This window comes from Anoplopoma fimbria, chromosome 11 (assembly GCF_027596085.1).
Source record: "Anoplopoma fimbria isolate UVic2021 breed Golden Eagle Sablefish chromosome 11, Afim_UVic_2022, whole genome shotgun sequence".
Classification (NCBI taxonomy): Eukaryota; Metazoa; Chordata; class Actinopteri; order Perciformes; family Anoplopomatidae; genus Anoplopoma; species Anoplopoma fimbria.
In genome coordinates, this window is record NC_072459.1 from 15,739,311 (window position 1) to 15,851,500 (window position 112,190).

The following is a 112,190-nucleotide window of genomic DNA, read 5'->3' on the forward strand; positions in this document are numbered from 1 at the left end:
CTTCAATTAGCTCATTTTCATCTGCGGTCCCTGGGCAGGTTATTAAATTCACAAGTCTGAAACATGTTGAATATGACTAAATATTGAATGTCCTTTTTCACAGAAGAGATTTAAACTTACTTATAACATTAACAAGAGCAACAAGTGTTTAGTAAGCTTGACAGGGTGCCAGCATGCACAATACCAGGAACCCGAAACTAAAGGAATTAAATGGCGTCAGTTTAATTATTAATTTTGTTATTTTCCTACAGTGACACGCTTCACTTTCTTCCATCATGTTGAAGCTTAATTTGTCCTTCTCACTACTATGGAGCATAACCATACAGCTTAGCCAAGACTGCTGCCTTAAACTGACTGTTTAATAAGTTATTAATGATTAGTTCTAGTAGATAAATATCATGTCCAGTTTTTTTCTGTTTGTATGCGTCCTCCAATAACACACATTTTAAATTGAAATGTTTGAACATATAATGTTTAAAAATGATTAAAAACACACAAGACAATGATTACACTGACAGATTTTATTGCCAAAAAAAAAGAATAGTTTTAGCGTATTTTACAAAAATCCTCTCAACATTTCATGGTATGACATACTACAACACGTGGCTTGACAGTTTTGATCGTCAGTATGAACGGTTAAAAATCAACTGTGACACACCTTACTGTGATCACTCTGTTAGAGTGTCACATCTTCCTCAACCATCCGTGGAAACCTTAAAATAAGTTTCTCTGAAAAGAAAAGGTTCAAAGAATGATTTACATTACATATCTTTTCATGTCAACTGAATTCATGCACATGATCACAAATGACAGTATATAAGTGGCAGTGATAAAGTCACAGTCCAAACACCACTTTTATAGGTTTTATCACGTAATGTCTTACAACACTATAAGGGGAACAAATAATACAGGAATAATAACCTTAAATCGTCTTAAATTCCTTGTCTTTTTCTCCTTCGACAGTTTCTTTTTAACATTCCCAAAGAGCTCTGAGAAACATATAAGAAATAAGAAATTTCATGATAGTGACAGCTATCCTGAAACCAACCGTTTTCAATGAAACCAAGGCATTGTGGGACACCTTTGACAAAACATTTGGCGGGGGCTAGAAATGCGATAAGAGACTTAAAACGGCCCATTAAATGCATCAAAATGGTACGATTAGACAGCGCTATAGCTTATAGAACAATTATTCTTGTTATATTTCTTATTCAAAGAAAAAAAACACATTAATTCCTAATCATTTTGAAAAAGTCAATACAATGTTCTCAAAAATATAATTCCAGATAATTAAAAAGGTACGCAAGACGTATACGCAGATGTGGAGGTACTGAATGGGAGCAAGATGCTGCTTAAAATACAACTGATTATTTTCAATCAACAGTTTCAAACACTGAGCTACAAATAGACAGTCAGAGCTTAAACGAGTGGAAATGCTCTTTTGAAAGAACGTCTTGCGAAATCATTCAGTTTGAAAGGGAGACATTTTTTACACAGGAGCTGTACAGGTAGATTATGTGAATTGAGGGAAAAAATAAAATCATCAATAAATCCTCTATCACGACACAATATCAAAACCCATCAGAGAAAATAAAGGAACAAATCTCCTCACATGGGTGATGCAACATCCATGTCCAACGTGAGTGACTCTGTGGAAGCAATCGGAGTACAAGCTGTTAATATTAGTTATTAATCAAGTTCTATGTCAATAGAGTGCGTTGCCAATATGTGTGTGTGTATGTACGGTGTGTTGTAGCCGACTCACCCAGGTGTGCAGAGTTAGCCTCAGCTTCGTTGTGCATCAGGGAGTCTAGGGTGCGCGGCGACATGGGGAACAGGTCGCTGGTGTTTCCAGAGTTTGTGCTGTGAGAAAAACAAACAAAGAAATAAATTAAATATCACAAACTGAAATGCCCACTGATGGTCATATACACACACACTCACACTCTTGCGCGTGGATTCCTGCCATACTGTTTGTGTTAGTCAAAATACTTTCAGTGTAGATAAAGTGAGAACATCTTTTGCTGTGACAAGCTCACAGTCATCTGATAACTTGTGCACGTCAGTGTCGTCTTCGTCTCTGACCGCAGGGATACCACAAGTCAAAAGGGCTGTGATTCAACTGCATTGATCTTTTTTATGTAGGGACTTTTTTACACTTTTTCAGTCCCAATATGGTGCCCTAGGCTTTGCAAATCAGCAGATACCGAGTACTGATCTGTCGCCTCGCTGTGTGGAAGAGAGATCATGATGTCATGTGAAAGGAAACATCAGGCTTTGTAAAGCAAAATAGAACAAATAAATAAAAGACACACATCTACTGACTTGTTATCTAGTATGAAAATAATAAATATTACACTAAAAACTTAATAAAAAGCTTACAAATTAAATGCAGCAACAAACTGGGCAAACTTGAACAGAATTGCAATTCCAGTATATAATGCAAATACTATATAAACGTAGAATTGAATGGAATAGATCAGCCCCATCGTCATCATCTGATCCAGCTATTTGAGTCAGTACTGGTGCATCCTCAGGTTAATACAGATATGAGTGGTGAATGAGTGAAAGGGTCACTCCAACAGGCTCATCAATGACTAATCACTTCCGCATTCATGTCAGTGTGCAAAGGCGTGCCCAAAAGAGAGTACAGAAGATGAAAAATGGGATGGAATCTATGGTCAAATACTGACAAATATTTAGATATAAATATCAAAATACATGAGTTAAACCAGGACAGACTGGGAAGATGTTGAGCGTGTTACATACGGTTTCCTGCTTCTCTTTCAGGCAGTGCTAAGCACACTAACATGTTTAACATTGTATTGATGTTAATAACAGTTACAGTTAATGTCATAACAGTTATGGGTTGGCTGGCTGGTGGATTGAACAGGCCATTACACAGGTTACATGGATTTATTTTATTTCTTCTTTCAAAGACATGTCTTTTGCCGTGTCTTGTTTTTCTCATGGAATTTTGATTCATTTGGGAATTATTTTCCATAAATATTACTACTATTATCTGGAATTTCTAATATTTTTTTCTCAAAACAATCATATCAAAAATACTTTTGGACTGTTGAATTCATACATATGGATTTGGTTGTGGAATTGTGACACAAATGGGAAACAGAGAGTGACCTGAACAGAATGAGAAATCTCTGAATGGCAGGGAGATGCTCTTGTATTAGGACGCAGGACGAAGTGGCGGTGAGTTGGAAACAATAAATAGGGGTTATGTAGATGGGGATACGGCGGTAAAAATCCCTGAAACCCACCCATCCAACACACAAACAGAAGTGACAAGATGCACACCCAAAGCCCTCCCTACATGCCACTCCCCCACCGCCCCCCCGGAGCGCCTACCCTGGGAATCCGTTCCCAAGCAGCTCACTGTCCGGCAAGTCCATGAACACGGAGGGACACCTAAGGAGACAGGTCAGGATCTCACTGAGCAGACCTCACAACCCACCAGCACACACTCAAACCCACTACCGACGAAAGGCACACTCCTCACACTCACCTGCAGCTGACCCGCGACTCTCCTTCTTATTTTTTTTTTTTTGTTCATCTCAAATATCCAAGAAAATCAAGTTTTGCATATTAAGCATGGGCATGAGCTCCCATCAGAAACGCACAGCTAAGACACAGCCTGTTACCAAGCGTGAACTGCAATCTGTCGATATTGAATCTACACATAATCTAGTTTCACAATACTCAGTCCGAGAACAGGGTGATGATTCCTCCAATGAAACTTATCACTCACAGTGAGAGAAAAAACTGTTTTGTTTTTGAACATATGGCAATACTTGCCACATAAAAAAAAAAAAGTTAACATCATGATCAGGAAGATCAATGACTAACAGAAGTGGGGGTCACCGGGGGGCACGAGATCTTCCCATAAATACTGATGATTGTAAAAAAGAGAGGAGTGACTTACGGTGTAACGCAGATGAACTTTGTCTTCAAGTATGGCTGAATAGCTGGAAGGGAAAGAAAATGTTAGCACTTTAACAAATAATACTGGGCACAATAATAAAAAAATAAAAAGAAATCGCAAGAAATAACATACATACTAAGTCATATTTGTTGCTTCTCTTAAAGGAACCATTTGTATATCAATAAGTCACTTGAACTGAAGTGAATGGGGGCCGTGTTTTACCACAGCAAAACTTTATCAAAACATCCGTTCACAAACTATCACAGAATTTGTGCAGTATAATCAAAGTCCCATTTATGCAGGCGTATGCTCAGTACTTCCCAAACACGTGCATTTTTACCAAAACGTTACAATTTAAAGCACTTTGAACTCATGTAGACTGGCACACTGTGAGATGTGGGAGTGTATTAAAAAATAAGGTTTTAGTTGTAGTTAGTTTTAGTAAAGATCGCGACTTTGATTGTACAGGACAAGTTATGCGAACAGACGTTTTGATATAGTTTTGCTGCGGTTATATGCTGCTCCCATTCTCTATCATTGATCGAGTCTTTTCTAAAAAACGTTTTGCTGTGGAGGCATGCGAGAAAAGCAACGTTTTCTTAAATTATTCGTTTAAACAAAGCAAAGAGTACAAGGCTGTGACTCACTACTTGTAGAGTCTCCGCCCATCTCCGGCTCAGGAGCTGCTTCTGGCCTGCAGTATTTCCCGAAGGCTTCATCTTTGGGGATATCGGGGTAAAGGTACACAAGAGGCGAAACCAGGATGTTGGTGGCGTCCATGATCTTGTAGCCCATGATGATGTCGGCGAAAGACATGCTGTTGAGCTGCTGCTTGGTGTAGGGCTCCACTGACTGCATCTGGGTCTTTCCTAGAAACACACAAGTGAGCTTAGTGTCAAAACAGAAAATAAAGAAAATCCTGAGAACATTTTCAGACATAAAAAAATCTCACCACTGATGTCTTTCTCTACCCATGTAAATGTAATGCCGCCCTCCTTGCTGCTCTCACTGAAGCGCAGGAGAAAAGTGCCCGGAGGTTTTGGACTCAGAATGGCCCTCTCCCTCTCCTTACTGATGAAGCCCATGATATACCTGCACAAAAAGCAACAGGAAGTCATACAATTAGATTTTGAAATTAAAAAAAAAAATAGTATGTCTTTTATAAAACTGATGACCAGTGAATTTCCAAACACTTTCTATAATATGAAACAGGCAATCCCAGGGACTTGTACACAAAGGACGACCTCTCACCCTTCATTCCACAGGGCCAGGATGTACTTCTTCACCAGGTCAATGATGTTGTCCAGCCACACCCAGAAGGAGAAGCCTTTGCCTGCCATGTTTTCCTGGAAAGGAAGACGAAATAATAACTCACACTGAAGCAATACAAAGGCAGATGGCAGATTGAACAATGAGCTTTTTCTTCTTCTTTTTTTTCTTTTTTTTTTTTTAAAAAAGGTCAGTACCTTACAGAACTTGGCCCAAGTGATCTGACAGCCAGAGTAGTTGACACACGGCCCTGGATGGACAATAACAGAACAACATCATACATTAATAAATGACACAGCGTTAGATTGAACTTTTGGGGAGACTTTAAGGCGTGACACCTCACCTAGTAATTTCTCAGCCAGTGTGGTGAGCTGCTCAATGGTCAGGCCTCGCTTGGTGGTGGAGGAGAATTGCCAGCTCAGAACCTCGGCCACCTGGTCCCACGTCCCCACTGGAGGCTTGGTGAAGAAGTTCACATTCTGTACAGAGACAAATATATAACTGTTTACACTACTGACAGATTTACAACTGTGATGTGTAAACATCCCCCCCTCAGCAGAGTTTAGCCCCTTATCCACCAGAGGGTGCTGTCTCACCTTTGGGTGGTTGGTGAGCATGTTGTACCACAGGATGGAAGCCCAGGCGTTGGGCATCTGGCAGATGTTGGAGATGACTACCACAGGCAGGGAATGAGTCTGCACAAATGGAGGAAACATTAACACACACACACACACACACACACACACACACACACACACACACACACACACACACACACACACACACACACACACACACACACACACACACACACACACACACAACACACACAACACACACACACACACATTAGTATATTATATACAGTTTGGTTATTCCTTGCCGACATTTACTCCTGAACAACAACATTTTTATTCCAGTACATTGTCTTGTACTAGGACTTCTTCTGGTGATCTTCTCAATTATACTTCTCTTATAACTGCTGTTCTTAGCATGATGAGATATTTTGGTTTAAAAAGGGTGACCTTTGTCCAGGCATTACACCCCGAGATCTGGGCTGGATTTGAGTATGATAAAATGATAAAATGATAAAATTCATCACATGAAAGTGTCAGAAGACGCATGTTCTAATGTACCAGCTATCAGTTGAGGCCAAGGGTTTAAGTTCCTGCTTAGTTTCATAAATTTTGGTCAGAATCAGAGTGAATAATCACACACTGCTTCACATAACTTATCTTCACACTATCTGTCAGAAGGAGACCTTTGTTTCGCTATGAAGGCAAAAACTAATACGTCACAGATGCTGTTCCTCTGAGACGCACACGGCTTGTTGTGTTTTGACTCAGTGTCACACACCGGAGCATGGCAGCTCTGCGGTGCGTTAGACAAGTGAGGAAATACATGATGGTGACAGAGTCTGCATATTACAGGAAGCACTTTTCTCACCCGGTCAACACATGTAGGTTGATGGAGGGGTTTGGCTTTAAGTCACAGCTCATTTAGAAGCAGAGGTGGAGACATTCTCTGGAGGTGGTAGAGTTTGTTAATGACTCATTTTTTCTGGTGTCTTACTTTGTAATAACTACGCTGTTATATCTTTACGTTATGCTTTAGAGTTCGGATGAAAGTTTAACTGAGAATACTGAAATCGCTTCCAAGTTCACAGAGATACTGACTGATGCTGATACTGACCTCCAGATCGATCTTCAGGCCTTGATGATAGACTTCGGTCTCAAAAGTGATAAGGTGGAGCTCCTCTGTGACGATCAGAGAGGCCTAAAGAAAAACAGATCGTTCAAACCTCTACTTAAGAAAACAAATCGCATGGGCTGTTCATGTGTATCAAAGGTCAAGAACACTGCTAAAGTGGCAATCTCAAAGAAATTCATTCAAATAAATGTCTATTAAGTCCCCGTCTGTCCCCGAATTAGGTAACACAGTGGTGACTGAGTCTAGTCGGCAACACTGAGAGCACGTTCCTTCAGGCCTCCCTCCAAAGCCCCTTCCCCACAATCATCATGAGCGTGAACATATCATGATCAACGTAAACAACAGACATGGCTACTGTTAGGTGTTAGTTTGTCTAATTAAAAAAAAATGCGGTGAGAGATGGAACAAGAAGCAGCCGCAGTGTTAAATGAAGAGCTACAGGCTACACGCTTCTCACTGAGGTAACCAACTGCTTTCACTTTGGCTGTTGGCTGACTCATCTCATGCGCAGCATGATTAGATTTTCTCACAGAAGGAAGGAAAATGGTCACTATTGCCCGAGTTCTTTATTAAAAGCAGCAATAGTTGGTTTTGCTGCCCCCTTTTTTTTGTTACCACCAGTAAATAGGGTGTCGCACAATCAATCAAACTGAAATATTAAGGATTGCCACTTTTAACGACTCTCTCTTACCAAGTGTAACAAACAGTACTTACGTCGCTATTGGTCCGGCCACCATTACCACACCTCTGTTCTCTCAGGGTCTGCAACAAACAGGAAGTTAGTGCTCCACAGATAACTTCACAGTCAAGCAGTAAGCTCTGTAAGCTCCATAACTCACCAAGTGTTTAAACTCTGCTGACAGGCTGCCATTGTTGGATTCTTCCATGTTCATAACTTTTGTGTTGGTACCAAGGATGTTGAACTTTCGTGACCTAAGAATATCAAGGACCAGCATGAAGTGAGACTCTTTTTTTAAAAACAACCAACAGAATATGCTCAGCCTTGGGGGAAAAAAAAGGTCTTAAAGCCGTACCCTCGAATTGCAGCCACATCCCCGGATTCCCTAAAAAAGAAACGTTAAAGTTAAAATCATTAAAGCGGTTTCTCATAAGGTCTTCAGTCAAATCTGTGTCTGGGTGACTTCTTGTAAATGTTAGAACCTCCAGATAACAAACTCACTTGTCAATGCAAACTTTGATTTTCAGCTGGTAATTGAGTTCAGGAAACTTTACCAGTAACCTGGGAAAATGAAAAAAGACGGATTAGGATATAAAATGTTTCCCTCTCTCAGTCACAGGGGACACATACAATGCATACATATGTGTATGTTGTTTCCTTTCAGCGTTTATCTTACCTCACTTTATTTGTGAACTGCACTCCTGTTTTTATGACCAGAGGTCTGTCTGGATGCATGGGCATACAAGGCTGTCTTTCGACCACAAAAGAACTAGAAGACAGAGGGGATCATGTTTCAGAGGAAAAAGTCCAGCAAACATCACAGCAACATATGGTGAAGAGAATTTAAGTCTAGGTCTAAGGTTCCTTTCCTAATGATTTGCAGCTTTTAAGTGCATCGCACAGTCTTCCTACAGAGAATGGAGACGGCTCGGATGTCATCACATTTGTTAAACGAAGACCGGGAGATGCAACTGAAAGCTCTGTATCGTTAGTGAGTGGGACCTTAAAATCTCTCCACCGCAGATTGTTCCTTAGTCAACAAAATTCATTGACATAATAACACATGTAAAGAAGAAGTCTGAGCACATGTACGGTAAATATTTGTTGCATGCAGTACCTCTTCATCAGGTTTCTGAACAAGTCCACAATCTTCTCCTCCAGGGCGGGCCGGTGCTGGATGATGGGGTCTCCTTTGTAGGACACCTTCTGCTGGAGCTCCTCCAGCTTCTTGATCTGCTGACGAATCTGGAGCTGGGACTCAGCCAGGGATGTGATCCTGGTTCGAAAATCAGACCCGGTTCCAGTTAGACTACTTGATGAAACATTTGAATTGAATCATGGATTTCGATGAAGCCCATAGGCTTTCATCCAGAAAGACATTTAAAGAAATTAAGCGATGCAGGAAGGATGCTGGACAGGCAGCAATGTGGATGGCATTTTTTTATTTTTATTAGTTAAAACCAATAATGTTTTTTTATTTTATTCATTTATTTTTATTTATTGTATGATTCCAAAACTTAACTAACCAGAATTTTCCAATAATTTCCCATGTCATTTTGAGTAGTAAAGCTAGCATCAATGCACACATACGATTCTAAATATAAATTGATCATTAGTGTGACTGATAATCAATTTTAGATTTGCCTCCCTGGTTACCATGTCTCGAGGCGGTCCAGGCAGATGTTAGGTGGACCTCCAATACAGGCAATTTGCTGCCTCCTCTTCCAGTCTGCTAGTTCCTCATCAGTCAGGTTCTTCTGTACGTAATCCATGGCGGTCAACAAGCCTCCCATCTCTGTCACAATTTGCTACAAAAAGAACAAGCACAGCATAAATTAAACATAATGAGTTATTAACAAATACCACATGTTCAATGTAGCTGGTAGGTTTGCCTCTGTGCACTATGTCATTGTTTTCCAAAAGCTTTAAAGCTTTATTTCCCCTAAAACCTACAGTCTCCCTTTGCAAAGATCATTTTACTCCTCTTTTAAGATATTCTTTGCCCCATTAAGCATTTCCCCCCCCAAAAAATTCACATAAAGTAAAAACTTGTGGCCTAGCATGTCAAATACAGCATGGACGACGTCAAGTGTCATGTCGTCAGATAACTCCTTAGTTATAATTGTCTTCTGCCATTTGTGCTGACCGACGACAACCTCAACCTGGGTGTGAGCCTGAAAAACACCACCATGAAACTACAGGTGTTGTTGGTTTGCCACACATAGACTCTTAAACTCACTTAAAGTGCAAGCAAAGCTAAAATTAGCTAAAATCATGACACGGTTAACCACAGACACCCACCCTCCTCAGCTGGTCAAGGGCGCTCAGCATCTGCTCGAGCTGAGCCATCTTCTGTCTGGTAGCAGCTGCTTGGCTATTCCCATTAAGGTCCTGGGACAACTCTGCACAGAGGGCGGACATGTTTTAGGTCAGCGAACAAATCCAATTCATTAAATCTATATGAAAAAAAGGTTTGACTTTTAATAAATGCTTATCTGAGACTGAGTTAAGATGTTTCCAACTAAATCAAAATCACTGCTAAAGCTAAGAAAATAAAGATGAATTAAATTTTACCTCCTTGGCTTTTCAATGTCTTGTAATTGAAGTCAAAGTCATCCTGCAAGTTCTCAAGCATTTTCATCTTCTGTTCCATATCCTGAAGAAAAATAAATGACGCTTTATACATTTTATGAGGAGACGGACTCATTTTGACAAGGTAAATAGTGTTGAGGATACTTAATCAGCAAGTCTCTGATGGGAACTAACCTGCACCCGCTTCCTGATGTCTTGGAGGTTGTGCTCCAGAATCTGCTGCTTCTCTGTCACTACTGTCCCAGTGGGATGTGCAGCCTGGCCATCCTGCAAGAGAGTAAAACATATACTGCTCACCGCTGTACCACCTAAAACCCATGAACCAAAGTTCTTTGATGTTATCTGAATGCTGGGTTAGTGTCTCTCTCCCCTACCTGTACAGCAGTGGTGGCGGTCTGCAGCAGTCTCTGCTCCTCCCACAGACAGCGGGCAACAATGCGAGCGATTTCCATCGGCTTCTCCAAGTACTTGCTCTGCAGGTGCTGCTTGATCCTGCGCAGGTTGTGCTGGTAGAGTACGTTGTTCTCCTGCAGGAAGCGGCTGTACTGCTGGTCTATTTCTCCCAAGAGGTTGTGGAACACCAGTGTGGCGTGTGACTCCTTGTTGGCAGCGTAAGCCCTTATAAAAGGAGAGGAGAGGAAAATCAGGATAATAAGGATTTCTAGTTCCTTCTAAGAGCTCAAGTCAACTTCACAAATGCTTTTTGGGTGTCATCAAAATATTCTGTAACCCCACTTGAGGGAGACTACTAAGGGGAAAGATGTAATATGTATTTTCTTATGATCACTGCGATACATAATACGCATGAGATCCCTGTAACTGTGTCGTGAAGGAAGAAGAGGGCATGATGAGGAAGATCGTAACAAAGAATGCTTGAACACAATAGCTTTCTACATGGCAAGCTATCATGGTGAGTGGCCACCTGCCCGTCCGGAGGGACTGGAGGATGAAAAGCACTTCAATGCCACATTATGTTAGCAGACAGAAGAAACTAAATGTGCTTTCATAACGTAGATCAGGAAAATTCAATTATGTCTCACCAGTCCTGACTCTCGATCCAGGGGGCGAGGAACTGCCGTAGCTCCATGGGGAAGCTGTCACTGTACAGGTGGTAGAGCTGCTCCAGATACCTGGTCTCCAGCTGCTGTAACTGGTTCCACTGGGCCATCCTGACATACACCTCCTAGAACCTACACAAAAAAAACATGGGGGTGCCGACATAAATTAAACAAAGTAGGTATTTATTTTTTACAAAAAGGTGTCTCATGTCGTATCAGAGTTCTTCTCACACTGACCACAGAGAAATAGCGATATATCTGGTTTCCTCTTAAAATGATGAGTGGCTCTCAGGAGGACGCCTATTCAGAACAGTCACTTCCTGTTCACTGGAACACTATGTCTCCACCAAGATATATAAGCCAACATGAACATCCGTCAACTCCCTTAGCATATAGGCATGAATGACCTTTGCCTGAGAATTCGACCCTAACTGTATTCACTTAAAGCCACACTACCTTTTCTTAACTATTGAAAAGCTACTGTATGGATTTGAAATCAGAGAAACATATACGCTGACACTTTCATTAATCCTCACACAGCTGCTTGCTTTCAGAGACAACTATTACCCATCAGCTCCACACCCAGCTACACCTTTCCACTGTGCACTAACAATAACCGGACACTCAGTAAATCCAACAGACAGTTGTCTCCTCTAGCATCCATATTAAATGACCAACTGAAGCCTTTGCCTGACATTTTGCATAACTGTTAAATACTATTGTATTAGGTGTCCATCCAAGGTTTGACTAGTCTCTGGTTAGTTGTACGGTCACATTGTACAATACTAGGCAGAATTAAGGTACAAAACCAGAAGTTTAACTAAGCCTTGTTAACTGATGACTAAGACATGTTCTCGCTGTGAAATTAGATTCTGCTTTCAGTTTCCAAGAGAAAGATATTGCTCTTCCTGACAGAAAGTAGAGTAAAGTTTAAACAAGTGCCTATATTTACATTCAACATCTGTCCATGTTTCTGCATTATTAAACCTGTACTTGATGAGGCCCTTTGTTAATTAGTCTGTACACTTAAGTTTTTTTTAACCACCCCCCATTTATATATATGAGGGGAAACAGTTTTAGAGTATTGTACTCAACTCCATTTAGGTGTAAGGCCAAATGTCTAATGTGAAAGGTTTTAATCAATTGTTAAGGATAATATTTATCTAATGAACTGGTTAGTGTAAGGTTCAATGACACAAAATCATTTTTGATTTAGGGCAACAAGGTTTTTGTTTTTTTAAGCATGTACGGGACATAACCGAAATTGTCCTTCGAACGTGACAGTTCTCTATATGACCTACGTTCCTCTGAGAGGTGAAAACCCTGAGAGGTTCACATCAGAGAGCTGCTGAGCCATCTCACATTATTGACTAATGTGAAAGGATTAGTTTCATTTTTCATCACCTGACTTAAAATGTGCTGCTTTCTATTGTTGGTGAATTGGGGTTGAAATTACAAACAGTATCTCAGGCTACAGAGTTTCCAATAAACTCTCCGCCTAAATAAAATGTCTCGACTGCTCTGACATATGGTGGAGACCCTCTGTGAGATCTCTGCAGAATGATCCATGACCCACTGTTTACAGTCTCAGAAGTGGCACACTACTGTTCCATCATTAAACAAGTATTTCAAACAATGTTTTGAATACATTTAAAGCCACACAGTCACTAGCTACTAGCTAACAACCAGTTTATATCAAATAGTGAGAACAAAAATGTCAGCGGTAAGGTCTTATTGGGACTACAAAGTTTGAGCATATTGGTCAAATTAGTTAAACATTTTGTCTGAGTCACACACATTATAAATGACAGCCTCGGGGACCCTCTGAAATATGCAAAAAAAAAATTCACAAATATTGACCCACATGCCAAAGTTAAGCTTTTGCCTTAACATCACATCTTTAAGATCTTTATCTGAATTGTAAATTTCACTCTAATGTGTATGCAAGTAACCTTTGCTCGAAATTTTGACAGGCCAGCCAGATGTGTGGTGTCCAATTGCAAATGCTCGGTAGACATGTGGCACCACCTGTAAAGCACTACCTAATGTGACTATCTATTTTTCATGTCACTGATATTCCAAGAAATACTTCCTTGAACAAACAAAAGAACCAGTAACCATTCAGCAGCTCCCGTAAACACAGGTGATAACAAAAATACTATGATGTAACTCTACATGACTCAGCAAAGTCATAAAGTATTTCATGCTTTGACTGCGTACAGTGACAACAGCAAATAAGTGTGGCAGCCTATCAGACAGACTGTATCACTATGAGTTCACAGCTGAACTGGCAGTCCAAAAGATAGAGGAACCAACCTCTGAAATACAGTTCAAAAATTAAGATTCTATGAAGATTTGAACGGATCATCTTCCAAAAATCAGAATTTGCATCATGGAAGAACCTGAATGCCAGTGCAAGGTGTCAGACGTGTTGGACAGCAGATGAGCCAGAGATGGGCGTGCCATTTTAAGGACAACACACAACAATGACCGATATTTGATTGGGTCTAAAAACGCATCCCGGTCAATTAAGAAGCATTGTTCAGTCCCGTTTGACGACTCCTGACGTCAGTATGACCATAATGAAGATAGGACATCCTCATCCACATGAGCAGAGTAGAAAACATTAAAACAACATATTACAATCCACCAACACTTGGTCTTTGCAAACATCATCAGCCCCATAAAGTGAGGATCTTGCAGCACTGAGTGACTTTAGCAACAGATACAACGCAATACCACTTTAATGAACCTGTGTAACACCGCGGACACATAATGGCTTCCCCAGCATGGACATGAGCTTATAAGCTATAAGACACAATGATGCAACTGTAGTTCAGTAGCGTTATGTATAATAGACATAGTATTTCAAGAATGTGGGCTGTTGTAACAAAACTTTCATGATGAAAACAATCCCCCCCCACCCACTCAGTTATAAGAAACAGGCCAAAAGCAGAAGTCGCTTACTTAGCTCGTTTACTCCTTTGTAAAGTTTCTCCGTGGAAAAAAAAAAAAGCGTAACCCTTCCGATTTAAAAACACTGACAATCACAGTCAGTGAAGACTTTTGTAGAAATTGAACACACAAAGTCGAGAAATAACACACAGAAAGAGCTCGTAACTGTCTTGGTTTTCTTGCCAACACGGGAAGCACTCCTCCGACCCACGTAAAGACCTTTTCACCGAGCCCATCTCCTACTGCAGTGTTCCCAGCCAAACAAACTCTGTGAACCACTTGATTGGCAGCTCTGTTAGCCAATAGGAGTGTGTCATTTTATTGTATCCAATCAGAATGCCGTCTGTGTGTAGGAGAGGCAGGACTTAAGGGTGGGTTTGGTTGAGAACGTCGTGTTTACTGCTGTCGCAACTGCGCTGTTCCTGCCAGCAAACCCTCCCCGGCGGGTGGACGATGGCGTAGGCCGGCGCGCTCAGTGCTCAGGAGGGAGGATGTGCAGCTCGACAGAACAGCAAGCCTGGAAGTCATCTGAGTTACTGGCAGTGTTGACGTCATCAAGAGTTTAATATCGCCAGTACTGTTCTGCCTTGGCATTGACCTCTCCTGTCCTAAATCCAGTGTCTGGTTTAGCCTTCACTCACAGTAGGTGGACTAACAGAATAAACACACACGGTAAAACACAAACAGTGCAATCAGGTATATTAGATGTTTATACAATTTGATAAAATAAAAATAATAGGCAATATATATTATAAGTAAGCTTTTATTAGTATTGAAGTGGCAAAAGAGGCCCTTGACACAAATTACAAGGCAAACTTCATTATTTGAGTATGTATCAATAACACCAAGAGCAATTATTTCTCACAGTCTTGCAGCATTTTTGTAAATGAAGACGTCTCTGTATAAACTACACTACCTCAGCTTATAGCAGGCTGGTTTACTTTTTTTCTAAATAACCAGTAGTTCAACACAGGGTAAATATACATGGGGGCAAAAACACCCTTCTTTTTGTTTCAAAGGGACCAAGTGTTGTGAAGTTTGATGTGCAAAACGATGCTAATGTTTATAAAACAACATTATATTATTATAATTATGTAATGTCACAGGCCTGTAATTGATTTATTTGCTTATTGGAAATTTGCATGGGATGCTGACATAAACTTGGAGATATAAGTGTGGTTATATGGTATGCACATACTTACTCTTCACTACGACACACACACACACACACACACACACACACACACACACACACACACACACACACACACACCTTTTCTCTGTTCTTCTCACTGTTCTCTATCCTGCCTAGTGCTCTCAGGGAGCACTCTCCTTAATTGCATTCCCCTGCCCATTGATTATTTTAATGGTCCTCCATGCTACATAGTGGGGTTCTGCGTGCCTGCACCACATCAAGCTCTAACACGGTCTTGGAGGACAAAAAATGAAAGCCGTACATCCTTTTTTCTGAGCCCTGGGTGCTTTCCTTCCCAAAAGTGGCAGTTATTGAACGCTGGCATTGCCAGTTTACTTCAGGCTCAGAATAATTACAAACCAATTATTGTAGCTTCCTCCAATTTTCTACAATCGCCTTTTTCTCTCTCATACAATGATGGTCAGACAGCTCTTTTGATCAGTGTGGACAGTCCTTTAATAATTCAGAGGTGCACAAGATTGCACCTGGTGTGTGCAAAAAAAACAACGTTTTTGGACTTCAACATGATGTTCTGACATTTATTAAAGTGCCATGCCATTCATAATACTTGACTGTGTGCTGTCTCACTAAGACTGCATTCAGGATGAAATCTCTCCTTGTTACGTAGTCAGCCATTAAACTGTCATCTTGCCCTTCAAACCATCATTTTTCTGTCTGCAATTACCTTGTGAAAAATTAATAGGGACGTGCAAATGTACTGTGATGAGCTGTGACCATGGTGACAGGGTCTCTTCCTCTGTGGAAGTTGGTGAGTACAGCATGTCCACAAGCAACAAATAAAACATGGTGAGTATACATTGAAACATTATAGTAAATGGTGATCAAGCCCGTTTTCAAACATGCATTGTAAAAAGATACAAAAGGCTACATTCTAACTCTCATCGATATCAGCTTTCAGTATTTCATTATTATATATAGCTGATAGTATAATGAGTGATCCAGAATAGAGCAGAGGTTACATGATCCTGTATCTTTTGATCAAAGCACCAAACATGTACAGACAGGATGACTTGCAGCCTTGTCATCAAAAAGGTAAAATGATTGTTCACAACAGTAACAGTAGCTGTTTATTGCTGTGCTATCTGTGTGTTTAAATATTTTAAAATGTGTCAGTGATTTGATGTTCCCAACATCATAATAATAATAATAATAATAATAATAATAATAATAATAATAATAATCAATCCTTTATTAGTCCCACAATGGGGAAATTACAATTCTCTGCATTTAACCCATCCCGGAGGAGCAGTGGGCTGCTAAGAAGCGCCCGGGGAGCAATTTGGGGTTAGGTGTCTTGCTCAAGGACACCTCGGCATGTTGACTGGAGAGACATTGCGGTTCTATTTTCAGTCATTTGCATTATATTGTAACATTTGGTGCACTAGCTGAGTGATTGGCAGTAAATATCCATTATACCTTGGATCTTTATTTCCTCTATAGGCCTACCACTTGCCTACTTGTCTATTTTCTTTCTTTCACTCGTCCATATTACAATACCAAAACCATCCCGCCAACAGTTTCCTGTTTCCATACCTACTAATGTGCATATCATACATGGCAAATATTAGATTATACATTACATCTTCAATAGCAAAGACTATTTATAACTTTTTTTTTATCATTCTTATAGCCACTCATTTTATCAAACCAACAACAAACAGCAAATAGCCTTAACATAACCAGTCAGCGTGCAGCATGTTTCAAAACACAGCTTTGTTTTTCTTATTTTTAAGCTAAAGAGGCACAAATATGAAAGTCATCCCTGTTGGGTACAGTAAAAAGAGAACAGAAAACAGATGTGATGTCATAGATTGTGATCACGTCTAAAAAAAAGTTCCCGACGACTAATGTTGTGTCCTTAATGATTAGACTTCGTTCCCCCTCTCATCTCTCCCTTCACAGCCCCGCAGAGCTGGGACGCTCTACTCGCTTTGGGCCTTCTTTAGGTGGTCTGGCTCCATCCTGACCAGCTGAGAGTCCTCAGTCACCTCCAACAGAACCTCCATCTCTGGGCTGTCTACCCTCACCAGCTCCCCTTCCTCCACCTCCACGTGCACCCCCAGCCCGTTCTCCTCTCCGCCCGGATGGCCCTCGCCCTCGCTCTCGCTCTCGGCCACCTCCTCCAGCTCTGTGTTCTGCACCACCACCTCCTCCTCCCCGTCTCGGATCTTCTTCACATGGAAGGTGAAGGGGGGCACTCGGTACACACTGGTCTTGGAGCGAGCGTAGACCTTGTGGTCGGGAGTGAGGGACTTTTTCGCCTTCTCTTTGGAGCTCTTTATCTTCGACCTGCGCTCCATGTTGGGGGTCATGCGGGTCCCGAGCTTGCCCATTTTCTTCTCCAGGCTGTGCTTGGTTTTCTCCAGGTTGTCGCGGGTTCTCTGTCTCGTCTTCTCCATGTTCTCCCGGGTCCTCTGCCTGGTCTTCTCCAAGTTCTCCTTTGTCTTTATTTTGGTCTTCTCCATTTTCTCTTTGGAGAAGGCTTTCTTTATGTTGTCCACCTGCTGCTTGGTGGTGCGTTGGAGGCGCTTGGTACGGGACTCCTCGATAATCTCCTCGATCTCCACCTCCTCATCTGAATTGAGGTTGTCTGGGAGTCCCTCTTGTCCCTCAGGTATCTGCTCGAGGCCCTCCACGGCTTGGCCTTCGACCACTGTCTCCGCTGCTGCCTTGGACGTCTTCGTTGGCTTCACTTTGTCCTGAGTAAGAAAAATAGTAGAAAAAAGACCACAGCAGCATTACATTAAGGAATCACAATGTGTTAATTGCCAACATTTTAAATGTGACAATTACGCCAATATTATCAGACATGATGCGACACTGATTGTATTGTTTTATTCATGTCAATTATGCCATTTCATTTAATATGCCATGTGGAAATTAGCAGCTTGAGAAAGTGAAGTTAACGGCCTTTGGGTGAGAAAGGAAATTGTAAATATATGTATGAGTATGACGCTTCACAGATTCATGTGTGATCAACAGTCACTGCTCACATTTTACTGCTTGTAGCTTGTGTAGAGTGACATCTAGTGGTGACAATCATATGGCAACAATTAGGTGCCTACATGGCACAATAACATAGTCTGGTGTGGTCCCATGTACTGTTTACCACATCCTTGAAATTACAATAAAGCTATGGGGATTCAAATAAAAAATCTGCAACTTCAACAGTCATATTGAAACTAAAGCTGTTGCATCTGTAACCACAGGAGTATTTCCTGCCACTTTGCTTACATTTCTCTCTAAATACTAAACTCACACTTTCAATGTTGTGACTTAACAGCTTGATTTTCAATCGAATCTAACAGCAAACATTTTATATAAAAAAATATATGGTTTATCTATAAATTATAGATGTATATATATATATATATATATATATATATATGTTCAATAATTTATGATGCTGCTTTTGCTTCACTGGAAAGACTTGGTGGTTTGCACAGTTTCAGTTTAGCTGTAAAATGTACACAGCACAGCACGGTAGCAGTTTCACACACTATATATGAAACCCAGAAGTAGGGCCATACCATCTGTTCTGCATAAAGCAATACAGAAATGTTTCCAACTTGTAAATCCAATTGCACAGGTGTTCACTTACACTTCCTTCCCAGTCTTTTACTTTACCACACAGTGTACAGAGAGTTACTGCTGACAGCTGCCAATCAAAGGTATTTCCATGTTGTGTGGCGGGACACAGTCAGTGTGGTACCAGATATCCACACAAGGAGAAGCAGCACTATGCTAACAATGCTAACCCCCTAACAGCATGTCTGTGGCCCCCTAGAGGGATTAAAGATCCCACCCTGCTCCACCTCAGTGCCACCTCATCGATTCTCTTTTAACAAACATAAGATGTATGAAATCAAATCCAAGTCCCTCTAAAATTTGTATTAAATTTACAAAAAATTTATTAAATTTGAAAAATGTAAACATCCTTTGATGTCTGTGCCGTCACCATATTTTGGCATTACTAGGTTGTCTAAATCTGGGCTCATCATTTTCTATACGTAAAGGTTCGAGTAGAAGGTTCACAAGCTCAATATTAGCTTGAAGCTAAAAGCGAATTTGGTTTGACGTGTTCGTGCTGAATTTGAGCAAAATGTAATATGTCTCCTTCTCAGGTTTGTCTCCTTTTGATGAGGTTGATGAATGTAGTTATTGTCATCCTGTCGCCACACAGACTGAATCCCCTTTAGAAACAGCAGAGCTGACTGACAGCAGAGAGCAACACATGAGGAGGTGGAATATTTGAGAGATATTAGTAAGTGTGAAGAGATATATTGGGACATGTCTTGATTTGTCACTGTCAACATCAATGTTTTCAAGTAGAATAAAGGTCTGAAAACTCATACTGGAACCAACAACTTGATAAGGCGGGTTCTGTAGAGTTATGTCATTAATAACTTGCAATAGTTAAAGTAAAATTGAATTTCATTATTGATGTCAAACTTCTGAAAGACAAACACCTGTCAGATCATGTGATCGCCACATCTCCCTGGGCAGTTTAAATATCGCCATACGATCCTATCATAAAATGGACAGTGCCTGCTTATCTGGTGCCGTGTATGGTGTGGGCTTGGCTGGCCTGCTCTCTATGGGTTTATTTTTGGCTGGCCTTTGCCCCCCCCCCCGACAAACACACAACACCCTCCTCTCCTGCACGGCAACAGATAAACACAGCGCTCTGTCACCATGGCAACCACCTGCTCATGTTGTCTCTGGTGGGTGGTGAAGTTTAGCTGGATAAACAGCTGACATCTCGACCACAGTGTACCAACGTGAGTGTATTACAATTGAACTAAAATAAAAAACTGCACCTGCTTTGGGAGACATGCACAAAGAGCAGAGTGAGGCTGAGCTGCAATTATAACATTATTGAGAGACATTTCGGAATGCATGAGCACATAACTCCGCCCCAATATTTTTCCATAGAGATATGATATGATAAACAGAACTGGATAGGACAAATATGCAAAGTCCTGAGGTGTGACCATAAACATAAACCCACGCACAGTAAACATGCGTAGTAAAAAAAAAAAAGCATTGAATAGCGTCTAAAAAGCTGTTCAGGTGACCTCACACGTCCCTGGCAAAAGTTGTTTACAGCGGAGAATTTGGCTGGTGGGCTAAGACTGAAAGCCAGGGTGTTGAGCTAACATTCAAAATATATTTAAGTGCATCTCTTGTGTTCCTGAAGTAAACAGCCCTTAGGTAAGACAACCTCTGTGTATAAATACACACACAAATGCATGAGCATAAGTATTCATACTGACACGTGTACACCCACCCTCACACACACAAATGCAGACACTTTTTCTCGCCTATGGAAAAACAGCAGTGCCAGACGTCCTTTGCTTTTGGTCCAGACCTTTGAATCCGCTCACTCCGCTGAGTTCAAGTGCAACGAGTTGACAATTCTGTCTGATATCAGGCAAAGGCATCCTGTGAACAGCTGAGGTCACACAGAACAGAGAAACTGCAACAGGATCTTGTTAACCGGCCAACATACCCACTGATACAGATGTATCTGCAATAAGCTGATATCAGACTCTTTATTGGTTTATTGGTCCAGCTCTACTTGTTATATTATTTATTAGTCACATTTTAGAATGTTTTTATCTTTTTAATCAGACTTCTTAGGCTTGTGGGAACCTATGTGAATAAACTGAGACGTTGCGTGTTGGAACATTTTGTTGTTAACATTCTTAAAACTTGACTCACTGTATCCGTGGAAATTGTGATAACATCATCAAACCCTGTTTGGGTTTCTCTGCCTGATTACAAAGACGGTGCTTAGAGAGGAAGATGGTGAGTCCATTAGCGTCTCTGCGTTACCTTCCACTCTCCTCCCACTTACCGGCAATGGAAAAGTCGGCACTGTGTGTGTGTGTGTGTGTGTGTGTGTGTGTGTGTGTGTGTGTGTGTGTGTGTGTGTGTGTGTGTGTGTGTGTGTGTGTGTGTGTGTGTGTGTGTGTGTGTGTGTGTGTGTGTGTGTGTGTGTGTGTGTGTGTGTGTGTGTTTACGGACCGACGCCAGGGGAATGGTCTATGTGTGCTCTCCTCAATAAGAAGGACGTCTGTTGCTAAATGTTTCTTTCCTTCAAGAGTGGCGTGAATCATACCTCATGGAAAGGTTGGCTAGTAAGAGTGGGGACTCTTTCTCTCTCTGTCTCTCTCTCTCTGTGTGAGAGTTTGTTTGATTTGCTTGGACAAGCCAACTACTTTATGAGCCGTCTCTCAGAAGAACGCACAACACAGGAGATGTAAATAAAAAGTCCCAGTTTGGTGAACAGCTAAGACTACAACCTATCGTGGAGAAGCAAAAGAGAACATAAACATAACATAAAACAATTTCAAACAGGGCCAAAAAGATCTGTGGGTGATCAGAAGTGCCTCCTGCTTTGGTGAATTGGGTATTATTAAAGATTGAACTGGAATTTTCTCATCCTGTGGTGAAAATGATGTCATCCTAGAAAAAGTACATCTTTTTTATTAAAGGTGTTCATGTAACAACTGCAAGGCTTTGTCATTGTTTAAATATCATCAAGCAAAATGTCCTCTGTCTGACTCATACCGGGGCTAGGGGATAATTATACCGACGACTGTTACCATTGACGACAGAGCAAACAGTGTTATCAATCAGCACTACACAAAGACCACAGAGGCTCTGACTCAAGCTGCTGGCGTCTACTCTTCTCCATCACCCTCTCTATCTTGTTAAAAGATCCAATATTCCTGTTTAATACTTTAAACATGTTGTCACACATTGTTTTAATACAATTAATAATAATAATAATAATAATAATAATAATCAATCCTTTATTAGTCCCACAATGGGGAAATTATTTCTCTGCATTTAACCCATCCCGGAGGAGCAGTGGGCTGCAATGAAGCGCCCGGGGAGCAACTTGGGGTTAGGTGTCTTGCTCAAGGACACCTCGGCATGTTGCCGGTAGAGGGGTTTGAACCACCGACCTTGTGGTTACGGGACAAGCGCTCTACCTCATGTGCCACAGCTGCCCCAAAGTGGCTGTGAAAATGGATGCGTCATTTGTGAAGGATTATTACAAGCCAAATTGCCAGTTTAAAAACAGAAGAGCATATTGTCCTTGCTGTTTATTGTAGGCTGGCTGTGTGGGGTTCAGTCACCATTAAAATAAATGTTATACATTTATGTAACAATGCATTACATTTCAAAAATATAAATTCATAGTCCAGAATAAATATTTAATCTAAAATAAATATCTGTATTTAATACAATAATGATCCTATTAGTAACATGACAAGCATTTATCCGAGGAAATCCGAACAAGGAAAATACTTACTGACTTCCTTTTTTTAAATGAAGAGTAAATAATATTTTTCCTGCTGCGTGGTTAGTATGGGCAGCAAGATTGATTTTGTTCACATTCACAATCCTGATCCCCTTACATGCATCCTGACATTTAGCAACTTGCTATCTTATACACAAACACACACACACAAACACACACACACACACACACACACACACACACACACACACACACACACACAGTCCAGTCCTTTTGCGGCAGTGTGATGAAAGGCCTCTCCGGTGAGTCACAGGAGCAGCTGTCAGATCGTGTCCAGTCCTTGCAGCTGTGCACTTAGCTTTCACAATGAGTGATATTACTGACCCGTTAGCCCCTCTAGGATAAGAGAAGGCCAAATGAGAGATTGACATGAAACAGAGGTGGTGGTTAGTGTGAGAGAGCCCTGCAGAGGCCTGAATCGCAATGCTTTGATCCCCAAAGAGTGCTCCGCAGCTAAAATAAGGAGGCTAATGTACTCTGGTCATTAATATTGATGCCTCCCACACTCTTCTAAATGAGGCTCAAACAATTCCCAGAGGACTGGTCCAGCCAACTGCTACCTTAGGCATTTTGGGATGACTCTTATGAGTGAAGGCACAATGCAAATTCTGTTTCTAGAAGCTCTCTTATTCCTCTTATAGCAGCCCACACTGATGGTGGCATGTTTAAGTGTCCAGTGGGTAATGGAAATATTAACAACCAATCCCACTCTGTCTTTTTAGAAATAAGAGGGGCTCTTTATACCACGAAGCCAACATGTTGATGTCATGCTACAGTGCAGACCACAGGAAGGGAGTTCCTTGGCTTTTCTGTCACAGTGATTTGTGATTTCACACACATGGGGAAGCCCTTTTCCACAGCTCAACCTCCCCACCTCATCCACGCTGAGACCGCTGGAATAACAGGGTTAGCTCCATGCAAAGATGGAAATGTACTTTTCCATTTACGTCTCTCTGCGAAACTGGCAGCTACAGTGCTGGAATATGTTACATAACGCCGTCCACATCGTCAATAAAGAGTTATTCAGCCAAATTCATCAACTCTCAAATTCTCTATTCATGCTTATTGCTTTGAAGATTGGAACCAGTTCAGAAACAGATATGAATTTAGCTGAATTGAGCATTAAGATTTTTTTATTATTTTGCTCTGAATTTGGTATTTAGCACCTTTAAAAGAAAGAAGGTGTGTTTCAATTATACATTATTTATATTACCACTTTACAGGATAATTAATGTGACGAGTGGATCAAATGAGGGCATGAATAAGCTGCCAACATGAATACAGTGCTGGCTCCAACTATAGGAAACTATAACTGCTGAAATGAATAATGACCAATAACACCTGGGGTTACGAGAGGGAAGGCAACCAGCCAAGTACCCACACTGCTTTGCTTTGTCCCAATTGAGCCGTTGGTAGTGTGATACTGAATAATTCCACTAGAACATTGTAGATGAAAAAACTGACAGGCTTTGCAGCTTTTAATCTGTTTCTGTTGATCAGGTATGCACTGTGCACCTTTTTTTAATCTAACATGAGCCACTGAGCTGTCTTTGTATTAATTTACACTGAGAAAAAAAATGTTTTAACAGATGTCTTGTGGAATTAATCAAATATTGTACTTAGCAGATATGCTAACGATTATTTCCGAAAACGTTGTATCACTACTTTCCTTCCCTGAGAAAATGCGTTAATTAATTTGCAGAAAATAGGAAATAAAATGGAAGACTATGGTGCAATGTTCCATCGTTGGCCTTTCAAACTGATAACATCATATTATGAATCCCAATATTTATAGATTAATCATCCTAAACATCCATGTGCATGCAAAATCTAATCCCACCGGTACCCAAAACCTGGCAGGAGCTCGGTGACAGCCAATAACTCACATACCAGTGACAAGAACAGCAGCAGTGGGAAATACACCACCAGAGTGACCTGCCTGTTGCACTTCATACTGGAGGTCGGAACACACCAACCTCTGCTTTCACACGCAACCTCTTATGTTACAGCTATAGCAGGTATATTAATAGGGAATTTATGGATGCTGCTTTAACAGCAACTTTTTACATCACTGCGATAAAGAAATGCTTTAAAAAGACGTCTATAGCGGTACCTAGATACGCAGGTAGTTTTGTTTTTATTCACAGAAGTTTTAAGGTATTCATCACGAGTTCTGTTTTTTATTGTGGGAAATATATTTAATAAATGGTAAAAAAAAAAAAATTAAATAATGGAACTGTTATTATATAAGTAGCATACAAAGTGCAGTATGAAGCCAACAAATGCATAGTCAAACACACACTCACATAGTTATCTGAAATTAGGCCCAACCATACACATATATGATGTTATAATTGATCAATCCATCAATCAATCAGTTGGTGCTGCTGATTTCTAACTTCAGACCCAGTCAACAAAACAAGAGACCCGACACCTTTCCATTGCACTGCGGCTGTTTATATTTATAATAAAGAGCAACACACTGAAGCGGTCTCCTTTAATAAACCAACCCAGATAATTTGGCCGACGCTTTGTCTTGGCTGTGTCCTTGTTGGTGAAGGGTGTGCCTACAAATCTTGGAATAAACAGCACGGAGGGTATCAGCAGCTTCCACCCAGTGGTGATATGGTATGGGGACACATTTCTGTGAGACGGCCAAGTCCGCTGCCTACAACTGTTCAAATCGAGGGGGTGACCTGATGGGTCCCCCAGCTGGTGAATCCTGTCTGCTACTATGGGACGGGGATGTTGTGTGAGACGGGAAGGCGGCTGGGCCCAAAGATCAGGTCGGTGTCCTCGTGTGGACACAGAAGCTCACAAACACATCTGGACTGAGTTCTACTGTAAAGGTGCTTCATACATGTAGAAGTGTGCACATGTGAACACACGAGCAACTGGGGATTGATTTTGAAATAGTTTTTGGGTGTGTTTAAACAGAAAAATAGGACGTGCAACAAATACTCATACATGTGTGTCCCTAAATAACTCAACCACAACATGTAGACATGTGTTGGAATAGCATGGATCCTCTTTCTGCTGCACCGACTGTATATCCTAATGACAGGAGCACAGAAAAAGCTACAGTAACATTATTCACCGCCTGTATAACAGATACACACACACACACACACACACACACACACACACACACACACACACACACACACACACACACACACACACACACACACACACACACACAGTGCTGTGCACTCGATCTGATAAAGAAGAGCAAAGAGCAAATGTACAGCATGTGAGTATATTAAATTAGACCTGTCCAATTATGCCACATCAACTCTGAGTCCTAACTGAGTCATTAGTGTAAGTACAATGGTCGGCCTCTTCATAAATCTATACATTGTGTATAATACTATATCTGCTTCAAAATCTGTCTTTACATAAACAAAGAAAATAGCAAACAGAGTGAACAATAGCAGAGGATGCTGGCAGGTACACTCCTGTTTTCAGAACACACTCATTTTCGACTAGTGACATTAAAGACAGGAGTTGTTTTTTTTAAAGTAATGGCGATGATTTTGAACTTTACAAAATATCAAAGAATTAGAAACCAAATGGAAAATAATCGTTTTGCATAAAGTTCAACTCACTTCCCTGTGGCGTAGAAAATGTGTGTGTGGGTCAGAGAGAGAGAGAGAGGATCAGAGTGTTACAACAGCTAGATTTGGCCTAACATGCCAAGAAAAAATATAACTTTGGCTGCAAGATGTTATTGGTCACTGCTTAAACAAAGCAGCTAAGAGGAAGAGATAAGCAGGGGTAATAAAAGCTCCACTTTATGCTTTCTTGACAAAAGACAAAAGTACATTGAGAAGATCAAATCCTCTCTCACACCTGTGCGGAACATATGAAACTAGCGCTATCTTAGCTTAACCTTTCATATCTTGTTTCTTTGATCCGAACAAAAGAACATAAATTTGCCATGTTAGCCAATTTGCATTGACTTCCTTACATGACTACAACTTACAAAGAAATAGTCAAGCAATGAATCACTTTTTTTTGCGGATTAGACAAATCGGACATGCCATGTTGATTAGGTTATTTTAGAGCTGCTCTTGGGCAGACTTTGCTACTTTTGGACAGAGCCAGGTTAGCCGTTCCCAGTCTGTGTGCGAATAAACTGGAGCCTGATATTTAGCGTACAGACAAGGGAGTGGTGTCAATCATCTCATCTAACTCTTTGCAAGAAAGCAAATAAAAATGTCCGACAAATATTAGAATATATCTTGATAAGATCTTCATAATCTCATTAGTGTTCACTCTGAACCCTGGTCTTCAGAAATATTTTTTGGGCATAAAATAACAGTTTATTATGTTTATTTTATTTTATTTAGTAGCCTACATACTGTATATCTGAATTTTTTTTTTTATTGCCATGTATGTCATGGCCCCATTAACTATTGGACAACGTTTGACTAGCAGAGGCTCGCATGCCACCGAGCACTGGAACTCTAAACTGGCCCGACTTGGTAGCTGACACGCAATAGTGAAATGTGGAGCCTGCCAGATATCTTTCCACAAGCCCGGCGAAGAGGAGGGCCCCAGGAGAAAAGGACGGAGAGAGGAGAGACTGGAAGAGAGCAACATAGTGTACAGCACAAGTGTTGTAGCAATTACTGAATGAGCTGTGTGCCTTTGGTTCTGGATTAGACATCTGAGTCGGAGTAGAAGGGGCTCAGATGACAGTGGGGGAGAAACTGAGAAAGAGAGAGGGGAACGAGTGGGCATGTTGGCAGGAGGGGCAGAGAGATGCCGGCGGGATGAATCACAACACTAACTTAAGAGCTACTGGTCAAGTGCTTTTTGTTCCAGTTGGTTGCTCTGGCCTACAAGGGGTTGCCTAAGTGCTTCATAATTACCCTCTCTGTGATGAGGAAAACAAATATTCAGAAATCTGAAGGGGCCAAAAAAAGCCACGGCTGGATCACTTTGTCTGGAGTAAGTGGAACAGATACATTACACGGTATGGGCATGGTATTAAAAAAAACTGGGCTGTGGCTGTGCTCTGGAATAAGCAGACTGTAACTGAGAAGTCTTACATCTCCATTACAGAGTTGACCACACTGCTATCAATGTCTTTGAGCTGCAGCCAAACACACCCTGATTCCAGACGCACTACTGTACTGCCTCACACTCTGATGGACATATCGCATTGCATAAACTGGATTAATCCACATAGTAAAACAGATGATTTGGATTATGAAGCACACAAGTGGGACCCCAGATCTGATAGGCTGGGTCACAGCTTATAGTACCTAATAAAATCCCACATTTACCCTTTATCAAACGGAATAAAAAGAGCCCTCACACTGGTGCTTGCATCACATGGAAACAATGTCGTATTGCTGCTGGTTGTCCATAGAATAATGACATTTAAAGGGGAACTCCATCAGTTTTACACATTAAAGTCTGTTTACAGGGTCTGGAAAGTATATCTAAATATGTGCGATACATTGTAGTAATAGTAGTAATTTGAAAGTCTGGGGGTGTGGAGTTAGAAAGAAGTGTGTTCACCAGACCTCTGTAGCTCTACATCTCTGCTCGAGGCTAACGGCTCAAAGCTACATGTAACTGCTACTCACGTAACACACACAAATCTCTCACCTAACTGTGGGTGGGCGGGTTGCATTCTGGGAAATATAGTGCAAAATTTTGACAAGGAAGAAGATGGGGTGGAATAAGTTCTGCTGCCATTATTTGGACCCTTTTTCTTAAACTGTACATCATGAGTCTGAAAATATCATAGGACTACATTGGTAACTCGGTAAAGTAATCTTTTAAATGTCATGACAAATGCAATACCATTGGTTGAAATACTATACTTTAACAATAACAATAAAGATTCTGATCTGCTCCACAATTGTTATGATCATCCATGATAGAGACCTGTCAGTCACAAGGTAGCCATGGCCTAAACGATGTCTATTTAACTCTAAATGGGACCATAATTTACCAGATAAACATTTGCTGTATGGAAGAAGACTTGAAACTATCAATTGAGACGAGGAACTCATGTTTACAATGTTTACTGAGGTACTAAATAAAGTGAGAAGTAGGGTCATTTTTCTCATAGACTTCTATGCAACCTGACTTATTTTAGCAACCAGAGGAGTCGCCCCCTGTTGTCTTTTAGAAAGAATGCTTTAAATTTAAGGCACTACAACATTAACTTCACTTCTCAGAACCGGAGGTTGCCGCCTGATTCCATTGCAGTACATCAATTTGCTGACTCCACTGACGGCATTGCACTGACTGGTTACCAGGGAATCATTGCTTCATCACCCATGAACTTTGAGTATGCTAACAGAATTTCCTCAAATGAGAGCTCTGTCCCAATGAGTGTGGCTTTTGTTTGCATGAAGAGAATCAGCATGCAGCCCGTCCCATCATCCACAGGATTGGCGACCCTTGGAGCCTGAATTCTCGGTTTAAATATTTGTAGAGCATGTAGTGGGACCACTGTCACACAGCAGGACACCTTCTTCCATACAATCCTCTGAATGGGACATGTGGAGGGCTGAGCTGGGGTTTTTAGCCAGTAACAGCTCCAGTTAGTTGAAGCAAAGAAAATTGCTGGACATAGATGTGTTTGGTCTGTCTGAGGATGAGCAGGAGGCTTAACTTTTGGGGCTGGGCTTTACCACTATGGCAGCTGTGTGGTTTCTCCTACCATCAGGCAGATGAGAAACTAGAAAATGATGACTCTAACTACAACTTTTTCAATATTTCATTTACTGTCTTGGTCGTTTCTCAAAAATGTGTAACAGGCTAACAGTTTTTGGACAAGCACAACTTTCTTATTGCTGGAATATGGCATTTCTACAGAAACACTATTATCACTGATCAGCTCGTTTCTAGGTTCATTTCCTGACAGCATTTGCTAAAAGGAATTTGCAAAAACACAACAACAGGATATTAGACTCTGAGGCTGAACTAACAAATTTAAATAGCCTGCTAATATGAGACAAACAGGAAACAAACTTGGACTCGTTGAGAAACGGAAAGCCGATTGGTCTATAAGAGACAGCAGTATTAGACACAATACAGTCGGAGCAGTGAAACGCAGGGTTTGTTAAAGCAGGGCCCCACTGGATCACTGACCAGCTACGAACCACAAAGCTCTGATGACAGGCTGCTTGTGGCCTGTACAGCAGGAAGACCCTCAGCTGCTGAAAGGTCACTTTCAATAAGTACGCTGCCTAATGAGGTAGGAAATGTGCATATACATTTTAAATTCTACAGTCCCAGAACTAAAGTACCAAATGAAGAATCACAATTCTGGTTCTTCGGAATATATACACCGAAATGGAAAATTCTGCATAATGAGTACTCTTTTAGTATTTTAAGAACATGTTGATGCTTATACTTCTGTACTTTTACGTAAAGCTACTACAAGAAACTTTCATTTTGTGTGGTAAAGGAATTTTAATTCTAACATAGTATTTCTGGACTACTTAAGTAAACAATCAGAATACTTCTTCCACGACTGCTGATATGCAATGTACATTTGGTGAAAATGTCATCATGACCACACCCTGCTGTTGCAGGGGGATAATGCGTTCCACCATCATTGCCGGTTTAATTATAAAGCATAGCTGTCAAAGTGTTTCCAAGCTAAAAGTCTTCAAGCATGTGGCTATTCTCAGGGTGCAGAGACAGAGGAGAGAATAATACGGCACCTACAGTGTAAGCTAAAGGTATCTGTCTAACAAAGCAGAGTACAGAGGCTCTACACAGCAAAGGCAATGCTGTCAAGATGATACTTGTCTTGCTCAAATTCTAGCCTCACTTGTCATTGACCCTGCGAGTGAAATGGAATGGCCACACACGACTTGGTATTACGATACATGTGAGGACAAAACACTTGCCTGGTTTACCGCCACGGACGTTTACCTTAACCTCAAAATTAACCTCTAAATGCCTGGCCCGAACATCGACCTCATTCTTACACATTAACACACAAACAGACGGTGTGGAAAGTGGTGAAACCTAACTGAGAGCCAGTGTTGATTTGCAATGCTGCCAATCTCTGACCGGCCCATGTCAGTTATATAAACTGGACAGGGTGTAGCCATCTTTTGGCAATAAATAGACAGCGGCAGCTACTGCAACATGGAAGATGCAGATCCTACAACCGCTTTGAAACATGACTGGGACCAGTTTAGACAGTGATAAAAGCATTACGGTTCAGATAACAGCAACAGGAAATTACTTGATTAGATGATACGTCTGCTGAAACACAATCAAAACATATTCTGGAATAAAAAGAGTAAAAGCCTGAGCTTTACAAAATAGTGCTAGCTCTACGAATTCCACGTCTGCAAACTGCTCGCCCCTTTTATGTACAGTGTCCAGCTCAGACAATTGCACCCAGGCATGCAGTTAAAGGGGCTTGCAGCAGCCGACGCTGTGTCAGTAACATCAGGAGGCACCTGCTTTAGAGAGTAATTTATTAACGACTAGTGTCTATGATTGGATTTCTGCTACATGCCAATAGTGTAATATGCTCCCATAGTGAGCATCCCAGGAGGGGGAGGTGAAAAAGGTTGCCTGCCAATACAGATCCTAAAGTGAGCTCTACTCACGAGAGGTTTGCGACTCTCAGATACGCTGCTACTAATGCTTTTTAAAGAAAGCATTCTCCATTCTCCAGCTTTCAAATGGCAGAGGTTGTGATGTGATGTGATGTGATGTGCATGAGGTAACTTCCTCCAGATCGAAGGCCTGCATGCTGCAAGTTTAAAACTGCCAGACGTGACAGCAGTGTCCTGCTAATAAAAAAACAAACCGATTTGTCTCAAATGCATAACAGCAGTCAGTCAAACTCTAACACATGGATTTATATGGTGCCCTTTATTCATACTATTTTTTTTTTTATTTTTTCAAGATGATCATGGCCCAAACTGTTTGAGAAGCTCCCTGAAATAAAATGTACCCTGCCCCAACACTCAGATATTAAAGTCAAGGTTTGTGCACCATGTATGCATGCATGTCCGGGTGTCCCACTTCTGAGAAATCTAAATAATAAAAACGACATCTTCATCTTACATGCCAGCACTCTATCTGCCAACTATCTGCCCTCTGAACACTCAAGTGGCCCTTCATGCCAGTGTTTATAGGCCTTTTTTATTAACACCCGCTCGGCTTTATATAGTGTCTATGGGTAACCATGAAGTCCTGGAGTGGGAGAGGTCACAATCTGCCTCCGTTTTATTTCCATGGAAGCTACTAGTACTTCATTATAAGTGTACAAACCACAATACAGTTTCTAAATAGTGCACGGCAGTGTCTGATTCTTCGTCAACATTACAGCTCGTTTAAGTTTTAGGAAAAAGTGATTCAGATTCCGTAACTACCCAACATTTCCACTACAGAAGGTCAATTAAAGCCTGAGTGAGACTCCTACTCTCTCTGGTGAGATGAAGTCAAACGGTTGGTTTGATAGATTTTCAGGCGTATTTCACCCACCATCCTTTCCCAACTTGCAACACACCCCTTTAACATGAACTGTGAGTGTGAGCTTTAACGTCCACATGTAAAGCACAACCACGACAAGCTCGCTCACACGCACACACATGCCATGCAGCTCTGAGCGGTCACCTGGTAGATGAGGACTTTGAAGTTGCGTCTCTTGAGCAGCTCGTTCTCGTTGCTCTCCAGCCTCTTGATCTGGCCCGCCTGCTTCTCCAGGTTGCTGCGCACCGTCTTCACGTTGACGCTGACCTTGCGCACCTTGTCCAGCATTTTGTTGACGCTGTTGGCCGTGCCGACGTGGTTCTTGGACAGCTTAGCCAACTCCCCTTGGATGGTTGATACGGACTTCTCCATGGACTCCTGCCGGGCCTCGAGCCCGTTCTGGGTCTGCTGGATCTGGTCTACCACCCCAATAATCTTGTCGAGCAGAGAGAGGACCATGACCCCGTTCATCTGCGCCTCACTCTTGCCTCCGGGGTCAGTGGCCGTCTCCTTAGCAGGGCCGTCGTCTACTGCCGGCTCTGTGGCGGCGCTCACCAGAGCTACCTCGTCGTCATCATAAGACACTTCTTCTAGGAGTGCGTGCTCCTTCTTGACACCTGTATCCGCCATGGCTGTCAGCTCCAAATACAAACTGCCTGCAAACTAACTACAGATAAAAATACACTCCTGAAAAACAATCTGCAGGAGCCACGCTGCACAGCACTTAGTCCCTAATTCTTTTTTGTTTCTTCCAGACAACTTTCTCAAACACTTATTTTCCTCCTCCTAGTCTACTTTACGCTCAAACTTTCTCTTCACCCTCAGTCTCACACGCTCAGCCTTCTCCGTCTCTCTCTGCCTCTGCTCTGGGATGCCAGCCAGCCAAGGGGAGTAGGGCCTCTCACAGCTGAGGCATGTGTGCCCTGACTCAAATGCCTCTGCTCCCTGTGAAACCACCCAGTCAAAAGTTTTCCCCTTCTTCCATCCGGCACCCCGCCCCCAGCTCCCCCTGCTGCCTGGGGCTCCACCCAATCTGTCCCCAGGCTCAGGGAAGCGTATCTGTACCAGACTCCACCTAGTGAGCTTTGTTTGTACTGCCGCAGGCCTCCGTAGATGGCTCACAAGCTGCGAGCATGCATTGAGGCGTTTATACTCAAAGCGCTGTTTGTTGCAGTACTCTACGGAACACTAGGGGGCGGTCAAACACAATGTACCGGGAAGAAGCAAGAAGAGTGTTACACGCAATAAACCAACCTCCACAATGCCAAGGATGAATGCATTTAAGTGTAAACTAATATCTCATATTCATTGACTACTTTATTGCCTTTATTCAAGCCCTTTTAAGACATAACTCAAGTATTAAATGTACTAAAATGAAACAAAGGTTGAAAGGTTGAATATCCTGTAAACAATTTGATTTTGGTGGAAAAATGAACTCAAATGTAAGACCTCCTGTTCTTAAAGCAGAATTTAGAGGTACACGTCCAAGCACCAATTTGCAAAGCCTCTATGGGCAAGCCGTGATGACTTCATTTATTGGCACATGCACCTCACGCTAGCTTCAATACGGCAAGCTTCAAACACGCAATATAGTGACCCAGTCAGTCAATCAATTCAGATCAATGAAAAGTGACAATTGTGACATTGTGCTGACTCTGTTGTCATATAAATAGAGGGTTTTGCTAATGTGTTGATTCTTCAACAAAATACATGTGTCTTGGGGAAAAGTTGCGTTTGAAATCAATCGTCCATGTGTCAATGTCTTTTGTTTATGAAAGATGGCAAGTTCAACAGTTACGTTTACCAGATATTAAATAAGATGAAAACAAGGAGGCCTTCACTTAGACCACCGCACTAATCAAACAAAACAGAGGGAATTAAACACAACAAATCAAAGGGAATTATTGCAAGCTAAGCAACGTTTCAGTACCGCACAAAGATAAGGCTGCTGTCTGCGTAACCATTTTTAACTAAATAACACAACACAATTCTAATTTCACATTGGTGCTGGCGTTTTTGCTACTTCGTGCTACCCAATTATATGTCACTATAAAATCTGAGACTCCACAGGTTGTCTCCTCGCTTTACAACCGAAATTCACTGAACTAGCAGCCAAAGATGAGAAAAAGAAAAATTCTATTTAAACTGCCGGAACCATATTTTATGTCTTACCTTTTGGATTAAAACTTGTGTTCAAGGACATATCAGCACTGCTAATGACTACATTGGAGGAGCACTTTCACTCTTCCTTCCTACAGCGTCGAACAGTCCGTCCTCAGCCTTCCATGTAGAAACATGGTCTATGTCTCCGCCTGGTGGATGAATCAGGGTACTGCACTCATTACTAAGGCATTGAGCTTCAATATAGTGCCCACATACAAATTAGCTTTCTTTGATTGGGAAAATTTATAAATGTCTGCTTTGATTGATTTTTCAAACAAAGCCAAAACATTAGAATTAGTTCCTATAGTGACATGTAAATGTAATTCAATTAGTTTTACAGTTATCTGAGAAAAATAGCACAGATGGAACCAAAGTGTATCCAAATGCCCTATTTGGAGTTTCCGCCTCAACATGCCTCGACTAAAACCTTGCGACTTTGCTCTGGTTCACTTTTAATTGCATCAGTCTGTAAACAGGTAATACCCATATGTTGTAATCTGTTATGCCATAGGCTTCGGATTGCAAGCGCGTACAGTTTTGTTAGGCTGAAATTAAATGTATTGTGTGATTCATCTTAATTTTCCTCTGATCCAGTCAAATATATACTAATACTTTGTTCCACTTCTCAAGAACCATAATTATGATACCAGTTTACTCAAACAGACCTTGTAGTTGCAGGGACACTCATTTTGGGTATGTAATTTAAGAGCGTGGCTCCTTCATACTTCCATCCCAGCAGTCAGTGAGGAGGAAGGCCCAATTAATGCTCTCTGTACTGTCACACACAGCTTGTTGGCATGTTGGGTGTCCTCTTCAGGATTCATACAGCTGCTGCAACAGAGGCAAATAAAATCACTGATCAGTCCTTTTGCTCATTACATTTTTTAGGGGGCTTCAAAGCTTCTGGACAAAAATTCACAAACTATTCCAAACTTCACTTCTGAAAAGCAAATCAGTTTTGGGGATAACAGACTGCTGTCAGAACGTATGTATCTGAAATGTTTCATATCCAGTCACTTCTCGAAGAGAAACTATTGTCAATTAACTTGCAAGTGAGCGGTGTACTGGAGCTTGGCATGGCGCCTTACACACACAGCTTTGTATTAATATTATACATAATACTGGATATCTACTTTTTCAGACTGCCCAAAATTGAAATCAAAATATCATATAGAGCAACACAGATACACATCACTGTAAGTTTAGAGAGACTCTGTTTGCTTGTGTGTATCATCTTTGAGTATTGAATATTAAAATAAATCTGCTGTTAGATAATAAGAAGACACACATTAAAGCAATGACTGGAGGCTTATCACAAGGATGGGAAGTTATTTTCCAGAAAAGTGATGAACCAGAACTCATTAGGTGGTCAAGGTTACGTAACGTTGTTATGTAAATAAAAAATAGTCGCCAATTCAAATATTTCGATTGAATTTGACTCCCTGTGACATGTGTGGCTACTGTTATTGTCCATCATGTGAGCAGCCTGCTACACAAGGTGTGACGCAGCGTGTTATTGCTGCAGCTTCACACTCAACGTCATCAGCTGCGCTTCCACCACAACAACAGCTTCTTTGAGCCGTTTGAGTCTGGCGTGGTTTATTTTATCCAGTGTTATTCCAAATAAATCTAAAAGGGACAGCCCGCAGCATGCTTCTTTCTGCTGCCATCATTTTCGACTACGTTTAAAAAAACTTCCCGACATACTGCCTGCTAAACGACGTCTCATTGTCCTCTATGGCCGTGTCAGCGCCCCCTGCTGTCCATTAGTGTCATCTGCGCCCCAGCCGGAGCCACATGGCAAATGGCATGACGGAATCTTTTTTGCCAAATGTCAAATGCAAAAAAAGCAATGAAAAATAAAAAAAAACATCAATAAATAAATATTAGTTCTATATTATATTAATATTGAAGACATCCAAACTATGAAGGAACACATATGGAATTATGTGGTAAACAAACAAATGCTCAACAAACCAGAATATGTTTTATATTTTAGATTCTTCAAAGTAGTTGAATGAGAAGGTGTGTCCAAAGTTTTTACTGGTACTATATATATATATATATATATATATATATATGTGTGTGTGTGTGTGTGTGTGTGTGTGTGTGTGTGTGTATACACATAATGTATATACATTATTTAAGTATTTCCATTTAAGCTTTTCAATTTTCATATTTGAATTTTTCCCTTTTCTTATTTCATCTTTACAATTTTTAATTATCATTTAAACATTTTTTTTTTTTTTTAATGTTTAAATATAGTCTGATTGTAATGATTTTCTATCAATGTGCAAAGCACCCTCCACACCTTGGTGAACGCGGTGTCCAGTAGGAGGCAGTAATGCGGCGTTAAGGGTGTGAACCGCCGTGAAACCTCAAAGACGACGTAGAAGAAGAGGAGCTGTCAGCTGTGAAGTACCGACCAGCCGTCAACAACAAACAGCACAGGAAACCAGGAAGGAGGAGAAAGGCTGGAGCGACACTTTAACAGTAAGTGCTCTGCTGTTTAATTATACGGCAAATTAATTATGTTAACTCCTCCGGTGTTGATGTAATGATTGTGGGCGAAGTGAACTATTGATCAACAGGTGCGCTGAGTTAGCGTTAGCTTTAACTTAGCCTCAATCTTCAGCGTTTAATTCCAAACGGAGGCAGGTTAACTTTAACGATAACACGATGTCAGAACAACTAAACACCAACTACTTCTACTTATATGTTGTATAATGTCATCGTGTTCTGAACATGAAAGTTGCACCTCATCTAATGCTTGCTAATCTGACTAGCACCCGTCAACTAGCTACTAATGTGCTACTATTTCTAATGTGATTGTGTGGCTATGCTGCGTTATCGCGTTATGTGAGGTGAATGGTTGTTGGATCGATGCCCTGGTGTCTGTGACAGTGTCGTGTTGATGTGGCTAACCATCAAACCTTACTATGTGACATCAGCTTGGACAGGCGAGGCTGCAGCGACGTTGGTCGGTGAACGACGCAAAGCTAGTTTACAAACAGGTCAGCTAGTCAATTCTGTTAATTGATGAGATAGATACGAATAGTCTAAGCTGTGAATCGTTGGTTTTGTCAGTTTTCATGGTGTTATTTAGAGATGTTAACGTTAATGTGCCCCCTTTGCGTTGAGGCAGTGTGAGTGTTGAGGCTTACTAGAGCCACTGGTCACATGCTGCCTTGTAATCCACAGATAAGCCCTGTGTGGTCGTTTTTACAGTGTGAGGCTATGCTGTTGAGCTCAAGTATTCAGAGAAAAGCTTCACCTTTTTAGTGTTAAATGACAAGTATTACAGAAACGGCATTCTAACTAGAAAAACTATTAATCTTCAATTTGCATTCACAATGGAAATTGTATATCAAATGATATATATATTACTTCAAAATCCACACAATTTCAATGGTTCAGAGGAAACTCTTTCTTAGTGTAACAACATTCCTTCACTTGTCATGAGATCAGCACCAGGGCAAGCTGATTTATTTCTTCTTTTCTCTTTTTGTCAGGTCTGCTTCTCACACTTGTGCTAAACTAACACATGACTGATAAAAGGCCTCCCTCATTAGTGATCTTGACACCAGTGTGCCATGCAGAGAAAAGTGTTGAATGTAGAACTTCTCAGATCCTTCATGTCTTGCTGAGAGGGTTTCTCTCGTTGAGTGTGACTAATTGTCCATATCAATGTTCATTTCCCAAAGGTTCTGTTTGATTCTAAGAGTGCTGAGCTCTCCCATCCTTCAGCAACATGGGGGAACTCTTCAGAAGTGAAGAGATGACGCTGGCTCAGCTCTTCCTCCAGTCAGAAGCTGCCTACTGTTGTGTCAGTGAACTGGGCGAGATTGGGATGGTGCAGTTTCGTGATGTAAGTCAACTGTTGTACTGCTCAGAATCATCATTGCTTTATTATCTGCCATTTTCATGCTTAAGTCATTTGTGACGATATAAAGACCACGTCAGTGACATTGCTGAGCAAGTGCATGCCTTCAGCATCATGTTCATCATGTGCTCTCAGCCGACCCCTCATTCCACACATGAGAACGCTCATTCCTGACGAGCCCTGAGGGAAGCTTTGTGCTAGAATATAAGATGGGCTGGAACAGAAGATGTCTGTGCACCAACAGTGGCATCTTAAAAAATGTATCTAGTTATAAATCCTCTACCAGTTCAAACATTGATAACATTTTCAAATGGTGATGTAGAAAAGGATCTTTACACTTCATAAAATACTTTTAAAAATACAATATTATTTAGAGGTTAGTCCGAGGATAACTTTGCAGAATTTGAGCACATCATTCAATAAGTGATATTGTTCTTGGTTTTGCACCAATTTTACAGATGTTACTGATGCACATTTTTTCCAGTAAGGTCTTTGGAAACATTGATGTACTGGTGCTTGAGCCTCACTTATGTTTATGTAATGTTCTTTCTTTCTTTTTTTTTTTTTTTTTTTTTTTTTGCAGCTTAATCCTGATGTGAATGTGTTCCAAAGAAAGTTTGTCAATGAAGTACGACGATGTGAGGAGATGGATCGCAAACTGAGTAAGTGAATTCACAAACATCATGTCAAAGCTGCGCCTGCCATCCTGGGTGGAAATAAATTCTGCCAATCAGTCTCCTTAACCACAACAAGCCTTTTTTTAAAAAAACCCTCTTTTTTTCTTATCCTTGTTACTTCTTTCTCCCAGGATTTGTGGAGAAAGAAATAAAGAAGGCCAACCTCCCAATAGTTGACACAGGAGAGAACCCTGAAGTTCCTTTCCCGAGGGACATGATCGACCTGGAGGTGACTGCTCTCAGTCTATCTCTCTCTTTCTCTCTCTTAAAGATAAACAGTGAGCTCTGTAAGCGTCCTTCTGCTGACCCCTCTGTATGTCTCAACACAGGCCACATTTGAGAAACTTGAGAATGAGCTGAAGGAAATAAACACCAACCAAGAAGCCCTAAAGAAGAACTTCCTGGAGCTGACTGAGCTCAAGCACATCCTGCGTCGCACGCAACAGTTTTTTGATGAGGTCAGCTTGATTTGTGCAAAACAATGTGCTCTGGTCTTTTTTCATTTGACTAACATTGTGGTGACGGAAAAGAGAAGCTGGACTTTTAATTTTATAATTGTTAATCGCCATGGTTAAATCATTTAAAACCTCCACATACATCTTTGATGGCAGCCATATCTAGTTTGTATTGGTCTAAATCAGATTCTGCTGAAAAGCTGTTTGCTCTACACACACACACACACACACACACACACACACACACACACACACACACACACACACACACACACACACACACACACACACTCACAATGGAGCATTTATTGGTGCTTGATTTGGCAGAAGGTGTTTCACTCGTGATTTTTTTTTTTATGGTTACTCACATGGTCTTGGCCCCATTTACACTAGCCAGTCACATTACCTACTGAGCTGTAATTCCACTGCTCTATAATACTTTGCACAGATTTTATGTTTTTCATTTTTATTATTTATTTGTCGGAGCAAAGCCTCGCCTTCCCACCTTTGCCCAACATCAATTCCACTTCATTGCCTTGACATGCAACACTTTGTTGACACACAACGTTAAGTAATCTTTTTTACAAGTTGTTACGGGCGTTAATTAAGGTGAATCATTGAGGCGGAAACACAGCTGTTTATTCATTAACTGGAGAAAGTCACTGTCCATGCTGAAAAAACAAACACTGGCCCTGGCTCTTTGTCTTTCTCCTGTCAAAATCTCAACAGTCATTTAAAAAGAATGTCTGAGAAGTTCCTTACCCGCAGTACGTGTCTATGGCAATGCAGTTTTAGCAATGATATAAGCTAATAATGAACTAACTCTCATGCAGATGGAGGATCCTAGTTTACTGGAGGAGTCGAACATCCTCTTGGACCCCAATGAGCCCCACCGAATGGCTCCTCTCCGACTGGGGTGAGTCTGCTTTTGTGGTCTTCCCTCATTCAAAAGGATAAAGCTTTACTTGGAGATTTCTAATCGCTGCACTTCTGCCATCTGTGTATTAAATCAACTAGCCAATCGTCTCCCACACACCAGCTCAGTCTGCCCAGCTTAGTCAGGTGACATAGGTCACTCCAATCTACTCACAATCCATTCACAAATGTCATTTCCATAAGTGTAGACATTTGTGATCAGCTCTTCCTTAAGGCGGAGCCGAAGAATAGACATGGCCAACCTGTTTTCTGTCGTTGGGAAATTTGATCAAATATAGGAGCTGGTCTCAAGAGTCTTGTCTCACTGAAAGAAAGTCATAGTAGCAGAGGTTTTTAATCTTCCATTTTATATTTTGTTAAGCAAGTAATTAAGGTTGCTTATCATTCACATCAGGCCTATTCCAGATGTTCAAGCGGAAGCGATGAACCAGGCTTTAAAACATAAAAAAGATCTATGTACAATATGGGAAATGTAAAGGTACAATAATTATTGTTGTTTGGGCTATAAAATGGAAGATATTGCAGTTAGCATTTGATAATTATGACTTTTCTGTAATTTACTTTTACCATCTCTATGTAAAAGGCCTAGCTAATGAAGTTTTAATCATACAAGCTTAGATTACTAACGACAACGGTGACAAATGCTTTCTATCTGTTATAGATTTGTGGCTGGAGTCATCGGCAGGGAACGTATTCCCACATTTGAGAGGATGCTGTGGAGAGTTTGCAGAGGAAATGTGTTCCTGAGGCAGGCAGACATCGAAGATCCTCTGGAGGACCCGACTACGGTCTGTCCTGTCTAAGTACCGATGTCTTGTGAAGTCGGTTGAATGTCAATGCCGGTTTCTGTGTTTTATTAAGTCCTAACTGTACGATGTTTCCACAGAGCGACCAGGTCCACAAGTCCGTCTTCATCATCTTCTTCCAGGGAGACCAGCTCAAGAACCGAGTCAAGAAGATCTGTGAGGGGTACGTGACTCTGCAACATTTAGTAACATTTAAGGAAGTGTTCCTGGCCAGCAGATCGTTTTATAGGTTCTTCTTTTTCATCTGTCTTCAGGTTCAGAGCAACCTTGTACCCGTGTCCAGAAACGCCCCAGGAGAGGAAAGAGATGCTGGCAGGGGTGAATGCACGTATCGAGGACCTGCAAATGGTAAAAACACTGGCAGGGAAAACAGCTACACAATGACTATTCATTGACACGAACAAAAATGCACTTGAATAAGTTACTTCTCTTTTTTTTTTTTTCTGCCTCATCAGCAAAAGATTTCTCAGAAATACACTGGAAAGTGTTGGTAGAGGAAATTATCATAAGGCATCTTTACACATTTGCGCTTTACAAATTTTTCTTGTCTGGGCTCTAAACCAGATAACAAGACATACATTTTCACATTTTGACAGGTCATAGAATTCTTTTTTTCAACCTGCAATCGTCTCCTGCTAACATCCCGATGTGTGCTGCCTTTTCAATTGTGGGGAATAAATATTTGGTCAATGATAAAGTTAGTTTCAGTAATCTTTAGCCATTTCAGATTAACATGTCTGCTTCAGCCCAGAGAAACATCATCCAGCAGGCAGAATCTTTCCGTGACAGTCTTGTTATCGGGCCTGCATTGTCGATTAGAACCCTGAGCGAATTGCTCTCTAGCGCAAGGTTCAGCTCCATGGTACTCAGATATTATAGGATCATTGACATTTGCCACAGAGACTGCTTTCACAAGACGGATACTTGAGGTTTGGAATGCGTCTCGTTTATCAAATCGATTTATATCCCCTCCCGGCTTCGCATAACGGGGAATGTGGATCTTGGCGTTTGTTTTGCTGGTCGCTACGTGGGCATGGGGGCTGAATGACAGACTGGCGTGGATGATGAGGAATATTAAGCTATTTGGACATCATTCAGCTATGTGTGGGCCATTAAGCCTCTCGACAGCAGGCGAGACCGTGCCTGTGTGCAGACAGCGCAGAGCTTTGATATCCTGCTATTTGCTGATCATGGGACTGGGCTTTAAAAGTGAGTCATACAGCAGCATACTTGGGAATATCCTATATCTCTTTTGGGAAAACCTAATGGATTAAGACAACCTCTTTAACATGTGACTTACTGCTCACTACTCACACCAGTAATTGTACACCTTGTCTATAAATAACTAGGAATTTATGCTTCAATGATGCTAATTTTAGCAACCTTTTTTGATGGACATTATAATACACATAGATATGACTTTATATAGATGGATTCACGTATGATAAATGTCTTTAGATGGCATTTTAGTTATAATTGAGTCATTTCTGATGAAGAGAGTAATGGCAGGGAAAGCTGTTTATGGCTCCCACGGTGGACATTTGATAAGGTTTATGGCGCCAACTGAACTGTAAAGATTATGTTGGAATTTCCACATTTGCCAATATCTAGCAGAGATTTTTTTTTATTTACCAGAAAAGCCTCAATGAAATTCCAAATCTATTTTTAAATAGCCAAGATAGGCAGCAATAAGAGCTACAGACAAACAACATGAGATACATTACAGACAAATAACACTTCTAATACAATCAAATATAAGATTTCATTCCAACCAATGACCACCTCTTCTCTGGTCTCCCTCCGAAGGTGCTGAACCAGACCGAGGATCACAGGCAGAGGGTCCTGCAGGCTGCAGCCAAGACAGTCCGAGTGTGGTTCATCAAGGTGAGGAAGATGAAGGCCATCTACCACACCCTCAACCTCTGCAACATCGATGTCACTCAGAAGTGTCTGATCGCCGAGGCGTGGTGTCCCGTCTCCGACATGGACTCCATCCAGTTCGCTCTGCGCAGGGGGACGGTGAGTCACTGAGCACCAGGCAGTTTATGTTTTAAGGAAAATATTCACCATTTAGTAGGTTTAGTTTAGGCCTCCTCTATATACTTGTTTTGAATGTAGCAAAGCCGGTTTGAAACACAAAGGTCATGGTGTACTGTATCAAGGCAGCTTTCAGCATTCTCTGCACGGCATGCATTTCTGAAAAGATAAACAGGATTTGTGTGCCTGGATGGTTGCAATGTTCTTGTAGTTCTTGTCTTTGAAAGAGAACTAGCGCGTATTACAACCTTGTGTTGCTTGACCCTTTGTTCTGTGCTTTAGGAGAAGAGCGGCTCCACCGTGCCTTCCATCCTTAACAGGATGCAGTCTAAACAGACCCCACCTACCTATAACAAGACAAACAAGTTCACCTCGGGCTTCCAAAACATTGTGGACGCCTATGGAATCGGCAACTACCGGGAGATTAACCCAGGTAAGAGCATGTGACACACCTTTCTCTGTACATCCCTAAACCCTCGGAACTCTGTCTGTCACAACATATCATTGTTGTCGTGTTTCTGTTCAGGCAGTTTTAACTTTTTGTTTTTAAAAGACTGTTTACCCAGCTGCCTGAGGTATTAAACTTGCCTCAAAGGCATGCTTCATACGCTGCCTCATCACCTTGTTTTGACATGCTGTTTATCACGACACTCATGTGTTGTTTCATTTCTGCACTGCCCTCCCCTCACGTGACTCCCCCTGCCTCCCTACCTCCTTGTCTCCAGCGCCATACACCATCATCACCTTCCCCTTCCTGTTTGCGGTTATGTTTGGTGACCTGGGCCACGGGGCGCTCATGACCTGTGCTGCCTTGTACCTTGTGTTGAGAGAGAGCAGGCTGATGGCCCAGAAGAACGATAATGAGGTATGAATCCCATCATGCCCATCCCATCAGCCCTACACCACCCTCACTGGTGATCCAGCTGTTCCGAGCCTCTGTGGATTTATGTTCTTAATAGCAGAGATGCAGCATTTCCTTGTTTTTAGTAAAAAAAAAAAATACTTATCACTTGTTGATCGTTTTTGTGGCAGATGTTCAGCATGCTGTTTGCAGGGCGCTACATCATCCTGCTTATGGGAATCTTCTCCATCTACACCGGGATCATTTACAACGACTGCTTCTCCAAGTCCCTTAATGTGTTTGGCTCTGGGTGGAGCGTCAGGCCCATGTTCGACTCTCGGCTGGGAGGCAACTGGACGTAAGTGTCGTCGTGACATCACTGACTAGGAGCTATAACCTAGTGGCTGCTGTGGGTGTGCAAGTCAAGACCCAAAATTGATCGGTGCTATTATCATGTTCAGGTTTGAAACACTGCAAGGCAATAAAGTTCTGCAGTTGGACCCGACAGTAGAGGGAGTGTTCAAAGGGCCGTACCCCATCGGCATCGATCCGGTAATTATTTTTTTTTTTTTTTTTTAATCTGTTGGTTGTTGTTCTTTACATATTTTCAAGCCATGTCTAGGCCAATGATTAAACATATGTTAAGAAATAAATCATCACTAATGGCTTTTTGCTGAAATCTACAGCAAATAATGGTGGCACTAACATTAGCTTGCCTGTATAATTAGGTTTATTGTGATTGGATTTTGTTTTAAACTAGAAAGCCCCTCACAATGAAAAGATTGATTATTGAACACTCACCATCTACTACAATTTTGTTTCTCAGATATGGAACATTGCCACCAACAAGCTGACATTCCTGAACTCGTTCAAGATGAAGATGTCCATCATCCTGGGAGTCATCCACATGCTGTTTGGAGTCTCTCTCGGGCTCTTCAACCACCTGTGAGATTTTCATCCATCATTTATGCCTCAAATTCTTGTATTTCTTTGTCACCGTTGGAAATTATGCAAAAAATTGTGATTGTCTCCAGGTATTTCAAGAAGCCGCTGAACATCTACTTGGGATTCATCCCGGAGATTGTCTTCATGGCCAGTCTGTTTGGCTACCTAGCCCTTCTGATCTTCTACAAGTGGCTCTCGTACGACGCAAGCATATCCAAGGACGCTCCCAGTCTCCTCATCGCCTTTATTAACATGTTCCTCTTCAACTACAACGACCCCAGTAACAAACCTCTCTACAGAGGACAGGTCAGACACACTTGTTAGTTACATCCATCCATCCTTTTGTCATCAAATGAACCACAGCAAGTCAACTGTCCCAATGTCCTGCTTTTCTTTCTCTCTCCTCCGTGTAGATGGCCCTACAATCACTCTTGGTGGTAATCGCCTTGGCTTGTGTTCCCTGCATGTTAATAGTGAAAACTCTGGTTCTGCGGAGACAGCATTTGTGGCGGAAAAACCTGGTAAGATGATCAGTGTTATAACATGAAATAACACGTTATACCTCAAGTATAATCCCTTTTTTTTTAATTGAGTTATTCTACCCCATCTTCTATTTCAGGGTACAGAAAACTTTGGAGGCATCAGGGTGGGTAACGGGCCCACGGAGGATGAGGCTGAAATCATCCAGCATGACCAGCTCTCGCAGCACTCTGATGAGGAGCCTGAGGTAACACTGTCTTCCACCTGATGGCATTTTTCTCCCTCTTTCTCACAAAACTGGAGATGCAGCAACCCAGAGGGTTTTGGGGGGTTGTACATAGGTTATAGGATCTCCTCACATCTTTTGAATAATTCAGTCGCTCTGCCACAGATGGAAACGGAAACCGATACCTCATGTTTCCACTTCCAGTGTGGCAATGAGTCACATCAATTATGGATGAAGGTGTGGTTTGGCAAATGGGTTTGACAAGATCTGCACTGCCACTTTCAGATTAAAGGAAATGCTATTGAGAGGTTCAATTATGAAAAGGTGTGTCCTTTGTTGATTATTTTCTTATTTCAGCCACTTTTGGGTGCAGTTTCTTGTAGAATACTAAAGACTAAAAACACTTTTTGTGGAAATCAGACCAGTTGGGTTGTATGTTGTGAATCTTGCAGATCTCTAACACTACCAGTAAACATTTGTGCTGAATTGTGATTTGTTTTTCTATGGACCCCCCCGATAGTTTATTCCAAAATGCTCAAGCTGCACATGTGTTGTCTGCCTATAATGTTAACCCTCTTTCCTTTTTTTTAAGTGAGTAACTGATTTCTCCTGTCACTTCTCTGTTGCACTGATGTCCGTCTGTCTGTCTGCCGATCTGTGTGTGCTGTCAATAACCAAGCGTTGCCTTTTGTCACCTGCTGTCAAGGCCCGGGAGGAGGAAGAGGTAGGACAGGAGCTCGCCCTGCATCCCCCCCCCATGCAACCTATCCCCACCCCCGTCCAAGTGCATGTCTAGCAATTCTGTCTCTTTCTGACCCTCGCTTTGTTGTCTACATATGCTGTTAACCATTGCCTGCTGCTCTTAGCTGCCTTTTTGTATGTATGTATGTATGTATGTATGTATGTATGTATGTATGTATGTATGTATGTATGTATGTATGTATGTATGTATGTATGTATGTATGTATGTATGTATGTATGTATGTATGTATGTATGTGAGTGCTTTAGTCGGTGTGTTCCGGGAGTCACTTGTTTGAAATGTGTGGTTGCAGGGATTCCCCAAACCGCGGGTGCCAGTAGGCCAGTGTTTCCTTACAATCCTGGTGATATGCATGAGGGATCAGTGGGGCAGCTGATGCTTTGGGTCCACAGGGTCCTAAGACGACAGCGTCTCTTCTAATTTAAGAGGCTTTGCTTATCTACAGCGGCAAATGGCTTTTCCTATCATTAACCTGAATGATCTCTCTCTCACACACACACACACACACTCAATGAAGCAGACTCCTCCGCCTATGTGGACCTCAGGACCTGTTGTAGAGATGTTGTTCTCTAGAGATTGGTTTTGATGTTCCATATCTGTCCCACAGTTTAACTTTGGGGATGTGGCGGTTCATCAGGCCATCCACACCATAGAGTACTGCCTGGGCTGTATCTCCAACACGGCCTCCTACCTGAGGCTTTGGGCTCTTAGTCTGGCTCACGCACGTAAGGCACACTTTACTTCCCTTTTCAATGTCAAGGTTTGACTACAGATTGAAACAATCCTATACACGCATATGTTATGAGGAATGCAGTCTCAAGTCCATCACGGTGCTGAAATCTGTGTGTTCTCTTTGTCCCGTGCACAGAGTTGTCAGAAGTGCTGTGGTCCATGGTGATGCACATTGGCCTTTCTACCAGCGGCCTCGCAGGTTTCCTCGTCTTGACCATCGTCTTCTTCTTCTTCGCTATTCTCACAGTTGCAATTCTGCTCATAATGGAGGGCCTGTCAGCCTTTTTGCATGCACTGCGACTGCACTGGTAAGTTTTTGTTTTTTCATTTTTTTTTCCATTTTTTTTTTGGTCTAATGAGCATACATTTCCTGTGCACTGGGTTCCTGTGCACTGGGTTTGCTATTTTAAAAGAGGATGACTTTATTCATGTCAAATTACTGTAAGCACAGTAAACTACAGTTCTATAGCGCCATCTGCAGGTGAACAGAAACAGATGTGGTGCCAATGTTTGTGTTTTGTAAGTGACAACAGTCACAGAAGTAGGACCTGCTTCTTCTTCTTTGCATTACAAATGAAAAACGAATAGTTCAAGGGTCACAGTTTCTACTTAACATCTTAAACTGGTGTAGATAACAACCAATAATTTGGGAAAGAGTAAAAAAAATAAGTTGAACACATCATATAACATGATTTATAAAGGTGGTATCAGAGAGAGGAATTAACTTAAATTGACCAACATTATCAGACCTTCTACACTTAAAACATAAATATCACTAAACTTAACACCAGATTCAGAGGATCCATTCAACATGTTAACATGTTTACTTTAGGTAGTTACACAGTTGAGATTTCAAAACAAGAAAAATTACAATAAATATGTCGAATTGTAACCAGATTAGCTTGGTGTTTTAACTTCTAGTGGGACCCGCTGCTACACCAGCACCCAACAGTACCACAGTGTGACCGCCAGTCAACAGTGGTGTGTCCCGATTAGAAGTTAAAAAATTGTAGTTTCCCATCGGCCGCTCTCTTTCCTGGCCTGTGGCCTGGAACATGTCTGGCCCCAGCCACTGTTATGCTTTCCATTTTTTGCTGGGTGTATGTGTGGCGGCAAAACAGTCTCTGACTCCTTGCTAAGGCACAGATGAGCCTTTGTTGTCCCCTCATTAATATCTTTCAGGCTTTTACTGAATGTCACACTGGCTTTATAAAGCGCTTGCACATTTACAGAGCGTGCCTGTGTTACAGCCGCTCTTCTCTATAATTATCCTCTGCACAGGAATGCTGGGTGACTCAGCTTTCACTGAATGGCCTTCGGGGACAATAAGGTGCAGTTTTGAATGCAGGGGAGCTAATTTAAAACACCACTCATGATATTTTATTTCCAGTGACTGCATCAGGAAATCATTTGATAATGGAATGTAACATGTAAGGCCTGTTTGCCAAGGTAGAGGTGGAGAAAAGCTAAGTTGGACTCTCTCCCTTTTTAAAGTGCTCACCTGTCTAGAGTTTAAAACTAATCTATCTTACAGTACATGCAGAGAAATGACAGCATCAGTTAGCTAGAAAAAGTAGTGAGATGGTGTTAATGATTATTACAGAATAAAAGTATGTCTATGGTGTTGAAAACAAATGTGGCCTGAATTTTGGGGATGATTCGGTACATATAAGACTTGTTTATACCTTTTCAACAAAATTATTTTCGAATTTATTAACCCTATAAATAGCACCAGTTTGGATTCTTGCAAGGAAAAAGTGTAGAAGCTGAAGTGCGTTAATATTTTTTTAAATGACTTTCCCCACCTCGTCTGCTCTTCTACACCCCACCAGACTATGGAACGGTAGGTATTCATGGCTGCTCAGTTAAAAGGTCATCCGGCCGTCACTTAGCGCTGGCCTTTTTAGAAATGGAGCCTGATCAATTTTCCAGTAGGGGAAGAGGCTTATGTGTCTGACCCTGGGACCAGGTCCACGAGCAGGGATGTAGACCGGAGTGTGTGTTCGGGATCAGAACTGCAGACTGTGGAATGAAGAGCAGGGGTCACGCGCCGCGATGTGCTCTGCTCAGCATTACCCGACCCGACCGCCATCACTACTGTGCGTCTGGCTTCCTGGTCATTGTGTTTCTTTGATTGGACCTTTTTATGTTCTTTACAGGGTGGAGTTCCAAAACAAGTTCTACACGGGCCAGGGCTTCAAGTTCCTCCCCTTCACCTTCGAGAGCATCCTGGATGGGAGGCCCGAGGAATGAGATGGGGTTACTCTTCTTTAATTGATGTCACTCATCTCATAAGAATCTGCTTGGTGTTGAATAGTGATTTTTGAGTTTGTGTGTGTGACTGAGATGCAGTTTTTCCATGAGTGACACTCCAAAAGATCATCTGTCAGACTGCCATTTGTTTTAAACCTCTCATCACTTTTTAGGATCAAATCGGGAACACCTACTCACAAATTACTATTCATTCATTCATTCATTCCTGAGAAAAATAGCATAATCTGTAATCTGTTGTGTGTCTCGTCTTAGTGAAGTCCTTTTGTTTCACTGTGTTTTATTTAGTTTAATATTATTTATGCAAATCTTTCCTTCATTTTCTTATTTGGCAGTGTTGCAATACCATCATTAATGAGGTGTTTTGTGCAAGTGTCATGGCTGATTATGTTGATGGATGCTTATTCAGAATAAAGTGACTGAAGTGTCTGTCACTTTATTCACTTTAGTGTTTACAACTTTCCTGTTTGTCATCTCCACATTGTTGTATCCACGTTGTGTCTCTCTCTCTCTCTCCCTCCCTCTCCCTCCCTCTCTTTCTCTCTCTCTCTCTCCCTCTCTTTCTCTCTCTCTCTCTCTCTCTCTCTCTCTCTCTGCACTGGCATTGTTCTGCAAAAAGCATCTCATCTGTTTGATTTCAAAAACACACACACTTTTTGCACACCTCTATCACACTGCGCACTGACTTTACACACCGAGCTATAAAGGTCCAAAGGGAATACAAATTAAATTTACATCAGGATGGCAGTCAATGCTTTAAAGGTGGAGAAGAACCCATGTTTAATCCTGCATTATGCGCTAACATTGCCATAAATGCCCTTTGTGTTAAGTGATGTGTTCTCTATCAATCAACAAGGAGAGAATGAAGGGGAATCTGTAGGTGGACGTTCTGTAGCAACAGTGTACTGAGCCTAAAATGTCATTGTCACACTTAGATGGGAGTAAGAATGGCATACAGCAGATTTGTTGAATTAAAACTCAATCCTCACAAATCATTTTACACCCACATTAATTGTACATCTCTGTGTCAATAAATTGGAAAGAGCTGGACTAACTTTTGGTTTTATTTTTTCTCTCATGTACTTTTTCTGCTTAATCTGCAACAGCGATGGTATTCAAGATTCAGGTGTGAAGTGAAAGACTGCAAAGGATTAACTTGAATAAAAGTAGTAATACTACACTAAAGGGAAAGTACTCATGCAGAAATATATATATATAGTGTATAGATAGATAAATGTGCAATTAAAAGTATGTCCCTTTGAAAAATAGGAGAGTAGAAGTACCTCAGGGTTTTACTATGGTCAAGCAAAATATTGTTTCTTTCAATCAACCCCTGTCTCCCCACATGGTGGCTTCAGGGACAGTAGGATTTCAATGCGTCATCACTCCTCTTGGTGGTGCTATAGAACAGGCAATACCATTGCAGTGGCCCATGAGAACTGAGAGTTTTGTTTTTCCCCACGTATGTTAGAAGTTGTAATAAAAGCACCGACAATCGTCTGTGACGGATGATGAATATGTCTCGCGTACCTGCTGAACTTTGTGCCTGAAATGTGATCCCAGCCATTTATTTGGCAGACAAAAAGGAAATTACCCATGAGGGCACTTATAAGTAGATTTACAGTTATGTATTTTGTGCACAATGGGCCTTTTCTTTATATTGTCGCTTGTCATTGTTTTATCGACTGGATACGTTAAGTCTAGCCGTCTACAGGCAATCGCGTTATAATGAGTCCAAACAGAGGTATCCACTTGTGTCTCCACCCATGTTGAAAAGGTTTTACTTTCTCAGTCTCGTCAAAAGCAGCAGGAAACTCCACAGCTTTCAGCTTTAAAACCATTTTACATATTCAGTTTTGGTGAAAGAAGTACTTAGATCTAAGTGAGCAATACCAAAGTGCAAAAATACTTTGATACAAGTAAAAGTTGGAATCAAAATAGAGGCCCACTTTAAGTCCCAAAAGTAAACATACTCAATAGAATGGCCCATTTCAGATCAATATATATATTATATTATTGGATAATAATTAGTAATGATCACTATTGGAACTGATAAACAGTATCATTATCATAATTTATTTGATTATATTCTATTTTGAATCTGCAAAGTAACAAAAGTCTTCAAAAGTCTTCATAATATTTGCCACTAATAGTGAAGTGGCAAATTTATTTTTTTAATCTATTATATTATAAGTATTAATAAATGGAAATACTCACGTAAAGCACCTCAAAATTATATTCAAGTACATTTGAGTAAATGTACATTTGGTACTTTTCAACACTTTGATTCTGCCAATGAAAAATAAAAGTGTAACATTTAAGAGAAGGTTTTCTTGAGGTCTAAAGCAGCCTCTCTAAAGGCCCTTTGGGAGTCCTCACTATTAAACCTTGACAAACCTCTGGGATGAGGAACATCATGTTCTCTATCCGGCATGTATTTCTAGGGGGTTGACGGCTATTAGCCAAAACAGCCCAAAGTAATAATAGAGCTCTTTGTTTACTTAACAATTTTTTTTGGACAACCTCATTTAATTTGATATTTCCCAGCGTGTCATGTATAACCAGCGGTGAGAGCAAGCTTTCATAACAGCCATAGAAATCCTGTCATGTTTACACTTCCCGGGTATCTTACTCTGCAGTTTGAAAGCATGAACCCCAATGAGACTGAGCTTATTATTTAGCTCCTTTATCTAAGGCAAACAGTAAGTGCACTTTAGTTTGGCAGAAAACTGTCCCAAGGAATGTTATGTTTCTCGTAGTGTTAAAGTAGATTTTTTCTTTGGGATAACAGAGATGCTTTTGCAGCTGTTCCAGTGCTTCAGGCCTCAGTGTCCTCTTGATCCAGGAACTGAAAAACACGGGGTTCAGATGTTACAACGTTAGAAACAGCTACACCAATGGCGACCAGTTATCCAGAAATATCACTGTAATGTTTTTATGTACAGAAATACTACAAAGAACAACCTATACCTTATTGTTTGTGAAATAACAATGCCGTGTGTTTTAAAGTCTCTGCAGCCTGAAGAACACAAACTATCATCCATTCATAAATCTGCATGAAATCGAGATTTGCTGTATGACATAAACATCTCTGTGGGATGATGGACTTATGAGAAGGATTTTTCCCCCCTCTTTCTCAGGTACTGTGCATTCTGGTGCTGTGGAATAATATTAATGTTCTGTTTCCCACCCACACACATATTTTCATGAAAAGTGTTAGACTTCCAGACAAACAAATGATAAGATTTTAAGAACTGCTCACATCTCATGCCACAGTCCTGTTGTGGAAGAAAGCATTAATATTGTTTGACATAAAGACCTTTTTGAAAAAACAGCTTAGAACCAACAGAAAGTAAATTCTTACCAATGAGTTATTAATCACAAAATAATAATAAATATCACCTAAAAGCAAGAATATGGAAAAGTTGATCCAGTTTAAAATGACTTTCCACAATCGTTTTATACAAAAACACATACAACGCATCCAGTTTACTTAAAAGTAATGTAAAAAATGTTTGTTTGAGCTGCAATTTTACTTCAAAAACATAATTTCACTTTCAAAACATACATTAAATATGTGATATTTCCAACACACAAAAAAAGAGACTACTACAAAGAGTCTACAGTTATGTTAGCGGCCCTGTAAACCTGTACTTTGGCAAAGCTTTGAACTAAATGCTAACAACAGAATGCTATCATGCTCTTCGGATGTTTAAAAGCTATAATGTTCACCATCTTTTAGCTTGTTATTAGCATGCTGACATTTGCTAATTAGCGCTAAACATGAAGTACAGCCCAGGGAGATGGTAGCAACTATATTGATAAAGTATTGTACACATTTAAGTATTATTCTGATGTTGATGCTAGAGGAAAAGCCAGGTGATCCCCATTGTCCTCATTACTTATCCTCTGGGGACCATGCATGTCTGGGCCAACTTTCATGGACATCCATCTAACTAGTTTAAGGGATATTTGAGTCTGCGTGGACCAAATCAATCAACCTAGAAGCGAGACTTTATGGAAGGTATGCATTAGCAAAATATCCCTTAAAGTGTTCAAAGTGCTGAGACAATCTGTCCTCATTGATATTTCCAGGTCTTGAACCCTCTTGAAAATAGAGAGCCTCTGTCTGTCACATCAGGAATTATCATTGCTGACAGACACAGAAGGTGAACTTGTTCAAGTAGACATGACTGACAAGCAGGTCCGTTCGGCTAATAGACAGCTCAGGTGAGTCTTGGAGAGCGGAAGCAAAGGGAATGTACTTTTCTACACCGCTGGGATAATATTACCAAGTCTCCAGATTAAACTGTTGTTCAGTTCAACAGTTTTCCTTGACCTCTTTGACCCCAAACTATTGTTTTCAGGCTCTGTTTTCACACTCCGATTGGCAGATTACATCAGGAAGCTTCAGATAATATTAACAATTTGACAGCCATGACAATGTTATACACACACACACAAACATGCAAAAATCTCCATAACTCTGTGGAAGAGAGTTGCACAAGAAGCCAGGAAAAAAGGAAAAAATCAAGTGACAATCACATAAAAAGATGTGACAGCTGACCTTTTGACTAATTCCTTTCCAGGCACCAAGAAACCTCTAAAATATTCCTGGAGGCAACAAGCAAATTACTCTGAAAGAACATGTTTGCTTTCCTCTTTTTCAGAAAATCTTTCTGTGACAGGGCTCATAATACTGACTAGCACTGCCAAAATAAATGAAAAATAAAAAATATTCTAAGAGGCAGTTGTTGCCACCAGAGAGAGCCTTAATTACACACATGTACACACATTTGTGTTCCATCGCAGAATGAGTTGTAATGAAGCTCTAACGTGAGTCCAGATGTTTAAGCCTAAAGTTTATTTCTCATACATCCTGCCATTCACTCCTCTCACTCATGCTCAATCATAATCTCCTTGCTGTCATTGCTGTCACCTCTCAGTCATGATAATAGCGGTTCTCATCAACTAGTCACATCCATCCAGTATCACAGGAACAACTGAATTATCAGCCTCATCAGCCTACCAGTCTCAGAAGAATAGTCAACCACCAGCAGATGTTTGAATGCTCTGAGATGGAGAACATGTTAACACCTGCTGAACATTGTACTAAAAAGGCTCATCTGACTTTGATAAGATGTGTAATAAGATGTGTATATGTAATAAATAACTTTTGTATGAAATAAAATGAAATAAAATGAAATAAAATGAAATAAAATGAAATAAAATGAAATAAAATGTGTTTATTTCGGTTTTAAGTTAAGGATCATTGTTATAAAATTGTTAGGTCTTTTAGTGAAGCTTTTGCATAACACCAGTGGTACTTGGGCAACAGTTTGAGAATCACAGTTGTATTATACCCTAAACATTTTTTTCAAAACAGCAGAATTACCTGTCAAAGTTGTTATTATTGTTTGATTATTGTTTTATGTATATGTATTGTTTTAACCTATAACTTGCAACAACACAACACAAACTCGTGTACCCAGTATGCATTTTGGTAATTTTGCTTCTAGAGGGTTTTGCCTAAATGATTTGAGTAAACAACTCCTTATTGATTTATTATGTAGATTTAAATGGGTGCATAAACAGCAGTGTTCCTGGTTCAGCCTGATAACAAGCAGCCTGCATGGGTGAAATATCTTAGACTGTTTATTTCTCATTTGCAAAAAAAGGTAATAATAATATTTTTAGTCAGGACAGCCTTATGCAGTAGGTCACCACTTTCACCATTATTCCACAAACCAGGTAATGTCCACAGTTTTGACTGATTATTAGCGACTGAGTGCATTACAATGCTTGATAAGATGCCTATGTATGACTCAAAGACATTTTCAACATTACTTAAAATGACACAACAACATTGATTTTATCTCTTCCACAAACATCTGCTGCCCCCTCTTGGAAAAAGAAGAGACCTCCAGTAAAAAAACAAAAAAACACTTAAGCCCCCAATGAGCCTTCCAAGTATCAGCGATGTATGAGCTGAGCCAAGCAAGCCAGCAGCAGTGTCCATCACAAAATACAGAAACAGAAGCTGCACAGAAACTCTGGGTGGTTTAAAAAAACGCTGTTCTTCGTCAAGCAATAGTTTAGCCTGCATGTAGCTCAGTGTAAAAACACAAATTGTTGTTTTCACATTTCTGTTGTAAGAGAGCTCAAGAGGTGCTTGAAACAGAGCCAGGCCAGCTGTTTCGACTGTGCATGAATCTTTTATGTACCTTCCACTCTTTTTCCCTGAGGTCACACTAAAAGTAAACTGTCAGTATGTTTGCTGGGCTCGATCTCTTGCCCTCTATCACTGTTGAACAAGGTTGTGCATACAGTTGCTGAACCTCTGCTCTATCCTAGTAACCACTGAACAGATGGTTGGAGTTGTGCACTCGGCACATTTCTTATAATGTGACAAACAACCAAAGACCTCACAACGCTGATTTCTAGATTATCTGCCACATGTGAAAGTAATAAAAGACATAAAAAAACCAAATTAGATGATTTAATGAAATGAAAGTTAAGTAATCAAATTGTGTACCATCTCTGTACTAGACTATTGTTGACCTTAGTATAGGTACGGCTGAATTTTTCTTCTTCCTGTTTGTGCACACATTTTAAACATGCCTGAATAACACCATTACTATTTGTACACTTTATCTCTAATATATGTCTGCTGGAAGTTAGTTTGTTTATAACTTTCAGCCAGTAAGTAAATATGCTTTGGCAAGATGAGGAACAGATCAAACATTAGAGCAAGAGACAGGCAGACATTTTGGAGGACTCAGCTAAATAATAATTAATTACAGACTTGACGTCATGATGGCACTGACTATAAATGATGTCCAGGGGCATCCTGTCAGACACACACAGGTGCTGCTGTCTAGTTGAATCTCTTTCACAGAGATTGTTCTGAGTCAACTACCCAGCGTGTGTCCACACAGTCAGCAACTACCTGAGGCTGGTACCCCACATCGCAAACAACCCCAGCAGGATGAGAGAAGAGTCAGTGAGGTGGGCACTGCAATGTGTATGTGTTTACATGTGCCACTATTGAATGTGCACACTCTATGTCAGCTTGTGTGATTTTATTGTCTGTTTATCTTAGCTCATGCGGTAAGATCGAGTTACGATCTTTGGATAAATTGCGAGGAAACCACACGTTTACGATAAAGGGAGACACCACCGCAGTCAATATAATGCTGTCACAATTTTTTACATGCAGTTTGATGTTTCAGCTTGGCCGCATCACCTCTACAGTTGAGATGTTTGCCACAGATCAGGATTTTTCCGGTTAAATCCAGCATATTTTGGAACAGCAACATCTGATTTGATAGTAGATTTCAAAAGTGACCCAGATGCTGCTGAAGAAGATTTTTGGGGCTAAAGTGCAACAGTCTGGAAACCATAGCCGAGAAACTTTTAACAGCTGCAATTCAAAAAGTGAGGATCAACCGAAGACATGACTGCTCCATGTTGCGAAGCTTGAAAGGATGGATGTCATGGGTCTCTCCAGTTGCGAATTGGAAACCAAATAATGTTTCCAGTTCTAGAAACTAGAAACAAACTCTAAAGGTTAAGAGTTCGTGACCAGACTGTTGGACAGATGCAAAGCCATTTTCCTAGGCAGGGCCTTTAGAATATTTATTTTTTCTCACTGAACATTTTAGAATTAGATTTTGATCTAAAGGTCAATGCACTTAGAAAATGGGCAGAGCAATATAGCTAAGAAGAAAAGTACTTTAACCTTTATATTCAAAAGAAAACAAAAATACAAGAAAAAGTGATGAAACTCCAGACAACATGTATAAAGTGGAGAAATTAAACATATGGAAAACATAAAGCCAGATGAGATAAATGTGTATAGACATCATGCAGGGATACCCAGGCACCATCAGGACAAAAGAAGCAACATGTGCTCAGTCAGTTTGGACATTGTCTGATGTAGTTTTTTCCTACATGCTTAGTCTGCTTGTTTGTTCGACCATTGAGGCCATTTAAGTGTTAAGAATTTATCTCTCTTCTCTGTTCGATTTCATCAAATTGAAATAAGTAAGTGACAGTGTTGCAACTCCAGCTACTACTTTTTCTGGGTGTCATTTAGAATTATTAGTGGTCGTTAAAATAGAGAAATGACTATTGGAGTTGATGAATGTGATATTTGTAAGTACTGTATATACAACGTGTGCAGAGCAGGATTGTAAATGTGTCAATCAAATTTACATTAGAAGTTATGACCCTCTACTTTGTGTTCAGACATTGAAAAAATTTGTTACACATAATGGAAATTTATATTTTGGTTGAGACAACAAAAAAAGAAAACTTGACAAGCAAGCATCACTGTTAGGCAGATTCATTTTATAAAGTCTTCAGACAGTCAACCTTTATTCATAACTTTTTCCTTTTTTGGTGTTGAATATTAAATGTCCATAATGTTGCTTAACACTAAATGCAATAAAAGATTTGCAACAATAACTCAAACAAATAAAAAGATATGGATGTAGAAAGCCATAAGATAGCACAACTGTCATGAGTGAAAGAGTTTCATCTAAATGTATCCCTAACACACGTGTCTTAATCCTGAATGCTGATTACCTGTGTGTGTGTGTGTGTTTGTGTGTGCGTGCTCCAAATAACTCCCTAATCCAGTACCGTAGTAAACAAGCAGAACACTGTGGGTCAAAATCAAGCGCCAGAATCTGTTCCCTGTCAGTCTGAAACAAAACCTGGACTCCCTCCCGAGCTTGCAGCGACTCAGCGGACAGAGTTCACCGCACGTTCTCTGGCGAGTGTGTGTATAAACTAAAACTTAAGCACATGTGAGTGTGCATTCGAGTGCACCGCGTTCTGCAAATCCAAACAGTACTCGCAGTGTTTTTGTTTCTTTCCATGAGCTTACCCACAATGAAATTGAACCTTTTAAGGATCAACTTAGCAGCATCCTTTGTTTTGGTTGGGTTCCTTACGCAGCTTTTCGAGTTGAAAAGTTCTCTCTGAGCTGAGTGTGCCTATTGTGTGGCTTTTTGAGTGCAATGTGTGTGCCAGTAGTGCCCCCATGTTGAGGGAGGATACGGCCACCACAGACAGAGGAAAACAGGCAGCAGCATCAGGTCGTGTTGAGGTCCCTTTGTTGAAAATGCTTTTGTTGTTCTTCGACCGTTTCCAGGGACAGAATAAATAGCTTGGCTTAACCAAAGGCATTTGCCTCCCTCGTTACTATGAATGCATCACTATGAGAAACATATTACCAGCGGGTTACCAGATTCTCTCCTTTCTCTGAAAGAAATAAATCTCCATTGTTTGTCCAGGTCAACATCTAGTCTTCGGACATAGAGAATTTCAGCCTCCTTTTTTGAGTTGTCATTGTTGGTCTTTCATTCCCATAGTGTTGTGGGACTAAGAGACAGAATCCCAGGTAACTGTGAGGATCCTTTCGTTTGTTTTCATCCACCTGAGGTTGACCATTTCTAACAGCCGCTGGCATACATCAGCATCAAGAGGCCGAAGCGCTTGCACTTTATGTGGATCTTAAAGATCTTAAAGGTAAACGGTGGAATGTGGCAGGATTCAACTGATGTGCAGGGGGTGACTGAGAGGATGTCAATTTAACAGAAACCCAAAGGGATGAAATGAATATTATTTTACTAGCGATACATTGTGTCATTGAGATCTTTGTGGCTACAATGCAAAGGTGAACTGAGGCTACACAAACACACACATACACTTTTGAGTTCTCGAAATCAGTGTACTCTCTCTCCGCAGCATAATCAGGAACATGAGCGTAAAGGAATTTCCCTGTTATGTAAGGTGCGAGGGGAACTACTTCTGAGAAACCTGGTGCACTGAAAGATATCTAGAGATGGCGAGATTGAGAGAGACACGGAGAGAGAAAAACATCACAGAGGAGACAGAGAGAGAGATTACATTTATGTCTAGTGATGGAAGCAGGTATCTGGTTGGGCCCTAGAAAATAAGGATGGGCTGCAGGTGTCTCTGCATATAATGTATATATAAAGTTAGAAAAAAGACAGGTGGGTTCCAATTCAGGTGATCGGGTATCATGAAATAGTCAGACTATTTGCCATGCACACATTCATAAAGCTACATGTTCTCTTTGTCCAGTCAGATAAAAAAACAAACATTTAACTATGACGAAGAAAAGTGCTTATATAAACTACATAAACAAATATAAGATTATGGTCGCAGTATCCTTTTTTTTTAAGCGTGTTCCTAGACTGTCAGTGGCCCATAGATGGGAAAATCCACAGGGGAAAATCTACGCTGCTGTCAAACAATCTTTGGTTATATAACCGATGGTTTTGACCTATACAGTGTAGAATGTAGCCCTTCCAGCTTCCCAAGAGGTTTACATTTTAAAATCCCAGCTCTGGATTTTCACAAACCTCCAGGGATCAATGTGTCATGGCCGGAGGTGCTGACAGACCGGTCTGTGGTTGGTTGACATGAGAAGAAACGCCTGCTGAGTGCCTTCAGCAAAAAACATCTTACATCCCAGCATATGTCAGACATCCAGGTTCTGTACAGTGCAAGAAAAGCCAATATTTGTTTAATTAATGTTATCTGTTTTGGCTGTTGTTACACAGACTCAAGAGAGACAAATGGATTTGACAAAGTCATGTCCCTCACTGTGGGGTTTAAAAGCAGAATCTGTTGCCTGATAACCCTCAGAAACCATTAACGGTACCTTAGTTTTCAATCCATGGAGATTGTCGACAGCAGGTTATCTGGATGTCACAGTAAGCTTTTTGACTATACTCTTTGTATTTGTTTGGATCCGTAGGAGCCAAGTGCTCTTTTATGCTGCAAACTGCCCACATCTGCCTTAAATCATCCGCTAATGGTCACCTTAAATATCAAAGTTGCATCAACTGATCCTGAGAGTCCTTCTGAGAAACTGCAGATGTTTATGAGTGAGTGTGTGTGTGTGTGTGTGTGTGTGTGTGTGTGTGTGTGTGTGTGTGTGTGTGTGTGTGTGTGTGTGTGTGTGTGTGTGTGTGTGTGTGTGTGTGTGTGCTGTATGGGAACAATACCACCTCCCACTGAGAAAACAAAGGGAAGAGAGGCATAAAGGACGAGGTTTGAAAAAAAGGAAGGAGGCCAGTTGTGAACATTTCTGGCATTCCTCAGTTCAATGCAGCAGCAGGATTTTCTTTAGGGTAAGTAGTCGGTCCAAGAGCCACCTTCTCCTCATCAGCCACAGCAGAGCTGACCTGGCTCAGAGCCAACCACGAGAGGAAGAGCACATTAAAGCAAGAATTCAGGATATTGGCGGGCAGGGATGTTGTTTAACCTGACACAAGTAAACAAGGATTAGAGCGTGTGCATGAGAGAGAAAGAGACTTAACTACAGTGGAAAGCATTGCTCTTGTGTTCCTCCTCACAGGATGCTGGCATTTCTTGTTCAGAGAGTCTGCTGGGTATTTATGGAAGACTGGCCAGAGAGAAGGACTCTTATTTTCTTTATGATACTCTGTTTCTCTAAATAGACATGCTGAGAGGTAAAGCAGATGCTTCACATGTCATCTGGTCCACACGTGGGTAATCTGTTTTGGTACGAGATCTGCTTTTTTTCCCCGACAGGACACGCAGGTCAAATATCAACAATAGAAAAACAGAAACACTGACAGCAACATGTGGTTGGATGTTACAAAAGAAAGATAAAAATATATATTTTTTCTAAATGGTTTTATCAATATGAAGGGTCATATGATTAACAAAGTAACATGATTTTTCTCTATTGTTGGTTTTTTATGATGAAATACTTTAATCAATTAAAGTCTCTAAAAAACTACTCAAATAAAACAACCCAAACATGTTATATTGTTCTATAGTTTATTTGTTTACTTATACTGAGATGTTTGCAATGTGTGATGAGGGGTTGCAGGAAGACACTTTTAAAGATAAAAAAAATTGTGGAACCGCTATCCTAGAGGAAACTCAGTTGTGTTTACATTGATAGAATACCAGGATTACAATTAAAGTACATACCGTACATGAATACTGCAATCCATCAGCGGTCCACTGATAATTTTGACATGCTAATGCAAAATAAATCAGAATTGGCTCCATGACAACATTGTTATCTAACATTTCTATCTTTACCATTTGGGTTTACGAAGAAAAAAAGAAAATACATTTTTATTGTTGAAGATATTCCTTTAGGAGTTTACAGGAAAATCTGCATGAAAACAGATTGATGGGTAACTCCTTATCTCTGTAAGTTACTGTTTTAAACCCATAAAGCACAGAAGGATTGGTAAGCAGGAGTGAACTATACAGGGGCCCAATACCAATGTCCTCACTCACACTTTGAGGTGCATTCCCACTAAGTCTGCGAGGGTTTATGGTTGTCCTACCGTCAACTCAGAAGGTCTGTCCTTTAAAAGGTGCTATGTGTAGGGTTTGTCAGCATCTAGCAGTATGGTTGCAGATTGCAACCAACTAAAACTTCTCCCATGTGCCAAGCATGTAGGAGAAGTACAGTGGCTGGCACAAAACATTTTGAAAATGTGAATGGCCTAACAGAGTTAGTTTTTGGTTTGTCCGTTCTGGGCTACCGGAGACACATGGCAGCCAGTTTAATACCAACATCTACATGCTAACATGCTCCTAGTGACAATGCCAGCATGCTAATGTTACGCAGGTATAATGCTTATGTTGTAGTTGAGTTTGTGAACAGTTGCTAAACACAGCCAAGCCTGAAGGGGATTTAAGTCATTTTGCAGATATTTGGAGGGACTAGAGGAAAAGTCAGCCAAAGTCATAGGAGACATCATCTTTATGTCTGTAAAATGTCCATGAATCAGTGGTTGAGATATTTTAATATAGACTAAATAGTTGGACTGACATTGTCATCCCTAAAGCCATGGCAACAAAATAACAGATCTACAATGTTGGAATTATATCGTTGTTTTCCAAATCTAGAATCATATTTTTTTTTACTTTTGCAGTAAATGCCTTAAATTAATTCAGAAAGTAATAAGATGTGTTAACTGCTTGGAAAATAAAGTAATGCTGCCAAATAGCAAATTTTTGCTATAAATTAAAAAACAATCACACACAAGCAAAAGAGTTTGATACAAAATGCACCTGTATTTTTCATTGTTACATTTTGTAATGCATGCCATCAACATTTATTCATTTTGACATAGCGTCCACAAGGACAAGTGCAAACCTGCCTGAAAACAACAGGAGTAAGTAAAATGTACAAAATAAGAAATGATATAATGATACATCAATAATTTTACAGACTCATCTAAATACTAACTCAATATACATTTCAGTACTTATCGAGAAATTCCTTACATTTCTCTGCTCCCGAGCATTTGAAGGCAAACATCACATATTTATACAAATCATCACTTTAACACAATTACAATTTCAACCCCTAACATCCCCTCTTTCCAAGACTGATGTTTTAACAATATTTGAAGAGCCTGAAATCTTGTGGTAACTTTGCAGTTAAGTACAAAAATAAAATAAAATTGTGCAACAAAAAATACAAATGCAAAACTGTAATATTAAGAAGTGAGGTTGAAAAAAAAAAAAAAAAAAAAAAAGTGGCACTTTGTGAATAAAAGGTAAATGTGACAAAAAACAGTGGATTGTGGAAAATGGTTAATATGTACAGTACATTGTGTGACAGCTGACTGTGCTTGAAGAGCCTTTGGTTTCTTACCACATGTCCAATAACAAAATAAAAAAGTGCTTCAGATTGTCCTTGTAAAAAAAAAAAATGCTACCATTTCTAAACTCGGGCATTGATGTGGCTTTGTGTCTTCTATGGGCTGAAGTGGCATGACAAACACGCATAAATAAACATATAAAAACAGTGGAGCAGTCCTTTGCTTTAATTCTTGAGTTAAGTACAACCATCTGTTAAAACCCTTTACATCCTCCAACAAAACTCATCACAGAAGGTATGTCTGGGTCAGTGGAAGCAAAACGTGTTTTGATGAGAGTGCACAGTGAGTGAAGTCATTTCCCCAAGGCTGCCTCCTCGCTAGAACCCAGTTCAAGAGGCTAATTGGGTAAAAAGAGAAACCAGTGTGCGTGCAGCGGTGACCTAGCCACAGTGTAAAGCCAGGTTCCCGTCACTTTTAAGGCAGCAGTGCAGTCCTGCGACAAAATTCCTTGTGTCTCTTCTCCCACCGCTTTTCTCCTGCATCTTTCTTCCTCTCACATTCCTTCCGTACAATCATAAATCAGCACGGAGAAGCGATTATTATTCTCACACACATGCAGAGGTATCAGACTACACACAGAGAGCCCAGCTCACAGACATCACAGCAGTAGAAGCAGCCAGCAACAGGCGTACAGCATCCATACAGCACGGCCCTGAGTCAGATCAAGACCAGGAAGCTGCAGGCTCACTGGCTTTCAGCGTCTGCTCCTCGGAGTTTGAATTTCTTGCTCATTCTCTCTAAACCTTGCAAACGGCGTTCAGCAGATCAGCTCCTGCTTGATCTCGGGCCGCGTAGGAAAGAGGGGCTCGCTGAAGGAGAAGGCGTCCCGGCCGGCCTTCAGCCCACCCTGGCCCGGGCAAGCCAGGTACGACCCAATCAAGTCCAGCTCGGGGGAGGGAGCCGGGCTCTCGGGCTCCGACTCTGACTGGCTCAGCTCTGGCTCGTCCACAGAGGAGGCCGACATGGTGTGGAGCTGCGGGTGGGGATGGGGATGGGGTTGGGCGAGTGGGTTCAGCCAGGGGTGGTCGAGGCATTCTTCTGCCGTGGCTCTCTTCCTGTACACACAAACACAATAACACTGTGATGAGTTGGAAATTCCCGAGGAGTTTACATAACCGACGGATTGCCTGGATCTTCCAATTTCACTCAATCTGCTCTCTCGCAGACGTCGGCCATATTCCTTTTCAACATTTGGTTTGGAAAACCACAGAGAAAAGCACTTTTTGCTCTCAAGTATTTTCCCCCATCCGTCTCCCACCGATTACTCAAACACTGTGGAATCTTTCACTTTTTCCAACGTCGCCAGTATTCTACTGCAATTAAACGATACTGACTGGAGATTATGGCTCTGGATGTGAGACAGAGGCTGCTGCTACTTTGCATCAACAAATTGTGAAGACAATTTATGGGCTCAGTGTTAGAGCCCTCAATCAGAATTATGGTTAGAGCCAAAGTCATTTAGAATGGTTACATAGCTTCCCTTAAAAAATCACCTTAGTTTAAGTTTTATTTCTTGACACACAAAATTTACACATCAGCAATACGTCAAAACAAAAGCAGTGGCCTAAAAAGGGTTCTTTTTTTTTTTTTTTATGTGTGTGAGAACAGCCACCTTCTGCAAAAAAGGAAATAGGTTTTTGCCAAAGTGACGCAAATCTTACCACATACACTCATTTAGACACATGCGGATGCACTTCCGTGCCGGTGTGTACCTGACTCACATCCTTGGTGAGTAAATCAGCTCAAAAAAGATGCTGATGGAAACTTGTTTTAGTTTTAGTCATAATCAGAACACCTGATCATATCTTCGTCTTCACAGTAAACTAGCTCACCTGGGGTTTTTAACCAGCAGGGACTTGATGAAGTCAACAGCCAGGGAGGAGATCCCCTCGAACGTGTCCTGCGAGTAGTCGACGTTGACTTGGGAGATGTTGAGGAATGTCTCCTGCTTCTCGTCACCCAGGAAGGGCGACTCGCCCGTCAGCATGACGTAGGTCAGGACCCCGATACTCCTGGCAGATGGGGAGGAAGAAAAGGAAGGAGGTCATGAGGCAATTTCTCCTTTTGATGGTTACCAAATCTGTTTTGGGACACATTTGTCTGCCTTCATCCTCAGTCATTATTTAACTGCAATGTAGAATGACGCAAAGATGGTGTTGTGGTCAAAGCTTTGACGTGTCTATTGCACATTACGGAGGTGATGTCAACGTCTTTAATGTGTCTTTATTCTCAGACGTAAAACTGACTAAAGTCGTGTAAATAGCAACGTTAACTAGAGTAGCACACTTACCACATGTCTGTCGCGGTGCTAATGGGTTCATAGTTCAGGATCTCTGGTGCTGCAAGAGAAACACATGGCCCCAATTAGTCTTGACAAATGGCGCTCACATTGAAAAGACACAGGTGATTCTGGGTATTTAAGGCCTGAAAGCAGGACTCACCAACATATTCAGGGGTACCCAGGATCTCCCTGACCTCTGTGATGTTATCCATGCGTCTGGACAAGCCAAAGTCCACGATGCGAATGTCCCCCAGAGGACTGGCACTGGTCAGCAAGATGTTCTGGGGCTGGAGGGGAGGACGCAGAGACAAATTAGACAGAGGTATGTTACATAATTATGTCTGAGGTCATAATAACATGGCAGCGTGAATGAGTCAGAGCAATTGAGGTAACTGGTTCAAAGAGGTTGAGGCCTTTTGGGGTTCGTCAGTCAGCGTCTAGCTGCTCCTCTGAGATCATCTTCTAAGCCAATCAGATGAGACGGTAAACAGGTAGGATACCAGTGCCAACCACTGGCATGGCTCCATGGTTTGAGTGAGCAAGTACTGGAGTGTATGTGCGACTGTTTCTCAATCCTGGGTCAGAATGGCTTTTAAAAGGAGTTGTATAACATGTGTATTGAGAAACCAGATACTTGGTTAATTTGCGAGATGGGATGTTGAAAGAAAAGCTCAATGGTGACTTCTTGTTACCCCAGGGGGGAATTAATGAAAACAGGATAGCTCAGTCAGGTTCCTTTACCGGCTGATTCCTCGTGGGAACAGTGTCGTGACACCGTGAATGAGTTGTGGTTGCATAACGGAAATCATATCTCCTTTAGCCTGCCACTCAGGGGGGAATAGACTGCCCTATATTGTCATGTATTCTTTCACTGTACTCACTTTCAGATCCAGATGCACCACATTGTTCCGATGCAGGAAGGCCACTCCCGTCAGGATCTGCTTGGCCAGTCGGATCACATCTTTCTCCGTGAAGGCCTCGTCGTTATCGGCAACACATTGGTTGAAGATTTCTCCACCGGCGGCACTGGAAGGAAAGCACAGGAAGGAAAACTGAGAAAACAAAACAAGGAGAGGATGGGAAGAACAGGAGCTGTGCAGCCACCGAGTTGAGTTTGGCCTACTTTCATTTTTGATTTATTAATTTTAACTTGTTATAATAAATTGCACCTTAAACCATACAAAGACACCCTTCCTCTCAGTTTGATTCACACAAGCTCACAATAGGAAATTCCAACTCGTCCCATTAGTACAATTTTAGTAAACAAACCCAAAGTCATTTCCAGTTTCTTTAAAATTACGCAACAGCCAGTCTCCTCATAAGTGTACTTTGGCCTGGAGGAACAAAGTCCATCCACATCCATGCACTGCATGCGAGTCCAACGTGAATCAATATAATTTTACAATTCCTGCATGTACTTTCCAATTCTTAGGAATATTACTTGATAAGACTGGACATATCAGCTTACAGCTGATGCAGATAAGGCCTTATACAGCCTGATATGCTGCAGCTTAATTTACAAAATCAAACCAGTGGAAACAGAAGCAAACAGTGGCCAACTGTTCAAAACATTTTCTTAAAAGTAGAAAGGAATCTTAAGCTATAAATTAGCCACAGAAGGTGTCAGAGGAGTTGTGTCAGGTTGGTAACTAGATACTGTGTGTGCCTCAGCCTGCATAGTTTTACGCTCGTTTGTTCAAAACAAATTGCATGTAAGGGATTAGCCTTTCTTTTTATTTCTTTTTAATTTTTTTTATAAATGGAATTTAGTCAATTGACAACTCAAAAGCAACTTCTCACATTTTTGTGGAAAGAAAAGTCAGATTCCTGCCTGGTCTTGCTGCACTTGTGTAACAATGTTAAGTGGAGACATGGTGGATTTGACACTGGATGCTACATCAGTCAGATCAATGCCTGAAGCTGACAGTTCACCCACAAAAAACTAGGACCATGTGAGAGGGATTTAGATGGCACACATGCTTTTTATCTGAGGAACATTTTTGTTACAAGGCCTTGGGCACGAAATTTAATCTTATTTTTTTTCTTCCAGCAGAGATTACTTCACCTGCCACCTACCACACCTGTTGCAAACATGAGAGCAGTGGAGACAGACAATGAAACTGCATTAATCTGCATGTGTGAAATGAAATGCAAGCATGCATTGGTAGTGTTTTCATTTAGGAGAGGACATGAAGAAGTTGAAAACTGCAATAGAAAAAAATAATCCTGGCTCTTTTAGTTATATTGAACTTGAACTTGAGTCGACTTAACATGGACATTGAACTATTACCGTACCTGTCTGAACAATTAAATGCTTGACATGACAAAGTGCTTTAACAGCTTCGTTAAGCTGTCAACGGAGCGCCTGAGAGGATTTAATATCTTGATAAAGGCCTTCTTGTTTAAATTCAACAGACTGCACACATTCTGGCCAAGCACTTGGGAATGATCTGATACTTCCCCTGAAGGCAGAAGATTGTCTCCACACTCCCTCTCATTCCAAGAGTTAATGTACACACTACTTCAGTGCGCAGGGAGACATCCTCCCCTGCACCGAGCTGCGAGTTAAAACCCACTGCTGCCAACATGAGCGAGGACACGGATGAGCTTAACAGCCATTTGAAGACACGAGCTTGGAACATATCATGCATTTCTCTTATTCAAAGCAGTTCAGTTCTGAAGGAGAGGATGTTTGCTCTTTTTAACTACACTTTCCTTTAAAGCAGGAAATGAAAAACTGTGCTTCCTTCATCAGGGGCACAGTGATGAATTCTCCAGTAAGCATAGCTACTGTGCACAAAACAAAAAAAGTGACGCATCTTCATTTTTCATCAAAGTGACCACCTCTCTAACTAGTCATTACGATGAGGGTTTCTGTGGTACTGACACAGGCTGGAGCTCTCCAAGATGATTAGAATTCAACTTCTATTTCTCTGACATTACCAAGGATGTGGTCGCGGCTACACTAAGAGCGCGTGTGTGTGTGTGTGTGTGTGTGTGTGTGTGTGTGTGTGTGTGTGTGTGTGTGTGTGTGTGTGTGTGTGTGTGTGTGTGTGTGTGTGTGTGTGTACAACAACACTTCATACCCCGAGTGGTGGTGTGTGCTACTTTTGGGAGCCTCGCTTGCTGCTTACATTTAAACCCACAGGAAATGGAAAATGGTTTGCAATTCTTGAAACTCATGCTGAGGTCAGACAGTTTTTTTTAAAATGCAGCTTTTCGGTGGCCAATGGCGTCACTGCAAATGTTACTGCAGCTTTTAGGACAAACGTACAGTGCGATAGAGAACAAAACTGAAAAAAAGCATGGGCTGGCATTTAAAAAAACGGAGCTCTTTAAGTTATAAAAATATTGTGCATGTGCGACACTGCTTGATCTTATGCTCAAAGCTCTACTTGGGAGCCAAAGAGGAACTGTGGCCCAGCGCCGACTGACCTCCTGCTATGTTTTCTCTGCAGGCATGCAGGGGTGAACTGTGGTGCTACTTCCCCTTTCACACTTCAGTCAGAGGTCAAACACATCCCCCCCCCACCCCCCACAGAGAGACCTTTGTTCTGAGGAGGCATTCCATGTCTGGGATCGGGAGGACTACCGAGGACCGGGCAGGGGAGGGCTTCCTGCCTGAGCAGCGTGCAGTTCAGGAACAGGGGTCAGGGGGACGTGGTTCAGGCGTAATTGCCCCGCGTTATCTCCCCGTAATGAGGCGAGCAAGGTAATTAAGATGCTAAGTGTCCTCTGGAAATCCTAATTAGAGGTCGTCATTAGAGCGGTCAGAGAACACTTACTGGATATGCATCATGTCAGTTAACACCCAAACCACAACAGACCAGAGCCAGACGGCCGGGGTTGACCTTTGCTGGATCACTGAACGATCCCTGAACTTCACCTGCGTGTTCAGTCTGGAGCACTGAGTGCTACGTTCTCACAGTGGGTTGTAAGTGACTCATTTGTAGCTCGATATCGTTATTTTCACACAGAGAGCTCGGTGCAGTTCTGCCACATTGGTATTCAAAGTGACAGTTCCTGACAGCCATTTCGCATAACAAGAAACCGAGGTGCTGAGGCTATGACGAGACGAGCGACTAACCACAGAGAGAGAGAATTTCCATTTAAGGCTGAAATCATGTCACAACAGTGCAAGCGCTATGCATTTCACACACGTGCGTGTGTTGGTTTTTTTTCTTTTTCTTTGAGGTGAGAAAGGCTTGAGTGACTTGCAGCTGTTTTCCCCTCAGCAACCAGCACATAACTCAAAGTGAGAGAAGGTTCTTTTTTTTTTTCCACATAGCTTGAGGTAGATTGAGATAAAAGCTGACAATTCACAAGAAAACAACAAAGCATTGACATTCCTGTCATGAATCACACAGGATGTTGCAGTCGGTGTAAGGTTTTGATGACGCCTATTAAGTAGAAATTAATAATTATTTGGTGTCCTCAAATCCCTCAGGCATGCTTAAACTCCACATGTAGAAAGTTTAGTGAGTGATGATTTAAAAGATTTGTATGGTTCTATCCCCAGTTTTACCTGGCATGGTTTAAAAGGTCAATCAAATTAATGCCGTTACTTTTTTCTCAGATCACATTGCTCGAGAGTTGGAACAAACTTTAGAGTGAGAGACATCTGCTCAAATGTGAGAGCTGGGTTTTTTTTTTTCAGTGAAATTTTGTGTTGTTTCTCTAACGTCCAGTGTTGTCTTACCACTCCAGAACAAGGATGATTTCGCTGTTGGTTTCGTAGACCTCATACAGCGCCACCACGTACGGGTTTGCCTTGGCCGACTCCAACACGGCGATCTCGTTCAAGATGTCCATGCGGCAGTCCTCCCCCTTTCGCCGCTTTCGCAGAAACTTAGCAGCGCACTGCTTCCCAGTAGCCTTCTCAATGCACTTTTTCACCACCGCGAACTTTCCCCTGGGAGACAAAGAGAGTGGGAGAGTGAGTGGAGAGGCAGTATGAGACAGAATAATCACAACCACATTATTGGCTTTTCAAATATATTTGGTTTAGAGATACTGTTCTATTCCCAAGTAGCCAACGGGACCACTGGATTAAATTTAGGTCATTGAAACTGCAGCGTATGAAAGGGCTAAAATTACTGGACATACTCATGACAGTTAAACCGCCATGAGGTGAAACCTAGATTACAGTGCAAGGCATGTGGATAAGGCCGCCAACCGGCCACGAGTGCAGCACTGTAGGCGAGGTTAAAGAACAGTTCACAGATAAGAAGGTTCACTGGCATCATTTGAATTTGTGCTTTGGAGCACTGATATGCTCAGCTGTGGATGAGTCATTAGACTTTCATTAAAGCTCTCCGAGTTTCACCCTCCTCTTCCTCTAGCCTTCAGGAGGGTCTGACGGGAGGAAGATAAGGCTTCAGACTAGTGGGGAGGGCCGTGATAAAGCTAAGGTCAAGTGAAAGCAAAGAGATGGAACAGCTCGGTTGCTGCATGTGACTGAAAACACAAGAACATCCATTTTAACGACATCATCACCACTAATCTTTTTTTTTTTTTTTTTTTTAAATGCATATACATTGACAGATTGGTGGGAGGTGTGGAGGGTCAGCCGTGGGTGTGGGCAGGATGTCCGATGTGTGCAGAATTGCCCCGCCGTGTCAGGCCGACCACAATCATCCAGCCGTCCCTCCCAGGCTGATAATGAGGCCTAGTCCACTTCCCTTTTCTTCACAGCTGACAGCAGCGGGGACAAATGGGATTGTGTTGACACCTCCGCCGGGACCCTCGGACACAGCCTGCCTCTCCTTTGACAAATCGCACACAAAAGCTGACCGGTCAGCTGATACAGCAGCCCCAGAGACCAGGACCACCCACCAGACCGCTGGTGTAGGGTAGGGCCAGGCAGGGGGGTCACTGCTGCTACAGTCAGGTTGGAGCCACGGCAGCGGGGCATAAATGGACGCTGTAACCTCAGCGTCTACGTCCAACTAACATCTCAATGTTTCAATGGGCAATACGGATACGCTGCCGAGGGCTTAGGAAAAGACGACCGTGAACTGAATCTAAATGAAGCGGCCCGGTCAGCATGGTGCCGGTCATTTTTCCCCCGCACAGCGTTACTCTGAGCCCACTGTGCCCGCCGCCGACCAAAAACAGCAACTGTTCTGGCCAGAGACGGGTTCTGTTTTTGGCTACCATCCCGGGCTGCTGTGAGGTCTGTTCCTTCCTTCTCTTCTTCTTCTTCTTCTTCCCCCCACCACCACCACCACGGTCTCGCGGAATAGTGACGACTCATTGTTCAGAGTGAAAAGGCAAAACTCGTCAGAGGCTTTTCATCCTTAATTAGCCAAGTTCAGAGCAGCTCTCTGTGGGCTGGGAACTACATACGGAGTGAAAAGGAATGATCGCTGGCCACTAAAAAAGGAGCAACAGGAGGCCTTTTCAAAGGCTGACAAAAGGTCAGAGGTTACTGAACACGGCCATCTCCCAGCCGGCTACGTTCACACTCTGCCGTGTCACTAGGGCAGATGCACAATCTCCTGGTTATACATGACATCACAGTGCTTTAATGTAATATTCTACGCATTACATTTTTTTTTGCATTAAAAAAAACCCCAGTTAGATGTGTTGCAGTAGAAAACCCTCTTTCTCAAACATCCTGTCCGACTCCACAGCAAATCAAACTGCTCATTTGCAAGGTTGTCCTTATCTGTCTGAAATCAGTCTGAAATCAGTCTCAACTTTTCTGTGACGCATGAAGCTAACTCCTCACCACCAGTACAGATGGTGATCATTTCATTGAGAAATTGGTTTCCTGTGGAGTCTGCGTTTTGTCTCCCTCAGTGGGTCGTTGACTCATGTCTGAAGTGCGATGAGATATGACAGCCCTGCCCGTTTCACAGACAGACTGACACACAACATGAGTTCCTTTTTCGGTTTACCAGTTGGCCTCAACATCTTTCACACAGAGTTCTGCAGGGGACCACAAGTCACTATGCAAAGCTTGATGATGAAAAAGGTTTTGGAAATGCAGACGAATAAGTCTTACTGCTGAAGAAAGAATTGAACTCAGTCACCTACAAGCTGCTCTAATATGGTCAACAGGCCTCCTAATGTACAGACCGATCTGCCGGCATACATTACATTCCTGCACTTAATGCGATTATGAGACCTGATCCCAGGATGTTGTTGGGTCGGACTCATGGGAAGAGGAGGATGAAGGGGTGAGGTATGAGGGTGAGAGGAGGAAGAGGGGGCGTTTGGAGGCTGCATCCTCTAACCCCCCCACCTCCACACACACACACATAGGTCCTGGCTGCTGTCCCAGGATGTCCCAGGGTGTCTGACAAGGAAAACTGGCTACTACCCACTGACTCTTTATTGAGGCTGTCCCACCACTCTCTGCAGAGCAGCAAACTTACAGTGAAGATTGGGAGTTATGGAGACAGATGCAGAATTGGCACAAACGGCAATAAATCCCAAGAATTCTTAATGCTTTTTGAGATAAGTCATTATTGTCTGGCACATCGGGGAATCCCCACTTAAATACTGCTGGAATGTGCACTTCTGGTACTGCGAGTGACCCACACCATGCATTTGGCTGAAGAGAGACAGAGGGAAATGGTATATTTCATGCTGGGAAAACCGGTATGAGACAGGAGAGCAGGTCTATACAACAGAAGAGTTCTGATTTACACACACAAAAGAAATACACAATGTCTTGTGTTTCCTTCACTGGCCTTGTACTGTATGGCTTGCCATTTTTACTCTTTTTACCTCTACTGTGATATGACTCCAAACTGATATTGAATTTAACTCATGGCATTTGAGGAAGTTGACATTTTTTTTACCAGCACATACACAAGAAAGGAAGTTGACATTTTTTTTACCAGCACATACACAAAAAACTACTAAACTACACAAGTGGGCATCGACAGAAACAATAGCGCAGGAGTGGAGTTTCAAAACAAAGAGTAAAATGTCATGCTTTCGCCTCCAAGATGTCAGACATGTAAGAACAGTGTGTTCAAATTCCTCCTCATCTAACAGCACCCTTTGGGCTCCGGCATCTACAATCATCTCATTATGATCGCCTTATTATTTAAATCTAAATGATCACAAAGTGCGAATACTTTCCCAAAAAACTTCCACACAAGGACGCATTACCGTTGCGAGTGCCAAAAGCGCGTCAAGTTCTGCGCTTTTAGCCCGGCATGGAAACGTCCAATTAACAAACTTCACATTGAAACGTGCAACAGAGATCATTTTCAGCTTCACAAAAAAAAAACAAACAAACAACGCATCAAGATATTAGTAGCAAATTACGAGCAAAGTCAGGACGCGGATCAGAGTCTCATCAATGGATGCAGGGGGGATAAAGGAAACACGCTCACCTGCCCAGCTCTCTGCCCACCAGCTCGTAATTGGTGGTGAACGGGTCAGCTCGTATCCTCGTGTGGATCTTAGTCACCATTCCGTTTTTGCTCATCTTTGCTGAATCTGGCATTGAAGTCGCGTTTAAATTGAAACAATCTTCCTTCACGAGAAAAAAAAATCTATGTGTAACACAACAAAGACGTGTTTTTTTTCGGGGTTTTTTTTCTCCTCAAGTAAAAACTTGCATGTTAAAGTCGCTTAGAGCCAACGGCAGCCGTGTCAACACACCGGGAGATAATCCAAGACGCGCGTTGCCCCCCCCCCAAAAAACAAAACAAGAGGATGATGCCCTGCGGGGAGTGCGGCACGGTCGGTGCGGTAAATTAGTCTGAGTGCTACTACACATTCCTGACAATAAACTCCTCATGAGGGCAGGTTTCTCCCCCCCCCCTGAGCTGACTCTCCGCAGCGGAGAGCCAATGAACGTGCTGAAGAGGAGGCGCAAGTCAGCTGGCAAGCGGTGCGTTCAAGTGACAGCAGCTTATCGGCGCAGGTACACAAACATAAACAAATACTTTTATCGTTAGTTTCAGTTGGAATAGTTCTGATGTTGACTTAAACCAATACAACGATGGTGATCATCACACGCATTAATCACAAGATAATCAACATGAAGGAGGTCAAACTGCTTTATCACATTATAATTTCCAGCACCATAATAGTTATGATTTATTATTAGCCTTAAAGTTCTTTAATTTGACAAGGTCTTATTAATAAGACACTAAAATGGTAACTTAACTCATTGACTACTTGATTAACCCTTTTCCCTCTTTACTTCTAACCCCATGTTGTACCCACTGACCCCCCCAAATGTACTTCTAAAAGAAACTTAAAAGGCACGCATATGCTGGCAAACATTTCAGTTATGTTTGTCCTCGTTGTTATGTCTTTTCGTGCTGCTTGTATCTGGGCTTGGCTGCGCTACAAGCGAGCATTTCTTTTCTCACACTCCAGTCCAGCTCAGTCAGCAGTGTGAAGCTGCCCTTGGGGTTTTAGAGCTTTCCTGTAAACTCTGTGGGAGGGGTTGTTTGTCGGCCCATTGAACCTGCATGTCATTACAGAAGAATTCAAAACATCTCATTAGACAGCTCATCAGCATGTGTGGCAGTTGGACGGTTTGGAAGGGAGAGTACGGTGATGATCGTGTGCAGGTGACTGGGGGTTTTCTTAATCTTTTCTTAACCTTCAGATTTGATATGATAAAAGAAATCAGAAATAGAAATGTCATCATCACAAGTCACTCTGTAGCCAGGATAGAGGACATAAAGAGAAACCAGTGAGGTATAGGGATTGGTATTTATGGCCTGCTGAGTTGGAGGTGACCTGGACTCTATGAGAAATGTGTCGCCTAAGCTCCAGAGGCTTGGTGATGCTAAAACTGTGAAACTGTGAAGCTGTTGGAAAGACTACCTGGGCTCACCCCGAGCCAACAGACACACACACACACACACACACACACACACACACACACACACACACACACACACACACACACACACACACACACACACACACACACACACACACACACACACACACACACACACACACAGACGATAAAGGGACTGCTGCTGGAAGCTGTGGGCTTCTGCCTCAGTTGACGCCTGGTGTAAAGGAGACCATATGAGACAGCGTGAGACCTCGGCCTCCTTTAAAAACATTGTTGTACCCCTTGGCAGTAGGCATAGAAGCCAGACTCATGCTGGATATCAGTCATTGCCATCTAGAGCTACAACTCTCAATTGTTTTTATTGCTGATTATGTTTTAGATTAAACACAATAGGATTACTTCAAATTGTTTTGTGCCTGAAACCTGAAGATTTTTCAGTTTACATTTTAAAAGCTTTATAGAGGGTTAACTTATTGTTTCAGCACTCTTGCCATCTTGGCCACGTGATATCCCGAAGAAGGGAGAGACTCATACCAGCCTGTATTCTTCATGTTTCTAAATAAAGACATGAGTGTTTGTGTTGCCACAAGTGAAAGGAAGGAGTGAAGAACAAGAAGGGATGACAGGTCCCTCTGTACTGCTTTTATGGCCCATGGCTGAGCACATTGCTAGTAGTTTGTCACATGCCCTACATAGCTGTTATCTAGCACACAGAGCAGGATTTGTCCAATCTTACCATACCAAAGCTAATTATGTTGCCACAAACAGCAACTGATGTAAAAGAGACCTATTGAGAGCGGACATTCCTCAGGCCCTACCGAGTCATTAGTGTCCTGTGGAAAGGTTACATAACCTGTTTCGCCTCTTCAAATTGTTACCTTAAGTCTAAGTGAGCCCACTCCGAAGCCTTGACCCTCTTTCTCTCTCTGCCAGCCTTCCCATTAAAGCTAGAGGTTAGAGTTCAGAGGAGCCACGTTAGTGAGGGAGCTCTACCCGGCCCCAGAGACCTAATGAAAACACATACCAGCAAATTAGCCTGCCAGCCGGCAGTTAGGCTAGCATAAATATGAGAAGTTCAGCCGTGACCTGGGAAACACAAACACTCCGAACCGCTGGAACAAATAGGTCTTGTCATGACTCGGTCGGAGGACACAGCTCTCCCTGGGTCCGGTCCAAGAAAGTGTCCGAGATATGGATCTGATTGATGGGAAAGAGGGATTTTGGTGCCTTTAACTAGGGTACAGGAGTGTGCGATAAAGTTTGGCTGAGTTTGTATTTATGATTGAGACGTGCATAAGCTCTTTGCTGCAAAAAGAGAAGAGGTAGAAGGTTGTGGATGGAGGGACAAAAGCGAGCCAGTGTTAAAAAAAGAGACCAGGTTAAATGTATACTATTAACCTCTCTTACGACTCCCTTAGGTAAATGTGTGGGAGAGACAGACAGTCTTTTGTCCACAGTTTTAAAGATGTCCTTTCTCTCCTTTTGTTTATGTCGCCCTTCGGTATGTAAAAAGTGAGAAAGAGAAGGGTTGGGGGGTCTCATTATGTATGTGTTGTCTCTTTTTTCCCTTGACTTTGTGACACTGTGCTGTTAAATGAGCTGCTGGTCCTTTACGAGTCTGCTTGGAGACCCCTGTAGTTATGTTAAGATGTCCCACTCTGATAACATCCCAGACTGTTCCTTTCTGCTCGAAGGACCACAATGACCTGTTTCCACCCCTCACTTAGAGCACAGAGGAGGTATGATTGAGTAGGCATGCCATCATCCGGCACCAGCAAACGTCTGACTGATGAGTTGTGTCCCTGTTAGACGAGGGTTTGCGGCGAAACAGCTCTCACTGATGCAATGTGTTTTTCAGTCTCTTTCCCAGGTTTCCCTCATTTAGCCACATCCCTGAATGCACAGCAAACAGAGCAACATTTCGTGAGAATGAAAAAGCCATCAACCTCTCTTAGGAAATTTGCCTTGTTAACAAGACTACATCAGCGCCATTGCAAAACGCTGAACCCTTACAGAGCATGATTGCAAACTGTCTAAATTCTCTGTTTATGGTTCTTAGTTGTAAACGATTGTTTATGCAGAATGAGGATTCCATGTAATGAACGGGTTCAGACTCAGAGGGCTACAAGGTAATCTCACCTCAGTCGATAAGTGTTCCCTGCCTCCTTTGCTTGTGCAATTTGTAATTAACAAGCAGCTGATGCTTTGGCATAAAAGCTCCATGTCTCTGCAACGGCAGACCCTAATTTGCTTGCGCAGGTAGCGTGTATGTTACCACTTACAGGGTTAGGGAGGGCTAACAGTCGGCCGATGTAATACATGATGTCATGCTTTCATTGACTCCATAAATCATTCGCGCAGTGGCGTAATGGTGCTGAGCCTAAGTCACACACTGGTGTGATCTTTAATCTGTTTGTGGTGACCTCAGGGTAAAGGAGTCTGAATGGACGCGGCAAAGGTCTGGCACCTCATAAAACTAAACTGCCCAATAGCTCCGGTTGATTTAAAATGCTTAACACACCACCCACGTCTTAAACCTTTCTCTCGCCTCTATACTGTTGCTGGTATTTCTGCCACATCAGCTTCTGTGGTTGAGTCAAAAAAGGGACAAACATCTCCCCTGTGGTCTGACGGAGGAGGAGGATCAGTGGGGCTCCCAAAACTCTGGGGCTGGAAGTCATTCTCCTCAGGACTGCAGGATGACGTGCAGGGCTGACGCTCGAGCGGTATTTAAAGATAAGTTCCTAATCCTTTTGGCAACAGTGAAAAACACAGAAGGAGGGATAAAAATAAGACATCAGAGTAGGCCTCAAGATCTCATTGCCTTGTTTGTAATCTAAAGACAACACTTGGCAAACAGGGCTTGGGGGGAAAGTGGTGTGTGGCCTCGTTGGGAATCCTCAATTTGGATTTCAGTTATCACATTATTTTTTGATGTAGAGTTGGCTTTAGAGTCGGAGCTTCTGAGAGAACAGCCCCCCCATGATGTTTAGTCGATGGTTCTTTAGGATGTTTGAATAAAGAGAAGATCAAACATGTGGTGTTAGTCTTTTTTCAATTGTAATTTCAGCTCTACTGTGGGTAAAATGGAAAAAAAGAAGCTTAAGGAATGAAAGACCAGATGGCAAAAAGGTAGCCGAGCAGCAACAATGCAAACTTACCGAAGACGAGGGGAGCGCAGAGACTAAATACACAAAAAGGAGGGTGATAATTAGGGGCAGGGTCTGATGAGCATCAGGTGAAACTCATGAGGACAATCACACAAGTGGGACATGAACAAGAGGCAGGAAGTAAAGAAAGATGAAATAAAAGAAGGACAAGTATTTTAAAACAACAGTCATGTTTTACACCACGGGTCCTACAATCGGCAATGGGAGCAGGGTCAGCCACCTTCAGTGTTTGAATATTATCATAGGAGCAACACTTTTTGGTATTCATCAGCTTTGAACAGCTGATTTTGGTTCTTTTGTCCTGCCCAGAAAACCCAAATGGGGGAAAAGTGACATGACGTTCAAGATAATTGCACTGGAAAGACAAGAGTGGGGCAATGGGAGCACAAACTAGCTGATTTCAGTGGAAATATTGAGTGTGAACTGCACATCTTTCTTTTTGCCCACAAATATGAAGTTGACTTTTCTTTTCAACAGATTTTTTTTCTCCCTCTGGTTGTAGCAACTGATTTGTTTTCTTCAAGCTCACACTGTGTGGGTTGTTGCAGAGCAGCAGCACAGGAAGAGAAGGATGAAACAGAAGGGAGAAGATGAAAGCTGCAGCTCTCAGGTAGAGGCAGCAGAGCAGACGGGTTGCCACATCCTGCTTGCTTTTCTGGCAACGTGACCTCCCAGACCGGAGGAATGCACAACCGTAGCCGAGCACACACATCTGCCAGACACAGTGCATGTGAGGGCAGAGCGATTTTGGTAAAAACAAAACAGAATTAACATGTTCAACACAGCCGGGTGAATGAGTAAGACTTGTGCAAGTTATTCTACAGCCATGCAGCCCTGTGTGTTCACATAGGATAAAAAGGTATTAGATCATCCTTTCATCTGTCTGAACAAAGTAGAGAATAGAGACAGCATGATGTCGAGCTCTGCCTCGATGACTCCACGTGCAAGAACTCACCAAGTGGCTCATCAAAGCAAGTCTAGATTGGCCAAAATAGCTGCATGCAATATTTAGATATTGCACCACCCTAAAATGCCATTGGGGTGTGGGCATTAACAGATGCAGCCAGGCTTAACCACAGACAGACGGACCAACTTAGAAAACTAAAAGGGCTTTCTCAGCTGTTGCCTCCGTCTCCGGTTCTCCATTTCCCCCCACCCTCACAGCCACATCATTGTCTCATTAATCCAGCAACAGACAACATGAAGCCCTTTCACAGCTCAATTCACTGTATGTGCTTCATGCCCACACAATACCAGCATTATTCAGATAATATCAGATGGGATTAAACACATTTTTGGGAGAATTTTAAAAGCTGACACCTTCTTGGAACAGATTTAAAAACAATAACACTGGCCAATACAGTCCTGGACCCGTGGACCATCCATCAAGAGCTTATCTGTGTGGGTCGATCGCCAAAACAAATTACTTGTTGTCTCAGTGGGCCCTTAATGACATTGGAAAATAAAAGTTGTAAAAAGAAAATAGCAATTCCGGTCTGACGGTAATAAACATGATTTCCCAGTAATCCCAGATAAAAAAATGATTAAAGGAATGATGGCTTTTCACTCCTTTTTGAGATGGTCAGATAAACCTAATCTAGCAGGGAATGGAAGAATATACTGTTGATGGCACAAATGTGAAAGAGGGTAACAGAAGACGACATGCCAGTGGTAAGGAGAAGGATGAAAGAATGAAACAGAGGAAAAGGGGGAAGCAGAGAAATCCATTTGGAATGTCTGACTCAGGAGAGAAATGGAAACATTTTTTTATTTTAATTGGCAGCCGAGCATGGGAAGGTAGGAGGCAGTGGAATGGTAAGTATTAAGAAACAGGGCAGTGTTAAGTCTAGCAGACAGATATACCAGAGTGAGAAGAACATGTCAAGAACCAAAGACAAATTGAAAAAGTGGAATGAACACAACAGAAAAAACAAGCACACACAAAATGAATGCCTGACTCTCATTTTCACACTATTTGTTGTGGCAGACTCTTGCCAAGGGAATTTCCTGATTATCTTTCAAAAGTGGGTTTGTTTCATGTAAGGAAATATTCACCCACACAGCTATTTGTGAAGGCAGACGGATACACGATACCTCTGGGGAACAAAATGTTGATAGATTATAAGTAAGCTATTCTGCTACTTAAAAAAATAATAATGTTTTGCTCTCAAACAAGCGCATTCTAAGTGAAAACAAATCTAACTGGCGCTGCAGCTCACTGCATTTGCATCACACTGTGGGTAACACAGCCCAGTGACTCCAGCAACAGCAGGTAGACGTGACCATATGTCATCTGAGGCATGGCAGGGGTCAAAGGTCAGCATGCTGCTAATGATTACCTGCTGAAGCGTGCTTCTGCAGCGTTCTGTGTTTGTTTGCGTAGCCGTGGTGACGGTGCACAACAAGCTGCACACGCACTTTCCATCAAAAGCAACATGCCAGCTGTATCATCAGCTGGCATGGCCATGAGCTCAGAAATACGTAAAATATTTAATATGAAACAATATAAAATCTATGATCAAATAAAACACGCGACTGGCTAAAGAGTTTTATGACTTTCAGAATAAATGTGTGTGTGGGAGGAAGAGCTTTAGACCATAGCCAAGAAAACCTTTAAAGAGGCTAACCTCAGCCTTTTATCTGTATCACCACAAGGCCATCGGGGGGAGCTTTGAGGTTTTGGCTTTATGGAAAGGTCTCAACCTAAAATGAGGTGAAAAATCAGAACAGGCCTCATAAAGAAATGCAGAAACGGTCAAGATTTTGTGAGGTAGAAACGGCACAAGGTGCAGTAGGTCTCATGAGCTAAAAGGTCACAGGTTTGCATTAGATATCCAAATGTGTGTTAATGTATCCTTTTTTTACCAGGTCACTCTAGAGCTGGAATTTGGTGCTTTTGCATATGTGGGATTTATTTTTCGACTGTTCCTGTGTATGTTTGCGTTGGTGTTTTGTGTTTGTAATCAGCGGGCAGCTTGCTCTGTCACTTTGTGGCCCTTTGTGCCTTGCATGAGGCATGAGGTGAGGGGAGGTTTGGGTCAAAGGTCAGAAAAAGGGGATAACCTTCTCTTTTTGTTGCAACTGTCACACTTCATTTTGTCAATCTCACATCTGTCCGCCACAGCCAGTAGCCGGTGTTGTTAGCTTAGCATAAATACTGGAAACAGCCTGGCAACTTTACAGAGCCAATACGTAGAGGAAATAGAACTTCTAATTGTCATTATTAAGTAGTAGGTGAATTTCTTAACCATTTGAAATCCGGGTGTTTCCCCCTGTTTCCAGACTGCCAGACGCTGCACTGGGTCAATGGGTTCCCAGGGGGTTTTTAAATAAAAAGTGCAACTGTCGCAAATTTGCATAGCTGCGGCAATGACTAGTTTTGATGTGAGTTATTTGCAGCCCAGTATTCAGCATTTCCGTATCGTTTATTCTACAGGCCCCTGGTGTGTAAAGGCTTTTATTGAGAATCGTATCTGTCATGAGAGCCAAAGCTCTCAAACAAATAAGGCAAACAAATTAAGGAAAACTTAATTAAAGGTTATAAACAATAGCTACAAAATAACATTTGACAATACAAGAGAGTTCGACTTAACAAACCATCAATGAATTTGTTGAGTCAATTTCACAGCTCATTTGATAATGCAATGTATTATGTACAAGTATTGAATTTAGCTTCAAGGTGGCACTAGAGGAAATGTGAACTTTACCCTCTGAAAAAGGAATAAGTACAACAAATCTCTTGGAAATCAAGCCATATGTTTTTGATGTATCTCCAGATTTGACCAATGTGTTGGTCAGGGGGAAATTTTGTCCTGAAGATGGTGGTTGAAGGTTTGGGAGTCCGCAAAATATAGGAATCATCCTCTGTGGACAATGCTGAGCCAAAAATGTTTGAATCCAAAATATATTTGCTACCGACGAAAGAGTAGGACAACCATCTTTAATACAGAAGTTGAAAAGCACACAAAAAATAAACTAACTAAGTTATACACACAATAATACCTGCGTTTCCTTACGTGAACTGAAGCTGATCCACGGCTCAGGAATCTGCTTTCTATTATTTATTTTCTACTTCCTGCAAAGCCTCAGAGAGGTGAAATAATGATGAGGAGGGTTTGGACCACCACCTTTCTTTTCCACGGTATCATTCATCCCATTTAGTTTAGCCCTGGCCGTGGCCCAGGAGCCTGCTACTGTTTTCCTGTGTTTCGATCCCATTCACACAAACAAATACTTCTTTGGCCTCAGTAAATCAAGAGGCCACCTCAAGAACCCCCATGAACTTAAAATTAGAATCCGGCTGCTCATTTGCTCCCATAATTTTAGATTCTGTTCCCACTTTCTTTAGTTCTTTTGCTTTTTACCCTCACAAGACCTCCCAAGGAGACACCTAGACTTAAGTGTGCACTCATATGTGTGTGTTTCCACTAGCCTGGTGCTCGAGGACCCAACGGCTATGACTTATGGCTCACATTGACAGCCAGTTATTCATGCGTCCCTCAAGGCCTCTGTGTTAAAACTGCACTCTTCATCACACCCCTCAGCTTTTCAGCTGATCACATCACAAATCAGTCAAGCTGCCAATGAATGAAACATAACTTTACTCCGACAGTCAAATTTTTCGACTGGAAGGCCTTTGTTTTGCTTCCTTTTACCAGAAATGAGCACTCCTGTTCCCTCCTGTAATGTTGAACTGCTGATAACAGAATGTGTAAAAGTAAAATTAATTTCTGTTTAAATGATAAGGAGCTGGAGGGAGTCCAGCTTCCAGTGGTCTGCAGCTCTTTCCTCGGGCTGAATGGGAACATAAAACACTCTGGCAGGAATTCAGATTGAGTTAGCCGCCCCTCCAGCCCAATGTCTGTGGCCACGCTGAGGGCGTGTCCCCGCTTTGATGGGACAACCGCCCTAGACAGGCCCTCCTCTAATTCCAAACCCCGAAACCCCACAAATAAAGTCAAGGGTTAGCGTCATCTGTTAGGTTTTAACTTCTCCCTGATCAATTCCAACTGTTAGTCTGAGATTCTGATTTTGGTGATACGTGTTTATGATCCTTAAAACCAGAGTTGGATTTTCATGTATTGGGTCACAGAGCCCACACATCTTTATCTTCATTGATAGTATTTATTATAGACAGGGCCTCTTGTGTTAACAGACACTGAATCGCTCCTTTGTCTCTCCTCCTTGTCTATTGAGTCGGTTGAAGAAGGGACCGTCGTCACTGTGGGATGGGGTTATTGGCTTCTTTGCTGCCGTTCGCCTCTCTGGCCATAACTCTGAGCTCAGCGAGCATGTTTCTCACACCCCTCACTCCAGCTGGGGGACAGGAAGCGACTCTGTCTGCAACTGCGACCGTCGAGCTGTTGTGTCTCGTGAGCGTTGCGATGGCAATGTGTAGGGACGGTAAGAATGCAGCACCCAGATGCTGGATCTCGAGGAATCCCACTGCTGACGCAAAGCCGGGCAAGAGGAATCTGCTGCCACATCAATGTTAAACCAGAGACAAGACTCAGACTCAAGCAATGAAGACGGATGAATCATTTTGAGACTACAGACCTCTTCATTGTTTAAAAAAAAGACCAGCCTAAGGGCCTTTTTCACATGAAGAAACTGTGGTGTGAACAGCAGCCTTACAGACAAGTCACATGTTTCATTATAAAAATAGTTGTCTGAATAAGGTTATTGTTCAAAGATCAGCATTTTACTAAATTATTTGATAAAATGGGAATTTTTCAGCAATGGTAGGTTGTGTTGAGATGATTTTCAATCACACAAGGGAAATAACCAAAAAACTCCAATACAAAGGAGAATACCCCAAATCTATTCTGACATCTCTCTCATGTAAGAGTTTTCCAGCACCTTTGATGTCATTTCACCTTTGTCTGGACGTTTAACGTTAATGAGGAGAACAGCACATGTCGACTGCAGTATGTGATCTGAGGCACTGATCAAAGAACCCAGAGGCAGATCAGTCTTATGATCAGGCTGAGTCGACTGTGAGACTCGGACAGCCAAGAAAATTTGTGAATTAAATCAATTCAAAGCTCTCAATGATGAGGCCTAGAGATGTGTTTCCTTGTTGCTTATATGCGCTTAAATTCCCAGAAAAACACATTTCCACATGTACTCAAATTTAAGGTTATCTTTTTGTCATCTTTAAGGGATTTTGATAGAAAGAAACAGTGTTTGTCAGTTCAAGTGTTACATCCTGGTACCACCAGCTGAAGTACAAGGTAGTGTAAAGTATTGGGTGGATTATGCATTAAAAGTTATAAATTACACATCTTTTTGTTGCCATTTTGTGTCTCTTTGAGGTTGTTTTGCAACTGTTTGCATCTAATAACTATCAACTTTACAAAGTGAGATTTAGGATAAAAAACTATGATGATCTCTTAACAACACATTGTTAAAGATTAAACCAGTGATTTCAACTTTTTTGGCTTGCGACCCCTTACAAAAAAATCTGTCTGGTTGGGCTCTCTTGTTTTGTTTCAGATGAGTTGTTTTTTTCAGTTCTACCAGTATTTTCTTCTTTCCTTTTCCACTAATCATCACATAACCTCAAATGTATCTTGTGACCTTTTAGAGGGGCCGGACCCCTGAAGGTTGGGTACCACTGGATTAAACTATTTTTCTGTATATAAAGTAGGTCAAATCATCTCCACCTGGAGCAGCTACAGCAGTTAAAATTCTGCTTATGCAGGGAGAGTACTTTACTTTTGATACTTTAAGTACATTCAGCTGAAAACACTTCAGTACTTTTACTGTTGTAAGGGCGTGGCAGACATGAACGCCTAATGTGTTCAGACACACTAATCCTGTCACCTTCCTGAAATGAGCCGTAAACAAGGCAGGAATGTGAAGGTGAGTTCACAACATGTCGATGAGCAGAAACTAAAAGGAGCTGGAATGTTATTGACAGTCAAACTGGCCCATCTGCTCAGTATAGTGCCCATAATAGGCTTTAATGCCATGGCATTCCCCCATGCTTGTCATGGAGATTGCCATGCATGTCACTCCCAGAATGCAAAACTTGAGTTCTTGGTTATGAGAAGTCACGGCAAAACCATCTTATATAACCAGCAGCTAATAATTGTGCGTTCGGGCTTCTCTCCTCCTCTAACGTTATCTGCTGCTACCACAGAACGCCTGCTTTCTAAAAACCTCAAATTATAGGCCAAAAAAGTACTTATATAATAAAAAATAAGCTGCTGGACGACTTGTACCCGCAGGATCATACAGTACTGCACGTTTCCCAGAGCTTTCTATTGACCTTTGCTCTGTCATCTCATAAATGCAAGATTCAACTGCCGTCTATCACAAGGGTGTCTGAGAAATTCACCAGCATGTCACAGTGACCTCTTCTATCTCTGTCTGAACAGAGCATGGACATATTCTTGGTACAGGGGGAGGAACACAAATCTACATTAGCAATAAATTGAAGGGCCACTGACATGACAAAAATAGGGAGTGATGTGTGATTAGCACGTAGCACCGTTTACAGTAAGCGCAAGCACACTTAAAGGACTTGGCTCTCGGTCTTGGTAATTTCAAGTGAAGGAAATGATGTTAAGAGGTGATAAGACCCAGATGGTCCGTTGGAATGTTTTCTCACTGCATCCGTGGCTCATTCTGGGAGGTTGTGTAGAAAAAGTACATTTACATAATCCAGTGTTTGGAATAAAAACTCCTGATATAAATAATAAAATATCTCTCTCTGGTGAGAAGGGAGCCAAAAAGTGTTTTAGATTTCAAGAGGCATATTATTCTTCTCTTTAATTTGATATTTTTATGAGAATTTATGGTATTTTCCTTTGTATTGTATTTGTATATTTCCTTGTATTGTCTCTTTCATGTGGCACATTAACATTATCAGCATGATATTTCATGTTCTGGACCAAACACTAAATGGAAATTTGAAGTTCTATCAAAGTTAAATAGCCAGGAGATGACCTCAAATGACCAGGTTTGAGTCGAGATGAAAGATAAGAAAAGATAAGATAAGATAAGATAAGATATAAATAAACATAACTGTTGTTCAAACGTAGAGTAGCACAAGTAGAGAGGAGGTCAGAGATCTGACCTGTTGGCATCAAAATAAACTGAAATCTTCTCCTTAATTTATTGCCACATGAAGTATTGCTACACAAATGTCCTTTAGCCATGAAATTCAGTTGTCTTTCACAAGCCGTTCTAACCACAGACTAATTGAAATTGACAAGAATTACAGCGGGATGTGGAACAGAAAACCAACATTACATAAACCAAATGTGTAACTTAGATACTCTGAGCTCTTATGTAACTTATGTGAGAGATTCAAGGTGGAGTTTTATCTACGTTTTTATTGCAGGGCATGGCAATCTCTGTTTAACTTCAGCTTTTTTTTTTATATAGCATAAGCAGAAACCGTTCAGGAGTCAACCAATGAGAACTCCACAGCGTCGGAAAAAATAAACAATGACAAACGGGGAACAGGTATGTCAGAAATGAAGACAGGTGACATTTCTTTCTATTCAGGTGTGTGAGAGAAGTGTTGAAGTAATAACAAGGATTAACTCTCAACTGTGGGAGTGTGGGACATGTACTGGGCCTGTGCCGAGGAAATATGATCCTATAAATGCCTCAATTAGAGAACGGGGGAGAGAGAGGTTGATAGGCGTTCAGCGGGTTTTTGCATGCCGCAGGTGTAAAGTGTTATGTCATTGTGTTCTTCGCTCCTGGGAACCAAAAGTCGAGGCAGAGGTAATGCATCTGAGGTATGGGCCGGCAGAATGGGTTGCATTCTTGTTCTTTTCTAAGGTGCCTGGGTTTCACTGCAGCTTCCTTGAACTGTTAGCTTATGCGAGAAAATAAAATAGGTGGGGTATCCTCAAGCAGCAGAAAACAAAAGAAAACAACAACAATGTAGAAGCTAAGACAAATATCCGATCAGGACTTTATTATTCAGGTCTGAGCACTGCAAATCACAACTACAGAGCACATTAGTCTACTTTGGTGTGGACTGAGCATTTATGGGCCAGGGGAAGTGAGTTTGCTATGAGCACACGGGAAAGAGCTTCAGAAAAAGAGAAAAAAGATGGATGCATAGTGTGACAGCCAATTGCAATTGCAAATGCAAATGTATTTTTATTTTTATTTGTGTGGTGTGGTGTTTATGTTTGTGGGAAGGTCTTTAGAGGAAGTCTTGTCACTTACTGTCATTCGTGCTAACACAATGCCATGTTATGTCTACACACTTAGTTACAGTGTGTCCGGACACAGATGTAAACAGAAGGTGTCCTGGTAACCAGGTGGTGGGTGTAGAGCGCGCCACTGATTTCACTGTCTGTTAGAGGGCAAGAAGGTGCACGGGAAAAACATTGTTTAGAATCAATTCAGGCAAATAGAAAGAGATGCATTGATGGTACAGAGAGACGAGAAGGAGGCGTCTGACGTGAGAACTGTGCAGGGAGAGAGTGGTGGTGCTAAAACATGCCTGCATTTACTTACTGAGAAGTGTTTTTTATGTGATAGCGGGTAAATACCAGCATGGCTGAGTCACTTGCCATGCCCCGACACACCACCCATCACTTCATTTCACCACATCACAGGTGAGGTACTGAAGCATGCAGTGCCTGGCATTCTCCACCTGCTGCGCCTGGGGCAACGAGACAGAGAGCGAGGAAAGAAGAGATGAAACACTGGAATGTGTATGATAAAACATTTTCAGCCTCCATAAACTCATATTTATTTTTTGATAATGTCTAGAGTCAGCACACTTCCCTATCCATTCGCATTCAACCATTGAGCCCCTGAAGCTAACCAGTGCAACCATAGTCGTGTGCCCTCGCCAACTCTATTTTCTCAGCCAGAACAGGGATTTGACCCAGCAAACCTCTGCTGATCAGATCTGCACTTTCACAATCTCAGCTTTCCATTACGTTCTCTAACCAGCTGGATCTTGCAGCAGAACAAGCCTCCGATACGTAGCTCAGATACGTTTGTGCCCGTGGACCAAACAAAATTCACCACAATGGTGCAGCTGCAGGGGGGAATGCATGCACACTGGAACCGTCCTGCGCTGATCTCCTGCTAAATCTGTGACTATGACTTCAGCGCTCTGAGCTAAATGCAGGTCAGGTCTATAGTCTCCGGACAGAATCGAATGCCTGAAGGCCCGAGAAAAGAGCAGGAACAGGATGTTCCCAATCTAACAGAGCGAAAGAAATGCCTTGAGCGGTTGACTCAAGGCGGAGGGGGCATTTCCCATGACACAATCATCGCTACTTCCTGGAGCTCGGAGGTTTTGTACACAAACTGGTCCTGTGGAATGCAAAAATCCCCGCGGGTCAGGCAGTGGCCCTGAGGGTTACAGCTGACGTAAAGCTGCATGTCCAGCAGGCAAACTAACCCCGCATCCCATATATCAGCAAGCACTGGGAAAATACACGTGTATAAAACATGACGCCCTAATCCCCTTCTCATGACTTGACCTGAGTGACCTTTGACCTTGTTCTGGGATGGAAGTTTGGCCAGATCCCTCCCTTTGGCCCACAGCAAGACTGTAATGTTCTTGCACTTGAAATATCGATGACTGTACTGTAGGGGACTTCAGCACTATAACTGAAGTTCTTGCAGCTTTGTCATTAGTAAAAGTTTCAGACAGATTGCATTTCTTTCTATAAGAATATAACTTGCATGTAGGTACAACTCTAAAATGATCAGGTAGGAATAATAATAATAATAATTATAATAATAATAATAAAGTTTTAGCTTGTTATACTAAAGTGGTTTCAGGAAATTCTATTCTGTATATTAGACATTTAAAACGTGCTGATTCTGCCTCTGTGTCGGTGTGGTCATACTTTCCACACATCCTCTCCCGTTTCAGCCGTGATGATTTTACCATCCCACTCCCTCTATGTTTCCTTGTGAAAAACGCGCGTTGCCTTTCTCAGGCTTTCTCTTTACCCTTTATTGAAGTAAAGCTGCCATTCATCGTCAGAGGAGTCGGAGCCACATCGCTCATCAGGCGGCAGTTTATAAGTACCTTAAGTTACAGATCCTTGGTTTGGGTTTTTATCATCCTGGATTAAATTCTCAGAGGGAGGAAATTATTTCGATCTATCGGTCCAGTCCCAGCTGTCCTGGAGGCTGGATAGGTTTTTTGCAGAATAGGGGATAGTTTCTATTTTTCACCACATATCCCTGCAACATCTGATATAAGAATGCTATATCTCACCGCAACATTCACAAGAAAATATCTTCACTCAAACATTGACAGTTTACTTTGGACATTTACCATACCAGTGAGCAAAGAGCTACATACACGCACACATACAATAGAGATGAAAGTCTGGAGAGACCCCATAGTAACATGTCTCCAGACAAAATGTAACTTAAAAAGTGAAAGAATCGTGAAGCTCCATGAAGTGCATGAATTTGATGAAATATTATAGCTTAAAAGAAAGATATCAAATGTATCAAGTGTGTGTTGAGAAGAAAGGGCAAGAAAAGGTCCCAGACACAGAAACTCTACCTCATCAGATGCAGACGCATGGTTATAATCATAAAATCCATCATGTCCAGACAAAAAAACTCAAATGGAGGTTTTCACAAAGTGAAACAAAACCTCTCCGACAGATTGAAAGGGAGGAATTTGATAGAGTAAAAGCAGTGGTATGAACTCAAAGGCGTGGAGACCACACCAGACAAAAACACCAGTACAAAAATTTGATTTCTGTCTACTATATCCTTATTGTTAGTTAAGTAAGTGAAGGGGCCCGAAATGTGGACCTATTTATTAAATGAATTTCTATTTGATCACACTTACCACCTGGCAACTACAGAATTAAATCAATGGGGTAGAGTTTATGGAAATTGTGTCTCACGTTTCTACGTAACAACACATGTTATGTATATTACATGATGCCGTACCACACAGTTAAAAGTTCTTGTTAAATCTTGTGTTTTGCTTCAGATATGATATATAATGTATCTTATTCTAAAGTCAAAAGGAGGTTTGATTTTCTTTATAAAGTCTTCATCAAATGGAGGGGGCTGATGTAGATACAACCTTGGCTGGTACTGTACATTCTTAAGAAGAACAAGTTTGGTATTCTCAACTTCAAAAGGCCAATTAACTGTTTTATGTTGTACCTGAGAAGTGAGGCTGCATCTCTTGAGAAAACATTTGCATTTTCAGCTTGGCCTTAAACGCCCCCAGTAAACAACAGCCTCATTTTGCGTGACAATTCAGCTTCACCGCATCCACCGCGACACGTCTTCATCTGTTTCACTTCTGCTCATCACTCTCACACAGGACATCCTGTCGAGCACATCTGCTTCAGCAGCCATACCTCTTTATTGCGTCTGCACCATGCACTCATTACCTGTGTTGGTCCTGGAATAGCAAAGCCCAATGTGACTCCTATGACCTGGTCCTGCACAGGGTGAGCACATCAATGAAATGACATTGGAGAGCGGTTATGAAGCAGAATCTGTGGCTCCCTCTGTCTCAAACATTTCCACAACTTCCAACAACCACTCTACCTTTCTCCCAAAAATGACACACGGCTGTGCATGTGGGATGTAAGGTCTTCAGAAATCTGTTTACATTTGGGTTATGTGGGCCTATCTTGTCCAGGAGGTGTTTTAAAAGCTTTTCCAGACCACTGTGAACCTCCCTTCCATCTTCTCTTGGTAATTACTGGGCCACATGGAGACTGACGGCCACATGAAGCAGCAAGCGGCCTACTGCACAGACCATGAACCATCGACTGCAGCATGCTGCAAGGATGGATACAGAGACAACTAATGGAGGAGGTGAAGCCCATACTTCTATGTGTCTGCATGGTTGACGGAGAGGACTAAAGATGTGTTTCTTCACTCCTGCTTAAGCAACATAAAGGTGCTTCATCACTTCTTCAACAAGAACAGTAACACTGGAGCATGCACACATGCAGGTACAAGTTTCATGACCCTGAACAAGTTTTATTGAAATGACGAATGAATCACAGGATACAATAAAACAGCTCAAACTCAGAAACGTCTGAGTCTGAGGTCAGGCGGTTCAAGATTGCTTGGGAGTCGTAGGTTTTTGAGAGAGAGGGTTCAAGGCCCTGCTGTTATCTGTCCCACAGACTCTGGGACAGCAGCCAAGCTGATGCCATCTCAAGAGGAGGAACGCAGCAAAATGGCAGGAAATTCCTACTTGGTTTGCTCTCAATGGCAGGAGAAATCCTTTCAAATGAGGCTGCTGAAATGTTGCACAAATATGCAAGTTCTTTTGACTGGTCAGAAACACAGCTGTAGGAGTAAGCGCATGGGACGGAAACCAGTTTAAATGCAGGGACATGGCAACAAGGCACAAAATAGGAAGAAGATAGGAGAGGACAGTGAGGAAGAGAATGAATGAAGTCAATTTTCCTATTTATATTCTGAACTCTTTACATTGCATTTCCTGAGAAGAAATAGCACTTGATTAGATGCAATGTTCTAGTCAGTCCATGGTTCTGTTAGATTTTACATAAACTCTGATAGAATAATGTTTTGTATCTGAGGATTTGGCGCCACCTAGTGTAGAATGCATATAATGGCATCTTGTTGTCTCAAATAACTTATTTTCCAGTTACTGCTCAGAACCTGCATGAGTGATTACTGATGAATAACAAACACTTCTGCACCTTGGCTTTAGTCAGATTTCTTCCTTTAAAATGGGCCAAGTTTCCTCTCAGTGCAACATTGAAAGCACCGAAAAGCATCTTAGTTAAGCACTTTAGTCTCCTGACACAAAACTGTTAGCTCTGCTGTAATTGTACCACCAAATTACACAAAATATCCAATAAACCTACCAAAAAATATATTTACAGTACGTGACTGCAATTTGCATAGCATTACAGTTACATTATGATATTCCTTCTGAAAAAGTTAGTTGCTACCAACCCCTTCTGCCATATCCTATTGGTCTGGAGTAGATGGTATCTTGAACTGGGCAGTTGATGGGAGCAACTTCAAACTAGCAAGTGCTGTACCTGATGAAATAAAATGTCTAACAGTGATTGATTAGCAACACTATTTTGAGGATGGAGGTTCATTATTAATCTTGGGATCAGTGTGTTAAAGGGAAATATCTTATAATAGCTCCACTTACTGTCTTTTTTAGAACTTTCATCGTCTGATGAAAAACTTGAGATGTGGTCAAAAGCTCAGAAGGTAATGTTTGAATTGAAATTACTTGGTCACACATTTAAAGAAGCCATCAGCAAATGACAACTCCCTGTGAGACATACCTTACATAACAATTTCTCTCACAAGCTTGGGAAAAGGATGCAAGGTCTTTAAATCTTATATTTTATAAGAACAGAACTTAACAATTTCCCTCCTCGACCCCTTGAACTCAAACCCCATTGTGCTCCTTTCTGGCTATTCTCAGCTCATTGTTTGATGTGGTCGATGAAGCAGCCAGGCCGGAGGCAAGTGTGACCGATATTATGAAGCTTTGCTGCCACCTGGTGCTTATATTCTGTGCAATTTAAAGTAGCGCATGATGTACCAGATTTTTTTGAACTCTGCAATTATTCCCAAAAGCTCAATTTCTTTTAAATAAATCAATTCAGTCAACACCTCAAAAGATACATTTAATATACACATACACCATCGATCATTATGTTGCTGGAAGTACACGAGCACCCCCACAAAAGGCACAAATGTTTCCCATGTGACTCAATAGAAAAACAAAATCATACACACCAACAAGGACATGTGAAAAGATGGGAGGACACCAGGTGGCAGATAAGATGTTTAGGATTAACTGGCCTTGTGATAGAGAAATATGCAAAAACACTGAGAAGGAGAGCTTTCACATGCCTCCATCTTATCCTCCGTCCTCCAGCTGCTCTCATCTTGAGACAGACCAGTTGGTGGCTCCATGGAGAAGAAGGTGGTGCTGATCACAGGCTGCTCCTCGGGAATCGGTCTCAGCCTGGCTGTCCGGTTGGCCTCCGACCCCAACAAAACATTCAAAGGTAACCACGGCCGATACCGTCTCTTATTGCATTACTTATATCCGCACTGGGTGGGGAACTGTTGAAATCAAAGACTTTATAAGCCCATGGAGACACTATACACTATGATATGTTGTACAGTATGTGCTGTATGTGGTACTCTGACACTGCAATCAGAGGTTTTCTGAAACATGTATGTGGTTTGTATGATTTGCAAAACATTAAGTGAAATCTGTATCAAGACATATATACTACTGATTGTAAGTCGCTTTGGATAAAAGCGTCTGCTAAATGACTGTAATGTAATGTAATGTAATGACATGTCACTAAATGCTTTCTGTTTAGTCTATGCCACGATGAGAAACCTGGCCAAGAAGGAGCGTCTTTTAGAGTGCGTGAAAAGCCTGCACAAGGACACCTTGGACATTCTCCAAATGGACGTGACGGTCCGGCAGTCCATCCTGGATGCGAGGGACAGGGTTGTGGAGAAGCGAGTGGACATTCTGGGTATGTTCTTGTGTCGTCGCATTCTCGTTAAGATTGTAATTTGTATGTGTGTGTGTGCGTTAATGGGCTTATCTTCGCTACGCACAGTGTGTAATGCTGGAGTGGGTTTAATGGGGCCGCTGGAGGTGCAGTCCTTGGACTCGATGAGGCAGATCCTGGAGGTCAACCTCCTCGGTACCATCCAGACCATCCAGGCTTTCCTGCCGGACATGAAGGCTCAGGGCCAAGGCCGCATCCTGGTCACCGGGAGCACCGGAGGGCTTCAAGGTGAGTCAAGCAAAGAGTCAACAGTTTGTTCCACGTGTGCAGTTTTTCTAACGATTTGACAGGAATCCCATAAAGAAATCATTGTTGATGCTTGCTGCCGTGTGTGAAATTGCCAAAATAAGCCATCTTCCTGCTTCATGCCCTTTTGCAGGTCTGCCCTTTAATGAGGTGTACTGTGCCAGTAAATTTGCGATAGAGGGAGCATGTGAGAGTTTGGCCGTCCTCCTGCAACACTTCAATATCCAGTGAGTTGTGAATGTGTAATGTAATCTTATTTTCCTTAGTTTTAGATGCTGTTCACTGTAAAATGCCGATTGTGCTTCATCCTGCAGCGTGAGCCTCATTGAGTGTGGTCCAGTCAACACTGACTTCCTGGTCAACCTGCAGAGGGCCGAGCTCGGGGATGCGTCTCTACAACAGGTCGACGCCCTCACCCTCAGCCTCTATGAAAAATACCTGCAGCACTGTGGCTCTGTTTTCCAAAACTTAGCACAGGACACGGAGGACATTGTGAAGGTATATTGAAGAAAAAATGTAAGCATTAAGCACTAAGTAGGAAAAAAGTGCAAATATAAAGACTGCAGGATTCAATAAACAGATGTGCACAAAGCCAAAAAACATTTTGCTCATATCGCAAATTGCTTGTTCTAGATCATGGCTGCATAACATATCATATATCCTTCTAGGAACAGTTCATTTTTTATAATTCTGACAGCACCTTGAAACATACTCTGTCTGTATATTGAAAACTTCAGATTTTCATTCTTAAAGTGCATTTAATATGCTTTTGGTTTCACTTGAAGTACATTTTTTCTATAATATACTTTCACTTGTAATTTTGTATTTTTATATAGCTACTTTTACTTTCACATAGGATCAGAATACTGCCACGGTTTGAGTTTATCACAGCAAATTAAATAAAGTTAGAGTGTCAAGAGTGTAAGAGCACTGCTGCTTTTAACCCTGTGGTGTACTTTTTTTTGTCTCCAAGGTGTTTCTGGATGCCATCCAGTCACCCAGCCCTGCTTTCAGATACTTCACCGGCAGTGGAGTGCCTCCTCTCACCAAACTGAAGTTCACAGATCCAGATGGCTCGCAGTACATCAGTGCTTTGAGCAAAATCATGTTCTCAGCTGAGGAACAATAATTTTGCCTTGTTTTCATGTGCACAGTTCAAAAACATTTTTTATTTCTGTTTCGATTTACGGGGGAAAAAATGACTCACTGTGGTTGCTCTAAGAGCAGTCAGATCAGTTTTGTTACTTCACATGAAGCGACTCCATGCTTCTATTTTTGTATGTAACTTAGAAAAGTTATATTCCTTATCACAATTTGAAGTTATAATCAGTTTCTAGAAATATTTGAAAAGGGTTGCGTTTTGAGTGCATTCCTGTCTTTTGATAGTGTTCTTGCCACACTGGTTGGCATATTTTCAAAGGGATTTGAGAGCTTCTGGACAAGTTTTGACCAAATTGTTAAATGTAAAACACTCCAAGCAATTATCTTATGTTATTTTTGATTGTCTTCCTTAAGCAACATGAACACGCTCTAAAGCACGAAATTAAGAAATGTTTCAATTATTTTCTTGTGTTTGCTGAATGGCTTGCTTTAAAATGTATCTTAAGGGATAAATTAATAAAGTATTTGAACTGAACTGAAACGAGTTTGGATGAAATTTGTTATTACACTCACTGCAAAATATGTGTGCCTTACTTACTTAGAGTGTCACAGGGAGTGCGTTAGGGAACACGTGAAAATACTGCTCAAATTCTGCATTTTCGCCAACTATCTATTTATGGGAATGTCAGATTGATAATCAGGAGATACGGTATGTTGTTGAAGTGGAAAAGGAACATTCATTACAAAGAGAAGAGTTGAAAAACACTGTTTGTAACAGCTATTTATTCTGGAAATATCCTTTCACTGCAATGACTCCTATGTAGTCGTGAGACAAATTGCATGAACATAAGAAAATAATCTAATATTTATTACTGTAAATCCTCTATTACCTTTATATTCCTGAGTTGTTGTAAGTAAATTGTAAAGACGACGTTTAGCTTCCTCAGCTGGGTTTTTTGAATTACTGAACTGTATAAATCTGAACGAGGGCCGGCTGGAACAGCAGCCATCCCCCGTGTAATCGTTGGCTCAGCCTGGGTATGTTAAGCCCATGAGTATGTTCTCTTATAACCCGAGTCTATGCGTTACGTTTCTGGCCTTTGATGGCATGTCTGAGGTTCTTAAAACCCTCCCTGACCAAGTACCTTAATTCCAGTCTGAAGATCCTGAAATGGATCCTGCTGTACCTGTTCTGTAACACCTAATACAGCCTCACCCAGAGGTGTTAGCTTATTATAGTCTTCAGTATGCAGAAAAATGGGAGTTAAGGGCTGGTGCATTTAATTGAAATGTAGACTATCATACTTCTATCATAATGTAAACATTTCACTTAGCCTGATGCTGCTGCTAGAATTACTACTTGGCTTTATACGGTTAAATTTGATTCTAAATGACGATCTTGGTTTCTCTGAAGCACCAAAGTCCAGGTGAGTCATGCACACAGCATGTTCTTGTTTGTTCACCTTTTGGATCGCTTGTCGAAACCTCTCAAACCCCTTTGTGAACCCAGCAGTCAAATAGTGTCATCGATTCAATCACACATGCGTCACATGTGACAAATTTTCCGACAGTACTAATAAAAAAATATGCATTTCCTAAAATATTTTGGTTTCCATGAGTAAAAGTGTAAGAATTGAGATTAGTTCTAACTAGACAATACTACTTACGATACCCTTTTTATATATATAAAAAAAAATCATGGAAACAAGTTAAAATGTTTTTACATAAGACATTAAATCCAAAAAAAAAATATGTATGTGTCTGTCCTTTTACTGATGTTTAGCTACACTTCAATTCACTTTTAACGTTTAAACTCGTTCAGGCTCTCTGATTGGCTAGAGCCTCCTGCTACGTCACTGCTGTCTTTACCTGACAAGCGGAGCGGCTCATCATCAGAGCAAAGCCGGGTTTGCTGCTGCTGCCGCTGGGGTGGAAATACCGACGTCTCCCCTGAGAACCTTAAGTTCACCATGAGCGGCGGCAGAACGACCCCCCTCCTCTTCATCAGGGCGCTGCTGAAGGTGCCTGAAGCCCACTTCTCCAAAGCTGCGCGAGGAAACACTAGAAGAGCAAATGTCAGGTGAGTGAAGATTGGACGTCGTTAGATAAGCGAAGTAGTTAGACAAGCGAAATAGTTTCGTTTTCATTTTTTATTTTTATTTATCATTTTTCGCATGAATTCAAAATGTGCCTGTTGGTGTAATTTAGATGTTAGACTTCATATTCTTACAATTCCCGGAGCTAGTTTGTCATTAACTTCTGAATGGGTTTAAAGTGTTGGAAGTGTGTGAGTGAAACATCACTTGACAGTCAAACCTGCTGTCACATTTCTCCCTCTTGTGGTAGTTTTGCCACGTTCATTTTACCAAGCTGCAAGTAGTTTTCCTCAATGAAAAATAATTGGGGGATTATAAATATGGACATTTGAATCCAGTCTGTCTTTTAAAAAAAATAATAATAATGTTAATGCAGCTTTGCTTTCACTTGAATTGGTGCTCATACAGTCATATTGTGAACTTTCAACATAAAAAGCAAATGAATCTGTCAGCTGGCTATCCCTCACTGTCTTTTAACATGTAATGTTTCTTTTAATATATATCCCATAAAAACTAATTTATGTCTCCCCCCTTCAGACACTTGTGGGGCCCCTGTGGGGCCATGGCAGCGAGAAGGGCCAGCCTGCCTCTCTGCCCCGCCGTCCCCATCAGCACACCCAGCCGCAGCTTCATCAAACTGGCTGCTCCCATCAGCAAACGAAGGATGGAGTACACCGAGTGCAGGACATTAGGGTGAGAGCCCCGAAATGATGTGCAGCGTGTTAAAGACCCCTGAAATAAGAGAAGGATAGCCCCAAGCACCAGATCTTAACGTTATACAAGGACAGGTTAGGAAACAATTAATTGATTAGTCAATAACTAGAAAATTGAAATGCAAATATTTTGACAATGAAATAACGGTCTCTCAAATGTGAGGATTTGCTGCTCTGCTCTTTCTTATATGATCATATACTAAATTGATTTTGGTGATAGACAAACAAAGCAATATGGAGATGTCACCTTGGGATCTGAAAAATTGTGATCAGCATTTTCCTCTATTTTCTGACAATTTATCAACAAAAGGATTAATTGAGAAAATAATCTACAGATTCATTAAATTCATAATGAAAGTAATTGTTGGTTGCACCCCTAGTTAGGAATATTATATGGTATTTCACTAAAAAAGTACTGGAAATAGAACCTAAAAACTAAGCACAAAATAGAAATGTAATTATATACGTGAAACAATGTTAAAATGGTGACGTGGTCTCACTGGATGTGCCTCTGCCTTGATGTGACTGTGTGTTCAGGTATTCTCCAGAGCAGATGTACAATGTGGTGGCCAATGTGGACCAGTACCGGCACTTTGTTCCCTGGTGCAAGAAGTCTCGGGTCATGAGACCCGAGCAAAACGGTGAAGTCCGGGCTGATATTGAAATTGGTTTCCCCCCATTGTGGAGCGCTACACCTCTGAGGTCACCGTCATCCCAAACCACCAAGTCAGGGTAAGTGCTAGACCTGGTAACTCCAGAAAAATACAATTACAAATATTCTTTTCTCAAACAATATACTATGACCCAGCGTATTGCATTTTGACTGTCAATAATAATTAAAGTGTAATTTCTTTTGGAACAGGCCGTGTGTACGGATGGATCCCTCTTCAGCCATCTAGAAACAATATGGAGGTTTGCCCCTGCAGCCAAAGACCTACCAGCCTCCTGTAAAGTGGATTTCTATGTAAGTGTATAAGATGAAGTCAGCATTGATGAGGAAATCCGTTTTTTGCAGGACCCACAGTAATTTGAATTAGAAGTGGAATTCTGATATGAAAATAGAATAATGTAAACAATGAAAGGAGTCAAATGGCAGTGACATTATTATTATTATTATTATAAACAACCCAAAGATCACAATAAAGGAACATGCCAAAAGGACTTAAGGGATCAGATTGTATGCTTAAAATGAGACTAATTCCTTGTCATTCCTCCTGTACTATTGTGAATGGATTACTGACTCAAAGGAAGTGTTGGGTAAAATCTTATTATTCTCTAAATTTAGTCTTGAGTAGCATGCCGGTGTCCAAGGAGGCCTGAAATAGCTGTCAGGGCCGGGCACAGTGTTAATGAGCTGCTAGGAGGCGGTTAGACCTTAATGTTGGCTCAGATTACCTCAGGGTCAGCCAGGAAGTGGTTGGATGTCAGAAGAGCACTTGTTAGGATAAGACTGATCGTCAACAGACATTTAAAGGAAGTAAAAGTCTTGACAGTCAAAAGCGACTTTGTAATCAGCCAAAGACGTCTTTGGTTGCGATTATAAAATAAACTTACTAACATTGTCTCCCCCCTATGTGTCCTCTGTAGGTTTCGTTTGAGTTTAAGTCTCTTCTGCACTCTCAGCTGGCCAGCGTCTTCTTTGACGAGGTGGTTAAACAAATGGTCAATGCCTTCGAGTCGAGAGCTGCAATGCTTTACAGGAACCAGCAGGAGGCGCGGTTGAGGAGGCGGTCGACATGAGGCCTCCACGTTCCACTAGACCTTTAATCAAACTCTGCTCTACTTGATATCAACACTTGTCTTAAACAGGAAGCTGGTTCTTCTTTTTGCACACGCTCTTATCTTACACTTGAGTCGACATGCACATTGAACATACTTACTATTTATTTATAATCCATAAACTGATTTATTTATAATCCATAAACTGATTTATTTACGTTCTTGTACATCTTCTGTTCTTATGCATGGTTTAAAATGGTCATGTTTCTTGGTAAGATTGTTGTATAATGCTCAGACAATTGACTCCTGCTCAACGCTGAAACAAATCTAAAAAGGTTGAGCGCAATTTTTTGTTAAGCACTTTTTTCTCGGTGGAATTAAAAAGCTTTTATTTTGGTAAATCTATGTCCAAGGGTCATTTTTTGCATCTGTAATTTAAATATGCTGCTTTTTTTTTTTTAACAATGGACCCCAGTGACTGGACGAGCAAAGATTTCCAGTGTAGTGGATCGTATCAACATCTGTTTACTCCTTGTTGCGTTTGGGCAAGAGTATCAAGGAAAATAAATGGTTCTAATCTGTGCCTGGTTTACTTTTTTCACCCATAACAAGCAAGAGAAAAAAAATCATGAATGGAATCCTGGTCATAATGCTTGAAAATGTAAAATTAAACTAAAACAGGAGTTAACTCCTGGTGGTGCAGAGACATACAGATGAGGTCACGTCACAGTGCATACACAGACAATAGAAGCTTGAACATTTCAAAGATACAATATGAGGCATATTTAAGATGGCAGACAACTTATATCATGATACAAAACTTATTTACACAGTTTGGCATACGGTGAATTTGAGGCAGAGCTACAGTAAGAAGACTGGGTTTTTTAATGGTTTTCTTGTATCAATCGTTAAGTCTTTGATTAATTAAAACAGCAAAAGAAGAATATTTTTAATGACTATTATATTTAATATAAGATAGCCTTAAAGACCTTCTTTCTTCTTTTCTGTTCAACTTTTAGTTTCCTGATAACCAGGCTGCAGTCTGTCTCAGGCTAACAAACTGAACATGCCCTGTTTGAACAGGTTCAATAAATACATTTCATCATTTAAATCTCTTTGGGTTTTATATACGCAATGTTTTATTACTTAATTTCCCAAAAAGCACATTGTAAACATGACCTCCCAGTAACATGCTCTTTATACACGAAACTTACAAATATTTTCTATCCCTCATTGGACTTTGGAGGTTGGATTTTCCCAACTCTATCAATATAGATTTTTTTTATCTTTAATGGGTGTTTTTCTTTTCTTGTTCTGCACAATGTCTCACCTCCACGAGTCAAACTCTGGGAGCAGTGGGAGAGAAGGTCGCAAACATGGCAGAGAAAATAACTCTCCTGGAGACTAAGTTGCTAAAAACTGAGGAAGAAGTCCTTGCGCTGCGGAGCCTGACCGCTAAAGGTAGTCTTAACAAAGAGAAACATTCTTCCCCTTTATCAGTTCTTACTTCTGATGTGTTTGTGGTTATTTGATGCTCTTCACGCAAAAGTGAGGTGGCCTTTTCGGCAGCTCTCAGGGACACTGGCTCTGGGGACATTGGACCTTTCAGCACTGGTACCGTACTTAAGTATAAGAAGGTCTTCTCCAACCATGGCAATAGCTACAATCCCGCAACAGGTATGTGTGTTTTAGAGAGAGAGAGACAAAGAGATAAAGAGAGAGAAAGACTAATGATCTCTTTATCCTGGCAGGCATTTTCACAGCACAGGTCAGTGGGACGTACTTCTTTCGATACTCAATGTTCAACAACCTTCAAGCTACTCCCAGCTCTGTTACGAGCCTCATGAAGAACGGGGAGCGGCTGACGTCGGTCTGGGACACCGCAGGGACTGACAGCCACGACATGGGCAGCAACGCTGTGGTCATCCCCCTGACGGTTGGAGACAACGTGTATGTGGAGCTCCAGGCGAACAGGACTGTCTTCGATGATTCCATGAACTACAACACCTTCAGTGGTTTTCTGCTCTTCGATACATGATCTTCTCTCACTTTATTCATGTTAACGTGTACCTTGTGAAGTGCCCTCTATTCAAATGGTTCACTCAAAAGCCAAACCAATGATGTGCTGTGAAGGGATTTGGCTGAGCAGAGAGTAAATCAGGAAACTTCATTGCAATTTGTTTGAGACATTGTATTAATAATAAATATCAAGCGTTGTCGGAACAATGCCTGTGTCTCAATTTAATCTCATGATGTTTAGATTTTATCAGTTGAACAAGCTTACTTACAATGTGGTTATTTGTTTTGAGGGTAAAAACGTGATAGAAAAAAATACCGTAGACCATCTTGTGATAGGAACACACCAGCCGGTACGCCTAATTGGACCTGGGGAGTAAATTGGGGGCCCCTTAACAACTCCCTAGCCTACTTCCTACAGCCATCTTCGAACCCGGCCTTTACTGTGATCTCTATTTCACACCTGTATAGTATATGACAGCATATTTGTTTCATATTGATAACAGGGCGGTTGAGGACTGCAATAAACATATTTGTCTGCGTGGGAAATTACATATTCATACATTATGAATAAAAAACAACAGAAAATGTTGCCAATTTCAGATCACTTTAAAAAGGTTAATTACCTTGAAAATCGTTATGCATCCTAAACAATCCTTGTAAATGAATAGCAAACAAAAACTTTTAATTTTCTCGAGAACATAATGAAGCAAGTTGTTTTTTAGACGCTTTTAGATGCTTTTACAATTAAATGAAATGGAAAAAAAGGCTTGAAATTGTACTGCTAGTTTAATTTCTTTAATTTCAGATTTACCCATCAATAGTTCAGAATCTCACCAAGATAAGACATTGTGCTCTGTCCATTTGTAGACAACATCATTTGTAGCTACAACCAGCAATGCAGACCTTCGGCTCATAATCATTGCCCCAAAGTAAGAGAAAAATGTGTAGACTTAGCTGAAACAACACCTTGTTTAAGGCAACCATCAGTTCCATGAAGGAAAATAAAACGTTATATAGGCTTGGAGTAACTCTGTAACAATATTCATCTGTTCATACATTTTGTACAATAATACATGTATTATATTTTTCCAGCCACAGTACAGGATGTTCAGTTTAGTTCCCATTTGTATTAAAACAAAAATGTACAATACAACGGTTTAAGGCATCCGAGAGCAACATGTTTATACATTTTATCTCTGCATACGAAGATCTGATGGATCTACGTTTGAACCCTGAGTTTGGCTGAGCAGAACGCCTCCCCGTGGTCATTGGTGGCTCTGCACGTGTAAACGTTGGCGTCCTCTGGGCCAACTTTGGCTAAGACCAGAGTACAGCGGCCATCGTCCTCGTACTCTATCTGCACTGTGGGTGACTCCACCACGGGTTCCTCACCGCACAGCCAAACAACCTCTGGGTCAGGGTATCCTGCCGAGATAGATGGAGGGGTGAGGGCAGGTTTAATAGGGGTGAGGGCAGGTTTAATAAAGCAGAACGTCTGAAATTCTTCTAAAGAAGATGGAAAAAGTGGAAAAGCATAATAGGGCCACTTTAAGTCAAGTCTCAAGTCACTGCTCTACAACAAAAGCTCACAATATATCACAAAGAGGAACTCAGGTGCTACTTGAGCTCTTAAATGAAGACGTGCGTACCTGTGAGGTGACACGAGAGACGGGCACTGGATCCCTGATTCACTGCCTGGTCCTCAAGGCTCTGGGTGAACTGGGGTGGCCCCTGCATCTTGAGCTCCAGAGACTGCAGGGCGTGCTTTGCCTCCGGGCTCAGGGGTGAGTCTGGGACAGGGAGGGGAGAGGAAGGAGGAAAGAGATGAAAGTGGGATGAAAAAAAACCTATACAGCAACGTTAAACTAGAAAACTAAAAAGGTCCAGATAAGAAGATGCTGAGTGTCTTACCTTCTCCGGGGCTGGTAGGAGATCCAGAGGCAGAACTGTCGTTTCTAGTCAGCAGAGCCATTCTCTTCAGGGCTAACAAGGCCTTACCTGCTTTCTGTGTGACAAAAAAAGTGTCAAGCACAAAACAACACATCAAACTCAAAGAGAAACATAAAAGTACTGTGCTGAGCTGTTACCTTCCACTTCTGCCTGGCTAGAAACCTCTTCATCTTATCCTTGGACAGACTCTTGGTGGTGGCATGATCTCCGGACTCTAATGCCATCCAAGGGTGGGCCAGCGCCTCCTCACAGGGAATCCTCCGCCTGGGGAACACACGGAGTGTTATAGTTGGTTATGAGTGGAATAGGTGTATGGAGCTAGCTGTGCCACAGCTGTGCGTTTTATGAAATCACCTGGTGTCTTTGTCAAGCAGGGAGCTGATGAAATGTTTGGCCTCGTCTGTAATCTCGTCAAAGCTCTCCTCGTCAAACTCCCACTGGGCAGCCGTGACCAGGGCGAGGGTCTCTATGTCGTTGTTGCCCTGGAATGGAGACTCACCGCTCAGTCTGAACCCAGAGAACGAGAGACGGCAGTATCATTATATTAGCTATCTCAACTGACAACCACTAGGTGGCGTTAAAAGTCTGAATCATTCAAACAACAGGCTGTTGATCAATCTAGACTATTACCACCAGCAGTGTTCTATCATTCTATTATTCTCTATCAAATGGACAGTTCAACCTGAAATTCCAGAAAATAATGACTCGTTGAGAGCTGTTTATTTTTGGGAACTATTTTCTTTTCAAGTTTTTCAAATGTATTTAGCGCCACAAGCCGAGTGCAATATACGCCAATTACATTTGAGAGAAAGCAGACTGTCTACAGCTGATATCTCCAAAACTAGGCAACTCATGCCAATATAATTCAGACTGATAAGAAGCTCAGATGGAAAATATGTTTTGCATGTTGGGGTGATTAGCCCCTTTAAGTCTCTCAAAGCGGTAATCAGGAGTTGTTTTTCCAGTTGAAATAGAAAAAATACACTGGATGTGCATGACACACACACAAAAAAATGTTTAAATGAATAGTTTGACATTTTGGGATATAGTTTAGTTTAGCTTAGCACAAAGACGGGAAACAGGGGGAAACAGCTAAATCCTCCTTAAATCAGCACCTTAAACCCGTTTCCCAACATGTCAAACTATTTCTTAAACGTAGAAAGAGCAAATGGAGCGATAGGGTGACTCACAATATGTAGCAGATGACACCTATGCTCCACATGTCAGTGGTCAAAAACACAGGCTCATAGTTGATCACTTCAGGGGCCACAAACTCTGGAGTCCCTTGCATCACCTTGAGAGGCGTGTTGCCATCTGTTAAACAGAAATCACCTAATTTACTAACAGAAAATTTACTAGAATTATGAGTCAATAAAGTTTTCATTTCACACACCAAGCCTGCAGGCTAATCCGAAGTCGATGATCTTTATGGAGGTGCCAGTGGTGTCAACGCACACAATGTTTTCAGGTTTGAGGTCCAGATGGACAATGTTCTGCTGATGCATGTAGGCGATCCCCTCCAGGATCTGATGCATGTAGCGCACACTGGCAGCCTCTGTGTGCTCAAAGCTGTCGTCAACGATACGCTCAAACAGTTCCCCGCCTGCGATACTGCAGACAGACAGACAGGGCAATGTGACCTCAAATGGTTTATCACATTTATTTACATGCAACCTAAATAATTAACACTTTCACCATGATACTCACAACTCCATGACCATGACCATTTCAGGCTTGTGATCATACGCCCCAACACACTGAACCAGTTTGGGGTGGTGGAGGTAGTTCATCAGCTCTATCTCTTTGCTAGCAGCCTCCCTCTCCTTGGCACGTCGCCCTTTGTAGAACTTCCCAGCATAATTGCGCCCTGTCACTTTGTGGGTGAGCTTGAACACCAGGCCGAACTTTCCCCTAATGAAGAGACAAGTTTCGTTTTTGTTTTTAATCTCTTACTTTAACAAAGGAATGTAAATATAAAACAATCTTTCATCTGAGACCTGTGTTTCTAATCCTTCACTTGTCGAAGCCGCAGATGCCATTATTAATTGAAGTTACTGGCATTCTCAACCCTGCATTGGTTTGCATCTGTTGTTTATTGAGCAGAGCTGTGTCTCTACTTGCACTTGGCAGACTGCGGCTCTAATATTCAACCCACGCTGATGACTTGACTTGTCAGCATTTCTGAAGAAACGGCTTCTTGAAGCTACTTGGAACGAAATGGTTGCTCCTGACAGATACTCACATTCCCAGTCTCTCCTGCAAACTGTAGTGATCTGTCACTTTTTCTGAAGTGTTAATAGTGACACAGGAATACTCTTGTGGGGCCTCTTCTTCTTTGGGTTTGTCTACACCTACACAAAAAGCACAACAGCTGTAACATAAGGCTCATTATATTTATCTCTAATTTTGTGGTATCAATTACCCATGTTGCCTCACCTTTCTCCTCCATCCTAACCACTGCTGACACCGGTCCTGGCTCACTTGCTCCTACTGTGTTGTAGGCCCTCACTCTGAAGCAGTACTCCTGATGAGGCTGCAGCCCGGAGCACACTCTGTATGATGTGCTCTTACACTGGGTAGTGAGCTCGCTCCAATCCCCAGACCCAACACCTCTTTGGTTCTTTACCTCAACCACGTAACCAAGGATGGCGCTGCCGCCGTCGTAGCAGGGGCCCGACCAGGAAAGCACAAGGCTGGTGGCAGATACCAGGGAGACCACGGGACAGGAGGCAGGAGGCTCAGGTTTCTCTGAGTGGGAATGATAATGATGATGATGGATGAAGAACTCAAGAAACTGCAAACTTACTTCATGGTCTGGATGGTGCAGAGTGTGTGCTGTTGCCTTACCTATGACAGAGAGGGTGACTGTGTGTTCTGCTGAGCTCCTGCGGTCCTTCACTACAACGGCGTAACGGCCTGTGTGCTGCGGTTTAGCCTCCGCTATGACCAGTGTGCTGCTCTTATCAGTGCTTTCTGCCCACAGCTCTGGACCATCCACTATCTGCAGAGAAAGAAAGAGAGAGAGAGAGAGAGAGAGAGAGAGAGAGAGAGAGAGAGAGAGAGAGAGAGAGAGAGAGAGGTTAATACTGAGCGCAATAAAAATGATATTGCAGAAAGTGTATACTTTGTAAATTAGGATTCAAATTACACCTGTTCTTTGTTTCTGATCCAACACGACACTACAGGAGGACTGCCGGTGAAATAACACGTCACTCTTGCAGTTTGTCCCGCCTTAACCTCAACTTGCTGTGGAGGGTTTTCGAAATGTAATGCTGGACCTGCAAATTAAAAAAAACATACATTTTTTAGAGTTTTTGACTCCACACTGTAAGGAAACTATCCAGTGTGTGAGTGTGAGATAAAGACAGAATTAGTGCTGTGGCTTTACATAATCTCGTGGTTATTGCTGTACTCTAACACCGGAAGTGTGTCACTTCCCCGAGACCCTTATTATTGTAGCGTACAGCAGACCAAGTGTTTCAACTGGAAACACAGGCAAAACATGGGTGACCTACTCCACACAAAGTACATCCAGTCCTCGTTGATCTAGTTCACCTGTTGCATTCCAGTTCAAAATGTTTCACACTCTATCTATTTACTAAGACAAATGTCCTTAAAGGAAGCAAAAACACATTCACAAGTCCGTACTGTATTCTTGTAATATAACATTACCATACATTTAGATTAGAATAGAAAGGGCCACATGAGAGCTGGAGCCAATATATCAACCCCTAAGCTATCAGTATTCAAATACTGTGGCATCAGGATGGAGAATTTGACTGGAGACAATCTGATAAAGTTATCTTTAAATGGCTTTACAGTTTACCTTCCAAACTAAATTATTGCCTCTCCAGCTTTAGACATCACTTATATCTATTTCATAAAACCATAAAAAGCAGTATTACATATCCTGTGCACTAATAGCAGACATTCAGACCTTATTATACAAGCTGTTCATGCTTTTAATATTGCAGCCTACACCCTAAGGTAAAACTTCCCAGTATAATGGAGCACAATAGCTTAAAGCCAGACAAACATTATATCAAGAACAAAAGTCAAAACAAAAAGGTGTAGTTCCTCTGGGGCAAACCACAACTGCACCAGAAGCAACTCACACACACACACACACACACACACACACACACACACACACACACACACACACACACACACACACACACACACACACACACACACACACACACACACACACACACACACACACACACACACACACACACACAAAAAGAGCCTCCTAATGAATAAACAACATTAACATGAACAAGCAGAAGTCAGACAATATAGCAGTGAATGATGAGTAACAGGAAAAGGGTGGATGATGGAAAGACAGGTGCATTGCTTTGTCATCTAGCAGACGTAGTGAGAGAGGAGAAATAGTTTTTCTCACCTGTCCCTGAGTTGGCTCTCTTCTTTGGGATGACTTCTGCGGAGACAGGTGAAGCGCAGGTAGGTTTTAGTGGGTATGTAGGCGTGGCTCTGCTTTTCTGTTCTATGGCTATCAGTCTACAGACACAGCAAGTTTTTACTGTACTGTGCACTGTCCACTTCCCTACATGGTGTTCACTTGGGGCTGATAACCTTAAGTGGGTGTATCACTGTTGTGGAAGGGCTGCATTATCCCTGACTGGTTCACATATTGCCTGACAACCAATCAAAAAAGGAAGGGAAATGATGTGTTTCCTATTTATGTATAAATACAACATGGATGTCCCGAAGAAGATAAAACAATGGTTTTAACTATGATAGTTCCTAGTGCATCATCATGTGTTTAGGGAAGGAAGGAAGCTTCACTGTATTGTGTTGTTAAATCAGCTCCTGAAATATTAAAAATGATCGAATCCTTTGTATCTATAAGTGACATGAGTGTTTATCTGATTACCTCTTGGACTTGAGACTGGGCTGAGCTTATGAGAGTCTGTAGGGGAAGTGCAAACAAATCCTCTGAACTTCTGCAGCTCTTCTTTGGGAGACTGGGGTGACCTTCCATTCCTCACAACGCTCTCAGAAGCAGAAGTCAGGACATTTGAGACACGATTCTGCACACCGCAGATAGTTTCAAAGTCTGGATCGGTCGTCAGTAAGAGGAAGGGGAGAAGAGACACATCAGAAATGAAACTCCTACTTGAATGCTGAACCCCGCATTACAACTTGCAAGAGGCAGAGTTTAGAATCAGCAGCAGACTTTGTTGTAATCAAACTTTTTGAGGGGAGTGTCTCCCTCACCTCTGACGAACACAGCAGCGCAGCAGGACGTCTTCCCTGTGCTGTTCTCTGCCAGACAGGTGTAGGCGCCAGCATCTTCTGGCAAGCATTCACTCACCACGAAACTCGTCTCCTTGCCATTGAAGGAAGGTTTCCCAAAACGGGCCGCTTCACCTGCCCATAGGAGCAAACAAACAGACTAGAAACTCTCTCTTCCTCTGGTGCAAGAAAGTGCCACTAAGAGGAGGCCAGGGAGACAGGAAGTGCTTACAAATATAGCTGATACTTCTCAAACCCTGATGAGAATCTGTCAGTACAAATGCATTAGTCAACCCCACACTTAAAAAATTACCATATAGACAGGCTGAGTTAAGCAGAAATGTGGAGACAATTAGAAAAAAGATGGACAGGAAATTTGCTATTGGATGTATAAGTGTCATGACATAGAAACATACAGTAGGAATATAAGAGTCATTGGGTTGGAGCATGCACAAACAGAGACAGTCATCTAAATTTTAATTGGTTGGAAAGGTTAAATGGTTAGATAAGGACCTGTTTTAAAACCAAATGTGAGTTCTTGCTGCCCTTGTTCATCTAATGTATTCTGTATCAGTGTTAATTGTCCCAGCTCACCATTGTGCAACCACGACACTTTGATGGGCTGACTTCCGGTGAGAACCCCCCGCAGTTTGATGTCATTTCCTTCGTCCACGCAGCAGTCCTGCAGTGGCTCTATGAAGAAGGGGGGATCCAGACATTTACGGGCGGATGTGTTAACACACCCTGGATGTGGAGGAGAGGGGAAAGGGGTGAGAAGTCAGACGCACAAAATAAGAAAAATAAGGGTAACACATTTATATCAAGGGTTTACAGACCTGTCATAACTGCATCTAACTGCATTTTTACCACAGTTCTCATTTTAGCTTCCCTCCACTGTTTCTTTCAGTTATCTGCATTTATTTATAATGCAAAGTTTGAACACAAACTCATGTTTTTTACATTAATTCACGCTCTTAACTTCAAGACACTGATGTCTTTGGCCTCGACTTAAATGAGAAGTAACACCCGCTAGACGTGTTACATGAAATGGTACACGAGTATGTTCCATATTTTCATCTACCCTAACAGTTCACACCCCTTCATCTTTTCTTGTTTTTGTTCGTCCTTTTCTATTAAACTTAACAAGAATTAATTCAATAATTCTTTATTACCCAGAAAAACCACATCGATGACATCAAGCCTCCCTAAAATAAAACACATAGCTCATTGTCACATGACCGTGTTTGTTTTCTTTGTTTCTCTCTTATTTTTTTATGCAGTATTGATATTGGAGCTGGATCCCTGCTTGAAGCCCGGGGGTGAACATTCCCAGGAACTGCAATCCCTCCTTATCCAGTAAAGCTTGAATAAATCATAAACACATTATCAGCAATGCAGGCTGACATCGAGTGTTATCCTTGGTACTATTTATTGTAAGGTGTAGTCCAGTGCCTTAACTCAACATTATGTAAAAGTGGACCAAACCTGACTGTGTGTAGTTACGCCATTTACAGATTTTTTTTTACCATCAACCTTTAGCCTGTATTTACAATCCTCAAGTATTCACTGGGCAGCCAGATGTTTACTACTCTGAGCTGCACACACTGAGACGTGGATTTTCAAACCCATCTCACGTCATCAGTCTTTGATCTTTTTCATTTTTTTAACGCAGACCTCAAAGCTTTTATTAGCAAGTCAGTAAAAAACTCAGCTGAACTAAAAGCGTACAGGTTGAACATTTCAAAACACTATAGCACCATGGCCAAGACGACCGTTTTTATCTGTTCCCGATGTTATGACATGTAAAAACATCTGTACAAGATGTTCACCTGTAAGACAGATGTGTGTTATAATGTCTGCCGGGTCACAATTAACACTGAAACAATTTATATTGAGCAGACATAACATGACATGCAGCTATCTAACAGATTTAAACTGACTGTTTAACCCTTTTCAAATTAACCCTTTCAGTTTCACAGCAAAAGCCATCAAAAAGTGTTATATTAGTACAAACTGAAAAGGATTAGAAATAAAGGCGGTATGCTCTTAAGCTTTTAGATCAAGAATGATGATGTTCAGTGTTATATGATGTGAAAATAAAAGGTCCCATATACAATAAACAATCATATTCAATAGTATCTTTAAAAGCAGCAAACTAAGAGTGTGTGATCTCAGTTTCTCTGTAAATAAAAAAGGGAACTTTCTTCAAACCAATAATTAAAGCCAAGTTTTTTTTATTCTATGCAGTGAAGTGAAATGTTATCAGGAAGCATCACCATGTTCAGGCTTGTCTACTCAAGCATTGACATTAAGGACATGATAAATGCTTCCAGCTAAGCTCCTTACAAAGATGAACACACTTCCTTAGATCTCACACAGACCTTACCTTACCTGTGTCAGTACATTTGTCTCTGGTGTCAACGGTCCCCGGCCCATTCCCCAGTGCATCCGGTGCTAGGGGCGGCTTGATGTGCATCCTGAAGGTTGACACATAACGCTGTTTGCTGCCATCGCCGTTCATTTCTGTGCAAGAACACAGAAATGGCCTCTAATCGGAACAACAAATAATTCACGCAGTCATTTCCCAAGCTGGTTATCACACTTCCTTCCTTTTGTCACAGCTGTCTGTCTTTGTCTCTGTAAAAAAACAAAAAAAACAGCAGTCCCCACTGAGCCAGTGCAGCTCTGGCTTCACTCCTCACACTTCTCTGCACATGTTCACACACTATTTTTCTCACCCTCCCCTGATCTACTCTAACTCCACCCACACCACAATTCTTTCTCTTTTAGTTTGGCCTTCTCAGGCAGGGCAGCCATGTCCTTATCTCTACAAAAGTACCTCTGATGCCAGATCCACACACACACACACACACACACACACACACACACACACACACTGCTCAGACCCCTGTCTTTATTGCAGAGGCTAATAGACACACACTCCACATAAACAAGGAAGAGGACTTATCTACCCACCCCAGCCAAAGGTCGTATTGTGTGGTGTTTGTCGAATGCTCTGCCGTTTATCGATTTCCCTGTTTGCCCTCTCACTTATCAATGCTCCAATTGAACTTTGTGATGCCAGTGATGCGGGGCGTTGCAAAGGATTCATTTCACGCCCTTGGATTGAAAAAGCACTGATTGTGTTCGCTCGTAAATTCTGAGGGCCGGCCC

At 41.6% G+C, this 112,190-nt stretch overlaps 8 protein-coding genes across 14 annotated transcripts; 4 read left to right on the plus strand and 4 right to left on the minus strand.

The window, feature by feature from the left end:
* Positions 1-506: 506 nt before the first annotated feature.
* stat3 (signal transducer and activator of transcription 3 (acute-phase response factor)) lies at positions 507-14,438 on the minus strand. 4 transcript variants are annotated; one of them, XM_054607113.1, is made up of 26 exons: positions 14,216-14,438; positions 11,231-11,380; positions 10,565-10,808; positions 10,365-10,457; positions 10,173-10,254; positions 9,900-10,000; positions 9,255-9,406; positions 8,716-8,874; positions 8,275-8,367; positions 8,100-8,159; positions 7,954-7,983; positions 7,759-7,852; positions 7,634-7,681; positions 6,902-6,985; positions 5,806-5,904; positions 5,553-5,688; positions 5,407-5,459; positions 5,192-5,286; positions 4,893-5,032; positions 4,588-4,809; positions 3,941-3,983; positions 3,367-3,426; positions 1,766-1,863; positions 1,613-1,649; positions 922-989; positions 507-729 (listed from the first exon to the last, which is right to left on the minus strand). In XM_054607113.1, the coding sequence occupies exons 2-25, from the start codon at positions 11,356-11,358 to the stop codon at positions 971-973; spliced, it is 2,370 nt and encodes a 789-aa protein (XP_054463088.1). In that variant the 5' UTR covers positions 11,359-11,380; positions 14,216-14,438; the 3' UTR covers positions 507-729; positions 922-970. The 4 variants fall into 4 exon arrangements, with proteins under 4 accessions (XP_054463088.1, XP_054463087.1, XP_054463089.1 ...); XM_054607112.1 differs by lacking the exon at positions 922-989; XM_054607114.1 differs by lacking the exons at positions 922-989; positions 3,367-3,426.
* A 2,899-nt stretch (positions 14,439-17,337) lies between these two features.
* cavin1a (caveolae associated protein 1a) lies at positions 17,338-32,941 on the minus strand. Its single transcript, XM_054608232.1, has 2 exons — positions 32,374-32,941; positions 17,338-18,118 (listed from the first exon to the last, which is right to left on the minus strand). Exons 1-2 carry the CDS (start codon positions 32,857-32,859, stop codon positions 17,342-17,344), a joined length of 1,263 nt encoding a protein of 420 aa, XP_054464207.1. The 5' UTR covers positions 32,860-32,941; the 3' UTR covers positions 17,338-17,341.
* Positions 32,942-36,797: 3,856 nt separating this feature from the next.
* On the plus strand, positions 36,798-49,871 carry atp6v0a1a (ATPase H+ transporting V0 subunit a1a). 3 transcript variants are annotated; one of them, XM_054606833.1, is made up of 22 exons: positions 36,798-36,885; positions 38,097-38,260; positions 38,859-38,937; positions 39,084-39,181; positions 39,282-39,410; positions 40,241-40,323; positions 41,005-41,131; positions 41,230-41,312; positions 41,404-41,497; positions 42,956-43,168; positions 43,469-43,619; positions 43,912-44,051; positions 44,219-44,385; positions 44,489-44,579; positions 44,854-44,972; positions 45,062-45,278; positions 45,386-45,493; positions 45,592-45,699; positions 46,358-46,402; positions 47,047-47,164; positions 47,308-47,479; positions 49,331-49,871. In XM_054606833.1, the coding sequence occupies exons 2-22, from the start codon at positions 38,144-38,146 to the stop codon at positions 49,422-49,424; spliced, it is 2,553 nt and encodes an 850-aa protein (XP_054462808.1). In that variant the 5' UTR covers positions 36,798-36,885; positions 38,097-38,143; the 3' UTR covers positions 49,425-49,871. The 3 variants fall into 3 exon arrangements, with proteins under 3 accessions (XP_054462808.1, XP_054462809.1, XP_054462810.1); XM_054606834.1 differs by having other exon boundaries at positions 46,385-46,402; XM_054606835.1 differs by lacking the exon at positions 46,358-46,402.
* A 12,658-nt stretch (positions 49,872-62,529) lies between these two features.
* Positions 62,530-74,167, minus strand: stk17al (serine/threonine kinase 17a like). Its single transcript, XM_054608080.1, has 7 exons — positions 73,778-74,167; positions 70,123-70,335; positions 66,305-66,449; positions 65,584-65,710; positions 65,433-65,481; positions 64,975-65,154; positions 62,530-64,197 (listed from the first exon to the last, which is right to left on the minus strand). Exons 1-7 carry the CDS (start codon positions 73,888-73,890, stop codon positions 63,900-63,902), a joined length of 1,125 nt encoding a protein of 374 aa, XP_054464055.1. The 5' UTR covers positions 73,891-74,167; the 3' UTR covers positions 62,530-63,899.
* A 19,108-nt stretch (positions 74,168-93,275) lies between these two features.
* On the plus strand, positions 93,276-95,343 carry hsd17b1 (hydroxysteroid (17-beta) dehydrogenase 1). 2 transcript variants are annotated; one of them, XM_054608072.1, is made up of 6 exons: positions 93,276-93,385; positions 93,710-93,871; positions 93,959-94,138; positions 94,290-94,383; positions 94,471-94,654; positions 95,130-95,343. In XM_054608072.1, exons 1-6 carry the CDS (start codon positions 93,289-93,291, stop codon positions 95,283-95,285), a joined length of 873 nt encoding a protein of 290 aa, XP_054464047.1. In that variant the 5' UTR covers positions 93,276-93,288; the 3' UTR covers positions 95,286-95,343. The 2 variants fall into 2 exon arrangements, with proteins under 2 accessions (XP_054464047.1, XP_054464048.1); XM_054608073.1 differs by having other exon boundaries at positions 94,471-94,672; positions 95,130-95,208.
* Positions 95,344-97,139: 1,796 nt separating this feature from the next.
* On the plus strand, positions 97,140-100,360 carry si:ch73-141c7.1 (coenzyme Q-binding protein COQ10 homolog, mitochondrial). Its single transcript, XM_054607608.1, is given in 6 exon segments — positions 97,140-97,337; positions 97,891-98,046; positions 98,604-98,743; positions 98,746-98,798; positions 98,929-99,030; positions 99,654-100,360. Coding segments are annotated over 6 exon segments (714 nt in total). The 5' UTR covers positions 97,140-97,227; the 3' UTR covers positions 99,807-100,360.
* A 700-nt stretch (positions 100,361-101,060) lies between these two features.
* Positions 101,061-102,010, plus strand: LOC129098950 (complement C1q-like protein 2). The gene is made up of 3 exons (XM_054608092.1): positions 101,061-101,246; positions 101,328-101,462; positions 101,537-102,010. Exons 1-3 carry the CDS (start codon positions 101,162-101,164, stop codon positions 101,821-101,823), a joined length of 507 nt encoding a protein of 168 aa, XP_054464067.1. The 5' UTR covers positions 101,061-101,161; the 3' UTR covers positions 101,824-102,010.
* An 87-nt stretch (positions 102,011-102,097) lies between these two features.
* mylk5 (myosin, light chain kinase 5) lies at positions 102,098-111,819 on the minus strand. The gene is made up of 17 exons (XM_054608091.1): positions 111,408-111,819; positions 109,611-109,760; positions 108,999-109,151; positions 108,655-108,837; positions 108,163-108,198; positions 106,905-107,032; positions 106,602-106,755; positions 106,191-106,502; positions 105,997-106,105; positions 105,462-105,665; positions 105,148-105,365; positions 104,945-105,068; positions 104,109-104,261; positions 103,892-104,018; positions 103,716-103,809; positions 103,454-103,594; positions 102,098-103,229 (listed from the first exon to the last, which is right to left on the minus strand). The coding sequence occupies exons 1-17, from the start codon at positions 111,535-111,537 to the stop codon at positions 103,024-103,026; spliced, it is 2,622 nt and encodes an 873-aa protein (XP_054464066.1). The 5' UTR covers positions 111,538-111,819; the 3' UTR covers positions 102,098-103,023.
* Between the last annotated feature and the right edge of the window lie 371 nt (positions 111,820-112,190).

What these genes read in the sequence shown, in the direction of transcription:
- stat3 (XM_054607112.1), bottom strand. Translation starts at nt 11,358, where the DNA reads ATGGCCCAGTGGAACCAGTTACAGCAGCTGGAGACCAGGTATCTGGAG. An exon ending in GTGGCCGGACCAATAGCGAC is followed by an intron (nt 6,986 to 7,633) that starts GTAAGTACTGTT and finishes GTTTTTCTTTAG; the next exon opens with GCCTCTCTGATCGTCACAGA. An exon ending in CTTGGGAACGGATTCCCAGG is followed by an intron (nt 1,864 to 3,366) that starts GTAGGCGCTCCG and finishes TTTTTCTCACAG; the next exon opens with CACAAACTCTGGAAACACCA.
- cavin1a (XM_054608232.1), bottom strand. Translation starts at nt 32,859, where the DNA reads ATGGCGGATACAGGTGTCAAGAAGGAGCACGCACTCCTAGAAGAAGTG. An exon ending in TCAAAGTCCTCATCTACCAG is followed by an intron (nt 18,119 to 32,373) that starts GTGACCGCTCAG and finishes TTTCTTACTCAG; the next exon opens with GACAAAGTGAAGCCAACGAA.
- atp6v0a1a (XM_054606833.1), top strand. Translation starts at nt 38,144, where the DNA reads ATGGGGGAACTCTTCAGAAGTGAAGAGATGACGCTGGCTCAGCTCTTC. An exon ending in TCGCTCTGCGCAGGGGGACG is followed by an intron (nt 43,169 to 43,468) that starts GTGAGTCACTGA and finishes TCTGTGCTTTAG; the next exon opens with GAGAAGAGCGGCTCCACCGT. An exon ending in CATGCACTGCGACTGCACTG is followed by an intron (nt 47,480 to 49,330) that starts GTAAGTTTTTGT and finishes TGTTCTTTACAG; the next exon opens with GGTGGAGTTCCAAAACAAGT.
- stk17al (XM_054608080.1), bottom strand. Translation starts at nt 73,890, where the DNA reads ATGCCAGATTCAGCAAAGATGAGCAAAAACGGAATGGTGACTAAGATC. An exon ending in GTGGGCAGAGAGCTGGGCAG is followed by an intron (nt 70,336 to 73,777) that starts GTGAGCGTGTTT and finishes TTTGTCTCCCAG; the next exon opens with GGGAAAGTTCGCGGTGGTGA. An exon ending in ATCATCCTTGTTCTGGAGTG is followed by an intron (nt 66,450 to 70,122) that starts GTAAGACAACAC and finishes CTTTCCTTCCAG; the next exon opens with TGCCGCCGGTGGAGAAATCT.
- hsd17b1 (XM_054608072.1), top strand. Translation starts at nt 93,289, where the DNA reads ATGGAGAAGAAGGTGGTGCTGATCACAGGCTGCTCCTCGGGAATCGGT. An exon ending in GAAGCGAGTGGACATTCTGG is followed by an intron (nt 93,872 to 93,958) that starts GTATGTTCTTGT and finishes CGCTACGCACAG; the next exon opens with TGTGTAATGCTGGAGTGGGT. An exon ending in ACACGGAGGACATTGTGAAG is followed by an intron (nt 94,655 to 95,129) that starts GTATATTGAAGA and finishes TTTGTCTCCAAG; the next exon opens with GTGTTTCTGGATGCCATCCA.
- LOC129098950 (XM_054608092.1), top strand. Translation starts at nt 101,162, where the DNA reads ATGGCAGAGAAAATAACTCTCCTGGAGACTAAGTTGCTAAAAACTGAG. An exon ending in GCGGAGCCTGACCGCTAAAG is followed by an intron (nt 101,247 to 101,327) that starts GTAGTCTTAACA and finishes GATGCTCTTCAC; the next exon opens with GCAAAAGTGAGGTGGCCTTT. An exon ending in TAGCTACAATCCCGCAACAG is followed by an intron (nt 101,463 to 101,536) that starts GTATGTGTGTTT and finishes TTATCCTGGCAG; the next exon opens with GCATTTTCACAGCACAGGTC.
- mylk5 (XM_054608091.1), bottom strand. Translation starts at nt 111,537, where the DNA reads ATGAACGGCGATGGCAGCAAACAGCGTTATGTGTCAACCTTCAGGATG. An exon ending in CCCAGTCTCAAGTCCAAGAG is followed by an intron (nt 108,199 to 108,654) that starts GTAATCAGATAA and finishes CTGTCTCCGCAG; the next exon opens with AAGTCATCCCAAAGAAGAGA. An exon ending in CGGATTAGCCTGCAGGCTTG is followed by an intron (nt 105,069 to 105,147) that starts GTGTGTGAAATG and finishes TCTGTTTAACAG; the next exon opens with ATGGCAACACGCCTCTCAAG.